The sequence below is a fragment of the Phalacrocorax aristotelis genome, chromosome 1 (genome assembly GCF_949628215.1).
Source record: "Phalacrocorax aristotelis chromosome 1, bGulAri2.1, whole genome shotgun sequence".
Taxonomy (NCBI): Eukaryota; Metazoa; Chordata; class Aves; order Suliformes; family Phalacrocoracidae; genus Phalacrocorax; species Phalacrocorax aristotelis.
Window position 1 is genome coordinate 217,399,073 of NC_134276.1, and position 109,117 is coordinate 217,508,189.

Below are 109,117 nucleotides of genomic sequence, written 5' to 3' on the forward strand. Positions count from 1 at the left end.
GAAAACAACAAACAACAACTAAAAATGAGTTATTTACGTACATATCTCAGCTGGCTTCACATGAGAGTTTTGGAAAACACACTTATATGCATTAAGATGGCTGCGTTATCACCTTCCCCACCGCTTAGTCTCTTTGGCCTCCACTGCTTCCTTCAGCAGCTACTCCATTCACTTTTAATATCCCACAGAAATACCCCGTTCATCCACACTTCCTCTTTCCTGATACAAACCCTCATTATAATACCTTGAACAATGGCCAGAAGCTTCTCTCTTGTGTTACAGTTGATGTTTCCAACCTGCCTCAGTATATCTAGTTTGGTTTCATTATCCATTCTCTTCCTGAGGATTGGTCCTAAGAGACAGACTTGCTTTGCCTTGCTGAAGACACAAGGGAAGGAGCTGACAAAGCCAAGGACAACTTTTCCTGGGGAAATGGCTGGGGAATATTTTTAATTCAAGTGCAGCTGAAACCCTTTCCTGTCCTACATAATCCCTGCCAAAGCACTAACATGAATCTTGAGCCGTGACTTTGATCTGAGACTAAGAAAGGGACCTGGAGCAGGTAGCAAAGCTATGATTTGCCTCTTCTAAATGCAAGGAGAAAAGGACGCTATTTCAGTGTTTTTCAATGGTGACTAAAATCCTCAAATAGTTTTGACTGATAAGAAAGAACAACCCTGAACAGATGTTTTAGCCCGTGGATTTCTAATGGCTTCTCATCCCCTTGTGTGGTCCATTTACTGGGCCACCATGCCTGCTGTTCTTGGTTTTAAAATGGTGGTCAGTTGGGGTGTGACAGGAGTCTCCCCCAGCACAGTGCAGGTACTTGAGGCCAAGAATAAACCTCCTTCTCTGGAAGCAGCAGGGTAATAGCTGGACTAGGGAACTTAATAGCTGGAGAAGGGCACTTAAGGGGCTCTGCTTCACCCTAAATTAACAGTCATGGAGACATTTCAGCAGTTGGAGTTGCCAGAGGCACTGGAAAGTCTGCTTTAGCCCCGACCCATCAAGGAACAGGACATGCTGGGCCCAAGGGTATGCAATATCCACTTGTTTTATTCTGCCTCACCCATGAAAAAGGCTGCTTCTTTTGTTACTAGCATGATTTACTGCCATTAAGTACTCAGAAGAATAATCAAGGTGAAGCTATACCTGGGACCTCAGGCTGCTTTCCTGAGTCTGGGTTTCATTTCACAGCCTACATTCTCCAAAGACAGCAATTTTGAGGCTGAAGGACAGTTCTCAAAAAACTTTGCTGAGAAAAAAAGAGAAAGGCAATATCCACAACTCCACTACCAAGCCCTCCCTAAACAGGATGGGAAGTTACTGTTCCTTGAGAAGGGGAGAGAAGGATGGGTTGAACAAATCCAGCATCCAGCCGTCACCTACTGCAAAGCTTTCATTAAGTTAGAAGCAAACTGAAACCAATGTTTAGTTCCTCAGGGAGCTGTAGGAGGAGGACCAGTGGATGTGGGGAAGGTGAGACATGGCATTGCTACCCTCCACTCCAGTCCATGGATAACAATGCATAATAAGATAAAAGATTCTCCTTTTCCAGCCTACTACAAGCCACCCTCTTTGCAAGATCTATAAAAGTCCACCAGTCATTCTCCATTCTCCATCTCCATCTGCAGCAAAGCTGCAATCATAGCATCACAGGATGGTTTGGGTTGGAAGACACCTTTAAAGGTCATCTAGGCCAACCCCCTGCAGTGAGCAGGGACATCTTCAACTATATCAGGTCGCTCAGAGCCCCGTCCTGACGTTGGATGTTTCCAGGGATGGGGCAATCGCTAAAGATTTAATTGTGGTAAGTGAAGACACCCCTCAGCCCCCTGAACAAAAGCTGCACTAGCAGCTGTAGTCAGCCTAAATCCATGCAGCGATTCACCTTGCACACATCCAGCAGCAGGGACCCGCACGTATCATCCCTTATGTCACTGGTCACCGTTTAAGACCTCCATGTAATAGCTACAGCTTTTTACACATGAAGAAGCTACATCAGCTTGACAAATCGTCATAGTTTAAGCCCCAGTCAGCAACCAAGCACCACACAGCCGCTCGCTCACTCCCCCTCAGTGGGACGGGGGAGAGAATCAGAAGAGCAAAAGTTAGAAAGCAGCCACTGATAAGCACTAGACTTTAGTATACAGGAAGGCAGGCAAGCCCCATGGCAAGCACAGAAGCCAGCTGATTAATAGTTAAACAGCAATAACAGCTATAAATTTGATCTAGTGCATTCCAGTCAAATCTGTTATTATCTCAAACCCTCTGAAACCCATGCTGTGTGCCAAAAAGGACTGGCATGGTCTAACCCCAGATGGCAACTCAGCAACCAAGCGGCTGCTCACTCACTCCCCCTCAGTGGGATGGGGGAGAGAATCAGAAGAGCAAAAGTTAGAAAACTCATGGGTTGAGATAAAGACAGTTTAATAGGGAAAGCAAAAGCCACGTGTGCAAGGAATGCAAAGCAAGGAGTTCATTCACCCCTTCCCATGGGCAGGAAGGTGTTCAGCTGTTTCCAGGAAAGCAGGGCTCCATCACGTGTAACACTGACTTGGGAAGACAAATGGCATCGCTCCAAACGTCCCCTGCTTCCTCCTTCTTCCCTCAGCTTTATAAGCTGAGCGTGATGTGATACGGGATGGAATATCCCTTGTGTCAGCCAGGGTCAGCTGTCCCAGCTGTGTCCCCTCCTGCCTTCCTGTGCACCCGGCAGAGCACGGGAAGCTGAAAAAGTCCTTGGCTAGCGTAAGCACTGCTCAGCCACAACTAAAACATCTCCAAGTTTTCGACACTGTTTTTAGCACAAATCCAAATCAAAGCCCCATACTAGCTACTGCAAGGAAATTAACTCTATCCCAGCCAAAACCAGGACACAAATTTATTTTTACATTGATTAAGGTTAGTTTTTATGGACACGTGGGCCAGCGCTTCCTAGATGATGAGACATGAGCACATGACAGGTGAGATAAAGTATGGCATACCATCTTGAATACTTTCATGGGACAATGAGTTAGTTCTACACTTGCTGCCTTTTCTTTCTTCTTTTCTTCCGTCTTCCGTTCACTTCAGTGTTGCTGCCTCCTCTCAGCCTCTTCCCATATCTTATATGAAACTAATTTAGTGTCCAGACCTTAATGTTGCAATTATCAGAGCCCCTCTATCCCACCTGCTGTTCACTACAGCTCTTCTCCTTACACGGGGCTCTCCACTTCTCCCCTTTGTAAATGCCAAGGTCCATGCTCAGTAGTGCTTCATCTTCAATCCCAAGATCTGATGCATTCCCTCAGTATTTCTGACAAGAGCCAGGCTTCTCATTTTATACTAAGAGGAGCAGCTGGCCCTCTAGCCAAAGAAATAATCTCTGAAAGCAAATGAAAGCAGAAGATCCTCTGTCGAAGATCAGAGTCTGTAGGAGTGCTGAGCAAAGGGATATGACGGCTTCTTCCATCTGAATGTAGAAAGTTAATGGGGCTCTCCTCAGGGTATCAGACAGAGCACAAAGAAACAAAAAGCCTTTTTGGTGAGATCCTCTTAAAGGAAAGCATATCTTTGCCTCCCAGGCTGAGGGAAAAGGAGCAGTGAGCAGGTGCTAGGGATGGTCCTTTCTTCTTGACAGGAGTAAAATCAGAAAAACCCAGCTGCTCAAAACACGCAAGCAGGTGCCAGATATTGCCATGTACTGCCAGCAGCGTGCTGCCAGGATCAGTCCTTCCAAGGCTTCAGCTGCAGCCACGGGGATTTTGGAGGGAGAGGAAAACATTTGACTCTGCCAATCTGAGATGCAGCAGAAATCCCCTGCTCCAGTTCCTGCTTGGCAGCAGGGACTTGGGCCCCGGGATTTGCTCATTCTCCTCCAGGAGATTTTAGAGTTTGAAATACTCCAAAAAGCACCTGTGATAATACTCACTGATAAGACCTGCCTCCATCTCTCACCCCATCAACCTTCTACCTGCAAAGCAGCACTGTAAACGTGAATGTGAGGAGGGACAGATTAAAGCCAGGGGAGCCCTCAGCCACTTCTTTGGCAGCTGCTTGAGGTAGGCAGGAGCCAGTTTTGCAGCTGGTCCCTAAATAACACACCTGAGACAAAACTCATTCATGTTGGGGCCACCTCACTGAGGAAACGCCTGTGCTTTCTTAGAGGCCAGGCACCAGCCCAGCCACGAGGTGAGATGGCAGCCTGCCCTCATCTCTCTCTGTCCTTCTCCAGACCCACTGCGTCATCCCATGCCCAGTAGCGACGGCTTCCAGCACAGACTGTGGCTGCTCAGCAGCACCAGCCACTCAACAAGCCCCTCTGATGCCTCACAGGTCAGCCATCACTGCGGGGAATGGTGCCATGATGGGGGATCTGCATCACCTCTGGGGGTTTTTGGGGACCCCATCACCCTGAAGGAGGCTGTTTGCACCCTACCTTTCAGAAAGACCTGGATTAAGCTGTTAATAACTTACAACAGCTCCTTTTTAGCTTTATTATTTCTAGAAGGGGCAGGGAGGAGGGGAGCAGTGGCCTCCTCAGGATGCAGCAGAGAGGCGCTGCCATTGCTGCCCAAAGAACTCAGACGCCTCGCCTCCCTCTTCTGAGGGAAGCTGGTGGCTGAAACGTGTGTTTACTTTTTTGCCAAGGGGCTCAGATGGTTGCTTTGTCTGCCTGTCAGTCAGTCAGTCAGTCAGTCAGTCAGTCAGCCAGTTAGAAGCAGCTAAACACCCCCTGGCGGCGCGGCTCCTTTAAGACACGCCCTCACCCCGCCCTGGCTCAGCCCCGCCCCCTCAGCAGCAGGAGAGGGGGGCGCGGCTCAGAGACAAGGCGCCCAGCCTCCCTACACGCTTAGGGGGATGAGTGACAGCGCCGCGGTCCAATCAGATGGCAGAGGGTGAGGTGGGAAGGCGGGCCTTCCGGGGGGCGCTCCCGCGGCGCTGCAGGTCGAAGGGAGGGGGGCGACCAGCGACGACATGATTAAGAAGTTTGACAAGAAGGACGAGGAGTCCGGTACGGGGCTGGTCGGCGGCGGGGAGGGGAGCTGGGGAGGGGCTATGGCGGCGAGGCACTGAGGGGAGTGATCCGTAGGCGCCCAGCGCGCGCCGCGGCCTGTAACGGCCGCTGAGGTGAGGGAGGAAGTAACGGCCGCTGAGGTGGGGGGGGCGGGTAACGCCTGCTGATGAGGGAGGTCGCCTCTGCTTTCCGGTATCCCGGCCTCCCTCGGAGCCTCGCCCGGCCCTTCAGGACGGTCCGAGGGCTGCAGGGCCCGCCCTGGGCCCCTGAGGCCACGCTCGGAGGTAACCGGTTCCCTGCAACCCTGCGGGCTGCAGCCGGCGGCCTCTTCCCGCCCTTGCTGGGGTGAGGAGGAGCCGTGCTTGCAGGGCGTGATCGGGGTCTGCACCCCAACCTGTGGACCTTGTGGTTTGGACTATGTAGGGAGCGTTTGTGTTCAGGTAGCCGGTGGGCAGGAAGAAACCTCAGCACATTAGGCATAGATGTGAATAAAGCCACAACCTGCACGTTTTCGCTCCACAAAGTCACCTGAAAATTAAGCTCAGGTTGCTTAAAATAACTGATGTCATCTTGAATTTTCTGTTGCTGCTGCTCAGAGGTCTTCTTAGCCACAAGGCATGACCAGCTGCATTGAGTTTTGTTTCATTCTCAGTTTCCTTCTGCTTGGGATTTGAGAACTGAAGAATGAATGAACTGAAAATGAAAAATCACTAATGGAGGAAAAGGGTCAGAAGCAGTAGTGAGGGTTTGGAGGGATTTATGTGTTTTTGTAAGGGTGGCTCAGAGGTGGTTTCACTGTGAATGTGGATTAGAAGGCTGGTCTCTTCTGTATACTGCTGACATGGGTGTCATCTCCAAAAAATGAATTATTCAGCACCCTTCAGAAATTTCAAAAGAGGAGACAGTCTCTCTTACCTTTCTTACCTTCTCTGAAACTAAAGCCTTCCCTATGCTTTCCAGCAGAGAGGCTCAAAGCGTGCATTAGATATTGCCTGTATAGTAGCTGACCTAGATGATTTTCTGAAACAAGGGACAGGAGTTCATCAAATCATAGAATGTCCTGAGTTGGAAGGGACCCACAAGGATTATTGAGTCCAACTCCTGTCCCTGCACAGGACACCCCAAATTCACACCAGGTCTCTGAGAGCCTTGTCCAAGAACTTTTTGAATATCGCCAGCCTTGGTGCCATGATGCCTCCCTGGGGAGCCTGTGCCAGGGCTCCACCACCCTCTGGGGGAAGAACCTTCTCCTAATACCCAACATAAAGCTCCCCTGAAGTTAAAATGTTCCCTTACAAGACAAGAGGTAGATTTGAGCTTCATGATATCTCGTCATAATGAATGATCATGTTTTCCTTCTGAAATATTTCTGAAGGCCTTTTGCAGATTTTGGTTTCAGCTAGCAGGTAACTTCTTAATGGCTGGATCTGGGCTGTTAAAAGACTGAGAAATTACAGTACGGAGATAGTCTAGAATTAATGGTTTTGTGATGTGCAGCAGCCAGGCTGTTTTTGGAGTTTACCGAGTAGCCTGTTTTAGTGGTGCACTGATCAATATACTTCTATTTCAGATCCCAATCAGCAGCTCTGTCCTGATGCCTTCAGTGCTTTCTGTGTCTGAAGGAATAAAAGTAGGGGGGCTAGGGGAAAAAGAAGAGTAAACAGTTTTATGTAAAGGGAGTATTAAGGCAGATTTATTAGCAAACACCTTTCGTCTTCCTCACCTTCCAGCTGTGTTGAAAGTGCCCCCCCTTTCTGTAACTCTGAATACACAACTCCAGAAAGTGGATTCAAAGCTGCCGATGGACAACATCAGTTATTCCAAGAGAAACGTTACTGTAGCATTGAGGTGTTTTTGTAAAGTTTAGGGGCTGTTCCTGCATGTTCAGCGCTGTTGGTTTTTGTGAAGAATGCATTTCCTTAACTGAGAGGTCTCTTTTGTTCCACAGGTAGCGGCTCTAATCCTTTCCAGCATTTGGAGAAGAGCGCTGTGCTTCAGGAGGTACGTATAATCATAGTGTAATACTGTTTAATTTTTTTTTTTCTCCAGGAAGTGTTAGCAGATTATAGAAGTTTTACAGTGCAACTCTCGGGGAAATGTGAAGGGCTAAATTCATATATTTAATTTAAAATCATAGGGGATGTAAACTAAGTGCATGTGAAGTTACTATCTGAGGGGTCTGTGCATGGTAATTAGACTACACGTGGCTTTTGCATTCCAAGTGGACATACAGGATCTCAGGGTGCTCTTTCTGAAGAGGTGATCTGCCTGTTTTCCTACACTTCTTCAACGTACCGTGTAATGGGTTTTCCTGTTTCTCTTGTGTGCTCCAAGAGTGGTTGTGAGTGGCGAGGTCAACGTGTGGTTAAATAATGAGGGAATTTTGGTGGGTGCAAAAAAGCTCTAAGTAGGATCTTAATTTCAATTGTGTGTTCCTACAGATTAGAGCTAAGTAGTGTTTGGACTAATTGGGCTTAATTCCTTCCTGGGGAAGGAATTAAGTTGTTATGCTTTTATTTTCAAGTATTATTGCTAGTTCCAGATGGTAAACCAAGGAGCTGTCCTTTGTTGAGTGCTGCCCATCCAGCAAACTGAGCATGCATTAGCCAAATGACAGGAATACACTCGCTGACACAGTTCTAGAATGAAAAAAGTGATAAGGTGCTTGGTTGAAAAGAAATCACTTTACTTTTTATGGTGAAAGAGAAATTATTGTTGGGTCATACTGTGATAGAGTATTTATGCTGTGTTTGTAGGCACGTATCTTTAATGAGACCCCTATAAATCCACGAAGATGCCTGCATATCCTCACCAAGATCCTCTACTTGCTGAACCAGGTAATGGTTATAATTTCTTCCCAGCCAGAATTAATAATCCCAAAACTAACTTCTGATAACTTTCAGTGTGAAGGTTTTATATCACTTCCTGTCAGATTTGAGAGGTAGCTCTTACGGTGATCAGAAACTGAGTGTTTATGCTGTAGTGTTACGTTCTCCCTTCCAATTTTGCCACTAAGGTGAGCGAGGTATGTGTCACTGAAGCTTCTGAGACTTTTTTTCTGCATGCCAAGGGAGAGCTGCTAGTTGGTCTGTGATCACCCGCAGCACTGTGCAATTGAAGAGCCACTTGTGTTTGCCCAGCTGAAGTGGGAATAACTGAGGTGAGGGAAGAACATAGGCCAGGAAGCGATGGAAGGTGTATTTTTGTTTGGGGGGAAATTGGAAGCATGGTAAGGAAGAGGGTTTTCTTTAAGTAGCCACATAGATCGGGTTTCCTGCATGTCAGGCAGTAGAGTTTAACGTAGAGTTTTAATGTAGAGCTACAGTCAGTTAGGAGGGACCGATGCTGTTCAGCCTCAATTGGCACAAGCCATCTTTAAGTAAACCCCTTTTAAGCAAGGGACCCCTTCGGGTTAACAAGCATGGCATAAAACCAACCGCTGACACACTGATGGCAAAAGAGGGAATACAGGGTACTTGCCAAACTGTTCTGCCACTGTACCACTGTCGATGGCGTTTGTATTGAAACTAGGTGGATAACAGTGCTAAACTTGGCAGGTGCTCCCTGGGAAGTACGAGGTGAGGGAAGGACTGCTTCTAACACGAGAAAAAGTCTCAAAGAAAAGATTGTTGGTGTGTGGGTTGGGATTATAAGCGGGGGCTGAAAGGTGAAGGCAGCTCAATAATGAGAATGGTTTTTCTCTCGCTTCTTATATGCGATTTTCAGGGTGAACACTTTGGAACCACTGAAGCCACAGAAGCTTTTTTTGCAATGACCAGATTATTTCAATCTAATGATGTAAGTACTACCTAGTGTTTACCACTTGCTGTCTCCCTGGTTTTGTCGGGTTTTGCAGTAGTTACAAAACACTTGGATATTGGGATGTGGGAGGAGGGTGAGGCAAGTACTTCAGAGAACAAGCTCTGCACACAAAGTACTTGCTGAAGGCAATTCGTGGTTTGGAAATAAATGACTGAATGATAACATATGGTTACTTCTGCAGGTTGGTTTTGGTGGTGGGGTTTTTTCTGAGTTGAATTCTGTTGTAAAGAATGTGAATAATGACAGAAAGCCTTAATATGCAAATCAGTATAATTTTATGATGGTTTCTTACACTTGCAAATAATCCCCATCTGCTTAACTCTGACTTTAAAAGTTGCCTGTAGATCAAATACTGTTTTTCCCTAACAGCTTGCTCTATTCATGAATAAGCGTGGAGCCAAGGGATGAGAACACCCAAAAAATGCTGGATTAAACTTTGGACTTTGCCAAATGTAAAGTCCTCCTCTGATCTCTTTTGCAGAGAGTGTAAGAACTCAGTGGAGTTTGTTTTGTGTGATGGGTCTCATTAAATTCTGTTAAAAATGAACTGGTGCTTCAGGTTTTTGGAGGTTTGGCTGAGGAAGGTTGCATGTGTAACTGTTTAAAGGTGGAATGAAAATTTTGGTAGTAGAGCGTGTTTGAGACCTTTCTGATATCCACATTTTAGAAAGTAGGGTGTTTTTAAAATGTAAATATGTCATTTGCTTTTGAAGAATTCAAGTGTCAGTGCTCTTTGCATATTTCTATTTTTCTTTTACAGTAACAAATAGATCAGAGGAAGTTGTTTTTAAAGCTTTTAACTGATCATTGTGAGGCTTTTGTATACAGACAGGATTTATCATTTCTTTCATAATTAGTATGTGGATTATTTTCTTTTTGAGTCTTATTTTACAAGATATATATCTCTCATTCTTCTCCTGGTTTGTTTGATAAGGGGGAGTAAGGGTGTTACCCAGCTACCAAACGTGTATTTACTTGTGTGCTTATGGCTTTGTGTAGATGTGGGGAAAAGAGTGTTCTGTTTAAAAGTTTATGTAACTTTTAAAATTTCTTTAACTTTTAAAACATCTAGGAAGTGTTTATTCATAATTGCCATTGAGTTTAATGGTTTTCTGCCATATACTTTCACAGCAAACCCTTAGGAGAATGTGTTATCTTACTATCAAAGAGATGGCCAATATTTCCGAGGACGTCATCATTGTCACAAGCAGGTAGTAGAACCTACCAAAAACGTGGTATCAGAGCTCTGAAACAAGTAGTTGCATCTTAATGTGTTTGTTTTAGCTGCTACGGTTTTCTGTAATTATGCTTTATAAAGGATACAGCAAGGGAAAACAAATTGTTCCATGATACAGAGCATGTGTGACCACATGGGATGTTAATTTCTTCCTACTGTGTTATTAGGCTTTTCAAAAAAAGCATAGGCTTGCCTGCACCGTTCACCAGTCGGTTGCTACTTTGATTTCTTGTGGTTTGTTTTTTTTTTTAATTCATTATGGGTGCCTGATTGTTTTGTCAAAACTGAGGCAGTGACTTCTGTTTCACTTCGCTGTCAGAGCAGTTAGGGAAAAGCAGAGCAAAGCTTGGTTCCGTCTGCCAGCTGAACTATCAATGTTTTTGACCACAGAGTGGACATTATGGTTGTTGTGAGAGCAAAAATTGAATCTTTGGCATGTGCTAAGTGATTGCTTTGGGTTATATTTTTTTAGAGCTGTTCAGAAAACTATGCGATTCTCAAACCAAAAATGTCGTCTGGTAGAAAGAACAGCAATGCTAAGACAGAGAATGGCTGAGCTAAATAAACCAGGCCTATAGCAAAGCATTTTGTAATAATCTGTGTTTCCACAGAATCTGATGTCAATAATTTTCAAATAGCTAATTATTAAGAAGTTGTTTCTAGCCAATACTGGAGCTTAGCAGTTATGTGGTAACAGCTGGAAGAACAGCTAAATGAGGTGAGGTGAATATCACAAAAGGACCGAGACATCAAGATGTTAAACGAGTGTTACAGGGTGTCTTTGATTATTTTAGTTTGACCAAAGACATGACAGGGAAGGAAGATGTATACCGAGGCCCGGCCATCAGAGCGCTCTGCAGGATCACTGATGTAAGTACAAATTGCATCACTCTTGCGGGAGAGATGGCGAGTGTATTTAAAATAGAGAAACTATTCTCTCTCAGGGTGTATTCTTGTAGTAGTGGAACTGCTGCTTTAGGGAGGACTGCTCTGAAGCCCTCTGCAGGTGTGAGGACCTCTGTGGAGCTGTAGCACTGTAAACATGGAGTTTGAAGGCAGGAGCTTTGGAGCTTTAGTTTCTGATCTGAGATTGCTTTGATCATGTTACTGAACCTTCAGTACCGGGCAGCTGATACTCACGTCTCCCTTGCAGAAGTAGACGCTTTCAGAATTAGCTCAAGATTCTTTCTGAGGGCCTTTTGAACATGCTGTGCATATATTTTTTGCCTAATACTGGTTTTATGCTCTGCCTCCAAAGTACCAACCATTTTCTTTTTCCCTTTGATAGGGTACGATGTTACAAGCCATTGAGAGATACATGAAGCAAGCCATTGTGGACAAAGTGCCCAGCGTGTCCAGCTCTGCACTGGTGTCTTCCTTAGTAAGTAAAGCAGGAGATTATTGTAAATCTGCGTCGTGTAGTGGCTGGGAAGGCCAGTCTGCTGCGTGTGTAGCTCTGTGTAGCTTTTGTTTCGTTCTTTCTTCATCTCCTTTTCCTTTGATATGACTCTTCTTCATCTCCCCACTGGAAAATAAACAAAAAATAGTAGCAATGGAGTTTGCTTTGTCTCAGCAGACTCTGTCTTCTCAAACTACTTCCTTAATGTCTGTAGTGTTAGAGTACATCAGTTGTAATATCTTTAAATGCAAAGTGTTCTTTGAAGTTTCCCTGGAGAGAAGCCTTATCTGTTTTGAAAAGTCACGCACCTGATGGCTGTGAAAGTGCTTATTGCTTTGAGAGTCTAGAAACAACCTGTTCTGTGTCGAGGAAGAACTAACACTGGTGGCCTTGAAAGAACGTATGAGTTCTTAACAGGAACTAAAAGCACTCTGCTTTGTGCTCTGCAGAAAAACAAATCCGTGAAATTGCTATCCTGATAAGACTGCAAGTCAAAATTATTTTTGCTGATAAGTAGGGCATCTATTAGGAGGGCTAGAAGTTCAGTCTGTTTTTCTCTCCCTTGCTTAGGAGAACAGGCAGGAAAAGGTCTTGTTAGGTTAATATTTTTATTAAAGAGGAGAATACAAGTGAAAGCATGGTAGTCTGAGACTAAGATGTAAGAAAAACAGTGGTTTATAGGTGCATATAATAAAGAGATTGGCTGCATTGGTAAATCAAGAAGGCAGAGCAGGAGGTAAGAGGTTCCAGCTGATGAGGTGGAGTAGAGCCTGTGTTAGGGCCTTGAGGGTGTAAACAAAGCTCTATTAATGCTGACAACTAAAGTCTTCCTGCTGGACTGTTCAGTTTTGGGCCCCCCAGTTCAAGAAGGGCAGGGAACTGCCGGAGCAAGGCCAGCGCAGAGCTGCCAAGGTGATCAGGGGCTGGAGCATCTCCCTGGTGAGGAAAGGCTGAGAGACCTGGGCTTGTTCAGCCTGGAGAAGAGAAGACTATGGGGAGATTTCATAAATACCTATAAATATCTGAAGGGCGGGTGTCAGGAGGATGGGCCAGACTCTTTTCAGTGGTGCCCAACGCCAGGCCAAGGGGCAACGGGCACAAGCTGGAACACGGGAAGTTCCACCTGAACATGAGGACAAACCCCTTTGCTGTGCGGGTGCCAGAGCAGTGGCACAGGCTGCCCAGAGAGGCTGTGGGGTCCCTTCCCTGGAGACATTCACCCCCCGCCTGGACGCGGCCCTGTGCCCCTGCTCTGGGGGTGCCTGCTCAAGCAGGGGGTGGGACGGGATGATCTCCAGAGGTCCCTTCCAAACCCCACCAGTCTGGGATTCTGTGACTAACTGTAGGCAAGTGAATTGTCCGAGTATTGTCCTTTGTCCTGTTTGAACATAAACAGAAACTGAGTTACTTTTCTCTTTATTGAAACAAGTACATCCATATAAACGATGTATTTGGAAGTTACTGTTACCTGTAGTAAGTGACAAAGCCCTAGATTGTCTCAAAGTCTTCAAAACTAAGAACTGAAAGCAAGGCTTATGGTACTTCACCGTGCTTCTAATGTTAGTTTGTCTGCAGTCTCAATTTGTGGCTTCTTCCAGCATATGATGAAGATCAGTTATGACGTAGTCAAACGGTGGATCAACGAAGCTCAAGAAGCGGCTTCTAGCGACAACATCATGGTGCAGGTATGTTTGGGGGTGGTTGCCCAAAAAAGCTCTAAACACACTACAGGGTTTTAATGGTATTTTGTGAGTTCTTAAGTTAACCATAGAAAAAGTAAGTGGTTTTCTTTTTCCCTTATTCTTTTAAAAACAAGAACTGTGACTTGAGGGAAACGATTTGACTGTTCCAGAAAAATCATGAGTTTCTCTGTGATCCCAGTGCAAGATTCTTAATTAAGAGTTGGCTTTTTGGTGCAGGGCCCTGCCCATTCCCTGGTAACCTGATATCTGGGATGCTGCTGTTTCACAGTAGTTGTTGCAGAAGGGCTTTGAATCCAAGTTTTCAAAAAGCTCGAGAAAGTCTCCCTACCTCCCAGAACACCAGCGTGCTTTGTCCTTCAGAAAATTTGCCTGTTACTACAGGAACACAGAGATTAGCCCGAATATCAGCAAGATATCCATGTTAGCAAAATCTTTGCACAAATACTCCAAACAGCTGTTCTTACAATTAATGCGAGAAAAGGGAGTAAACTAATTTCATGGCTCTTTTGATCTTCAGGAGTATGTTGAGGCTGTCTTATGGTGGGCAGGGAGGGGAAGGAAATACCACAGATCTTTGTAACTTGTCAGGAAACTCGGATCATTTGAGGTTAGAAGGTATTTCTGCTAGGAAACAGGGATTATTTGTCCTCTTATGTCTTAGCCTGGCTTTTCCAACTGCAGTGGGTATTCAATATCTGCTCATCTCTGTTTCTGATTTCCTAGTACCACGCTTTGGGGCTGCTCTATCACCTTAGAAAAAATGATCGCCTTGCGGTTTCCAAGATGTTGAATAAGTTCACTAAATCTGGACTGAAATCCCAGTTTGCGTACTGCATGCTGATCCGAATTGCGAGCAAACTCTTGAAGGAGTCTGAAGAGGGGTGAGTAAGAGGCAGCATGTGACTCATAAAACCAATTCTAGTTTGAGGCAAACATCTAGGAAATCTGCCCTTTTTTTTTTTTTTTTTTTGATTTCTGGAAATCTACACACAGGCAGAGAGAACTGTAGCATTAAAAATAAAATGCAGGTAGAAGCAGAGTGCTAGGCTAAACTGAGAGATGGTGTGTGTGGCAGTTGTGTGATGGGGTTTGGATTTTTGTTTTGGCACCCTACCATCAAGACTCAGCTGAGAGTAGGATGAAAACTGCAGAATAAGCTTTTGTACTTAGTCTAATTAGATGCATTTCAAATGCAGTAAAGATCTACTTATGTTGTGAGGATATAAATAAAAGGATCTTTCTTATTCTGATCTCGCAGTAGCAGAGGACAGTGTAGTTATGAGAGAAATTCACCTCCTTGTGAAATTCTTTTATCACTGGAAATTTTTTAGTGGTGTGTGATACATGATTAATAATAAAGTATGTATTTCTGGCACGCAGCATTTCTAGCTTGAAGAAGAAAATGTGAAAATTAATAGAATTACAGTAAATAGGAAGTTTAGAGCTCAAGTATGAGTTGAGCAACGTGGCGGTGTAGGAAACATGAAAGCCAGTGCATTGGCTGTGCTTTCTGACAAGCTCTCAGCCACATGGTATTAGTGGTTTGTACGTAACTCAGCGTCATGCTGTGAAACATCTTCTGTTTGTAGCCATGACAGTCCGCTGTTCGACTTCATTGAGAGCTGTCTGCGGAATAAGCATGAAATGGTTATTTATGAAGCTGCTTCTGCCATCATCCATCTCCCAAACTGCACAGCCAGGGAGCTGGCACCTGCTGTTTCAGGTTGGTCCTAGTCCTTCATACCACTGATGCAGCTGGGGGGGAGAGAGGGTAGAGGAGAACTGGAAAGCGCAGGTGTGGCACAGACGACTACACAAACCACCTATTATTGATAAAAGATGAAAAACGGGAGTTATTTTTAACTTGCTTGTAAAGCCAGTGATAAATTATGAATAGAGCTGCATGAACATTAAGCAGCATTTAGTCGAATGTGGATACGTTAGACTTTCCTCTCTCTTTCTTTGAAAGAGACAGTATTTGATTTTCTGCTGTGATGAATTCTGACTAAGTACTTGCACCTTTCAATATATGAGAAGTTCAGAGAGTTAAACTGTTTAAAGAGAAACAACAAAATACGCGCTTGCTGGCACAAGGCAGTTTCCCCTTCCTCATCTGGTACGGCCGTGAGGGCTCTTGCCTTCTGCTCCCCAGACATTACTGGTGCCTAGAGTTGCATACTGGGAGCTGCCTTATGTTAAACAGTCTCTACTCTGTAATATTTTGTTGTGAGTTACTTCTTTTGTTTGGTTTTTTTTAGTGCTGCAGCTCTTCTGTAGTTCTCCCAAACCTGTCCTGAGATACGCAGCTGTACGGACCCTTAATAAAGTGAGTGCTTCCAAAACCTTCTAAACAAGCATAAATCTCTGAGCATCAGAAGAAGCCAGACTTCAGTGCCTAATGGTGTGATACTTGAAGTAGAGCGGCTGCTCTTGTGATTACTGTGTTTGGAAACACTCCATGCTGGAGAATTGGCTTTTCCATGCCAAATGTCCTGGTGTGACAGGAATCTTTTCTGCACTCAAGCTAAGTTTTCACTTGTTTCTGGACCACAGGGCTAGACCAAGCTGTAGTTTGATAACTCATGAGCTCTCGGCTGTAAGGAAGCAGAGTCTTGGATATTTAATACCTCAAAAAGTGTGCATAGGATGTGTGTGAAGGAGATAACGTTCTGATTTCAAAGCTGCACACTGCAACAGAAGCAGTTTGTCACTGTCAAACCCATGAGCTGTAACTTAGAGGGGTTCATTTGAGATGCTGAAACAAAAGAACCTGAGCTCTGACTGCATCCTGCCAGCGGTCATATGGTGTAGGTTTAGTTGCAATCCGTGTGGCACAGAGCAGTGCTTGAAAAAAATACGGGCTTTAATCCTTTCCCCTTCGAAAGCTTTTGAGTTGTAGGATATTATTTCTCCCATATAATTTGGAATTGCGTTCTTTCCAGGTGGCCATGAAGCATCCATCTGCAGTCACTGCCTGCAACCTGGACCTGGAAAACCTCATCACTGACTCCAACCGCAGCATCGCTACCCTCGCCATCACCACCCTGCTGAAGACAGGGAGTGAGAGCAGTGTAGACAGGCTCATGAAACAGATCTCCTCCTTCGTGTCAGAAATATCAGATGAGTTTAAGGTGTGGCATTGGAGGCCTCTGCTCTTTCCAGCTGCAGGTTTTTCTCCCATTCTTGTTTTTATGAAGCTTTTCCCATTTGTTAATCCTTCAGTGACTTAGTCTGATAGAGCAAAGCCAGCCTGAAATTCAGAAGGTGTAGTCCTCTGTCTTTCAACTTAAATATACCATGTAATTTCCCCCCACCACTCCAAGAACAGATAAATGTCATTTGGTGGATTCTTGGCTCCAGTGCGGTATCCTGCAAAACCCTGTACTGCCTTCTGGTTGCCTCTTTGGGGAGGAAGAGGGATTTTAGCTGTTTTGATTGAGCCTATGTGACTTCAGTCTGATAACGTAGTTAGGAAATAGCGCAAACTGTAAATTTCTACCTAATTTGTCAAGTTAAGGCACTGTGAACTCGGGTAATAACTCAGTTAAGGATGGTAGTTCACTTCTACTTGCCCCTTTTACACCATGGAGTTGCCTTGAGAAGCATAGATAGCATGTCTCTACAAGTCATTGCTAGCATACAGTGGTCTTAAGTTCTTGTTTTTATGAGAAAAGGAAGTAAGTATTAGACCAGTTTAAAATTGCAAAGAGTTTTAATGACAAAATTGTAACTAGTTAAGTTGGAATTAGGTCCGGAACATCAGAGGGAGTTAGGGGAAGCCTTTGAATTAAGGTAGTCCATCCTAAATTACAGTCTCTCTAGCACAGCCAAGTCTTACAGCATGCTAGCACAAGGCTGTTAACACACACTGAGAGTCCACCACCTGAGTTTTATCCTTTTTGTACATGAATTCATTTTATCAAGGTGCAACTTGAGATAGTGAGAAGCCTGTACTTTTCATAGAAAAATAAAATCACGTTACTAATGTCCTCCTCTGTTGTTTTGCAGGTGGTGGTAGTACAGGCTATCAGTGCTTTGTGCCAGAAATACCCTCGGAAACACAGCGTCATGATGACCTTCCTCTCCAACATGCTCAGGGATGATGTACGTCTGAAACTTTCTTTGTGTAGTTATTGGCAGGTAGCTCCGACAGATAGCACAAAGGTTCTCTTCTGTCTTATGTCAGTGGGTACACAGCAGTGATGGGGCCTGGCTGATCACCAAGACCTTGTTTATCTCGTCTGTCAGACCCGTCTGAAATGTGCTTATGAATTAGAGCTCATCCATCAAAACCTGATCTGAAGAGATGTTCAGATGATGTCCCAGGCACATCATCTGAACATCTGGGGGGACTGGGAAGACCCTGTTAGGTTATCCAGCACACCTTCTCTTTTTCTCTCTTTATGTACAAATGATTGTTTTTCCCAATGGAAAGAAGTAATTGAAGCGTGAGGGGAACTGAGTAGCGCTGTGGTCTGAGCTCTGCCTGCCGGGTCAGCGTCCTTGATTTTCCTTTCCCAGGGTGGCTTTGAGTACAAGCGAGCCATTGTGGACTGTATAATCAGCATCATTGAGGAGAATCCTGAGAGTAAGGAATCAGGCTTGGCTCACCTCTGTGAGTTCATTGAAGACTGCGAACATACTGTCCTAGCCACAAAGATCCTGCACCTGCTGGGGAAAGAGGGGCCGAGGACTCCATCCCCGTCCAAATACATCCGCTTCATATTCAACAGGGTGGTGCTGGAGAACGAGGCTGTGAGGGCTGGTAAGTTCAGCTCAAATGCTCGATGGTTTCATGTCTGAGCTCTGCTAGAAATCTTGGGGCTGAGGTTGGGTTTGGGGTTACTCCACAGGCACTGTGGAGAGCTAGCTCTTACATGTATCAGCTGTGAAGGTGATTTTTATCCTGCAGTGGGTTTAAACTCTTCGTATCATCTCAGCATGAGCACTTGGTCCTCCTGCTTTGCAGAACGTAAGCAATATACTAGCTTATAGTCCTTTCTTCGAATATCTCCTAAAAAATGAGAGGTAATACGAGAGGAGGGGACATTGTTACTTCTCTAAGAAGCGTAATTGTCTGCTATAAACTATCCTCTTCTCATATGGAAATCTCCCCTCCACAAGATAAGGATTCCTTCTTGGAAGCACGTTTCAGGCTGCCACTTCCTTCCTGCGGAGCCTTTACAACAAACCCTTTGGAGTGTTCAGCCTTTTTTCACACTTGGGACTTGGCATTGGAGGGATATCAGCATCAGCTTGATCGCCTGCATGTTAAAAGAGGAAGTACTGCTGGGAGAGAGGAAGCAGAATAAGCTTATAAATACAGCATGGTCCAGATTGCATTTGATTTTTGGTGACAGCTCTTTTGGTCACAGTTCCCTAATTGTGACCTGGGGGCACACGAAGAGCATCCCCCCAGAGAGCATATGCTGTATAGAAACTTTGTCATTGTAAAAATATGGATTCTTTTATAACCACTGAGGCCATAAAGCTTGTACTTCCTTACAGAGCTTTCTCTTCTTGCTATATGTAGAATTTCTTCAAGCCGACGCTGAGCTGAAATGAGTTTGGACAGGCAGCTCTAAGTGGTTGCTGAGGGGTTTCAGCTCCTTGCAATGTCACTGGATGCAGCCTGGCCCTGGTCTCACCACTGGATTCACGTCACCCCTGTGTGTGAAAAACAGATTTATGTGGGGGTGTGAGCTGCAGCTAATGCCAGAGGTTCAACAACTGGAATGAGCCACGGAGCTTGAGCTAACCTTACCTGTTTGAGCATTCTGTCAGAACAGAGTTGCGGAACTGTTAAGCTGACCTTGTTCTGTTATTCCCCGACGCAAAACTATTTCCATTTGAAAATATGGAAAAATGGTTTAGTCTTTCCATAACACTAAAAGGTTTATGGTGTGGAAGTGAAAACCTGCGTAAACTGGAACGTCAGGACAAGGGTACGCACAGTGCTTTGAATCCATCTGTGAGAATGTGTTTGCGTGTAGCTTGAGCACCTCTGACATCTCCCCATTTTCTTCTCTAGCCGCTGTGAGTGCGCTAGCGAAGTTTGGTGCCCAGAATGAGAATCTTCTTCCGAGCATCTTGGTGCTTTTGCAGAGGTGAGTGGGTACGGCTGTGCTGCGTGTGTGCTGAGCTTGGCGACACTGGGCGCGCTGGCTCCACAGAAGCAGCAAGGTCAGACCCAGTGAGAACTTGCCTTGGGATTGTCACGACATACTGGTAGAGGAGTCGGGAGGTGGCTGTCTTCCACCTTCCCTTTCTGGCTGGAGGGACCATAGCATGGCTGGAGATGAGCGAATGAAAGATGTGATTAGTCCTGAAAATATCTTGATAGTAAGCTGGTCTGAGAACATTCCTCAGTGGGTAATAAATCTACAGCAGTTTAGTACATTTTTTTTGCATCCCTTGAAGCAAGAAAATATATTTCCATGTTACTCATAAATAACTTTTCGGTATGGTTGAGTAGTGATCTCAGGTGTTCCCATTTCAGAGGTTCATGTCTCTTGTTAAAGCCGTTCGGCCTCCTTAAATATTCCATACCATAAATGTCATGGTCTTCATTTGTATAGCACTATAGCATAAACCTGTGCCGTGTCTGTTTTCTGTGGTGAGAGGAATAATACGAATCATGAAGTGCTCCAGGCAGAAGGCAGCCTCAGTATAGGCACAAGCAAATTACAACTGCAAGAAGTGACGAGAGCAATGCAGTGAGGGAGGGCAGTTGCCAGGAGAGAGAGAGAATCTCTTTGTAAACCACCTGCTGTAATTGAAAATCTGGGTGAATGCTTGAGCACGCGGCCATTGGGTTTTTTTCAGTCTGAAATAGGAAGCAGCTTTCACATGTTCATTTTTGTTATCTACCTATTCTGCTTTTCTAGTGTGAAAGGATGCTGTTTAAAAAGAAAAAAGTGCATCCACGTGGTACCACCAGAATTATTAGCCATAAAATGCAGGCGTATATTTTATTATCTAGCAAGTGTACGTGGTGTTTACGATTCACGTACACATCTCCTTTAATCTTGGATTTTCTGATGTGACACCTGCGTATAAACTTCAAGTTAAATCTCAACTGCTGTGTTGTATGAACGCTTTTTTTGCATAATTCAATTCAAAAAAATCCTTCCTACTGAGGGAGCTCAGGCTATCATTGCAGTGTCAAGTCCGATCTTGTCAGTGCCGTTTTTAGCTCAGCTGTCATGATGTCCTGAGCTGGCTGACTGCTATCCTCTTATTCCCCCAAACAGGTGCATGATGGACAGTGATGATGAAGTTCGGGACAGAGCAACATTCTACTTGAACGTCCTGCAACAGAGACAGATAGCCCTGAATGCTGCCTATATTTTTAACGGTCGGTGATAGAAAGGAAAGAAGTCCAAGCTGTTATTTCACATTCTGTATTATGGGTGGGCTTTGTTGCTGTACAAATAACTTTCTGTAATGTAACTAGGGTCAGAATAACTAGAAAGAACAGAACTGTGTGAGTTTTCTGGCCCTAGCGCTTTCCTGTGAGGTACTTGTGCAAACGGGAATGGCAGATTGAGCAAAATATGGGAAGGACTGTCTAGGAAATGGAGCCAGGAGTACGGGTTGGGCTTTTTTCTTTGTTGCCTCTTCCTTCGCTTGGGATGACTTCTTAACCTTTGCTCCATTGCAAAATGAGGATAGTACATCTTGTTGCCAGGATCGGTTATAAAAATCTTCCATGGTCTGTGGTTGAGAGTTCATGCAAGCAGAATATTCAGTGTATTTAAGACTATATGCAGAGGAGTTTTCTGGATTGAACTGTTTAGACTGCAGTACCCTCTGGAATGGCAACTTCCTATGTCATCTTTGGAGCAGTTTGGGTTTTTTTTTATTCTGTGCAATATCTTGAAGGACTTAGCGTGTGTGTTTGTGTTTACTGAGAAATGAAAGTGCTTTACCAGCTTTTTATTAGCCGAAGTCCAAACCATCTCACAAGAGTTTTTCTCTGCAGCCTGAACCAATGGACAATCTACAGAGAAGAGCTCTTTAAATAATCTTCCTTATTTGTATCTCGAGAGGGAGGTAACTGAGACCCAGATAAGTTTTTCAGACTCTGGCGTCTTGTTGCTGTTGGTGCAGCGGGCAATTGAAAATCCACATTTTTCATTTGTGAACCCTGTATCGTAGTGCCTGTAGGCTTCTGACAGCTCCTGCTCTTTAAAACTGAACTTTTCTACCTGTGCTTCTACTTTGCAGGGTTGACCGTCTCTGTTCCTGGGATGGAGAAAGCCCTGCACCAATATACGCTGGAGCCTTCTGACAAACCTTTTGATATGAGAACAGTTCCGCTGGCTACTGCACCAATCTTTGAACAGAAAGCAGGTAACACTTGGGCTTCATCTAAATAGGTGGTGGGCAAGGCTGTAAGCATTCGGGTTGCCGTTACTTGATGTCTGTAAACTGGCTGCTGTCCCAGTAGGGTCAGGCCAAGAGCAGAGGTGGCTCAGCTGAATGCTGTACAGGTTACAGTGCCACTGGCTTTGCAGAAGCAAGCCTGCCTGATCTTCACAGATAAAGGAAGACAGCGCCTCTTTCTGAAGGAACACGGCGTGGCAAGAATGTTCCTTATTTGTTCTGCTAATCTTGTTATCACAGCTGAGTTTGTACATCATCAGAATTTATTAGTTCATTGATTGGAAAAAAGTACATTCCAGAAGCGCTTAGTCACTGGCTGTCTTCCATGTGCTTGCACAATTCTTGCATTTTGACTTTTTGCAACTTGTTAAGAAAAGGTTTGGGGTTTGGTTTTTTTCTTTTCGTTCTTCTTTTTCCAGCTTTTTTGCTGGCTGTTCTGGACTAATGTGTGGTTTCTACATCGTTACTCAAACGTCTCTCCTCTTCTCTCCTTCCGATCCAACACTGCCTAGCAGAAAAGATATTTCAGTGTGTGTGAGGAGCCAGGCTGGTAATGGTTTGGAGCAGAATGTGTGAAACGCTACAGGTTAAGGAATTTTTTAGTGGAGGTATAACAGCATTTAAAACTCCTGCATGGTGTAGCTGACAGAGCAATGTCTTTGCTGCTTTTTCTTCACAGAGATTGCCCTAGTGACCAGCAAGCCTGAGAAAGTTGCTCCTTCCCGTCAGGATATATTTCAAGGTATGAGAGATGATCTGTGGGTCTCCAGCACTGGAAGTGTTGGGAGGACTGCCACAGGTCAGGCGGGACCAGTGAACAAACCTGTCACTGTAAGTGTCCGTCATCTTCTTTTCCCTTCTGCACAGAACAACTGGCAGCCATTCCAGAGTTTAAGAGCTTAGGTCCATTATTCAAGTCTTCGGAACCAGCACAGCTCACAGAAGCAGAAACGGAGTATTTTGTTCGTTGTATTAAACACGTGTTCACAAATCACATTGTTTTCCAGGTAAGAGAAGTTTTGCGCTTTTGCCAGAGCGTAATAGGAGTTGGCCTTTAATGATGCCTGGGCGTAGCATAAACAGTGTTGTCATTGTGCCCTGGAGAGGACAGCTTCTCTCTTCAGGGACTTACAAGGAAGAGTTAAGAGGGTGTGTGCTGCTTGCGTCAATGATCAAAGAAGGGTGGGGTTTATGATCCCGTCTGTTAACGAATTCCAGTAAAATTGAAGAGAAAAGCTGTTTAGTGAGAATGGCCGGCTTGATCAAAGATGCAGGATGTCTGCTGTATGCTGTGGAGTATTGTAGCTGATTTGGGGGAGAATTCTCCATTAGAAATGTTTCTTCTATGTTCAAGTCCTTTTCATTTTATTCTTCTGCAGTTTGATTGCACAAACACGTTAAACGATCAGCTGTTAGAGAGAGTCACTGTGCAGATGGAGCCGTCGGATGCTTACGACGTGATCTGCTGCATCCCAGCACCCAGCCTGGCTTACAACCAGCCGGGCATGTGTTACACCCTTGTCCAAATTCCCCAGGATGACCCCACTGCAGGTACCCCTTGGGAGGGAATTATTCTGCACGACATAATCCCTCAAATGATGTTTTTGGAGAACAGATAATAAAACGTTCAGAGTATGGGATTTGGCAAGTGCATTCTGAGATTCTAGTACTGTTTCATTCTCATGTGTCGCACGTGCTGGTTTTTATGTAGAACCTGTGTTTGTGCAAAAATGCATGCACGCTTCTTAACTAATCAGTGGTACGGGATGATTAAAAATAGGACGATTAAGAGGACTGGAGAGCGTGCAGGTAATACAGGAAAATGAATTTATTATCTTGAGTCAATGAAAGGAGCACGTGGATGTTTTGTAGTAGTCAGAAACAGAATTGGTAAAAGGAAAGTACTAGTGGGGGAAAAAAAAGATTGGGCCTCTACATATCTAGGTAATGCAATTGTTCCTTTCTTTAGAGAATTAGAAACAACTATGAAATTTAGGAATGAGAGATTTTCTTGGGCATAAAACTCCCCTTTCTTGCTTTTATTATTCACGCTTAAAAGAAACTCCATCGGATTTGCAGCTGGTTTATGATGACTCAGCTCATCAGCAGGGCGGATTTCTTGCTTATCGCTTTAAAAACAGAAGATTGAGTGTGAATTCCTTGAACTGTGGTTTTGGATCATAATTTGCCTGTCAGAAACCCTTGCAAAGTTTCTCCTGGTAGCTAATGCTGGCTGGATCGTACTGCAGCACTCTGCAGTGGACCTGTGCTTGTTACACTGTGGCCCTGGCACATTCCTCCCGAGATCCTCCTCTGGCCTTTATCTTAGAGTCTGGGGAGAAATTTTATGTGAAGTTGAAACATGCTCTGACTATGACCCTGTCATATGTTCTGGGGCAAAGTTAATGCACATTCTTTCCACCCCTTTTTTGGGAAGCGAGAGTTCAAGCAGAAGAAACTGCGCTATTAACATATACGGGCTTTTCTTCTCCCCCCCAGTCGCTTGTACTTTCAGTTGCACAATGAAGTTCACTGTTCGAGACTGTGACCCAAACACAGGCGTGCCAGAAGATGATGGCTATGATGATGAATATGTGGTAAGTTCAGGACTGGGTTGGGGTTTGGGTTTTACCCCCCCCGCCCTTGTCATTAATTCTGAATTACTTGGCCAGTGGGTTGATGGTTTTCCTGCGGATCTGAAGCCAGTAGGAGAGATCAGCAGGCCTGCCTGAAACACCATTTCCAACATATGGCAGCTTGTAACTTTGGATCTTTCCTCAAAACCTTGCCTCTGCCAATAGTTTAGCTTTAGTGCCCTATGGGGTAGGATTTGTGGGGACAGAGAGGAAGAAGGGAATAACTTTCATTGTCTTTTTTCAAAAGCATGGCCCAATCTTTCTCTCCGCCTGCAGCGTTTGCACTTCTGTTTATTGTGTTCGCGTTACCAATCACTGAAATACACGTCAGATCTCAGGGAAGTGCGGCCTTCTGGGCATGGAGGAAGTAAAGGCTCCTGCTGGATTCTGAGAGTGTCTCTCTCCTCAGATGCCCAGTAAGGGCTGGAACGGGCTTTGACTCACAAAGCGATTGCCCCATTTTCTGCTCTCTTTTAGTCTCGCTGATATATTTGTGTCGATGTTTTTAAGCTTTGCAGATGACCACCATAAGTAACCACTGTTGTTATGCGCTTCTCCTGAAATTAAAGCCGGGCATGCCAGAGTTGTCTTGGCAAAATGCTGCTGTCCTGTCTCTGTCTGTCTTTCCCTTTCTAAGATTAGGGTCCTTTCTGTAACTGACAACTGAAAATCTCCCTTGCTTTTCTGTCAGTTGGAAGATTTGGAGGTGACCGTGTCCGACCATATTCAGAAGGTTTTAAAGCCTAATTTCGCAGCTGCCTGGGAAGAAGTGGGAGATGACTTTGAGAAAGAAGAAACCTTTGCTCTTAGTTCAATTAAAACTCTTGACGGTGAGATGATCTCTCCTGGTTTATTTGTGACCCATGTAGTACTCCTGGTAAATCTGCCACACTGGGGATATATTTACTGTGGTAGGAGGAGCATTTGGTGCCTTCCAAAGTGACATTATGTCCCAGCAACAAGGCTTTGTGTTGCAACTTCAGGAATATAGTGGGTGGAATTTTGGCAGTGCTCCCTTGCTTGAGGCTGGCTGAAGGGAGGGGGGTGCGTTCCCGGGCTGTGAAGACAGCTGAAAGGACATCCATCGCAGGGTAGGTGTGTTGGTGGGGCTGCAACCCAAGGTAATGAATGGAAATGGTTAAGCCATGTGGGTGCTTAGAGAATGTTCTTGAAGTGCAAATTAGTTCTCACAGAAATCTTGGCATCAACCTGAAGGTAATTTTCTTCTTCAATCTCTGAATGCAGAAGCTGTCAATAACATCATCAAGTTCTTGGGCATGCAGCCCTGTGAGAGATCAGATAAAGTGCCAGAGAACAAAAATTCTCACACGCTCTACTTAGCTGGTAAGTATTCTGGCTGTTGAACTCAATTTTTCCATGTCCCCACACAGATATATATATATTTTTTTTTTTTTAACTAAATGAAGGGGAATGGGTTAGGAGATTCTGCTCTTCTTTTGAGTTTTTTCTCTATAGAAAGCCGAAGTGAACCAGTGAGTTGAATGCATCTGGTGCTAACTTGGAGCCTGCTGTTGTGGGTGTACTTAAGCTAGGCTCTTGGGTGTCTTAGTAGGTATTTTACCTACAGGAAGGGTAGTGAATCCTTTGAATGAAGAACTTCCAGAGCAGACACCTAACTAAATTCCTTCCCTGTTGTCATCTCAGACGGGGGTTCCTAGGATCATCTTGTTTTCAAGTTCCTGTCACTAAAGACACATCCTGAACTGGCCTGCAGTACCCACAACTGTGCTCGAGGCTTACGGTTTTGGGCAAACCCTGGAAGTGCTCTACGGAACTTTGCTGCAGTTGTTAAAACAAAACTGCAATGGATGTGGCACACAGTGTTGCAAGGGAAGGGTTGGATCTCAGTTTATTTCAGGCACAGAACGGGTAACTCCAGGTCTGTCCGCGTAGGGATGCTGAAACGGGACTGGAGGTGGCTTGTCCTACAGTCTGAATTGCCTCCGTCAGCGCCACTTCCAAGCCCTCATGGAGAAGCGTAACAGGACTATTCCTCCTTTGAGGGCAAGGACGCTGAGCCAATGGACTGCACGTTCATGGAAGAATTACAATATGTGTTGCCTTCTCAAACTAGAAGTGAGCTTCAGCTCCGTGCTTTCTGTTTCTACCTATTTGGATCAGCCTAGCCCTCCAGCAGCACTTGCTGCCTCTGTTTAATTAGGGCAGTATCTGTTATCTCCAGTCTTTGGCCTCAAGCTTAGGGTATTTGGGGGTTTGGGGTTTTTTTTTTGTCATTTCCCCCCTCTCTGCAACTGGCCATAAACTGAATCTGTCTTGCACTCCCTGGATTGTTGGCTCCTGGGTTAGGATTAGATCACTGAGCCTCTCTTAGAGTTAATCTCTTAAATATTGCTCTGTCCCCAGGTGTATACAGAGGCAGCCACGATGTGCTGGTAAGGTCCAGGCTTGCACTAGGAGATGGCGTGACCATGCAGGTGACGGTTAGGAGCAAGGAAGAAATGCCCGTCGATGTCATCCTGGCTTCTGTAGGCTGAGTGTTACAGCGCATCGACTGTGATGGAAACCTCCTTTGCAAGCACTGGTTGGGTATTTACTGGATATCAAGCAGCCTGTCTGTCTTTCTGCATGTAGTTTTTATTCCTCAATTTGGTAAATATTTTGTATGATGTTACAGTAGTGGCAATAGTGGCTGGCTGGTACTGAGCCTTTCCCCTGTCCCTTCCCTCGTCGTCACTTACACATTCCTATCTAACTTATTGCCTCTCTGGCCACTTGCAGGAGAGCAGGGAAGATAAAAGATGCAAGTGGTAAGAAAACGGAATCAGACTTTTGTCAAAACTGATTTTTATTAACAGAAAATAAACACTGGTCCAAGTGGTGGAATTCGTATGAATTACTGTTAATAAAATAGAAATTTCTTGTTCTAATTCTTTTTGCTTCAATACAGAAAATGCAGCCCGTTAAAAACCACACAGAACTTGCAGAATCTTCCAACCTGCAAGTTTGCTATTTCTTGATGATTGTCTCTTCTGTTCCTCACAGAAAAATAAATGTACAGAGAGATTAATCTTCACCTATCAAGGCATATTCAGTTCTCTGAGCCTTATGTCAGATAATACCAAACAGTGCAGCCTTCTTGGGCTCAAGGATGTGAAACATCATCTATCGGAAGTTGGGAAGAGGTGAGGAAGGAGGGACCTTATGGTGACTTCCTTCTGAGGGAAGTTCTGCACCTCTCTGCTGATGAATTGATGTTTCTTCAGTTATCAAGTCAGGGTGAGGAAGGAAGGAATACTATTGTAATGCTCATTTAAACGCCTGTCCCAGATCCTTGTGGCTGGAATAGCTATTGCTCAGAACACCTTGGCTTCTGCTAGTGCCAGTATTGCATATTTATCTTGCTCTAGTAGAACAGGTATGAGGCTGCCCTAGGAGAAGTGTGTGCTACAGTCAGGCTTTGGGGAAGCTCCTGAGATAGGCCCAGGGGTGTAGTGTCAGTGAGCAGCTCTGCTTGTTAAATCAAAAGACAGAGGAGCAAGGAAAGTGGTAAAAACTTGAGGTTTAGAGCTTGCCTTTTGGTAACCGGCGATTAAAAAGAGATTACTGAAGACAATTCCAGTGCTTAAATGCCCCTTTATGGGCACAGAGCATCATTCCCTATACTTTGGGGGATTACAGACCCAGTTCTCCTGCTGTATTTTGTGTAGGCAAACTCAGTTTCAAATTCTTCAGTCCTGAGAAGCTGGCCAGGTACTAGAACACTTAGCCACTTAGCAGAAGGATGTAATTTAAACTGCCTGTGCAGCAACTCCAAAAAAAAAAAAAAAAAAAAAAGCCAAACCAACATCCATCTTAGGAATATGCACATCAACCCTTGGCTGCTAGTGGTCCTGTCTACCTGTGGCACGCAGCATAGCCTAGCAGTGAAGACAAGGACTCAGACTGATACATGTGCTCTGCATCCCCCCAGGTGCCCCTGTCCTCCCTTGAGCCCTCCTGGCTCTAAATATAGATACAGGCTGGACAAGAATCAAGGTCAGCATGGGGCTGGAAGAGCTGTCAGTAACTCTGCTTAGGCTGACAGTTCTGTCCATGCCTCCCCACAGGCTAATCTCTTCCGGTGCTCAAAGGATTTAACTACATAAATGCAGGAGTTTGGCAGCCAAAGATGAGGGTGTTAGTGCGAAGTGTTGGATCTGGAGATAAAAATCAAGGTTTCTTCCTGCCCCCAAAGCCTGACTCATAAACCAAGAGTGAGAACTGAGCTGCAGCAGCTCAGAAAGAGTTGATGAAGTTCAGATACGCATTCAGGAAGCCTGTCGGATCCTCCAGCTGTGGATAGTGGCTAATGTGGTCGTCCAGCACAGACACCGTGGACATGGGAAGCACCTTCCTGTTGGAAGAATGCAGCAAGGCATAAGCATGGGAACTGCAGCAGGCTCAGCCCGCAGCCAGCCAAGTGCTACCAGTGAGGAGGACAGTACCCTCTTGCACAGCTGAAATTCTGCCCATAATGTGGTTTTGGGACAAAAAAAGCCCGTAGCAGCTACAGCTGATTTCTCTTCCAAGTGCTGGATTTACTTCATGTTAGTTTGGATGAAAAGACTACCTCAGTCAATAAATCTTACCTGTGTCTGATGTGGTTTTAAAATGCTCGATTGATTTGACTGAGAATTGTGACTTTGATGCCTAAAATGAGAGCGATTTCCAAAACGCAGAAGGCTCCAACTGAATCACCTGGCTGTGCAGGTTATAGGTGGGAATTAAAAACAGCCTCCGTGAAAAGAGAATTGAAGGAAAAGTCTGAGACAAAATCTCCCTCGAAATGAAACCCCCGTTGCGTATTCCCACTTTGTGACGGGTATCGTCTTACTTGTAAAGCTGGAGAAACTCTGGGTGTGGGTTCACAGGGTCCAGGGGCCCATAGATTAGATGCACTGCAAGACAGAAGCACAGACAGAGCTTTTATACCCAAGGACATCCCTAAACTAAGCTGAGACCTGTTGCAGACGTGTTCCCCACACACACAGAGCTTGGGAAGCTTTCAGCAGAGCGCTGAGCAAACCAGCTGCCAAAAGGGCTCTTGCTTCTCTGCCCTGGGGTCAAGTTCAGCCTCCAACCTTCCTCCTGCAAACACCAAACCTTCCCTTGAGTGATTGTGACATCTCTTGAGCCTGAAAAGCACCTTGGCTTCCCTGGGGCAGCATCTGGAGAAACTGGAGGCTATGAACCAGCCTCTAAAGGAGAGTTACCTCTGCTCAGTGGAACAAACCCATTTTCCTCTTACCTCAACAAGCTCACAGCTCTCTGCTGTAACTGACCCTTAAACGGGAGCAGGGAAGTTTGCAACACCCTGCACAAACTGGCTTTGAGCCATGTCGTCCTCATCAGAATAACAAGAGGCTCCAGCAATTAGTGGAAGAAGCCGTTGTCACACTCCAGTGCCTGCAGGAGAGGGGGCGATTCCCAACAACCCAACCAGTAAATCCAAGAAAATGGATTCCTACTCACGTGGGACAGAGGTGGACATCAAAGCCCCAACCCAGCGGTCTCTGTGCTTCTTTCTCTGATTTATGTACTGCAAAATACTAAAGAGAAACCTGTTGTTACACAGCAGACGGTGACTCGAGGTGCTGCACAGCCTGGAAATTGCTCTCAGGGCAACGTATGGCAGTCCAATGAGACCGAGGTATAATCTGCATCCCCCAGACACCGCCTCCTTAGGGCAATGGCAACGGCACATCAGTCCGCTGACCATCCCCGAGCTTAGCGAAATGCCTAAGATGTTTTTCTTAATTTTTACTTAGTCAGCAAATAAAAGTGCAAATGAGGTTGGGACCCTGACTCCAGGTCTCACCGCTGCTGGCTCTGTGCCCTAAGGCTCCTACTGGAGGATAACCCCTGTTCATTTAGGAAGGGAAGGACAGCCCAGAGGCTGGGGAGATAGGAGGATGGAATTTGAGTCCTTCCTAGCTGAGATGGAAGCAAATTTGGGTCCCCTGCTCCCAGTCAAATGCCACTGGGTTGTTCAAGGGGGTGAACCATCGTAACCCTTGTGCCAGGCAGTGCGGTGAGTCACAGCGGGCTGCAGGCGGCCAGCAAACAAGCACTGAAAGGTTGGTTACCCCCAGGCCCCCGTAGCAAACTCCACACAGAGCAAAAAGCGGGTTTACAATCAGATCCTACAAAACGGAGCAGAAATCAATCTGCTAAAAGCCTGCGCAGACGCAGTGCCATCTCAGCACCCCCAGGCTCGGCTCACCGGTGGTGCAGCAGCTCTGAAACCATTTCAGTGCCCCGCAGTGAGAGGAGTCAACACTGAACTGCTGCATGTGGAGGAGCGCACAAGAAGATAAATTGCGCTAGTCAGGTCTTACAGTGAAAATCTGAACTGCTAAACAGCTCCTCAGCCTGTCTCATCACCCCAGCCACCAACTCGGGGCGACTCCTTGCTTCAGCAGAGCTCTTGGGGGGCTGAGGCTCACAATTTAAACGTCAGGTTCAAGTCAGGTGGGTTATAAAAAGCCTTCCAAGGACGGGAAGCTACAGTAAACAAACGTACCTATACTCTGACACACAACATTTAAGGGGCTGGAGGTATTTCGGCACTGAGCTTCCCATCGTGGCTGCGCTGCCAGCAAAGGTGATGTTGCAAGTATTTGCCATGACGGGACTTGGCAAGCGGGCAGTGCATCAGCTGTCTGTCTATTGCTGGACTTGGGCGAGTAGCCCTTGTTAGAAGAGGCAATTAGCAGGTGCCCTTTGGAGGGGCTGAGCTATTTGGGCCTTCCTGTGGTTTGTCTGGAGATTGTCCCTGGCGGGACCCGAGAGGAGTTTGCACGCTGGGGGAGGACACACGCAGGGCCCGCTGAACGGGGATACTCAACTCACAACCGCCAGCCCGAGGTCCTTCCAAAAGTCCCAAACTGGAGAGAACCCGATCTAGCTCCAGTTTTAACAAAAGCCCACAAATTCAAGGCCCTAATTTCCAAAGAAGAAAAAATTCCACGTTCTACATCTCTAGCGTTGTTGTTCTTGCAGATCCTCCTGAATCCAGACTTCATTTACCTGCCTTTCATCATCCCAGCAAGAATCCCTGCTCCTACACCACACCCTAGCTCTTTTCTGGGGAGCAACAATGTTCCTGGACCCCAACAGAAGCAGCTGGAGGCTCTGGGGATCCAATATCCAAGGACCTGGCCGAGCTCTGATAACCTCCAAGCCGCTTCATGGCTCTGCCTGCAAACAGAGGGACGCTGCAGGTGTAAAACCAAGCTCATGCAGCGATTAACAACGATGTACCTGTCAACGACGAGATTGCCGTCGTTGGTCCGCACCACCGTCCACATGTCCCAGTACTCTGCCTGCGAAGGCTGCGTGTAGGGCCCAAAGACTGCCCCAAGCCTGAAGAAAAAAAAAAAGAGAGTTCAGAGTGGCACAGCAGCAGCTGTGTTAACGTACGGCTGAAAAACTCGCTGAAGGCAAAAAACAGTCGAGCACTTCCAGCTTTCACTGCGAAACACGTGGGTGCAAGCACAGCACTGCAGATGGTCCCCCAAAGGCACCCGGTGTTGGACTTAGTGGCCAGTCTAAAGGGCTTTTGGGAAAAAAAGAGGCTTTACAACATCTGATAAAAATATATCTCTGATTGCACACCGTATGCAGAGCATGGTTATGGTTTTCATTCCCTCTGTCACACGTGCAAGTCCGGTATTCATGGGAGAGAAGGATTTCAGTGCACAGCGAAAAAGCCGTGTGGTTTATTATTAGGCTGAAGTGCTTTGCCAACTTGGAGAGGGGATGGCCCGCAGGACCAAGGTCATTCAAATCCAGGGGCAAATCTCTCCTGGGACAGTGCTGGGGAATCTGCTCACCTGCCAAATACCCACTATACTAATTCCTGCATTGCCTCCTCCCCACTTGGCCCACATGCCCCATACAGACTGTGCCCAGCAGCATGGAGACCCGACTCACCCTCTGGAGAAGAAAAAGAAGTTCATCAGCCGCGTGATGACGGGGGACAGCAAACCCCCATCCTTAAGGATCTTGGGCAGAAGGAAAAAAGGAGACAGCATCACTCAGTATCATACAGATAGGTAAATTCTGCCTCCCCAGAGGGCTTTTCCCCTGGCTCCCCATATCGCAGCAGTTTCCCAGCTCAGCCCCAATCCTCGGTAATGCCGAGATGTACGTGAGGTCTCGACAGCAAGACACCAGCGCTTCAAGGGGTGATTAGGGACGTTCGGATGAAACGAGCCACAACCTGGCAGACCCTGCTTTTCCCCACTGCCTCTAACGATGCCTGTGAGCACCTCGGGTGCCATTACCAAAGCGGGAAAAGCAGCAGGCATCTGAGCCAGGTAAAACCCCAAAGTCACGGAGTCAAACTTCTGCTGGAGGGGCGATTCACTGCAACTAGAGAGGGTGGCAGCTCACCTTCTGGATGAACCGGGGGTAGTGCGTTTCGGGGAAAATCCCTGGAAGGATGTCAGAGAAGAGAGTTGTAATGCTACAAGTGTTTCGCTCCACATCTCCCAGTCTCTCCCCTTTGTGGTGCCACGAAATGCAGCCTGAGGACTGATGCTCCCAGTTATTTACAGCACCTTAATTGCAGTTTGCTTGGGGTTGGGGTGGTGCTTTCCTGCAGGTGATGGAGACGGGAAGGCCACCCTGTCCCATGGATCCCAATCCCTTCCAGCCCACACATCCCACCATGCCGGGCAAACCTTACCTCCATTGGATAAACAGAGGCTGTTGATCAGGATGCTTCCAGTGTTATTGTGCTCGTACCTGGGGACAGAAAAGAAGGTGGTAAAACAAAATGAGGCAAATTAACAGTGTCAGATCAACTCTGCTCCCGTTGTCCCGTTTGAAAAGAAGCTCAGGAGGGAAGTTAAACACAGAATCACAGAATGTCCTGAGTTGGGAGGGACCCACAAGGATCATCAAGGCCAACTCCTGTCCCTGCACAGGACACCCCAAATTCACACCAGGGCTCTGAGGGCTTTGGCCAAGTGCTTCTGGAATATCGCCAGGCTGGTGCCATGATAACTCCCTGGGGAGCCTGTGCCAGGGCTCCACCACCCTCTGGGGGAAGGACCTTCTCCTAATGCCCAGCCTAACCCTCCCCTGGCACATCTCCCTGCCATTCCCTCGGGGCCTGGCGTTGGTCGCCAGAGAGCAGAGACCAGCCCTGCCCCTCCTCCTGCCCTTGGGAGGGAGCTGCAGAGTGCCATGAGGGCTGCCCTCGGCCTCCTCTGCTCCAGGCTGAACAAACCCAGGGACTTCAGCCACTCCTCGTACCGTTTCCCCTCTAAACCCTTCCCCAACTCCGTGGCCTCCTCTGGACACTCTCCAGTAGCTTTATACCCTTCATGTCCTGCGGCGCCCAGCGCTGCCCACAGCACTCGGGGTGAGGCTGCCCCAGCGTGGGGCAGAGCGGGACAATCCCCTCCCTCGCCCGGCTGCGATGCAGGGCTCGATGCCCCCCAGGGCACGGTTGGCCCTCTTGGCTGCCAGGGCATGCTGGTGGCTCGTGTTCAACTTGCCGTCTACCAGAACTCCCAGGTCCCTCTGCAGAGCTGCTCCCCAGCCCCTCGCTCCCCAGGCTGTCTGTGCAGCCAGGGCTGCCATGCCACAGGTGCAAGATCCAGCACTTGACCTTGTTAAACTTCATACAGGTACCAGTTCTAAGATGTATCCCTGTGGAACCCTGCTGGTGACCAGCTGCCAGCCCCATTAACCCCATTTACTATGACCCTTTGAGCCCGACCCATCAGCCAATTGCTCACCCAGTGCATGACGTGTTTCTCCAGCTGTATGCTGGACATTTTGTCCAGGAGGATACTGGCAAGAACATCCTACCAGCTGAGAACTGATGGATGGGAACCTTAGATCTGCCTATTAGGATGTGCCCTGAGGCCTCCCAGCCTTCGTTACAACTCTAGGTCCAGGGAAAAGGGGGTTCTGCACTACATCCTTCCTCCTATCTGCTGGAAATCATCTTGACGGGGACAACAAAGAGCAGCCAGAGCATCAGTGTTTGCAGTGACCTGTGGAGCAGCTCCTGTGCGACCGTATCCCCATAATCGTGGGACAGAAGATTAATCCTTTGGTGGTGGAGGCCGAGGTGACGCACCAGCCCCTCGACGATGCTGGCTTGCTCGAAGATGGAGTAGCGGTGGGGCCTCTGCGAAGCAAAGCGGGAGAGGAGCCGCAGTGAGAGCCTGACCCACCATGAGTCCAAGAACTCCAGAATAAACACCCAAGTGGAGGAATGTGGGGTGGAGACCAGCAGTTTGTGATCCTGGACAGAGCAGTTGGGGTGTCCTGGGCCAGCAGCTACATCCAGAAGCTGGCGGGAGTACTGCCCATGCCCCAAAGGGGTCAAGGTGTGCTTTGGAGTCACGTCAAACCCAAGTAAAGGCAAGACAGTGACAGAGCCGATCTCTTCCCCATCCCTTCTGCTATTGCAATGTCTTATTTCTTTTCCAGATGTAAATGGGAGAAGAAACTGGACTGTAAATGCCAATTTTCCAGGGTTGCTGGCATGGCAGAACAACTTCTAGGCCAAAAGCAAAACCCCTTTTCCCAGGCTACTTACAGGCTTGTCACTGAAACCAAATCCTACAAAATCCAGAGCAATCACCCGGTGAAACCGCTGGGTCAGCCCTTCCCAGATCTGGAAGAGAAATGCATTAAAAAAACGGCTGATGGGAGTGGAGAGAGGAAAAGCCTGCAGCGATGCGCAGCTGCCGACAGCCACGCTGCCCTCCACTCCCCCAGACAGCACCTTCCAGCACCAAGAAAATAGCAGGAGGTTGAAATTTCCTCCTTCCCTGGGAGGGAGAAACCATGGGGTTTGCTGACAGCATCCAACCCCCCCATGGACTCGCCCCCCTCACCTTGCACCAGTCGTAGCTGGAGGTTGGGAAGCCATGCAGGAGGACAATGACATCGGAGCTGCCGACAGCGCCGGTTGAATCTGGGGAGGGAACACAGCACCTCAGGGTCATCATTTTTCCCCCCACAAAGTTTCCACCCCTGTAAGACAGGTGTTGCCGTTCGCTCCGCAGCAGCATGGCGTTACCTCTTCCCCCTGTTCCCCTAAAACCAAGCATGGGTTTGACTCACACCACAGCTTCCCTGTGACAGCGTGGCTTCGGAAACCCGGCCAGATGAGCCCCCATTGCCCCCAGCACTGGCTACTTGATGCAAACCAGGGTTTTATTTAGGACAATTTAATTTCAGCTGCCCCTAAGTTGCTACAATGGGCAACAACCATGCCAGCAAAAAGGTTTTTTGGTATCTTTTCCCTGCTGTGAACCATCAGAGGCTCCTGGGATCCTTTCCCGCCAACACCAAGGTATTGCCGCTGCTGCACCAGAACCAACCTTCGTGGCTTCACCCAATTAAAATTATTTTATAACAGCCACACTGCGTCTGGATCCACACAGCGGCTCCCCTTAAAGCCGTTACATTATGGGAAGGGTCTGCCATCTCCCTGCCTGGCCTTGGGGACACCCCCAGGGCCACCAAGGGGAGCAGAGCCCCCAGCCCCGCTCCCCACCAGGATGGGCGAGGAGTCCCCAGGGCTCGGCGCGGCCCCATCACCTCTGTAGAAGATGTTCTGGTCCTTGTAGGTGAAGTAGCCTCCGGAGGATCTCCAGGAGAGAAGAGCCGGGGAGAGCTTGGGGGGCGGGATGTGCAGGTAGACGGCGAGGAGGGGCACGCTCAGCAGCCCCACCTGCACCCACCACTCCTTCATCCTGCGGGAGAGAGCCAGATGCCTGTACCGGGATTTGCCCCGTAACCCCCCGCCAGGTCCCCAAAACCCTCGCGTACCCATCGCCTGCACGTCCCCGGGGCGGTGGGTCTGTGACAGAAAGTGGCCTTTGCAGTAAAGAGTAGGGGGGGGTCTCTGGGGTGGGGGTCGGGACACACATGGGTCCCATTTGGGGTCTGAGAGGGGACGTGGGCCCTACTGAGGGTCTGAGGGGGGATGTGGGCTCCATAGTGCGGCTAGGGGAAGATATGGGCTCCATAAGGGGCTGAGGGGGAGTGTGGCCCCATTGGGGGCACATGGGTCATATTAGGGGTCTGGGGGGGGGGACATGGGCTCTATTGAGGGAATGAGGGGGGACACGCACCCCATAAGAGGTCTGAGTGGGGACATGGGCCCTGCTTGGGGTCTGAGGGAAGGTATGGGCCCCATAGGGGGGTGTGACTCCATAGGGCCTCTGAGGGGACATATGGGCCCCGTAGAGGAGCTGAGGGGGGCATGGCCCCAATCTAAGGGCTGGCAGGTCAAAGGAAAGCAGAAGGTCGGGGGTGGGGTGCTAAAGTCCCGCCCTCCAGGCCACACCCCCAATAAGCTCCGCCCCCCACCGCAGCAAGGCCACCCCCCGTCGTGAACAAGCCCCGCCCCTCCAAGGGCAAAGCCTCGCCCCTTACAAGCCACGCCACCCCTCCCCGCCGTGCGCCCCCTCCCCTGAAGGGAGCCAGGCCCCGCCCCCCTGCAGCGGTGGGCGGAGCCTCCGCGCCTGGCGGTGCGGGTGGGGGAGCGGCGTGGGGGCGCCGCACGCGTCTCACCTGGCTCAGGTGCTCTGGCCGCGCGTCAGCATTGCCCTCTGAGGCGTGGGGCCAGCGCCCCGCCTCGCGCATGCGCGCCCCGCTTTACCCCGTCCCGCTTCCCGCGCGTCACGGCGCGTGCAGCCGCGGCGTTTCCCCGCCGCGTTGCCCGGAGACGATTAAGCGGTGTCAGGCCCTCGCGCCCCTAAGACGGCGCCTGATTGGCCGCGGGCGTGACGGGCGGCCAATCGGGGCGGGGGTTGTTGCGGTGTGGGACGCCAGTGCCGCACGGCGGGTGGGCTGGGCGGGAGAGAGGGAAGGGATCGTCGGGAACATGTCGAGCAGGAGGAGCGTTGGCGACCCCGAGGTGGGATGAGGGGACCCGGGGGGGGGGACGGACACACTCTTCGCCTCGCCGCCGCTGCCACCCTCCCGCCGGCGGGCCGGGAGCGGGGGCCGCGGGGAGCCGGAGCGCGGGGCGGCGGCCTCCTCTTCCTGCTCCTCTTCCCCCTCCTCTTCCCCCTTCACTGAGGGGGCAGCCCCAGGGTGTGGGGACGGATCCGGTGCGGTGCCCGGAGGGCTGGGGGGCTCGGCGGGCCGGTGCAGACTCCAGAGGCGTAACTGGGGAGGGGGGTGGTTCCCCGCGGCCCCTGGAGCCTGGCGAGTGGCGGGTGGGGAGAGAAGGGGAGAAATTTACCGTTTGAGGCTTTAAAGCGGCGTTTTGGACGGGATTATTAAATCATTATTATTGGAGAGTCAGAGGGAGGACGCCTGAGGGGATGCCTGTGGCCTCGCTGCTTTTTCCCATCTCTTAAAACTCTCCAAATCGCCTGTTAACTTTTTTTGCCCTTAAAACAAATACAAGGCTGTATTTTGACTTCCTCTTTTCCTTTTCAAAACAGTATTTAACCAGGCGCATCCCTCAGAATCCCAGATACCAACACATAAAAACCCGCCTCGATACAGGTAAGCGAAACCTTCATAGGGTAAAACCACTGAACGTGGGTGTAGGAGTGCACAAAAGTATGCTGAATGTCTTAACCGCCTCTGTCCTGAGCTGCTTTACTCTGGACACTGCACAGCAATGTCAGAAAATTGTGTCATGATTATGATGCGCCTTATGATGTCAGGGTCTGCTGTGACAGTTCCCATGGCAATTACCGGTCTTGGAGTTTCTGTATGTGGGCTTTTCTTGTATAAACTAATATCTCGACAAGGGTGTTAGCCAATATAATTATTTGGGGGGTGTTGCGGGGATTTTTTGGTTGTTAAAGCGGTTGAATTTTATCCAGTAACACCTGCCTATAGTATCCATGCAAAAAGGTTGGGGAAGGGACAGTGTGGCCGCAGTTGCGCTCGAAGCAGCGTGTCGGAGGCAGGATTTGAATACAAAGGTCCTGATTTCAGCTCCCTTAGAGAGAGGGTTGTAACCTACTGAGTTTTAGGCAGTGGCTTTCTGAAGGTGATGACTTTGTTCTCCGAAGCATCATCAAAACAACCAGCTGTTCTGAATAGAGCGGGCTTGGTGTGGAACTTGTAAATGCTATGAGGCTGGGTTTTTTTCTTTTAATACCGCTGTTCTGACTAGCAGGGTGTGGATACTTCTGTGCCCCTTACTGAAAATCTTGTAAAATAAAACGCGGTTGCTTTCTGTAGAAAAACTGAAACAGCGCTGTGAGTATGTGTAGGATATTTGAGCTCCTGCTGGTCACAAACACCTGCAGCAACTTCCTCTATCTGGTGCAGAGGCTTTAAGCTATGGAGCACTGCCTGTTCCCAGAGGTGGTTGGCGGCCGGCGTCCAGCAAGTCCTTTGACTGACTTGGCCCTTTAGCTTGGCCTTCCTTGCAAGAGAATAGAGGAAAATCATGGTACTTCTTCATTTATGACTGCCTTGCACCGTCATGGGGAAAGGGGATCTGCAATGAATATTTGTTATCGTAGTCTGATCTTTTTCCTTTGAAAAGTGTTTAAGGTTTAAGAGCGCTGAAGAAAACCACTAATAAAAAATTGTAACAAACTGATTTTTGTTGTTGTTACAGGAAACAGCTTAACAAAATACACTGAGAAGTTGGAAGAGATCAGAAAAAGTGAGTATCTGGAGAGGAGTAGAGTGTAACTTGCAGTGGGTTAGTTCAACACTGAAAGAGCGCCGAGGAGCTGGTTTGAATCCCAGGCCCTCCATTTGCTTAGAAATCTCCACTCCGATGATTCCCACAGTATTTACAGGACTGAACTGTAGAAACACGCAGCAGTAGGATACAGGGATGCTTCTACCTTGATTCTTTGCTGGGCACCTTCCACTTTGTCCTGTACCTTATGTCTCTGTCTCTCGCAGTGCTTTACAGATTTAACTTAAGAAGCCAGGCAGGCAGGTCTAGGAGTCCTTCCAGATCCTTCTTTGTGCGATTTTTGTTATTGAATGGAAGGAAGAAGTTCTCTGGATGAAGAAACTTGACTAAACTCATCTGGGCAGACTCAGACTGTACTTCTGAGGCTTTATTTCACCTTTAGGTAACAAAATGATAGTGTGTGACGTCTTTTTCTTTTGTATAATTGTAGCATACATAGAATTCTATTAGAATACTCCAAGACAGGAAAAAGACAAACTTCTCCCTGTGTAACTCAGTGATTTTACCAGAATATCATTGTTTACCAGAACAACATTGATATTTTGAAGTCTTTGGGTCATTCGGGCTAATGAAAGCCTAGCTGACTTTTATTTCAGTCTGTTTTCCCACTGAAAATAGGCTTTTAAAAAATGTATTACTAATGAAGCTAATGTTTTATTACTTTATTGTCAGCTACTGTCCAGATTATTTTCACACAAAGAGCCAAGAAATCCGTCAAACCCAAAAGCTGCATTTATTGATGCAAAAGAAAAATCATCCCCATTAATGAGGATTAATTAGGATTTTGAATGTTCGCTTTTAGTTCTTAGACCCACTTATTGTGTTCCCCTAAGATGGTAACACTCAGATTATAAGGGAGATCACTGATCTGTTACATAAATGTATTTGTGCTCAGCCCCGTGCAGAATGGTCCTTTGTTGCTGCTTTGATGGTTGGTTGTTTTTTTTTAAAAAACGCACGGGTCTTTGGGGAAAATGAAGAGAGAAACGACCTCTCTTTCCAAAATCCTGTGTAAGATTTCAGTGCTTAACCCTGGATTGCCATCGCTTTTTATCTGTGCTGAAAATCTTGTTGTATGGGTCTAGTCGGTTTTCGATCTCTTCTGTGAATCTGATTTTGTTTCGTGTACGAGTTCTTTTGTTTGATCGTTGTTCTGGAGTCCAGCAGAAACTTTGTCATTATATTTGGGCTGAATAGGCACCCTGTGTTCCCAGGCAATTCAGACACTTCTCCCCCTTGATTTCTCATGGATAGATGACACCGTTTGGACACAACTTTAAATACCCAGTACAGGCAACTCTCTGTCTCTTGTGTAATGTGAGCGAGTGGGACTTAATACCACGAGCCTGCTGTGGAATCAAAAATGATAAGAGAGCTGGAATCATGATGATTTGTCCTTTGGAGGACGGACTTGAGGAGAGACACCACGTCTCTTCCCTTTCTGTGGTGTCGCTTCGCTCATTGCTGAAGCCCCGAGGAGCGCATCCTTGAATACGCAACAATTCCAGCTTCCGACAGGTTCACTGAAGCGAAAAATGTCAGAAAATCCAAATGGACCTTCCAGGACAGAACCGGGTACGTCACATTGCTTTTGTAGTCGGAAGCAGCACCTGAACTTTCTGACAGCTGCTGGGAGGCTCGCACAAGCGTTCAGATCGGTTTGCTCCAGGTCAGGCTTTGTAATAACAGCTTTGTTTTGGGTTTTCTTGTTGATAGAAATAATTTTGGGTGGTAAAGGTAAGATTTAGGTCATAAAGGCTTGCTCTGGAGTAAATAAACCTTGCTTGAGGTGGGAGGAAACCATCCAGCAGCTGTATTGTATGAGCACTGTGACAATGGTTCTGCTTTGTCGGTGTTTATGTATGTCCAGCGCTTCATAAGCTTTGCTGTTTTTATTTGTCCTTCTAGATTAAGTTTATTTTCTTGCTCTTCACATGACTGAAGGGCTCTTTTGGTCCATGACTTGGGAGTTTTAACCATCTGGACATGGGCTACACATGGGTTTTGTGTCACGTGGGTGAAAAGATAACTGTTATTTCCGAGTTATCAAGGGAGGCTTTAGCAACCTGAGCTTGAGGCTTGAAACCGGGTGGTTTTACAAGAACTGCGAGTGTCATTTTCATGTTAATTGATACGCTGAAGTCTAGTTTATGGTGGGTCTTGTACTTCAGACCCATGGTTTAGAAGCTGTAGTGGCCACTGCAGGGCACCGGGGTATTTTGGATGGGCCCCTTTTTTCTAAGGCAGGTTGTTTAGTAGCAAGCAGATGCTTGCTTTGCAGCTTAATAAATGTTATATAGGGTAGGATGTTGAATTTGGGAACCCTGCTTGCTCTGAATGCTGAAAATTAATTGCCCTACCTCTGTGGGGGGTGTATTTAAGAGGAAAGGATAGGAATAAAACAAAAAACTAGAGGTGAAAGCTCACAATATCTATTCTTGTGTTTGTTCTTCTACCGTAATATGCCTGTTGGCCATGTATGGGGAGAATCTTATCCAAGCAGAACGCCTGTCAGGAGGTGTGTGATCACAGCTTGTGCTGGGAAGAGACCTCAGCCTCCAGTGTTCACACGGCTCCTTCTCTTAACACACATCAGCTTGAGAGTTTCCGTAAGCTGATTTTGCAGTAAATTTTTGTGTGGTCGTTACAGGAATATGGATTGGAGCCCTTCCCCCTTCTCCCCCACCTTCCCTTGCTTAAGTGATGGAGCATTGAGCAGATGGTTTTAGAGGATTTAGAGTTGCTTAACTGGCTGGATTTGATAAAGGTCCTGTTCTCCATTGTTAGCCCTCTTAGCTGGACAGCTGGAGAGAGACCGGTTTGGAATATTCTCCAACAGTTACTAAAGTTGTTGAAAAATATGAAGGACTTTTCTCTTTTTTTTTTAATAAAAATCTGTGACTTCAGAGCTGGAGCCTAGTAAGGGAGGAGGAGAGGGGAAAAAAGGGAAGAAGAAGAAAAGAAAAGGGAGGAAGAGCAATTTTATTTTTTGAGGGAGCTTAGATCTGTTAGAGCATGGCTTCAAGAGCTGCGTGCAGAACTCTGTTACAGCTGTAGTGCCTGAAACAGGAGGAATTTTGTTCATCTGCCTTCCCCTGCCAGTGCAGGACTGATCTTTTTTTTTTCCTCCTCTGCTGTCTCCTTTCTAGCTATAAATTTCCCAAAGAACGAGGCTTTCGTTACTTCCCGTGGGAGGTTATTTCATGTCAAGATGTTCCTACTGATACTCGTCTTAGCTTCTTTCTCCTACTACATACGCCCTTTTGTTTCACACTAGAAGGCTTCTCTCTACCTGCTGGTTACGCATCTCAAGTATCTGCATATGATCAGACTTCCATCCTTGTCATCGCTTACTTAGCACCGCTAATCTCTGCTCTGGTTGTTTGCCAGTCATTCCAACAGACCGCTCGGTTTTCTTGCTGCCTAAGCTTTGTTTTCAGGCTTAAGACTCAATTAGTCCAGTTTCTCCATAGCAATTATGTGCGCTTCAAGCCGGTATCCGTGCCAATCTGCTGTTCAGTGTTCTGCGTTAAACACCTGTCGGTTCTCCATTCCTTTTAGATATCCGTATTAGCAAAATGTAGGAATCGGAATGTAATTGTCAGATAAACTAAGAAAACCTGGTGCATTTTAATGGGTAAGATTAAAGATACCTGTTTAGCTTAGCATTTGAAAAGACATAGTCTGAAATACAGTGCTCCTATGCTCTGATTCTGCTGTAACTTATACAAATTAAAAATTCAGGTAAATCAAATCTTTTGGTTTAAGAGGCTTTGCAACCATAGTGGGCTTCAAAGAACAGCAGGCAATGCCTCAAGCTGCATCAGGGGAGGTTTAGATTGGGTATTAGGAAATATGTCTTTACAGCCAGAGTGGTCAGGCATTGGAACAGGCTGCCCAGAGAGGTGGGGGAGTCACCAGCCCTGGGGAGGGGGGGGTTCAAACACTGTGCAGACGTGGCACTTGGGGACACGGTTTAGGAGGCCTGGGGGTGTTGGGTTGGCGTTGGACATGATGATCCCAAAGGTCTTTTCGAATTGTAATGATTCTGTGATTCGATGACTCTTTAAATTCATGAGGCTGCTTCCTTCCCCCACCAAGAACAGAAAACACAAAGTAATACAGATTTGAGCCTAAAAGCAAGTAAATCTGCCTTTTCCACTTTAATCATATCTGGACAAGATCTGTCTTTATAACTGGTATTACTTTTCACAAAGTCTTCAGGTTTGCTGCTCCGATCCTTCAGTGCAAGCTCAGCGCCCAGAAATCCTGCCTTGTTGGAGAAGAGGGTCTACAAGAGCAGCTGGGACTAAGCCTATTGCCTGGTATTTGCAAAAGCAGGGAATTAGCACTTAACACTGTCCTCTTCTGCTTTGTTTTTGAAGATTACAGGTATAAAAAGGACGAGCTGTTTAAAAGACTGAAAGTGACTACTTTTGCCCAGTTGGTAGGTACAGTTCCCTCTCTGGCCTCTGGAAGCTGTTCCCTTTTGTGAACAGCATTTTTGCTTTGTCTAAAGCCTTTTATGTATTTCTGTAGCCTTGGTGTGTAATTATTCTGTGTTGGCTTCTTCCTACCCTCATAGACCTCCCTTAATAAAAGCAAATCATTTGGGCCAATGTTTTCAGAGTAGTCAAATGCTTTTCATTGAAAATTGAAGTTTGTAGCGACTCTGTCTTTGAAATATGTTCCCTATTTTTTGTTCTTTTAACTTCAAGCCTCTTAAAAAGAGAAGGGCTATGTAAAGTAGTATTCAGGTCTGATCTCATCGAGCTTTGTGTCAAGCAGTGACACCTGAACCCCTCCCTAATAGCGGGTTTAACTGCAGATAGGATGATTGTGACTTCAAAGCTATCTGTATATATTTTTTGATTTAAAAATAACGAATCAAAAGACTAAAAAATGGAAAACCTGATCAGTAACTAGAGAGTTGTGTGTTGCTTGTATGTTGGTTCAAGAAAATTAGTAAAAACTAGAAAAAGACAAGCTTTCCTCTAAGGAGAGAAGGAAAGGGAAGGTTAAACTTGCAGATACTGAAGGAGTGGGTTTCTGCCGACCCATGTCTTTAGTTCCACTGGATTGTTAAGACCAATCCTGTGACTCTCACTGGTGCGATGAACTGGTTTAGTGTGTGAAGATCTCGGGTCTGCTCTCGCAGACCAATTAACCGGGTACAATTTTAGCAGTGTAGCATATGCTCTTAAATGTTTCAGTTGCAGCCAGTGACTGAACTTCATGAAAATAAGGAAACATTCTGGTGTTTAATATTGCCAGCACAACGTATCTGACTCTTCTTTATTCTGAGGTCGAGCATTCTTTTTGCTACAAGTTTCGTTTAATAAAAGGACACACTTGCAGTACAGGCATCATATATACACCTCTATGTGACCTTGAAGTCCGGTAGAAGTTGCATTGAGTTAAACATGTTTTGGCTTGAGGATTGTTTTTCCTTAAGCCGATCCCCGCTGTCTTTCATTGACACCGGTGCATGCGCCTCAACGTATCCTCGCCTGCTTTTGTTTCCTGCAGGTCGTCCAGGTTGCCGCTCTATCTGATGAAACCTTAGAAGTGACAAATGAGGAGATCGACAAGCTGGAAGGTAACAATATTTATTGTGAGCACAAAGAGAAGGAGCTGTAGATCACTGTCATATGCCGAACTGTGTCCTGACAGACATACCTGACGGCTCAGCAAGTCTTTTAATCGGGGAGAAAAAGATAACTTAGCCTGTGGCCTGCAGCCGTTCTACTTTGGGATGCATTGCTGCTAAAATAGAAAGGCTTGAGAATAAGAAAGACCTCATGCTGCCAGGTTTATTTTAGTAACTCAGTAGATATCGTGCATCAAGAATTACATTTTTATTGAATTCTTACAATGAGATTTTGAGCCCTTAAAAAACATACAGCTCTTTAAAAAGAGCCTCTTTAAATATGAGGCTTTTGGCAAGTCATCCTTATTAGAGGGTGAAAATAAGGCTGTCTTTAAGAGATGTGCTTTCTTCCAAGACTAAAAGCTGGGCTTAAAACCTGTTTGTTTTTTTTATTTCTTGCGGGATTTTAACTCTTCGTACCCTGTCCTCTCCCCAGATGGTGATTCTGCTACTCCAGATGCAGATGCTGAACTTGGTGTAGGGACAAATGGGAACAGAAGCCCCGATGGGACACCTAGTCTGGTCATGTTCATAAACAACACAGAAGCTGGGGAATCCTATCGGTCCACACTGCAGAGGTGCCTGGTGATAATACCCAATTTTCCTCCTGTTTTAGCAGATAATTGGTTTTTACCCAGCTAGTTATTTTAAATTGCTACTAAGTGGCTTTATCCTGTATTTCTTATTAAAGCCTAGTTGTGAAGGTCCGGGGGTGTGAGCAAGGGAGAGAGTTGGCAGGTTTTCTTGTCTGAATGAGTTTGGTTGTGGCCATAACCCAACACTGTTGCCACCTGATGATTGTCTAAATGGCTGACAGGGAAATATGTCTGTGGAATTTGATCCAGGTCCCTGGGTTCAAGAACCCCTGTTATAATCTGCTGTGGTAAACTCAGTAATGTGCCTTCCTCATGATCTTATGGGATTTTCCTGTGATTGAGAATTAAGAGTACAGTTTCCAAACCCAATACGTCACTAGTCAAGGTCAGGGAGACCAGGAAGACACTGTAAGAGGAAGCTTTGTCTCAGCATGTCCCTTGCTGTACCTGTGGAAATGCTAACAGGAGAGTTGGGATGCTATCCTGACAGGCTTGGCCATCCCCTCTCAGAGCCACCAATTTAGTGACCACTAAGAGTATCTGGAGGTTTCTGTTCACGTCCTCTATCCAATCCAGTAATGAAATGGAAATCCTCTGCATAGCGCTGTAGGTGACTGACCGTTATTTGCTGTGTCTGCCTTGCCGAGATCTCAACATTGGCAGCTTCTTAAAAGTGTTCTCCCTCACCTCAGGGTCACTTAGGACATTGAATAGAACTCCTGGACTTGACTGATCCAGAAGAGTAGTGTGTTCACCTAGCAAAGCTGTACTCTGTTTATTTTTTTTATATATTGATAAAAATGAAATCAGTCTCTTATGATGTACTGGAAAGTCTGAAATAGACTCTCTCAGGTTTTATGTGGCGTCTGGCTGTAGTGGAAGGTAAATGGGCTATTGGAACAGTGAACGGAAAACCACTCTGACCTGCTGAAGGGCTATGGAAGTGTTGAGGGTGAGAGCTTGAACCATAACCTCCTCTTCCCTCTTGTAGTGTGATAAGTGGCATTGGTGAACTGGATATAGAAAAGGATGCTCCAAACAAAGTGGACGCTCAGGCTAAAGACATGCCTTATCCCGACTGCCCCTTCCTGCTTTTGGATGTACGAGACCGAGATGCGTATGACCAATGTCACATCATTGGAGGTGAGGAGGCCAGAATCTTACAGCAGCCTAGTGTCAGCTGGGGTCGGACACTCAGCTTTTTGTGTCATATTCTGCCTGGCTTAATTTTTTCCCCCAAAATGGGAAATCACTTGGGTGCCGGATGCTCTCAGCACTGATCCCATCTTTCCTGGAAAGGGATGAGGGGACTGAGCTGTTGTTAATCCCTTGGTCAGTGGGTTTTCAAGTCTGTTGAACACTAAAAGTCTGTCGGTTGTATTCCAGGTTGTGTGATGGTTGGTGTTCAGCCGCTGTATGATTTTTTTTTCCTCTTTTTTTCCTTTTCCCTCTCTGCAGCTTATTCCTACCCTATTGCAACGCTGTCTAGAACCATGAACCCATATACAAAGAGTATTCTGGAATATGTATCCTTAGCATATAAAGTGCTGGAATAAAAACAAAAAAAAAAAAAAAAAAAGGAAACTGAGGGGATGTTGGTGGGGGCTTCCAAAACCAGCTGGAGCTGTAGCAGTTACTGTGGCCAGGACAAATCTTAACCAACAAAATCTGTGGATTTCAAGGACGGTGGGAGGGGAGGTCCTTTACGCTGGCCGTGATTACCTGGTGGGGCTCCGCTGCCACCATCAGATTCCAGACTCTAGTTCCTCAGGGCTGTAAAAACCTCTTGACTCTGGTCAGAGCTGCCTGAATTAGGCTTTTCGTGGGATTTTGGCTACCGGAAGGCAAAGCCGTACTACCTCGGCACCTCTCCCTCGCTGTTGCTGGAGCGCTGGGCTTCTTGAGGGATGCGTTCATCAAATCCTTTGGCTTCCTCTCAGCACTTTGATGAGGATTGACTTTTCTCTGGAGGACAGAAAGAGGATTATTAGGTAGGATTAGGCTGACAATTTCCTGGGTTGTTAGTTTGTGAGGGCTGCAGGGGAGAGGGGAGGTTGTAAACAAAGGTGCTTCTCCCTGTTGCCTGTTACTAACCAATCTTCAAAACAGTGGGGGACGCTTGCTGCAGGGGCTGCAATCCCATGGGGATTAGGCTGTGTCCTTCACCGTCTGGCAAAGCCCCAGCTAGTGAGAAACCCATTTTAAAGCACCAGTGAAGGGAAGATATTCCTTCCTGATACTCACAAATCGAGTAGGGAGCCTCTCAGTCTCCAGTCCCATTTTTTTGTGTCCTTTCTTCTTTCTAAAAGGTATTTATGATCGCCTTAAGTTTACAATTGAATCCTTAGCTCTCTTACCTGTCAGAAAAATGCACACGGAAAAATTATCATTTTGTATGACAACGACGAGAGGTTAGCCAGCCAGGCTGCGACAACCATGTGTGAGAGGGGCTTTGAGAACTTGTTCATGTTATCTGGAGGTAAGTGGGGGAGGGCAGTGCTCCCTAAGACCTCAGGTGGGTAGATGGAGAGCAGAGAGTGAGGGTTGCGTGAGCTGGAGATTGGAAAGAGCTGGATATTCAGTTCTGTCGAGTGTTTTACTTGTGACTGGTAAAACCACTGATCCCATCTTAGCTGGCGGTCACTGATAACATGTGATCTGTGTCTCTGCAGGCCTGAAGGTCCTTGCACAGAAGATCCCAGAAGGACTCATCACCGGCTCGCTCCCCGTGTCTTGCCAGGTGGCAGCTCCCGCTGGATCTGCCCGAAAGAGGACCTCTCCCAAAGTGCCACCCGCACGTGCTGAGAATAAATGGAGGTTTTCCGCAGATGATCTACAAAAGATAAAGTACTACCTAGAAGAGGAGCACATCCCTTCAGACGCTGCCAGTAAGACTCCAGGACAAATGCTACAGCTGCTTTCTGTGGCTCTCGAGCCTGCCCTGCAGCAGTTCTCTGCTTTGCTATATTCTCTCCATGAGGTTGCTGGGCGAGGGAGAATTTCCTTCCAAACTGACTGAGAAAATCCACCAAAATCTGTGCCATGTGGATCCCAGAGGACTTAAATCTTGTATACCTACATGATGGCAAAATCCTGGGCCTACTGAGGGGGGGCATATACCATTCTGCCTGCTATATTTAAATGTCTTCAGGTTTTACTCGTGATTAGCAGGTTCTTCAAACTCTTAGGCCTGCGCAGCTAGATAGAGACTGCCCGGAACCCCGCACTGAATTACTTGTGGGTCTGTATATTTACAGTGAGGGCTGGGAAGCCAGCGAGGGACAACGGATCATGCGTGTGTCCTTGTGCTCCATCACCCACACAGCTTCTGATCTTTGGTTGGTTTTTTTTTTCCCACAGGCCGTCTTAGCCGTGGTTCTTCAGGCCGCGATTCCAAGGCGACAGCCCTGAGGAGCAGCCCCAGTCTCCCCAGTACCGCTGGCAACATGGAATCCCTCGCTACCCGCTCGCTCAGCAGGAGCAGCCTCCAGAACAGGCCGTGGAAATAAGCAGCGGTGTCTTCTTCCACTGAATAAATGAATGTCCAGGTTCTGGGAACCCTGAGCAGTGCAGCCGGTTTGTCGTTTTAGGAATCTGCAGAGAAAAGCAGTGGTGGTATATGAATGGCAGCTCGGGTAAGGCCGGGGAAGCTGGAACGGCTGACGTTTCATAGAAGCAGGAACGGTATCGCTTTGGCAAGGCTGACTTTTAGGTGCGGTGTCAGGACACAGTTAATATAACTGAATCTGTAGGGGAGGGAGGAAACTGGTAGTAAAGCCTATGACCAGTAGAAATGGTTCTGCGAAGCTTGTAGTTCAGACGAATGGATTTGTGTCTGTACCAAGTCACTCCCTCCGTGCTGTGCCCGGAACCACAGACTGTACAAACAGGAGTACACACGTGAAGGGAAATGAGCCAGAAATCATCTGCGAGCAAAAAAACCTTGGTGTTTTGCAGCAGAGATACAGACATTCAGCAACTTGCCAAAATGTTGGAGGGAGGATTCCGTAAGGGTTTTCTTAAAATTTATGTTAATGAACAGCAGTATTTGTAATAAAGTTAGTTTTGGAAATAATTCCCACTGTGGCACTGCGACCTCACAGTCGTGTTTGCTCGTGGACAGTTCGTGACACAGTTCTGTATTTCTAAAGGTCAGCTGGAGGAGAAAATAACTGTTCTCCCTCTCTTCTCCTTTATCGTCTAGAAGGTTTGGCTTCTAACTGTGCTTTTTCTGCTTCGTTCCTTGCCATGGTTACAGAGGGCTGCTGTGTGGTATTTTTGGTTCTAAATGAGATTAAATGAGAGAATAAGGCTGCCAGATGTGCTGAGCAGGGTTTTAGCTGACATGTCTTAGGGCAAAATCATGTGCTGTGCCCCTCTTCTCAGTGTGCAGGCAGAGTGTCTCCTCAGCTCTGCTGGGCACCGGTGGTTTGCTGCTTTTCTGACTTGCCAGAGCAGGTTGCTGGTCTCTGGAGCTGCAGAAAACCACGATGTACGTGGAGGAGCCAGTCGCTCTTCTGCTGACAAGGCCAACTTCCCTAACCATTGTACAGGCAGCTGCCTGTCGAGGTTAGGAGAGGGAACGTCATTTTGCTTTGTAAAATGCTTTTGTGATACTTCGAGGCAAATTGTTCTTCAGAGCTCTCTGCCCTTCCAGTGCCTGACAGAGGCTGGAAATTTATTCCCAGTTATGCTTTTGCCAGTGTTTGGAGTAGCTTCTCTAAGGTTAAGGTGGCTGAAGGGAAGTTCTCTTCTGCCCTCTCACCAGGGTCCCTGAAACCTAGCAGGGACCATGAATCTGGTAACTGAACAGGCGTGAAGATATCTCATAGAAAATAAGCTTTGCAGCTTTCATCAAATTGGTGCTTTCACAGTACTGGTATTGTCTGGGTGACCTAGGAAGCCTCTGAAACCACCCAGTGACAAAGCAGAGCTGCCTACCAGAGACATCGTAGGTGGTTACGGAGAGGTCCTGCGCTCTAGCCTTTACCTACGGTGTTGCTCAGCTTGGTCCGGCTTTGGCTTCTTGGTCTTGTGGTTTTTGTGCGTGGCTTTTTGAGTATCAGTGGGGCAGGCCACCCCCCCACCCCCCCTTTTTGAAGCAGACAAGTAATCTTTAACAGACCCCAAAATTCACCGGTGGTGCAGTTCATCAGAGGATAATTCCAGTGAAAGGGCAAAGTGAGAGAAAGCGCACATTCTTTCTAGTTTGGCATTTTAAGACTCATCATCCCTGAGCACATTTGTCATGTTTATTGTGTCTTTGGGTCTTAAATCGGAGGAGTGCTGACACGGGGACTGGCAGACTCATTCTGATGAGAGCCATAACCTCAGTCCTCCAGAGAAGAGCGTGATGATCGGCACAAATGTCCGACACAATATAGGGATCCTCTGAAGGGAGAATAAGGGGAGAAATCAAGGGCCGTAGGGCAGAGCCCACATTTAAACTGTGCTTAACAAAGTACTCCAAAGAGCTGAATGTGTGTTCAAATAGACATCTATATTTTTGTGTGTAACAAAACCTGAGTATGTGGGGGTAACTTAAAGCTCCCGCCTTCCCAAAGAAGCCCTCGGACACTTTAAGTTGTACAAACCAGCTCTAATTTGTACAAACCGTCTTTCCAACCTATCCGCTAAGGTGTCCAACGGGAATGTGTGTATGTGTGTACACATGTACTGTAACAGTCGGGTATTAAGATCAAAAAATTAAAGATCTTATTTCAGCCCATCCTTAGGAAGCTGGAAGCATCTCACCATCTCACCAGCTGCTCTGCTTTCTTGCCCTCCTACTTGATCACACTTCTGGAAGGCTTTTTTTTGGTGTATTTGTAGGCCTGTTTATTTTGAACGAAAGTAGCTTGTCTTCCTAGGTCAGAGCGGTTGGCTTTCCGTGGAATGGCAGATTTGCTTCTTGAGGTAAAAAAAGATTTATTTACATGGCCTGAGCCCAAAGCGGGAGTCGCAGGGACCTGGTTCTTGGCTGCGCTGGTCTTCACTCGCAGCCTTGGGAAGCTGACTCACTCCTTGGGGCTTTAGTTATTGAGGAGCGACGCTATTAGGTGGCCTAATAAAATAAATAAAAGCTAAATAAAGATTTCAAAGCAGTTTGGTACCAAAGCATGGCAGAAATGCCACCTTTAGCTTTGAACGTATGACGTGGCTCATACAACTGCATAGCCTGATCTTGGTGTCCTGGGTCCGCTGCTCCTTCCTGCTCTGTACCGCACCTCCATCCTTATGTCGTCATGAAATAAAAACCTCGAACGAAGCAGCATCTCCTGCATAGTTCAGTTGGTAGCTTGCCTGGGCTGGTTGGCTGAAAAATGATACTACCTGATTGATTTAGCTGAACGTGCACAGGAGAGGTGAGAGCCAAGAGAGACGTTTATTATGTGCTTGAAGGACAGGCATGCTGGTGGGACCCTGCGTGTGAACTGGTCCGAGTAGGAGACCTTTCAGCTCTGTGAGCGCTTGGAAGCTTATAAAACCTGTACATCTGAAAACGGAGATGAGTGTAGTGGTGGTTGTGTTGGCTTAAAGTCCTGATTTTGCTGTCCAGCTGTGGGAGAGAGATCCCAAATCCCCAGCCGCTCTGGGCTGCGTGAAAACCTCCTTCTGAAACGGACGGATAAAACTAGTCCAAGCTCTTGGAGATCCTCCAAATCCAGGGCGTCAAGGAAGAACTGAATGTACTTTCCCATTGCCTTGATGGATTTGTGTGGTTTTGGGCTCTTAACTTGGTGGTGTTTGGAGGGTAGAGTCAAACTCTGTAGAGTCTGGGAGTTTTAATTGTTTAATTTAATAAAAATTAAATGACACCATACATCTGAGTCCTGCTTTTCAGTTTGAGCTTTGACAGCTAACGGAGAGCGTCAAGCGGCGCCTGCACGAGCTGGGAGTCGGTATGGGATTGCAGCGGGTGAGGATGGACCTTCCAGTGCTGCAAGCTGGTGTTTGACCACAAAAATACGCAGAACAAATCACACTAACCCGATTGTCTTGTGTCCCAGAGCCACTCCGACCCCTGGGAGGGCTGGGGAAGGTGGGCACCCCTTGGACACCGCAGCTGTGCTGGCAGGTCTCTGCTTACCCAGTAAGGGTCAGACTGAACCTCTTCCCCTTCTACCCTCTGCCAGAGCAGGGAGGGGGGGAAAAAAGCACCTTCCTTTCTTTTGTGTGCTACTATTTTCATGCCCTTTAAATCCCCTTTTTGGGCTGCTGGGCCAGCACGTGCTGTTTATGTTGGCTGCCACCGCGGGCACCCACAGGAGTGCTGAGTCAGCCTCCAAAAAGGCTTTTCACCATGATTTGGAAAAAGGGGAGACAACCAAAAGCATTTCTCATCCTTTACATTTATTTATTGCATTCTTTTTTTTTCCCCCCACGCAGCTAATTCAACCACCGCTCGGCCTCTGATCCCGGTTAGTAGAGGTGGTCCCGCGCGTGCAGCATGATGACCTTCAGCGCCAGCCACGTCTCCTGGGCGGTCGGGACGATCTGTTTGGCGGGGAGCAGGAACCCGTAGCGCCCCGTGTCCCGCAGCTCGAAGGTGAAGGAGTACTTAATGCCCTGGTCGTACGTCCAGTCGATGGTTCCTCCGCTCGCTTGGTCTGAGGGTGGGAAACGTGAGGGATGCGAAACGTTAGTTGTTCTGCATCGTCCAGGTGTTTCACAGGACCTTTTGTGGAAGCCGAGGTGTGAGTGGTGATTTTGGTTTATTTTGGGGCGACTGCTGCCCCCTGTTACTTACAGATGGTGGTGATGATGCTGCCGTACTTGTAGTTAGTGCCGTACAGCGAAGACAATGCTGCGACCGCCTTCCCAGAAATCTGGTGCTGGGAATACATAGAAGAGAGAAAGATGTGCCAGAGAAAGGGTGCAGGATACAGCCTGCCGGAGAGGTTTTTTACTCGTGCTGCAGGCAAAAAGGATGCCAAAGCTCAGTAGCTGTGGCCTGGGGGAGTCCCCCAGGGCTGGCAGAGGAGCCACGACTTCCTCCTGCTTTGCAATGTTCCCTCTGTGGTGCACGATGGAGGTTGCTACTCCTTGGAGGAGGAGAGCAGCCTCGCATCATCCCAGCCTCCCTCAAACCTCCACGTCAGCCCTACCAGTTCCTTCTGGTCAGGCGCTGGGGTGCTGGTGTAGCCATAGGGGTAGAGCAGGAGCTGGGAGTAGCTGTGGATGGAGACGAAAGCCTTGATGTTCCCGTGGTTCTTCACAAAGTCCACGATGGCCTTCACCTCAGGCTCAGAGTTGGCGTAAGGTCCGTGGTACGTCTCTGAGCAGGGGTTTCCGCTGGCCCCAGGCCCTGTGGAGAAGCAAGGACACAGTGTGGGTGTTTGGTGGCTTTGGTGGCCATTGGGTGGCTCAGAGAGTCACAAGGGCAAAGGGCCTTTTCCGTTTCCAAGCCCAAGAGCTTTTCCCACCCCTCAACTGCTTGGTGGCTCTTGGAACTCCTCCTAGACATTTGTATGATGGCTTTCATTTGCAGTCCCCACAGTGCTGATCACTAGGGGACATCAAAGCCCTGGTGGAGCCCAAACCCATGTCTCTGCCATGGAAAGCAAATTCCATCTCTTCCCCAGGGGACATCAGTGGATCTTTCTGAGCCAGAAATGGCTTCAGAGCCTCCTCCTGGAGGGTGGAAACCCCCGCACAGGGTGAATGGAAGAGCTCTGACCTCCAAAACCTGCGTCCCAGTTGCGGTTGGGGTCCACGCCGATGCAAGAGGAGCCTGAGTGCCTGGACCTGGTCTTGCGCCACATGCGGTTCTGGAAGGGCAAAGCTGTCTCAGCTGGTGTCCACGGCCAGAGCTCCACCAGCCTCCAACAGACAGTCATCTGGGGTGTCTAACGGGTCATGGTGGTCCCCTTCCCACTCCATGGAAATGTAGACAAGGAGGATTTGAGCTTTCAGAGGTCTCCATGTGCAGCACCCCTGTCCTGCTCTCCAGCCCGGTCCAGCATGGCTGTAGGAGGCAGGGAGAAGAAAGCCAGGGCTGTACCTGGGTTTGGGTGAAGGCGAAGCCATCCGGGTTGGTGACAATCTCCAGGAAGATGTCCATCTTGTCCAGGATGGAGGCCAGACCATTGTCATTCTCATGATCCAGGACAATCTAGAGACGACAGCAGTTTGGGGTTCCCTAGCACTGCTGGATCACCATCCCTGCCCTGGGGTCAGCCACCTGACATCCACAGTGACTGCAGGACCTTGTGGCCCTTTGGGGACGTAAGACGTGTCCAGGAGGTGCCCATACCTTCTTGGCGAACCAGACACCGCTGGCCTGCGTCACCCATTCCCGGGAGTGGATGCCGGTGTCGATCCAGATGGCCGGGCGGTTTGTCCCCCCTTTACTGAACTGAAAGAGCAAAGAGAGGGGGCTGGCTTTACCCTTGACCTCGCTCCCACCCCTCCGGACACCCCATGAACCCCAAACCCTCACCTTGAGCACGTACAGAGGGCGGTTCTCTGTCGACCGGCCGATCTCGAGCTTGCTGACCAGGTTGGGGTTTTCAGCCACCAGCAGGTCCATGAAGGTGTAGATCTGGGGGAGAGGGGAAGGGAGGGGGTGTCACATCTGTCTCACCCCTTGCCCTTGCTGCACGTGGAGCAAAGGGCTTTGCAGAAGCAATTCCAGGGTGCAATTTTTTTCCCCCCCAAATGCCCTGTATCTTGCGCTTCCTTACCTCATCCAGGCTGTGGTAGGTGGCGTAGTCAAAGGTGCTGGTGGAGACTGGCAGCTGACGGCGGCCACGAATCATCTCCATCTGCTCATCATCCACCAGCGCCTGGGGGACACGCAGCAGGATGAGACCTCGTCCCTGGCCGTGCCAAGACCCCACATCCCACCTGCCTTCCCTCTGCCACCGCTGACCTGCACGTCCTCGATCATGATGGAGTAGGAGATGCCGTTGGCCTCCAGGTGGGCTTTGAGGGGCTGCAGGCTGGGGAAGGGCACGCGAACATCGACGGGGTGCCCGAGGGCACGGGGTGCCAGCCAGAAATCCAGCTGGAAGGGGAGAAAGCAGCTGAGGGGGTCAGATCCAGCCTGGGGCTGCCCCCACCCCCTGCCCCACACCAGCCTGTCTTGCTTTTCACGAGCATCACCCCCATCATCCAACATCCAGCCCCACCCCTGCTCTACAGCGTGGCTTTGGGGGTGCAAAGCAAGGGACACGGGCTGGAGGGGCTGTCCCCAAAAGCCCCCCCCACCACTGCACCCAGTACCTGCAGCTCCTCGAGGTCCTGCAGCTCCTGCACCTTCTGCAGCTCCTCATCGGTGGTGGGGACGATACGCAGCACCTGGTGCCTGCAGGGTCAGGGGGTGCTGGAGGGGGGGTGCAAGGCCAAGCTCTGGCCCCCACAGGTCCAGCCTAACCCCTATGCCATCCATCCCCTGACCCTGGGGATTTGCACCGAGCCTCCTCCCAGGGGTGTCTATGCCCCCTCGGGGCTGAACCAGCTCCTTCTGCCCCAACCGGTGCCACCGTCCCCATCCCAGGCAATCCCCCCCGCCAGCCAGACCCCCTACCCAACAAAAGTCTCGGTGCTGGCGGCCGTTGCCACCAGGGCAGCCAGCAGCACAAGGGCCCTCATCGTCAGCCGCAAGAGCCCGTCCCGTGCCCCAACAGCACCCCAGGGCCTCTTAAATCCCATGGGGATGGTGGCTCCCGGCCCCCTGCCCGCTGTCCCTTTTCCCAGGGCCGTGGGAAGGCTCCGGCTGGCACCGGCCAAGGTTGGGCACCGCAGCCCCGCCGTCCCCCCTCTGTGGCGCTCCCCGTTCCAGCCAAACCCGTCCCAGGAACCGGCCAGGGCTGTCGGTGAGTCACTTGCCAGCGGGGTGAGAGGTGGGGAGGTGCCCAAATCCCACCGCCCACGGTGCCGGCTGCAGCTTGGAGCTGCGGCTTGGAAAAGGGCAAGAATTGGGTCAAGAAGGTGCAAGATGAAGATTTTCGCATCGGGGGGAGCTTGGCGAGACAGGGGCCTAAACTGTGGCCATGTTGGTGGTGACGGCGGGGGGGGGAATTGGTTTAAAGTTTGGTGCGGGACAGAGGTGAGAGCGGGTGACGGTCACCCCAGGTGGCACAAATAAAATTAACAAATGCCTGGAAGCACTTTGCACCCAACGAAGGCCCTGAGGGTGCCCGGTGTCCCTCCTCCCAGCTCCCACGGAAGGGACAATGGAGCAATGCTGCCCAAAATCCCATAAAATTGGGTTTGCTTGCCCAAAATAGACCCATCCCCTCCCAGGTCCTTCAGGGCTGTTGGGCACGAAGGATGGGGACTTGTAGGGCCCAACAGGGGAATAAACACCTGCAGGGCTGGGAATCCTTTTTTCACCTTTCTTTTGAAGTTTAGCATGAAAAATAAAGGTCTTAAACCATAAAGAGTCTCCAGGATTATTTATTTAGACAAGGGAGCATCACGGGAGGTGCTGGATTCAGTACGGATGCTCCAGGACATGGAGCATGATGTCCAGCAGCGCCGGCCAGGTCTCAGTAGCAGTGGGGATGATCTGGGTGCTGGGCAGGAGGAAGCCGTAGCGCCCCGTGTCCCTCAGCTCGAAGGTGAAGGAATATTTCACCCCATTGTCGTAGGCCCAATCGATGGTGGTGCCATCTGCCCTGTCTGCAGGGAGAGGAGGGTGAGATATGATCCTGACGCTGAGCATTCGTGGCAGACACGACGCCGCAGGATGGGGAAGGGACACTTACAGATGGTGTCCATGACGCTGCCGTAGGTGTATTTTGTCCCATACACAGCGGCCAAGTCACTGACTGCCTTTTTAGCCAGTTCGTTCTGCAAGGGAGAGCCCAAAAGTGGTGAGACCTGGTGGACCGAGCCCTTGGGGCAGCAGGGTCTAGAGCCCAGCATCATTTCCCACCCCCTCTGCTCTTGCTTTTCCCCAAAACACCCTTAATTTTTGGTGGATGGCGGGTACATCTCACACTCATCCTCCCTCCAAGAACCAAGTGATGGGCTTCAAGGTGCAGGTTGCATCTAATGAGAAGGGCAGGGATGGTCCTGGGATGATCCAACCTGACTCTTCCAGCAAGGCTGGTGCTTGCAGCCCCATGTCTACGTTTCTGGGGCCATCTCACCAGCTCCTGGTGGTCAGGTGCAGGCACGCTCTTGTAGCCATAGGGGAAAAGCAGCATCTGGGAGTAGCTGTGGATGGAGACGACCGATTTCATGTTCCCGTGGCCACGGATGAAGTCCACGATCGCTTTCACTTCGCGCTCGGAGTGGGCGTAGGGGCCGTGGTAGGTCTCAGAGCAGGGGTTGCTGCTGGAGCCAGAGCTGGAGCCTGGGGCATGGTGGAAGAGGCACCATGCAGAGAGGCAGCCCCAGGGAAGGGTTTCTAGCCTCCCCAGGTTTCTCTCCTCTAGCAGGAGGCTTTGATGCTTTGAGGCATGAGCTATGCCCAGCGTGCAGACCCAGTGGCTTGGCTCTCACCTCCAAAGCCTGCGTCCCAGTTTCGGTTGGGATCCACACCAATGCAGAGGGAGCCAGCATTGATGGACCTCGTCTTGCGCCACATGCGGTTCTAGGAGCAGAAGGGGGAGAGACCATCACAGGGACATGAATCCCCCTGCCTTGGGACATAAGATGTCCTCCTGCCCAAACATCTCTGGGGATGGGAGGAAGCCGCCTCCAACCACTCACCATCCCACATGGGAAGAAACATCCCTCCCCACCCAAAAACCACAGCCAGCCACGGCTGCTGGAGCCAAATGCCAGGACAAGTTCCCTCCGCAATGTCCCCACACTCACGGAGCTGTGGGTGAAGGCAAAGCCATCGGGGTTGGTGACAATCTCAAAGAAGATGTCCATGCTGTCCAGGATGGTGGTGATGGAGGGGTCCTGGCCATATTCCTCGGCAATCTGCACGGGGAGGGGAGCGGGAGCTGCCTTGGTGTCCCTCAGGGACAAGGGATGCAACCGAGTGGTGCTGCAGGGAGGTGTTAAGAAAGGGCTGGGGAAAGAACTGGGGTCCCGTGTCCCAGGGCACGTGGTTACCTTGTTGGCCATCCAGATGCCGGTGGCTTGGGTGATCCATTCCCGCGAGTGGATGCCGGTGTCCAGCCAGATGGCTGACCGATTTGATCCCCCGGTGCTGAACTGTGCCGAGAGGGGGAGATTTCAGCCCCACGCCTTCCCAGGCAGGGCAAGGCGAGGGTGCCCCTGGTACCCACCTTCAGCACGTACAGGGGTCTGTTCTCGTAGCTCTGCCCAATCTGGATCTTGCTAACGAGGCTGGGATGATCATCCACCAGCATGTCCATCCAGGCATAGATCTGGAAGGAGGAGTTGCTGGGTCATGAGGTTCACCTTGGCTTTCCTTGTGGTTTTTTTAGGGTATCCAGCACCCAATGCCACACGCAGAACTTCCCTGGAGAAGCCCAGCTGCTTGGACCTCTGTGCCAGCAGGGAGGAGCATGTCGCAAAGGCTTTTGCAAAAGCAGAGTGAATGGTTGGGGAGGGAAAGGCTCTGAGATCCCCCAACACCATCACAGCCTCCATCAGCCACCCACTGGACTCCAAGCACAGGGTCTGACCCCCCCAAAATGAAGTTGAAGATGTCTTCCAGTGAGGGGAGGAGGTGCCAGGAGAGGCGACGCTGCACATGGAAGGATGCCCGGCCTCCTGACTCAGCTAAAACCTCCACCCAAGGAAGAGAGACATGTCCCAGGCAGGCTCTCGCTGCCACCACAAACATCACCTCATGGATGCAACCACGGCATGGGCTGAGCGTGACCCCAGCAAGACGAAGCAAATGGGCTGCAGAGCAAAGTACCTCGTCTAGTGTGTGGTAGGAAGCAAAATCGAACGTGCTGGTGCTTCTCGCTACCCTCCTGGACTTCAGCATGGTTTTCTTTTCCTCATCCAATAATTCCTTTTTAGGAGGGGGAAAAAAAACAACCTCATCAAAGTATCTGGAAGGAGAAGGCGAATGGGGCTTTCGTCCATCTCCTCTTGGTTTCCAACTTTTTGGACTTCTATTGGGACTGAGCCACGGGAGCTCATCCTGCTCCCCACCGCAGTCCTTACCTGCACGTCCTCAATCATGATGCTGTAGGAAATGTTATTGGACTCCAGGAAGATTTTGGCTGCTTGGAGGCTGGCGAAGGGCACCCTCACATCGACCTGGCGGCCGGGGCTGGTGGGATGACGCCAAAAGTCAACCTGGTGTGGAGAGGAGAGAGCTCGGGCCCATCCTGTGCTGATGCTCATCCACTAAGCTCCCTGGCACCAAAAGGGGTCTCATAAGAATTTCAACTGAATGATTTAAAAAGGTCTTTGGACAAGTTTTGGCGCACACATGGGTACCAGCATGGGTCAGGGTACCTTTCCTGCACTCAGTGGCTCTTCTACAGACACACGTTTCAGCCCAAGTCACCTGTTGTCTGCAAACGTCCCTTTGAATGATGAGGTTTTGTGATTTGAGCAGATACGATGAGACCCCAGGGCTGCTGTATGCTGGTTTCGCTCTTTAAGTCAATAGACGTATCCCCTTACATTAGCTTTGCGGTGCAGATGCTGTTCCCCACCACCCAATTCCTTCCTCCTGCTCACATTTCTCACCGAGATTCAATCCTCAAAGCAACCAGGGCAAGTGCAACCGGAGCAGAGTTATGTCATGATTCAAGCCAAAAAAAAAATGCCATGACATTTTAGACCTGAATATTCAGCCTGGGAGCAACAAGGCTGCAGTGCCCGGGGTGTTCCCCTTCGTCTGAAACAGGAGGGCTCAAGGTGTCTTAAGCTAAATATTATATTTATATAGCTATAAATTATACAGATCCGAAATAGGAAGGAAAATTGGATGTGAGGTCAAAAGGAGGGAGCCCTGCATGCCGCCAGGGTCTCTGTTTTACACTGGCGGATGCTCGGGGCCCCTTCGCAGCTCACCTGCAGCTCTGCCTGCTCGCCCAGCACCCTGAGCAGGGTAATCTGCTCCTCGTCGCTGGCCGTGATGCGGAGGACCTGGTCCCTGCAGGGAGGCAGAGCCATCAGCGCATGCCGGGGGATCACAGGAAGCAGTGGGGGGAGGAAGTAGCTGAGCCTCCAGCGCTGACGTGACCCCCTCATGGGCTGGGTGGAGGCCGTGAAAAGTCTACGCTGGCTCGGTGGGTTGGAAAGTGCATCGGTTGTTGGAGGTTTGGTGTCAAGAGCAAAAAATGCAGGTTCGGAATAGCCAAAATGGGAAAAAGAACAAGTGCCGGGGAGCCCACAGTGGTCTCCATCCTTCTTTTGATCACGAAAGCTCCCAAAATATTAGGAAATATCAAACATATAGACTTTTCCTAACACAGCTTCTGCTCCAGCCCAGCTGGGCTCCCCTGGGGATGGGTGCAGCCCCCAGCAGAGTAGGAAATGCTCTCCTTCCCCAGCAGCGAGGTTTCCCCATCTCAGTTCAGTCCTTCTGCTGGAAAAGCTCGGGGCAATGCTCTCAGGATTTAGCATCCCCTCATTTCTACCCTCCGCAGCAGCCAGGAGGGTGCCCAAAACCTCCCTCCAAAGCTGGGGTGAAGCCACATCTTTCCTGGTGTCCATGCACCGAAAGCTGCCGGATTTCCCTCCTTCGGGATGTCGCCCTTCTTGTTGACCCCAAAAGGAGGACAAAAGGGGTCTGGCATCTCCCATCCCAGCCCCCATCCCCCAATCAGGGTGTCCCACCACCCCCTGCTTTCGGCAGGACTCACCCTGTGAAAAGCAGCTCGCTGGAGGCGGCTGTCATGAGGGCGGTGAAGATGAGGAGGATCTTCATGGTGAGTGGATGCAGATGAGCCTCAGCCCCCAAAGGCATATATGGCCCCCCTATACGGTGCTCTGGGGGCACTTTCTCACCAAGGCCACAGCTGCTGTCCCTGCAGAGCTGACAGTGACAAACAGCTAAGCCAGAAACAGCTCGCGGGAGCCCAAATGTTTGCTTTACTTGGCGAAGTCACTAAAAGAGCAGCCAAATTAGGGAGGATCTGATAACGTCTTCCTCGGAGCTCAGGTCCTGGTAGGACGCGTGGCCGTGCACCCAGTTTGGTGCGAGTAGGTGCCATGGTCACAGTCGCCACCTGCGGGGGTGACCCAGCCCATGGGTGTGGGGTGGGGGGGGACGGTGGGGGTCGTAGGGCCCCAGAGTACACAAGGACACGGTGCTTTGTTTCCGTTAATTTCTTTATTCCAGATTACCCTTAGTAAATTAAGCAGAATTATGATTAGTAAAGCAAGTGTGTATTACAAGTTGCTGCAAAATTCCTAGCAGAAAAAATATACATATATATATTTATGATTAATTACTTACATGCACAGCTATCTATCTATAAAATTCAAAATATATCAAATTATTACCGGTGCTGTTCATCAAACTGCTCCCAGGAGTGGGGCCAGATGACGATGGATGAAGTCTCACTTCAAAGACGATGGGCATCACGGAGCGCCGGAGCCAGGCGTACCCGATGAGGGTCCGAGGGGTCGCACAGGGACGTTCACCCAGGGGTAATGCTTGGAGAGAGACTGGGGCTCAGTTTTGGGTTGAAAGCAAGTTATTTTTATGTCTTTAGTGTAGATACATGAGTGGGCACAGGACAGCAGCGCCTGGAGCAGCTGCTGCTGATTTCTGCTGCCTTAGGAGGTCAGTTTGTTATAGTGGTTTCTTTGTTCCCCAGGTTATAGCAGCGTCTTTGTTCCCCAGGTTATAGCAGTGTCTTTGTTGTGTGCGTATCTACAACGGCCCCGAGCTCCCGCCTGCACTTGTCAAGGGTCCTCTGGGTTCCCGGGCCGGGTTCCCAGGCTGGCAGACATCATCTCGGCCAGTTTTTTAGCAGACATCTTCTAACCATCAGGTTTTTTCCCTATTAAAACCAGGTCACCTTTCTGGATGCACCGACAGCAGGGTGCACCACGGGAAGGGGCCATGGTCGGGGCTCTGTTATGGCTTCATAATGCGGAACCGGTGATGTTGGTGAGCTGGTCCTGGCCGGCGGAGCCAGGGTAGAGGTCCTCGTAGAGGCAGGATGATCATAGAATTATAGAATCACAGAATGGTTTTGGTGGGACGGGACCTTTAGAGGCCATCTAGTCCAACCCCCTGCCATGAGCAGGGACATCTCCAACCAGACCAGGTTGCTCAGAGCCCCGTCCAGCCTGGCCTGGGATGTCCCCAGGGATGGGGCATCGACCACCTCTCTGGGCAACCTGGGCCAGTGTCTCACCACCCTCAGTGTAAATAATCTTTTCCTTATATCCAGTCTAAATCTCCCCCCCTGTAGTTTAAAGCCATCACCCCTTGTCCTGTCACAACAGGCCTTGCTAAAGAGGTCACCCCCACCCTTCCCACAGCCCCCCTTTAAGCACTAGGGGGCCGCAATAAGGTCTCCCCGCAGCCTTCTCTTCCCCAGGCTGCACAACCCCAGCTCTCCCAGCCCGGCCTCGCAGCAGAGGGGCTCCAGCCCTCGGAGCATTTCTGTGCCCCCTCTGGCCCCGCTCCAGCAGCCCCGTGTCTGTCCCGTGCTGAGGAGCCCCGAGCTGGAGGCGGCGCTGCAGGGGGGTCTCACAGAGCGGGGCAGGGGGGCAGCACCCCCTCCCTCGCCCTGCTGCCCACGCTGCTGGGGATGAGGGGGTAGCTGTGGTGGGAAGGGACCACAGGAGATCAGTATCCGACCCCCTGGATGAAGCAAGGTCAGCTCTGGGAGCAGACCAGTTCCTTCCATGTCGGGGCTTTGAGTCCTCCAAGGATGGAGGCTCTGTGTGGCCCCTCCGCGTGATGTGTCCCACCGCTGGTCTGGTCTCCTGGTGGAAAAGCTTTTTCCTGTGCCCAGCCTGGCTCGCTCTTGCTTCAGCTGATGCCCTTGTCTCTCCCATCACACTTTGTAGTGAAGAGCTTGGCTTCTTTTTCTCAATAACCTCTTCTCAGGGACTTGTTAGGTCCCCCTGCCTCAATGCTGCCTCATCTCCAGGCCAAACCAGCCCATCTCCCTCATGGGGGACATCCTCCTCTTCCTCTTGCTGGGCTCAATCTGTCTTGCTCCAGGTCTCTTTAGTGCCAGGGGTCCAAAAACCAGATTGCAGTTGTTACCAAGCCACGCACTTACAAGAAGAGGGCCCAGGTGGCCTCAAGACCTGGATGTTTGGATGGAGCTTCAAAGCCAGGGCGAGGCCACAGGTCTACAAGCCTGGCTGAGGCTCCTCGGGCTCTGCAGCTCCTGCCCACCACTTGCCACAAGGTCCCCGCTCCAATGGCAGCAGGTCGGCCAGATCCAGGAGTGTGGATCTGGAGCCGTGGGCCCTCCCCGTCAGCGGGGCTTTACCAGCAGGGTTTTTATCACCAGCTGGAGGATGGGATTTTGGGAGGGTGGGTCAGTTTGGGAAGCAGGTGCCACTGGATGGGGCCGTGAGTGGAGGGGACGGGGACACGTGTGGGGAACACCGGCTGCCCCGTGCTCAGGTTTGCTTTCCAAAACATCTCTGCTTAACCCAGAACCAAACCCACGTGGTGGTTTCTGATGCCTCAGCTGCACTTTCACCTTCCTCTCCCTGCCAAAGCCTCACGTCCTTTAGGTCTGAACTAACATTTTACCCGCTGCGTCAGGTGTATTTGCTCTCCTGCCAAGCTCACGAGGAGTGAGTAACTCACCAGCTGCTGGCGGATCACAGGACATTGAGATAAACCTGTTAGACTTGATAATCGCTGCAACAGCAGCAGGGATTGCTAATCTCTGATCCTTCCGTGGCTGCCGTGCACGGCCCTGAGCTGTTTGCTCTTAATCCCCAAGAGATTAGCAGGCTGAATAACAGAGCGAGGGAGGCAGGCTCCTGAGGGACCGCCGACCGGCTGCGCTGGATGACAGCAGGCGTCCTCCCACCTCCATCCCACCTTGCCCACTGGGCAAATCTGGGAGGGAGAAAAGGGGCAGGACAAATATACAGGGGCATAAAGCCAGGAGAACACCCCCCTTCCACCAGCGGTCGGTGGGCTGGCAGCATCCGGCGGCTCATTAAAGGAAATTAAATTCCTTTAATCAGCCTCACAGCCTGGATCATGCTGCACCAGCCCGGTCTGCCCCCAGAAGGGAGCTCCGTCAGAGCCCCCAAGGTTTACAGGAGTAACAATATGGATTATGCACAAAAAATTCTTCCCTGTCCTCTCTAAACAGCCCCAAGACACTACCAGAGGGAGCGGAGCATAAGGACGGCCCGTGTAATCCCCCCAGCTGTAGCTACGCTGCAGTACTGGAACAATGAACTGTCCAGGTGATGCAGTTTATCATTCAAGTGCTTCAGCAGCTCTGAAGGGGTCACACTCCTTTCAATCCACAAATTTCAGAAATATTTTGGAGAACCTGCAGCCTCACAACCCTGGGAGCCGGTTTCTGCGCTGGTGCCAGGGCTGGTTGTGAGGAGGGGGGTTGCTGTGAGGGCAAGGAGGGTTGCAGGAGTACAACACACCACTGAGGGCTAGCGTTGCTCGGAGCAAAGACATTTTGCATTTACTAATAGAGGTGGAGCTGCAGAGGGCAGCGGCAGGATGGTTTGCAGCAGTCAGGAGCTAGGGGACAAGCACCTCCTCCTCTCCCAGCACACCTTTCTGCTCTAAGATTTAATCTCCCCTCAGCCTCTGCACTGACAAGAGTCCCCAGCTGACTTCTTGTTTATCTGGGTGGGAAAAAGCCTGCTCACTCCATCCCACCAGCAGTCACTCTGCCATCTCTGTAGCCACACAAGTGATCATACCTTCACAGAATCATAGAATCCTTAAGGGTGGAAAAGACCTCTAAGATCATCAAGTCCAACCATCAATGCAACACCCCCAGGCCTCCTAAGCCATGTCCCCAAGTGCCACGTCTACATGGTTTTTGAACATCCCCAGGGGCAGTGACTCCCCCACCTCTCTGGGCAGCCTGTGCCAGGGCCTGACCCCTCTGGCAGGGAAGGCATTTTCCCTCATCTCCAACCTAAACCTCCCCTGACGCAGCTTGAGGCCGTTCCCTCTCGTCCCATCGCTGGTGACTTGGGAGCAGAGACCGACCCCCCCCTCACTCCAGCCCCTCTCAGGCAGCTGCAGAGAGCGAGAAGGGCTCCCCTCAGCCCCCTCTTCTCCAGGCTAAACCCCCCCAGCTCCCTCAGCCGCCCCCCAGCACACTTGTGCTCCAGACCCTGCCCCAGCCCCACTGCCCTTCTCTGGACACGCTCCAGCCCCTCCAGGGCCTTCTTGTCCCGAGGGGCCCAAACCTGAGCCCAGCATTCGAGGTGGGGCCTCCCCAGGGCCGAGCACAGGGGCCCCATCCCTGCCCGGCTCCTGCTGGCCACCCCAGTGCTGACACAAGCCCGGGGGCTGGTGGCCTCCTTGGCCACCTGGCCACTGCTGGCTCATGCCCAGCCAGCTGTCAGCCAGCACCCCCAGGGCCTTCTCCGCCAGGCACATCTTTCCAGCCACAACATCTTTCCTTCCTCCTTTTGTCACCGTTCCTACTGTGTCTCACTGAAATGGCCCCAACCAAGCCCTAAAATCTGTGGCACCTTGGAAGGGGCCTACCATGCACACAGAGATGTGGCAAACAAGAGAAGCACCAAACATTTACATGCAGCCGAGTATTGCTGCAGGAGGAATGTGCACAGGAGTTTTATTCAGCCAGGTTCCACATCATTACAGCTGTCTCAAGCACGCCAAGGCAATTCCTGATGATTTATGAGCTTCCTGCTACAGAAAGCCGGTTCCCACTCCAGCTTTTAGTATGGATTGTCTCGCACATGCTCTAGGATTTTTTTCAGACCCAGCCAGGTCTCCTCTGCAGTCGGGATGATTTGGTTGGCTGGCAGGAGGAAACCATAGTTCCCTGTGTCTCGCAGCTCAAAAGCGAAGGAGTATTTGATGCCATAATCATAGCTCCAGTCAATGCTGCCTCCACTGGCTTGGTCTGAAAGAGAAAGGGAGAAGAGCCAGGGCGGTGAGAAGGGGATTGGTTTGAGTTCTGGTCTCCTGCTGTTTACGAGGGACAAGAAGCAGGTTTTTATGTGAACGCTCAGCTACAATATTTGACTGGTGGCGTCACCCTACGGAAGCATCACTGCTGCCGAGAGGGAGAGACCCTGTGGGGGGACAGAGGCTGTTGCCCCGGGACAGCCCGTAAAAAACTCAGACTAGCAAAATACTCACAGATAGTGTTGCAAATGCTCCCCACTGTAAAGGTGGTGCCGTACAGGGACTGGATGGACTGGGCAGCAGCTCTTCCCAAGGCGTCCTGGAGAGGAGAAGATGAAGAACAAGTCAGAAAGTAGCCACGCTTAACGAGGCTAAACCTTAAGATTTCACCAACCTGAACCATACTTAAGGAAATCTCCACAATCTTTCAAAAAAATCTCCAATCTTTCACGCCCCTCAGTAAACTAGTGCCAAATCAATCCACTTCGTCATCACTCATACTAGTGACAGCACTCACAGATTCCACAGTATTTTGGGGAGGTGACATTGCAGGTGAATTCACAGAATGACAGAATCCCAGACTGGTGGGGGTTGGCAGGGACCTCTGGAGATCATCTCGTCCCACCCCCTGCTTGAGCAGGCACACCCAGAGCAGGGGGCTCTGGGTCCAGCCCCATCTTCCTGACACCCACCCGTCAGATATTTATAGGCATTGATGAGATCCCCCCTCAGCCTTCTCTTCTCCAGGCTGAACAAGCCCAGGTCTCTCAGCCTTTCCTCACAAGGGAGATGCTCCAGCCCCTGATCCCCTTGGCAGCTCTGCGCTGGCCTTGCTCCAGCAGTTCCCTGCCCTTCTTGAACTGGGGGGCCCAGAACTGGACGCAGCCCTGCAGATGGGGCCTCACTGGGGCAGAGCAGAGGGGGAGGAGAACCTCCCTCGCCCTGCTGCCCACACGCCTTTCCATGCTCCCCAGGACACCATTGGCTTCCTTGGCCCCAAGGGCCCGGTGCTGGCTCAGGGTCACCTCGCTGCCCCCCAGCACCCCCAGGGCCTTCTCAGCAAAGCCGCTCTCCAGCAGGTCACCCCCAGCCTGTGCTGGTGCAGTACTGGTGCTATGAATTAAGTCATAGCAGGTTCTGTATCTGATCATCCAGTGTTTGATCTCACTGACTGTCTTTTCAAGAAAAGGTTCAAGAGGTTCAAAATCCCGAGGCAGTCAGAGATCTTCCAATAGTCAGTGGGTGCTTGTAGGGAAAAGAGAGCCAGGCTCTCCTTGGAGGTGCCGGGGAAAAGGACGAGTGGCAACCAACAAATTGCCACATGGGGAATTGCATTTAGGTATTAGCGAAAAAGAAAATCCCCGTGACAGCGGGGAAACTTTGGGAAGGGCTTGAAGAAGCTGTGGAATTTGTCTTTGGAAATATCAAAACAATTAATGAAAACTGAGCTGGGCAAGGCCCTAAGCAACCCAGTTCAACCTTGATATTGGCTCTGACTCCAAAGACTGCCTGCTTTCAGTGGAGGGTTAGACTAGAGACTTCCAGAGATCTTTTCCATTTGAATTATGATTGTGAGATCTGTATCGCCTCAAAGATATCGTTACAGCTGTGATGCTGTCATTAAAGCAGAAAGAAGGAAACATGGGCCGGCGAAGAAGGCTGAGAATGAGTGGGGATGGCACGTGTTTGCATACGACCAAGATTTCTCTTTCAAAGGCATTTCATTGCACCAGGCTTTTGTTCGCTCTCACAGACAGTTGCTGTTATAGATGGCAGAGTTTAGCCTATCATTTTAATCCTGATACCTCACTGTAAAACTTGAGTATAGGAAACCAGCTGGACAGAACAGAGGAAGCTAAAGCTCAGTCACGACTTCTCACCAGCTCAGCGTGGTCTGCCGGTTCAGTGCATTTATAGCCATAGGGATACATCAGGAGCTGAGAGTAACTGTGGAGGGTGAGGAAGGCCCGGATGTTTCCATGATTCTTAATAAAGTTGACAACAGATCTAACTTCCACCTCTGAGTGGGCACTGGGCCCGCGGTAAGAGTCAGAACAGGGATTACTACTGGCTCCAGGACCTGTCAGTGCAAAGGAGGAACAAAGGCAAATCTGTAAGAACTGGCATTTATAAAAGGTCAGAGCGGACCAACACAAAGCCAGGCTTTCCTAAGAACAGGTCTTCACCCAAAGGCAAGGCCTTAAATCCTGATAAACATCAAACAGCAGCAACAGAGCATGAATACTCAATGACCGTACTTCTGGATGATACAGATTACCGCCTTCATCTTGTACTCACTGGCAATTAATCGATGCAAAATTATCTTTACAAAAGACAGCTGCCATCCTATATGACCATTTTCTTTTGGAATCCCTTATGTTAAGGAGATTGCAAGTCCTGTGTAACAGGATCCGGGAACATGAAAGGGAACTTTCTTCTTAGTAACAGCCCGAATGCAGAAACTTTATTCCTACCTCCAAAACCTGCATCCCAGTTCCTGTTTGGATCGACTCCAACACATCGACTGCCTTGATTCTTGGAGCGGGTCTTCCGCCACATGCGATTCTAAAACAAACACACACTATGGCTTTGAAAAGGAGCAAATCTCAGTCCTTGCAGAAAACCTGCTACCCAGAAATAGTTGCCTTTCACCAGGAAGAGATCCCAGGCAGAAGCCTAAGATTATTTCTGATGGGCTGACGGCCGAGATGAGCCGATGGTCAAAAATCAAAGGGCTGGTGAATTTGCAGCGGGTTGAGATGAGTTAGACAAGTAATTAGTATCTTTGGCTGCCCAACTCTTTTGTAACTCCTTGCAGCGTTAACAAATAGACTTTCAGAGCCTACTTCCCTCACATTTATTGTTCGCTTGGAAGAGCATGTCAGCTTTCTAAATCAGCTCGGATACACAGCATGCTTACTCACCGTGGTGTGGGTGAATACGTATCCATCAGGGTTTGTGACTGTCAGCAGGAAAATGTCCATTTTGTTCAGCAGAGAGGTGATGGATGGATCCTTCCCATAGTCAGAGGCAATCTAAGCAGAGACAATACGGTACACCATGATTACCAGCATATTTCTTTCCCGCGTGCTTATGCTCTAACAGCTAGGTACAGAGGTAAGCCTGGCTTTCGGGGCCGGAAAACAAGAAACATTAATTATCTGCTGGCCATAACTGTTCCTCGTTAGACTTGGAGCTTGCAGAGAGCAACAAATCTGTTTTATTAGTTTATTCTGAAGACAGGAAGTTAATGGAAGATGGCAGCAAATTTTCTCCTGCCTGTCCCAGGGAATGGGCCAAGACTGGCACTAAGGTTGAGATGGATTAACCACGTTGGGAATATACAACTGTGCTGCACTTCTCTGGTGGCTTAGTCATTTTCAGCAGAATTTAAATGCTCATTTATACAGAGCTGGAAGTTTTGGCACTTTTGTGGAAGGTAACCAACCACACAGTGTTCCTCTGTGTTGGCAGACCAAAGCAGCAAACTGATCTCAAAGTCCTCGGTTATTTGCATAACTATCAGCCCTGCAGTCCTCAGCAATTTCACCTGAACTGCTATATTTTGTCTACCTAAACCCAGCTGTTCTAACAATACACAGCGTTTTTCAATTCTTTGCCTACCAGCTGCCATATTCTCTCTGGAGTTGGCTGCGTCTTAAGAGGGGTGAAGGAGAGTTAGCAGGGCTGGCTAATGTGTGATATACTTTTAAACAGTCAGAGGCATTCCCAAGGTAAAAGAAAAATCAATCACTGCTGAAGTGACCTTTTTAGCCATCCATATTGCACTCGCTTGGGTAACCCACTCTCGCGAATGGATACCGGCATCAATCCAGATTGCAGGACGGTTGCTTCCTCCGGTGCTGAACTGTTAAACAAACCAGAAAGTTTTAAGACTCTCACTGACACCTTTTAGTCAAAAACATCTCATATAGATTGGGATGCTTTGGACTGAATTGTGCCGTATCTATAATGCAGATGTCTCTTATGTATGCACATATGTACGCATGCGTTCTGTGGTATCCTATATGTCATACCTTGAGCACATACAAAGGCCGCTTTTCATAGGATTCCCCGATCTGGAGCTTACTGACAATGCGGCTATACTCAGATGCAAGATGGTCCAGTTCTGCATAAATCTGAAAGGAAAAGGCATGGTGATATTTACATTACGTTTATGTATAGTACTCTGCAGAACAATTGCAGGACCTGATGAAACCTGATGACGTCTCCAAAGTCCCATCTCACCTTATGTCAGTGTAGTCAGCTCTTCCTAACATCACAAAGTAGGAGGAAGCACTGCTATATCCTCAAGATCTACTTACTTCAGGAAAAAGTTCAAAACCCTCTTTACGAACTTCTACTAGGAAAAATACCTTACCCTCCGCTCTGCTTGATGGCTACTGGCTTCCTATAGGTCCCTATTTCAAGATTCATTTATTTCTCAGTCTCTTTGGAGGGTCAGAAGGAAGGGTTTTGACAAAATTCTGCAGAGCAGTTTATAAAAAGGTACGATCAACACTTGTCTGCTCCAACACTCTGTCAGGGAGAGCACTGGCTCATTGTGCTGACCACAAAATGAATCCATTTAAAAACAAAGCCATGTGCCAAAGGAAGCCGGAAAGATATTTTAGATCTTAATGAAAAAAGGCATGAAAAGATGTCAGAAAAAAAAATCCTCCTCCCCCAAAGCTGAGGTACTCACGGAATCTAAAGAGTGGTAAGTTCCATAATTGAAGCTGTTGCTGCTGCGCTCCCTTTGTTGACTGTAGGCCATATCTTGCTTTTCTTGATCTAGAACAACCTAAAAGACACATTCAAATGTTGAGAAAAGCCTGGTTAATTTGCAAACTTCTGACTTCTGATGTTTATCTCAAATGACGACACGATGGCCCTGCACACTGGCCCCAGCCCCAGCCCCAAACATCCCACAGCCGTGGAGCAAAGAAATGTTTCTGCTGAATGTATCTGTAGTGAAGTGGGCAAGAATAGGAGTATTTAAATGGTCAGCATGATGTTTTAAACACTTCTTAAGATGAACACGGATAGCACTGGAAAGCTTTTTGGGGAAAAAAAAAAAAGGCAGTTTTTTTGCTGAGTTAATGGTATTTCAGATGCCATTTCGGGATTACTGCTCATGAAGAGATGCTGGATTAGTCCCAAGTGGGTACTTTTCTCTCACACAGTGGTGTACAGTTCTTTCAGATTATGATCCTGAACTACTTTTAACACAGTTTATTCAGTTATGAGTAACTTTAAACAGACTTATTGGACAGGCTGGCTTAATGGGCCAAGGCCAATGTATGAGGTTTAACAAGGCCAAGAACCAGGTCCTGCCCTTGGGTCACACCAACCCCAGGCAGCGCCCCAGGCCTGGGGCAGAGGGGCTGGGAAGTGCCCGGCGGAGAAGGCCCTGGGGGGGCTGGCTGACAGCCGGCTGGGCATGAGCCAGCAGTGCCCAGGTGGCCAAGGAGGCCACCAGCCCCCAGGCTTGTGTCAGCACTGGTGTGGCCAGCAGGAGCCGGGCAGGGATGGGGCCCCTGTGCTCGGCCCTGGGGAGGCCCCACCTCGAATGCTGGGCTCAGGTTTGGGCCCCTCGGGACAAGAAGGCCCTGGAGGGGCTGGAGCGTGTCCAGAGAAGGGCAGCGGGGCTGGGGCAGGGTCTGGAGCACAAGTGTGCTGGGGGGTGGCTGAGGGGGCTGGGGGGGTTTAGCCTGGAGAAGAGGGGGCTGAGGGGAGCCCTTCTCGCTCTCTGCAGCTGCCTGAGAGGGGCTGGAGTGAGGGGGGGGTCGGTCTCTGCTCCCAAGGCACCAGTGATGGGACGAGAGGAAACGGCCTCAAGCTGCGTCAGGGGAGGTTTAGGTTGGAGATTAGGGAAAATGCCTTCCCTGCCAGAGCGGTCAGGCCCTGGCACAGGCTGCCCAGAGAGGTGGGGGAGTCACTGCCCCTGGGGATGTTCAAAAACCATGTAGACGTGGCACTTGGGGACATGGCTTAGGAGGCCTGGGGGTGTTGCATTGATGGTTGGACTTGATGATCTTAGAGGTCTTTTCCACCCTTAATGATCTGTGATTCTATTCTACAATTCTATGATTAGTGTTGTGACTCCCAAATGTCTGAGGTTAAAAGACCACATGAAATGCCTCAGGGATTCTCAGAAGAGCCCCATGGAGCCTAGGAGTTTATTGATGTCGCTACTCAACATGGTTTCAGATAGCATCTGCAGAGTGATCCCCACAGCTTCCCCATGCAGCAGTGATCCACAGATAGTTGTTGAGAAATTAATCCACAGACTACAAAAATAAGGGAAGGACCTCATGGAAAGCAGAATAAAGAACAGTCTGTGTTAATGAATGAGCCCGGATTGTGAATCACTATTTGTTTCCAAAGGATATAAAAGCTAAATATGTGCCAATGGCATTGCCTACCTGTAGGTCTTCAATCAGGATGGAGTACCCAATCCCATGGGACTCCAAGAAGGCTTTGACTGATTGGACACTGTTAGCAGGGATTCTCACATCCACAGGGAGGGCAGGGGTGGAGGGACTTATCCAGAAATCAAGCTGAAAAGAGAAAGGAAAATGGATTTGGTCTGGGGAAAGTGTTCTGCAAACAGCTCTTCTAAAGCTTTAGAAACGCTGATTTCCCCCAAACTGAACGAATCCTGCAGTATCATGCCCTGTCTTGTTAACAGCACATTCCGTTCTTTAGCTTGGCCTCACCACAACCTTGTATCAGTTATTGTGACAAACTCACAAAAAAATAACAAAGGTCCGCAGGAGGCTAAAGTCAGCATTTTCACTGGTTTCAGAGCTTCAGTCATATAAGCAAGAGGAAATTTTAGTCTTCTACAATGATTATTTTACTGTTATCCCTTTTACCAGAAATAGTTTCAAGAAAAGCTCTGTATTACAGTATTAGGTAATGTGAAACCCGTTGTTTTTATTTCTCCTTTGGTAGGGCTTTTCTAAATTTTCATTTCTATACTATTCAAATAAATATTTTTAAAGAAAGTGATAATAAAAATTCTCACTGATGGCAATAAGAACAGTGAACTAGAATTTTATAATGTGTTTTCCTACAGTGTAGATTAACTAATAAATTCCTCCCACAGTGCTGGGAGACAAGTACAAAACCATTAGCATCCTCACTTTAAAGACAAGCTTTTCAATACTAAGATTAAGAGCAAAGCAGTGCAAATATGATTGTAAACCCAGTAAGAAGAAAATATGAACGCGGGCACTCCTGAATACCAAGCTGGTACTAGAACTTGCAGATCAAACACCAAGATTTGAGAGAGTAAATTTATTTATGGCAGCTGTCACAGTGTGGTACGAACCTTTCAAATGTGATGCAAAGTCCTACCCCAGTCAGAAACGTTAAAAAATGCTTCTGTGGTAAGAACATACCTCAAGGTGCTCCAGGGACTCCAAAAGCTGTAACTTCTTAATCTCCTCCTCATTTCTTGTCTTGATTCGGAGAACCTGGTGCCTGCAATAAATCAATAAGTCTTCAGAAACAGTCTCAAAAAGGGGTCTGGTTGAACTAGCTTGTTATTAATATCACGAATTTGGTGGGTATCTACTCGTACGCTACCAGCTGATATGGACTTCTTTAACACAGTTGACTTAGTGTCACCCAAGAGCTCAACCAACAACCTGAAGGGCCAGCCTGCTATATGTGCACTAGAACTAGTTAAATGGCAATTTTTATGATTTCATCAGAAACCAGCCATCAAGTGGATGAGGTTTTAATTGCTTACAAGGATCATTCTTGCATCTATTAGTTATTTTTTGTCAACAACTTGCAGGAAAAAAAAGTATTGTGGTTGAGTTTGCAAATGATCAGATGTTTGGGGAGCAGTATACATCAAATCAAACCAAACACTAAATACAGGATTCATTTCACCTTTCTTCAGTTTAGTCAAAGACTGTTCACACACTTCCCTGTGTTGTCAGAAGCTGATACCATCAGAGGGTGGCTTGCACCACTCCAGGTGGAATGAATCACCTCGTGGAAGCACCTCACTCCACCGGTTAGAGAGGTAACCTCAGCTATTAACTGAGACTATGCGTTGTACAACATACATGGATCACATCGTGCGGCCTCTAAGTGGTTTTTAGATCACTAAACCCCCTATAACGCATTCAAAAACACATTGTTCCAGGCTGCTCCGGTAAAATAGGTACAAGCAAACATTACCCTGAGGACAGGCTGATGAGCTCAAGTTTGTTCAGGCTGATCTAACTGCAGCCTACAACTACTTGAAGGGGAGTTACAAAAAACCAACAAACTCTTCTCAGTAGGGGTAGATGATGATAACAAGGGTGAACAGCTCCATGTCCTGCTCTGAGCAGGGGGAGGACAAAAAACTTCTGGAAGTCCCTTCCACCCAATGATTTTAGGAAATGACAGAAGGGTCTATGAACAACAAAGGACTGCAAAGGCTGGGGGACAGTAGATCCTATTCTGGAGAACCAGAGGGGATTCCTAAGGAAACCTGGAAGCCACAATGAATTAACAACTGGAAATACAGCCTGGGATGGATGCCATAGCCAAAAGCACCGATGTGCTCCTTAGCTGTGTAGCCCAGGGTTTAATGTGAGTGAGCCGAGCATTAATGCTGCGTTTGCAAATAGCATTTGGTGGTTAAAGCATTTGGTGTGTTTGTTCATTCTCTTCTCTAGGCCACTCTGTGGCATTTGGCCACTGTTGGAGACAGAACAGAAGTCCATGGAGTCCCATATCCTGACCTGGCCCAGCTGCTTTGCAGTACTGAAAAATGGAGACGAATCAGAGCAAATCGGTATGAATAACTGCAGAATCAGAAAACTCGTCTTAAGACAGGGTAAACAAGGGCCTTGGCGTATGAGCTCAGTTATGTGTGTGCTTATTTACTAGTGTGGCCTCAGCTGCTGAGAAGAGACACTTGTTAGCACCAGGTTGCTCAGTCTGGCAGGCTGAGGTGGAAGATTCTTTTGAGGGACCAAATTAAATCAACACTGAAGGCACTTTACCACATTAATAAGTCATTATTGGATTGTCCACCACCATAAGCTTTATTTCTGGATTGGATTCTTCTGTGAAGAGATGAGCTCATTAACCACAGCTACTGGACATGACTGAGGAATGAATTCATGAGAATCCAGTCTACGTTATGCCAGAGCCCAGATTAAATTATCAGAATAGCTCTTCTTGGCTTTACAAATCCTAGGGGTTTAGTAAACTATGTATATTACTTCTTGTTAATCTTTATACCTTCATATACAGATTTACTTTCTAGAATCTAGTGTTCACTTCCTACTTCTCAGGAAGTATCTATTACGTTTCTTATCATCTTCTATTATGTTTCTTACACAGTCCATAAGACTGTGAGGAAATACACCAGAAGGAGATAATTTTGCAATGCAACACACTGATAAACCTTTAGAATATAATGGTTGGAAATAAGGATTTGAATTGCTTCGAAAGGCTTTGAAAAGAATGAACCATTTAAAGAGACATGAGAAACTTCAAAACCAGAAGGAAGCTAGCGACCTTTCTGATCTGAAGCCAGGTTCTGGTCTTTCAGCTCTGCTCTGTGCAGGACCAGATCTGTCAAGCTGAATACTCGAGCTTTGTAGCAAGGTTCAGCTCCAAATCAAGGCTCAAGACTGCTCCTTAGATACAGTCTAAGCCAAAACAAAGCCCTGAGTGAACACAAACTTAGGAACTCAACAATGCAGCCAGACACTTCCCCTTAGAAAACCCAAATGAAAGTAGAGAAGGGTTCCTTCAAACACTGGAGTACCACAGCATCAAGACAAGTCTTTCATAAAAAGCAAAGAACATGCCCCAAGTAGATTTTGTACGATTAAGATAATGAAAAACAACAACTGGATAATACGGCCTTAAATGAAAGGTCTTCCATGAAAGCATAACTCACCCAACGAAAGTCTCCAGGCACAAGGAAGCCCCGAAGAGGGCACTGAAGATCAAAATCAGCTTCATGTTTGATGTGAGGTTCAACTCAGCCTAGCAAAGATGAATTTATACAGGACTTGTTAAGAAACCCTTTTTCAGATAAAACATATCTATAGTCCATGTGACTAAGTTCTCACATTTATCAGAGCTTTCAAGGCAACCAACAGATAGGAGGCCAATTTCACCTCCAAAAAAATATTTTCCACTGACATGTTCAAACTTGTAAGGGAAGAGTTGTTTTCAAAGCTTTGCCCACAAAGCTCCTCAGTGTCCTTTTACACATTTTTCTAGACAGAGGAAAACAGAGTCAAACTGAGAGTCATCCCAGCTCTCAGTGGGGGTAAGGAGCTCCCCCAGTCAACTCTTGGTCATGGGCTTTTCTCCTGCTGTAGATTTCTAGTAGCCACTCCTCGTTACTAAGAGGCAGCCAGTGGAAAGGTCTCTCCACCAAAAGTACTCAATTTGAGTGATTATTTTGAAGAAATAATCGCTCTGGTGATAGCATGCAGGCTTTGGGTCCTGCCTGCTACGCAACAAGTTCTCTCTGATAGAGTAGGCCAAGGCCATGCTATAAATTCGCTCTCATACACAAGTTACACACTTTTAGATATAAGCCAGATAGTTTAAATATATTCTTTATTGACATTACTAGCACTCCCCCAATTTTCAGTCGAGATGGTTTCATACAGATCCAGCCATCCAGTGCTTCAAGCAAATTAAAGTTGCAGCAAGATTCACATGAAAGCAAGCTGTATAGAATCATAGAATAGAATCACAGAATGTCTTGAACTGGAAGGGACCCACAAGGACCATCAAGGCCAACCCCTGTCCCTGCACAGGACACCCCAAATCCACACCAGGACTCTGAGGGCCTTGGCCAAGTGCTTCTGGAATATCGCCAGCCTTGGTGCCGTGATGCCTCCCTGGGGAGCCTGTGCCAGGGCTCCACCACCCTCTGGGGGAAGAACCTTCTCCTAATGCCCAGCCTAACCCTCCCCTGGCACATCTCCCTGCCATTCCCTCGGGGCCTGGCGTTGGTCACCAGAGAGAAGAGACCAGCACCTGCCCCTCCTCCTCCCCTCGGGAGGGAGCTGCAGAGCGCCATGAGGGCTGCCCTCGGCCTCCTCTGCTCCAGCTGAACAAACCCAGGGACTCCAGCCGCTCCTCGTACGGTTTCCCCTCTAAACCCTTCCCCAACTCCGTGGCCTCCTCTGGACACTCTCCAGTAGCTTTACACCCTCCATGTCCTGCGGCGCCCAACGCTGCCCACAGCACTCGGGGTGAGGCCGCCCCAGCGCGGAGCAGAGCGGGACAATCCCCTCCATCGCCCGGCTGCGATGCAGGGCTCGATGCCCCCCAGGGCACGGTTGGCCCTCTTGGCTGCCAGGGCATGCTGTTGGCTCGTGTTCAACTTGCTGTCTACTTGTTATAGTAGGAGCAGAAAAAAGCCTTGGGTGAACAGGAACTTAGAGGACCTCAACTCTGCAGCTAGACCCCTCTCGGACAGGCTTGCTAGAAATCCTCTTCTAAGGAAGCATCCTTCTCAGGAAGAGGTGACACAGGTTTGAAGAATTGCTGGAACAGCCACTGCCGGGTCCTCTCAGCTTTATGATGCCCACAGGGCTGTTCCAGTATCTCTCTGGCTCTTTTTGCTCTTGTGCTGGACTCTACGTCTCGCTTCACAGGGAATAGCCTCCACCTTGTTCGCCTTCCGCAAAGGTGCCCAGATATTTGAGTTGTCGTTACCTATGTTGAAGAAGTAACAGTGACAGGCAGTCACCTGGCTGAGCTTTGGGAACCATCTCTCTTGCCTTTGGTCGTGAGAACACCCAGCTGTGGTTGTCTCAGAATGACAGGTACGGCTGGAGGGCTGTAATACCTGTGGATGGGGTTCCTGGGAACCGACACGGGACAGAAGGGAGACAGTTCAGCAGTCTCTGGCGTCCGAGGAAAGGCAGTCTCTCACAATTCCCAGAGGATCTCACCTGTACTGCTCTCAACATTAGTCAGCGCCTCCCTGTGAGGCCTCCTCCAATCTCCACTCCCACCCTACCCCTCCGCAGCTGTGGCAGAGGCTTCTTGTCATGTGCTCACAGCAGACTCCAAGCAAGTCTTTTGTAAGGCCAGGCTTCATGTTTTTGGGAACAAAGGGAGCCTCAGGGATTCAGGACATGTAGGAATTAGTCATCCTGCAGCTGTTGTAACTTGGGGGCACACCACGGAGAACATACGCTCTGCAAGAAGGTAAGGTATGTTCCTGCGAGTCCCCACGTCTTTGAGGTTTAACCTAACCCAGTCCTCGGGAAACAAACCAATCTCCACTCCCCTCAACGTAAATCAGATAACATGGGTTTATCCTAAGAGATAGAAGAATTTCCTGCTTCTTGTGCTACAGTAATTCTGGTGGAAGTCAAATTCCACCTTTAGCTTACGGCCTTCAACATGTCATAAAGAACCAACAGACAGTCCATACCACCTCCTGTGGATTCAGTTTGAAAACAGGAAGGAGGAACTTAATTTAGGGCAAAATTATAGCTTGCTTCATTACTCATGCTACATCCCGCATGGATTTAAAGGCCAACAAGAGATCCCGCCAAACACGATGTCAGGGTCCGAAGTACACCAACAAGCTCCAAGTGCCCTGACCAGCCTCATCTGGGGCCCCCACCCCATTGCATTTAAGGAGCTTCATTTAAGCCCAAACCTTTGTACTGGCTCCTAACCCCCACTGAAGGGGCTACAGAAGCCTGCAGCACTGTGACCTCCCGCTGTAGCCGTAAGGTCCTGCAGGGTTTGGAGGGCAGCCTTGAACCACAGGGTAAGTCCTACAGGCAAAGTACTGCAGAGGCTGAAAGTCAGCCTCTGTAGTGATTGGTTCAGGTCCCAAAACATCTGAGCAAATTAGGGAGCAGCAGCAGCAGAGGTGCACCTCCACAGCAAGCCAGAAGCCAAAGGTGACAGCAAGGCAGATGGATGTAGAGAGCTCACCACAAGAAACACGGCCCCCTGGGACCCAAACGAGAGGAGCAGAGCAGGTCTGGTGGCACCGACCAGGGACAGCCACAGTCCAGCTCCTCAGGTAAGTCCGCAGTCACACAGCAGGTCCGCAGCTGGGACATCAAGAGCCACAAACCCAAGTCCACCGTGCACCCACCGCAGCTCAAACAAGGACAAAAACAAATAGCCTCAGCTTAAACGCAGCTCCCATGCCAAGGGGCGGAGGGTGCATGGGTGGGGGCCTCACACAAGCCCGGTCAGGGCAATTAATGCGCTCAGGGCCCTGGCACACTAACCTGGGCAGGGTGGGACATACTCTCTGCACAGTCCTAAGAGGATGTGGTATTGCGGAGTGAATCACGAACACTCTGGTGACACATTAAGAAGTGAAAGATTAAATTAATCTCATCAAACCAAACTTTGTCGTGTTGCTTAAAGTTGTCGTATCGATATAGCTAGACAGTTTGCCCATGCCGTTGTCGGCAGAGGGGCACAATGAATACCACCCCCCCACACCAACTAGAAAGCCCTCGAAAGTCATCAAATTTAGGTGGTGACACCCCTTTTCTGTAACGTCTGGACCCTCTGTTTTTGCCCCTATCTAAAAAACGTCCTTGCAACCAAGATACAGCGTAGTAGTCTCTCCTATCACACTTAGAGAAGAAGAGGCAGCCTCTGTCCTTGCCATACCCACAGAGCACGTCTGACCCGAGCCCACAGTCTCCCTCATCTCCCATCCCCTCAAATTAAGCATTCGGCAATCCAGTAGGAACAGGGAGAAGAGGAAAGTGGAGACAACCTGTGCTGGACTGAGCTTTCTTGTGCTCCTGCTGCCTCACTTGTCCCCTCTGCCCTCTCCACATACATTCTGCATTGCCTTTTGCTCTCTCAGGGGGTCCCGGGCATTTTCTGTAATGCTTTTTTGAACGCTATGCATAACTTACAAAACTCATATTTACCTTTTGAATTGCTCTCCTTTTTGTCAGAACATCATCTCTTGGACTTTCTGGAGGATCTGTTTCAGGGAAATAACATCATACACACGATGTTACTTAGAACATATAAACATTAATTCCTTACATAATGCTAGCTCCTAAAGCGTGCGTGAGCTTGTGAGAGAGGCTCTGGGACGCGAGGCTCACACAGCTGCAGCACAGGGAGCAGCGCCAGCCCCTGACCCAGGAAAACACAGCCAGGAGGGAAACCCTCACACCTTCACCATTTCTGCTGAGACTCTCAACAAGCCCATATTCCTCAGAAATTCCACACGTTTCACCTTGGGCTAGAAATGTTTATTTTCCCATCATCTCAAGCTAGACCTTTAACACCAACACAGCGAAGGGCTCCATCTGCAACTCATCTCCTGGATGATCAAAATGTTAATTGGCTGTAATGCAATTAATTTTGGATTACTGGTGAGAGAGCTATTATTTCTATAAGTAATGGATTATTTCCACATTTCTAATCCACAAGGCACCTTGGGAACGCCCTGGATAAGGAATGAGCAGGGATTTCAGTATGTGGATCACCATTTGTGGATGTGTCTGGCATTCTAGGAGCAGAATCCTCATTTTGATCTCTCTGGAAAACCTGCCACTATATGCCAGCGTAGTAACACCGACGGTAAGAGAGCTACTTATTTCCAACTCAAATTCCCTTAAATTAGGAAATCAAGAACTTCAGCTTTCCAGGGTTGTCCCCAAATTTCACATGTCTGAGTCACAGGTGTTTATAACACACCATGCACTCCATCGGATCCTGTTGTAGCTTTGCATTTCAGGACACCGAGCACACAGATGACTTATACCTGGTAATAACAAGAAGATGATGGGAAGGGTACTGGGCGAGATACAATTAGTAACTTATACCTGGAGATTAAAGACCGGTTCTAACAGTGACATCATGCCATGAGATAGTTATAAATAACCACTTCCGAGGTTGTGAAAGCCTTTTAGGCAAGGAAGTTTTATATAAGGCCCACAATAACCTCTGCTAAAAGCCAGCAGGTGTCAGCAGAAAACACAGAATTAAATAATATCTTACTCAAGCACAGCGGACAAGACAGATAATCAAAATGCCAGCGCAGGAGCAGAGCAGGATTTTTCCTCTGATCCCCCCAAAGCCTTCCTCATCACGTTCCCTCTCATCTGGTTTCTGACTAATGCCAGGGAGCGAGGGGTTGTTCTGCCAGTAATACCACCAAAGAGAGGGAAAGGGTATCCCATGGAGCCTCTGTGCTGGACGTGGGACACGGGGCCAAGCCCTCTCTGAAGGGTGAGCGTTTCCACGTTCAGAGCAGCCCTTCGGCAACCCGTTGTCCAGCCGATCATCTCAGGAAGCCCCAACACGTCAGCCACCGGTGGAGCCCTGGGGACGACGGCATCGCCTTTTCTGCCTGTTAAGTCTTTTGGCTGTGATTTGGGGAAGGCTGGGGTGTCCTCAGGTCCTGTTGGTCTGTAGCACGTGGGGGATATTGGGTGGGATTCACCTCCTCCCACTTGAGCTGTGTGAAGACTGGGAATCACACCATAACAAGACTCTCATTCCTCTGTAACTGATGAAGGGCGATTCACCCCATCCTCAAATAGCTGTGTGAGACTGGAAGGCCAAATTAGGCTTTTAATGGTCCTTAAATATTATCTCCATTTCATGCTTTTCTTGCTTTCATCCTCTCGCTTAGGAAATGAGTCAAAGTCAAGAGACTTTCAAACCAACTGAAATAATCCGTTGGCGTGAATCTACCAAACCAACTTTCATCCTGTTTAAATTTATGTGCTCCCTTTCTCCACCTGTATTTTTATTACCATGTGTTTCCAATAACCAGATTTTTATGAAGCAGTAACACATTCCACCAGCCTTTACAGTGGGGCAACTTGGAAGTTACTGTATTTACCCAAATTGGAAGCAGAGTGGGAAAAATTAAGAAATAGGATGGATATCCCAGGTAATCAGAATAACCCAGATAATTTTTCTTTTGCAAAGCTGCTGCCCCTGTCTTGTACAAGCTGTTGCAGCCGCCTCAGCTCTATATGCCTTCCCCACCAGGTCCAACTCCTCTATCCAGCTTTTCTCACTTTTCTGCCTCCCAATTCTTCACGTCTGCCGACATACGCTGCTCTTCTTGCGTCGAAAGGACATATCACATGAAAATCTCACCGAGCTAAGTCAGTATGTGACCAAACTGACAATGTTGTGCGATTTACCACCCAGACCTATGAGACAAGCGTGTCACCCAAAGTCTCCCTGTCCAATGGGACCATCTTTACCTGAGGTAGTGCATTCTGGATACACTGATTTAGCACGAAATTCACACAACCCTATTCATTTACCACACTACAGAACAGACATGTGAAGTTACATCTGTGCAGCATGCAAGCAGACCCAAAATCTCTTGAAGTTTTAACTATTGACTGTAATGCATACATTACTTTGTGTAATCAATTAACTTAGATATCAGAACAACTTGGAAAACAATGGTACACGGGGCAGAGAGCTTGCGAGTCATCCCTCTCCCCACCATATTCACGCCTCCCATGGCGCGACCAACACGGCCGCCCTTGGCGCTCGCCTCACGCGCCGCTTCCCGCCAAAACACGACGCCCGCCACCGGCCGCGGCGCGAGCGCCCCCGCTGTCTCCATAGCAACAGGCCCCGCCTCCTCCTCCCCCCTCCCCTCCCCGCGCGGCGCAGTTGGTGACGCGGCGGTGGCGGCGCTCGCGCAGGCGCAGTTGGTGCGACCGTTGGGGCGCGAAGGGTTCCTCTGGCGTGTGTGAGGGGAGCGCTGCGCCGGCCGTGCCCCCGCACCCCCGGCTGCGAAAAGGGGGTGCTCCCGCCTTCCCTGAGGGAATTGCCTGTCCCCTCACGTCTCCTGGCCCTCAGCCTACGGTAGGTACTGTGACTGCTTCTCGGCACCGCCTGGCTCCTCGGGCCTGCGCTGAGGGGAGGCTGCCTAGAGCCGGGCAGTGCCGTGGAGGCGTAGGGCCACCCGTGTATGACAGGGCTGTGGGCCAGTGGAGCTGTGGGGCCGCCTCTGTGTGGTGGGTCAGGGCGGCAGGAGATGTGGGCCCGTCTCCGTGTGACGGGGGTCGGGATGGGGGGACAGATGTCGGGTCTCTTTTTTTGTGACGGGTGCGGGCAGTGCGAGCTGTGGGGCTGCCTGTGTGTAACGGTGAGGTCTGAGTGGGGGGAGCTGTAGCGACTCCACCGGGGTGGCATGGGGAGATGTGGCGGCTGCCTCCGTGTGACACAGTGGGGTCTGGGCAGAGGGAGCTCTGAGGGTCCCTGCGTGGACCTGTGGGGTTGTGACCAAAGTGAGACCTCGGTGGAGGGTGCAGTGGGGCCTTGGGCAAGGAGAGCAGGAGCAGGGCCTGTGTGTGACAGAGGGGCATGCGTGTGGGAAGCTGGGGGGTTTGGGGCAAGAGGAGGCATGGGGGACCCCTGTGTGTGGCACTGGGATTAGTGCCTTTTGAGTTATCGAGGTGAGGCCTTCCTTCAGTACTGTGCTGTAGCAGATGAGGGCAGGGGCTGTGGGAGGACATATTTCAGTCTAGAGGTGAAAACCACACACCCAACCCTCCTAAACGAGTAGAATGGGACCTAATCTCACTTTTACTTCAGTGCCCTAACAGTGTAGCTTCTGGAGGAGGATGTGGTTCAGGGAGAGAGCTGGGAGTGTGAGGGTAGTATATCTCTTTAGGGCTGCTATGTTTGTCAGTGTAGGAAGGGAAGCGTTGGGGCTCAAACTGGATGAAAAACCTGTCAAAAAATAAAAAACAACACACACACAAAAAAAGCCAAGGCAATGTGTTCTTGTATAATTCTTCCAGTAATCCTCGTGTTAACTATTTCACAATTGAATCTAGCGAAGAGTTATGTGACAAGTTTTTAAGCAAGTGGCAGGAAGGAACAGTAGCATGTTTTGGTGATGGGACTAGCAGGAAAGTCAGCGGGCTTGTTTCTTTCACATAAGGTGTTACTGGGCATAAAGGAAGGAAGGTGCACAGAGAGCATTCAGATGTATTGAACCCACAGGATGTGCCTTTACAGTCTGAAAATACTGTGTTACCTACTGAAATGAGTGGCAATTTTCAATAAAAAATGGCAGATCTGTGCAAGGCCTTTCCTTTCCTCTGGCTTCCTTTGCCTGGAGGAGACTGGAGCTTTGCCTCTCGCTTCTGAAGGATGTTAGTTTTCAAAAACGAGGTTGGAATCTGCCTCTGTCCTCTCATTTGCACCTCACTGGAGAAAATGGACACTGTTCCTCAGTAATGAGGTGGCAGTGCTGATGGTAGAGTTAATCAGAGAAATATTGCCTGTTTTTACTGGTAAAAAGAATTGGTGGGGTTTTTTTGATATACTAAACGTGGCTTTGGCTGAACATAAACTCCATTTATAGTTTGTTTTGGATTACTGCTTTTTTTTCTTTAATCTTATGCTGACTGAGAATCTTACTGTATAAAAGTTGACAGATTTTGTCATTTCTCTATGTTTGGTGTTACAGATAATGACACCAGAACAGAGCCCAGCGGCTTCCCTCATCGACAGGACCATCAAAATGAGGAAAGAGACCGAAGCCCGGAAAGTGGTCTTGGCCTGGGGACTCCTCAACGTGTCTGTTGCAGGCATGATATATACCGAAATGTACGTTAATTGCTACACCTGATTCAAACAAGCAAAACATCTAACTTTGTCTGTCCCTAAATATTTCCCTGGACCGAACAGTTGCCAAATGTTAACTTCTTGTTTTTCTTTTCAGGACTGGAAAACTCATAAGCTCATATTACAACATCACATACTGGCCGCTCTGGTATATTGGTGAGTCACTGCAGCATTTCAGTGAATTTTCAGGATTCTTTTCTTTTTTTCACTTGTCAGTTTTAAAGCTGGAGAGGTAGTTTTTAAACAAGCTTTTTTTTTTTTTTTTTTTTTTTTTTGCCTTGGGGTTTTTTGTTTGTTTTAAATTTAAACCAAAACTTTGTTTTGCTTTCTGTTGTCTCCCCTGAAAATTCAAATGTCATCTGGTTTAGCAACAGTTAAGGAGTGTTAGCAGCTTCCTTAGGTATATCATTAAATCCCAGAATCCCAGACTGGTGGGGATTGGCAGGGACCTCTGGAGCTCACCCCGTCCCACCCCCTGCTGGAGCAGGCACACCCAGAGCAGGGGCACAGGCCGCGTCCAGGCGGGGGTGAATGTCTCCAGGGAAGGGACCCCACAGCCTCTCTGGGCAGCCTGTGCCCCTGCTCTGGCACCCGCACAGGGAAGGGGTTTGTCCTCATGTTCAGGTGGAACTTCCCGTGTTCCAGCTTGTGCCCGTTGCCCCTTGGCCTGGCGTTGGGCACCACTGAAAAGAGTCCAGCCCCATCCTCCTGACACCCACCCTTCAGATATTTATAAGCATTGCTGAGATCCCCCCTCAGGCTTCTCTTCTCCAGGCTGAACAAGCCCAGGTCTCTCAGCCTTTCCTCACAAGGGAGATGCTCCAGCCCCTGATCACCTTGGCAGCTCTGCGCTGGCCTTGCCCCAGCAGTTTCCTGCCCTTCTTGAACTGGGGGGCCCAGAATTGGACGCAGCCCTGCAGATGCGGTCCCAGAATGAGTATCCAGAAAACCACACCAGAACCTGCTCTTTGTGTTTTAACCCTTCCTGGAGAGTTCTAAACATTCAATGTGGGCAACATCACCAAATTATCTGTAATCTGATACTTTCTGTGTTCACTGTATCTATATCATGATCTGTTTCGGAGGGAAAACAAGCTTCTCTGGGCTAAATGCCAGAAGTCTCACAGATTTTGGGAGATGCAGCTTGGAAATCACAGCTGTGGGTCACCTGCAGCGTGACTAATGGAATTGCAAAATTGTGTTTATTTTTATGGTAGTTTTCTTGACTGAGTTCACGTCCAAACTTCATGGCAAGTGTTTATTTTAACCTGTTATATCGGAACTTCTTTCCCATAATTCTTTAATATACCACCTCCCCCAGCTGGTTTTGATAAAAGACTGAATTCCAGGGCGTGCTGCTCTGTCTCATGATCTTTAAGCACTTCTGAGCTGTCCTCCCTGCCATCTATATAACTGTTGCTCCGTGGCCAGTCATTACCAAATATTTAACCGTCTTCACAAACAGAAAATGAAATCCCCCTTCACGACTGATTTTGTACAACTTCCGCTTTCGGCAGTTGAATCTCATTCTGTCTTTGTCAGCAAGGCTGCGAAGCTCTGACATTCAGATCTCCTGGGTTTTATTCTCCCAAGTAACTGAAAATCATAGAATCAGAGAATGGTTTGGGTGGGAAGGGACCTTTAGAGGCCATCTAGTCCAACCCCCTGCCCTGAGCAGGGACATCTTCAACTAGATCGGGTTGCTCAGAGCCCCGTCCAGCCTGGCCTTGGGTGTTCCCAGGGATGGGGCATCTCCCACGTCTCTGGGCAACCTGGGCCAGTGACTCTCCACCTTTTCCTCTCTCAGTGACTCTCTCAGCCTTTCCTCACAAGGGAGATGCTCCAGGCCCCTGATCACCTTGGTAGCTCTGCACCGGACTCTCTCTAGCAGTTCCCTGTCCTTCTTGACCGGGGGGGCCCAGAACTGGACGCAGCCCTGCAGGTGTGGCCTCACTGGGGCAGAGCAGAGGGGGAGGAGAACCTCCTCGCCCTGCTGGCCACACTCCTTTTCATGTGCCCCCGGACACCATTGGCCTTCTTGGCCCCAAGGGCCCGGTGCTGGCTCAGGGTCACCTCGCTGCCCTCCAGCACCCCCAGGACCCTCTCAACAGAGCCGCTCTCCAGCAGGTCCCCCCCAGCCTGTGCTGGTGTGGGGGGTTGTTCCTCCCCATGGGCAGGACCTTACACTTGCTTTTGTTGAATTCCCTGAGGTTCCCCTGGGCCCAGCTCTCCAGCCTGTCCAGGTCTCTCTGGGTGGCAGCACAGCCTTCTGGTGCATCAGCCACTCCTCTCAGCTTGGTATCATCATCAAATTTGCCAAGGGTATGCTTTGTGCCATCATCCAGGTCATTGATGAATATGTTGACCAGGACTGGACCCATTGCAGATCCCTTGGGAACACCGCTAGTTACGGGCCTCCAACCAGACTCTGTCCTGTTGATCACAGCCCTCTGAGCTTTCTTGTTGAGCCAGAGGGCATGAAGAACTTGTATGGTGCCTTAAATCTGCTTAACGTGTGGAGTAAGGCTTTGGAGAACACCGCAGGTTTTAGTACTGTATTGTACGGTGGGTGTGGATGGTGTTTCACTGTAATTAAAGTTTGTTTCAGATGAGTCTAAGCTAGCTGTATCAAATAGAGGATGAAAAGTAGCAAGAGGGAGAGACAAATCACGAATTACATGATTTGATGGAAGGTGATGTTTAAAGAAGACTGAAACTTCAGTGCAGTAGTTGATGTCCTTTTTGGAAGATAACCATCCATTTTTAAGAATTACATTTAACATATAAATTAACATAGTAAGGAAAATTGTCTCCCAATGGTTCTTGCATGAAAAAATCTTAGATATGTACCCAAGTTGGTACTTACTGACAGCACTGATAATTACCTGGTTTTGCAGATAATATACACTTATTATTCCTTGTGCTCAAGCTATTGTAAAAACTTCTGTGTTTCTTCTAGAACTTGCACTAGCGTCTCTCTTCAGCCTGAATGCCTTATTTGATTTCTGGAGGTACTTCAAATACACAGTGGCACCGATGAGCTTGGTTGTGAGTCCTGGCCAGCAGACCCTGCTGGGTTTGCAGAACGCAGGTGGGTGTAACAAATAACCCTGGCAATCTTTTTTATTCTTTTTCTTTTCATTTCAAGACGCTCTTTCTCAATGACAGAATTCTTTAGTGAAGCAAGTTCTGAATTACTTCATCTGACGTGAGCGGTAAACTAAATTACCTGCAGCGTATTAAAATTCATGACCTTGGGCGGCAGTTTGAATGTTTGTGGGAAGAACTGGAGGGGAAACAAACACATGGGGTGAAAAAGAACAGGATGATAGCGGCTGCTGAGGACAGTGAGAGACTTGAACATTGTAAGGTTGAACGAGGAATTTGTAACCTATACGTGGGACTAGGAGTGAGGCAGAGAGTGCAGGTTTATATTTACTTTTGCTTTCCTACTAACGACACGTCAGGTAACAAGAACCAAATTAGAGGGTCAGACAGACCTTCGTGTGAAGTCTGACAATGAGAGCCCAGGGAGCGGTCACTCAGAAAGCTCTTGAACATCAAAGGAAAGTTTTAAAACACAACAGAACCTGATGAGGTAAATAAACCAAAAGCAAAATGGTAGCACAGTAGTAGTATGTGCTGCTAGTCTGCCCCTAGGAAACGGGAAGCAGGCAGGAGTAATGCTGTATCGCCTAAATTCAAGGATCTCGTATGTGTGTTTGCTCAGATAAATTAAGACATCCAGTATGGTAAAGAAGCATAAAGTGGAGAGGTAGACTAGCTGATGAAATGCATTAAAGAAGCCCTCAGGGTTATGCAAGGTGCCTGGTAACATTTAACTGAAATCTGAAGCTGTAGGATTTGTACTGAGTTGTGCTCAGGTGTCTCAGTCTTCGTTCCACCCCCCCACCCCCCCGTCAGTGTATTGACTGCCGAGTTCTGTAGGGGCTGGGTTTTCCTAGTGTCCCTTCTAGCATCTTAAAATTGCCTTAACATAGCATTGTGTATGCATTTTGTTGTGCGTTTAAAGGGGGGAGGAGAGTTTGGGGCTGATGCATCCACAATGCTAATTCTGTTTTTCCTTATTGCAGCGGTACAAACAACTCCACCACGTGAGCTGGCAGCAAAGAAAGCGCCGTCTTTGACACCTTCTCCTCCAATCCAGGGTCAAAGCGTGCTGAGTTACAGCCCATCACGCTCCCCCAGTGCCAGTCCAAAGTTTACTACCAGTTGTATCACAGGGTACAGCCCTCAGCTACAGGCTCTGTCAAGCAACAGCGCTTCTTATGGCAGTGCTGTAACCTATTCGCCGAGCAGCGGCTACAATAAGGTAATGACCAAGGCGGCTCCCAAGGGTACAGTCTGGTCCTTGTCTTGTTCTGTGCGCCATCGAAGGCGAGCAGCAGCCAACGGAGGGTTGTGTACATGTGAGTTTGCTCCTTTTGCAAAGCAAATGCAAATTTGTCGTGTCGGGATTTGTCCTTTTTCCCTTGTGTCACTTTGTTTTAGTTTGTTTCAGACAAAAGCAAAAATAAGAAACCAAAATGCAACTATGAAGAATTAAAAAAACCAACCTGAACCCTGAACAAGAGTCTTTTATATTCATGTCATTTACAAATCAAGGTGGAATTCTGTCTTCCTCATATGACACAACCATTTGTTTTTATCCGCCCAAGGTTTCCAGCTTCAGCCCCTCTCCCAGTGGATCAACATACCCCACCAGTATTGGGCCAGTGGAAAGCGGCGGGCTGAGGTCTCGTTACCGCTCTTCGCCCATTCCATATAATTCTCCTACTGGGAAGGAAGACTATATGACAGACCTCAAGTCACTGGACACCTTCCTTCGAACCGAAGAAGAGAAACAGCACAGAGTTCAGCTGGGTAAGTAAACAGATTTGATCCGAAAAGCTTGCTAAGAAGGTCATGTTGGTTTTACTCAAGAGTTCTTTTGCCAACGAGAAAAGCTGCAAAGGATTCCAGCCTACTCGTACTGGTAAACAGACCAAACTCATTTACGGTCATCGCCATGCTAAAGGCGGCTGCTGAACACTTTAGTCCTCTGCTGAGTCATTAGGACGTGTGAAGACCATCGTTTGTACACATCCCCGTGGCTTAGGAGCTGCAGGAAATTTTCCTCCAAAGTATTCCTTTGGGTGGGATATTTGCTGCTGTTGCGGCGTAGGGAAATGTGTGCTGACAGATTGTCTCCGTAGCATTTGTGGGCCGTAGTGGACTGTGATAAGATATGGGGCTTTATCACCTTGGTGAGAGGGGTGTCTTGTGGAGAAGGCGTTTTGGATAAAGGGGGTCAATTACCTGCAGGCGGCTTTTGTCCTGGGTAAGGACGATCAAGATAAGGGTGAAATCGGTGTTTACGCAGCCCGACTTCGGTGGATGTATTCATGGCAGTTCGTATCTCTTCTCAAAGCCTGAATACGCTGACATATCGCCTGTACTGTTGCTTCCAGAATTACTTGGCAATAATTGTATACGACATGAATCGTTTCAGGAAGTTCAGATTCCAGCTCTCCTTCCAGCAGCCCAACTTTCTGGAACTACAGCCGTTCCATGGCAGACTACGCACAGATGCTGAGGAAGTTCCAGTATCAGCTGGCTTGCAGGTCCCAGGCTCCATCAGCACACAAGGATGAAGCTGATCTGAGCTCGAAACAGGCTGCAGAAGAGGTAAATTCGGCAGCAAGGTAGTCAAGAGGGAGAAACGGACCTCTGAAATACACAGCTTCATGCAGAGGTTTGGATTTGAGCCGTACCAAAATGTTGGAGAGAGAAATCCTCTAGCATTTAACTATCTTACTACGGCTTCACTGTAAATGGACTTTTCAAATTCTGATTTTAGTTGGGAAATGATTTTGCCCTTGGAGAACGAGACGTACACTAGATAAAATACATTTGTGACATAAAAATTGAGTTGAAACTGATCTGTATTTAGCCCAGTAGAACAGCTGAAGGATATAAAGCACTGCCTTTACACTTGTGTCTGAAAGAAGTCTGATGCGAAGGAATACCATTCATGTGGCTTCAATTAAATATGATTGATTTTCTTTATTTCCTACATTAACCTGGTGAAGCTGCCCGTTCAAATACCTCTTAAATCAAGCCTACAGTTCAGTTGCATCTGAGTAGAGCAGAGAGCTTGAAACTGAATTTGGGGCTCATACAGGATGATTGTACCGTGACTAGAGAGTGGGAGGATTGTGTATGAAGCTGCTGTGGAAGTCACGTGATACAGCCAGCGGATGTATGAGAATTTGGGGAAAAATGTGATTTGTGTTACGTGCTGTAATTGGGATCAGAAGTTGTAACCCTAAAAATTCTTGGTATTCTGGTAAGTTCTTATATGCACTTAATAAACCTTTCCATAGGTTTGGGCACGGGTGACAATGAACCGACAGCTCCTTGATCACATGGATTCCTGGACCGCAAAGTTCAGAAACGTAAGTCCCGTCTCTGAGACCCACCTGGTTTTTAAGAACACGTGCAGCAGAGCAGAAAAGCACCTCCATGTCCCCTGCGTGACAGAGGAGGAGGAGGGAAGAGCTGCGGTGTCTGTTAGAGGACCGGGGTGGCCTTGCACAAGGAGATAAAAACACGGCGTGCCTTAGGAGAGGACCGCTAAGATGCAATTCCAACCTGACCTCGGTGTTTTTGTATTCTGAAAACTTCACAGTTGTAAAGTTCATCCGCCCTCGAGTGGGCAACAAAAGCACCTTGGATATGACGAGGTTTGGTTCTCCTTGCAGTAACTCAGATTGCTAACTTGATGTTCCTGCAGTATTTCTAACTCATTCTCCTGGGCTCAAAGCCTGGAAAATTCCAACCCAAAGGTTGACTTTTTCAGGCAGTCCTGAGCAGCGTAATAAAAAGCAAAAAGGAAAAAACTTGATCTTACCAATAGGAATTGCTACAGCAGAGGAGGCTTAATTGCACACAGTGGCAAAATAATTACTAAATCTAACTTTGAATTAACCCTTCAGTCAAAGCATCTGTCAAGTGTGTAGGTGTTTTGTGGGGGTTTTTAAAAGTATTAAGATTGTGGAAAAGCAAAGATCAGTATGAGATCTGTACCAGATCCCTGAGCATCTGTTCCTAAACCCAGGGCTGGCTTGCTTCGCTTCCCACACCCTGTCATGTACAAATCCCTCATGTAGAGTTTATCAGCTCCCTGATTTCCTGGAGCAAATGCAAGAGGGAGCAGACACATCGAAGTATAAATTATCTGTATGGGTGGAGGGCTGTGCCTCATAATACCCCTTTCCTCATTGATCAGAAAAGCTTTATCTGATATTTTCTAGAGATTTGTTTGCCTGACTCCTTTACATTGTGTTTTCTAGCCTTTTAGAAGGTATTGAAGAGCCATTTAAGCTCTGCCTAACTTGCTATTCTAATTGAATTACTTTCCTCCTTGATTGGCTTCAGTGTTTCTGTTGTTAAGCTTTGTGATTGTAACAGTGATGATTACCAGGATATAAGCTAAGGGTTAGTTGGTTTCTTTAAACATTTTTATTGCTTCTGACCTTGAATTTTCACATTTTTCATTCCTAGTGGATTAACGAGACTATTCTAGTGCCGCTTGTCCAAGAGATCGAGTCTGTGAGCACTCAGCTGAGAAGAATGGGGTGTCCAGAACTGCAGATCGGAGGTAGGATGAGGCGGTGGCTGATGGAGGGGCCACTCCATCGCTGGGGCACTGGATGGGTGTTAGGTACAGCCGGTCTGTCAGGTGTTACTGTTCCAGTTCCACTCTGTCTTGGTGTGGCCTTTGTTCCGGCTCATGCATTTCACTGAGCTGGAAAGGTTCCTCACAAGACTCCTGGAAATATTGATGATGTCACACTGATGCCTGTCTCATGTAAAATTCATAATCCTTCCCCCCCGCCCTTTTTTTTTTTCTTCTTCCCTAAACTTACTGCTGGGGAATTACAGGCTCAAATTATCATTGATTATTGCATATTAAGCTGTCACAAAACATTTCAAGGGTAGGTGTGCAGTAAACTGTCTCACTGTAAACTCCCAATGTCTCCAGTCCTATGTGCTTTTCCAAATTCTTCCTTAAAATCAGCTGCTTTCTGAAAGAATTATTTTTTAAAAAACTCTGATGAACTGGAGTTCTTTTTTTGGTGTCATCATACAATCCTGAAGGAACTGTTTCACGTTGCTTCAAATTTATGTCCCCTAAAGAAGCAGATCTGATGTGCTGCATTTAAACTTAAACCCACCTTTTGTGGGCTCTTTGTTGTAGCGTCTCCTCAAGAGCTGCATCCATTGTGATGCCTTGGAAAAACTGATTGATGCTGGCCTTGTCCCCACCTCGTTACTCTCCTCCTCTTCAGGGTGGATGTTGGTCCCTTGTAGCTTTTATATTCCGTGATGTAAAGCAGACAGCTGCTACTTGGCTGGAATCAAAAAGTGTTTGCGGTAGTGTCGCACGTTAAACGTTTCAAGGACTTTAAATGGTGCAGCAAAAAGGAGAGCCTGATGAGGGAGGCCGTTGGGAGTCCTGCTGTGGTCATGGCTGACCTGGGCTGGCTCTCCTTGTCTTGCAGAAGCCAGCATCAGCAGTCTGAAGCAGGCAGCGCTCGTTAAAGCTCCGCTTATTCCGACCCTGAACGCTATAGTGCAGTATTTGGATCTTACACCGAACCAGGAGTATTTGGTCGAAAGGATCAAAGGTACGCGGCATCATCTTCTGGGCTTCAGAATGCTTCTGCATTTCATGAGTTGAATTTTTCCTCTTTGGTACACCAGAAAATGTACAAAGCCCCTGAAATTAGCATAAAACACCGCTTCCATATATTTTCAACCCCCAGTAACTGAATAAATGTTGTTGCTTTCAGAGCTGTCTCAGGGAGGATGCATGAGTTCCTTCCGATGGAACAGAGGAGGGGATTTCAAAGGCCGCAAGTGGGACACCGACTTGCCCACCGACTCCTCTGTAAGTTTTCGAAGACGTCTTGCTGTGACGGCTTAAAGCGGGTTGCCTTTCAGCACGGGCCTCAGAAGGGACACCCAGTGCGGCTTTTGAGGAACGTGGTAAAATCCTCTTTGCTGTATTTTTAAAAAAGCCAAATGTCTGCCTTAACCTAACGATTTCAGACGCAAGGAAACCCTTTCTCCTTGTTCTCATTTTCCTTTGCTATAATGGACAGAGGGGAGCAAATGCAGAGGGAGCAGCAGGGCTGCCGTTTGGTTCAGTAATATTTTGTGCGAAATCTGACGGTGTTGCATGTCCTACGAGAGAGGAGACTTGTAGCAATGCTTAGCCCGTTAATCTGAAGGGTCAGGAGGAACAGCACCTCAGTGTCAACAGTGGCTTTGAAAATTCAACGAAGATAATTAATACAATTAAAAGAGACCACAGAACAACTCAGGGAGTAGAAAACAGGCTTTACAGTGTGAGTCTTCCACTGAACTCTGTATTTGGAAGTAGAATTAGGGTGATTTACTTTTTTTACCGCCACTGGAAATAGATTTTAGTACCGGTCTGTACTGGGACCAGTGCTGCTTAATGTTTTCATCAGTGACTTAAGACAGTGGGATTGAGTGCCCCCTCAGCAAGATTGCAGATGACACCGAGCTGAGCGGTGCAGTTGACGTACCAGAAGGATGGGACCTGGACAAGCAGGAGAGGGGGGCCTTGGGAGAGCCTCATGAGGTTCAGCAAGGCCAAGTGCAAGGTCCTGCCACTAGGTTGGGGCAGCCCCAGGTATCCACACAGCCTGGGGGATGGAGGGATGGAAAGCAGCCCTGCGGAGAAGCAACTGGGGGTGCTAAGGGGTGAGAAGCTGGACATGAGCCTGCAATATGTGCTCACAGCCCAAAAGGCCAACTGTGCCCTGGGCTGCATCCCCAGCAGCGTGGGCAGCAGGGCGAGGGAGGGGGTTCTGTCCCCCTGCCCCGCTCTGTGAGACCCCCCTGCAGCGCCGCCTCCAGCTCGGGGCTCCTCAGCACGGGACAGACACGGGGCTGCTGGAGCAGGGCCAGAGGGGGCACAGAAATGCTCCGGGGGCTGGAGCCCCTCTGCTGCGAGGCCGGGCTGGGAGAGTTGGGGTTGTTCAGCCTGGGGAAGAGAAGGCTGAGGGGGGATCTCAGCAATGCCTATAAATATCTAAAGGGTGGGTGTCAGGAGGATGGGGCTGGACTCTTTTCAGTGGTGCCCAACGCCAGGCCAAGGGGCAACGGGCACAAGCTGGAACAGGGGAAGTTCCACCTGAACATGAGGACAAACCCCTTTGCTGTGCAGGTGCCAGAGCAGGGGCACAGGCTGCCCCGAGAGGCTGTGGGGTCCCTTCCCTGGAGACATTCACACCCCGCCTGGACGCGGCCCTGTGCCCCTGCTCTGGGTGTGCCTGCTCCAACAGGGGGTGGGATGGGGTGAGCTCCAGAGGTCCCTTCCAACCCCCACCAGTCTGGGATTCTGTGACTTTATTTCCAGATTCCAGAATTCTTAGTAAGACCCGTGGCCAGCTCAGGTTTTTCCAGTGCTTCCTATTTTGCCTTTTTTGAGGAGAAAAGCAAAAACTGCTAGATAGGTGTGGTGTCGGCAAAGCTGTCCCTTTGTCATTCGATTTCATCCTTCTCAGCCAAATCCTCGCAGCTAGCACAGAACCCTTCGCTAAAACAGGCAGCTCAGACCCCGTGGCCTAAATACGCTAGATAAAACCCGTGACTTTGCCGTGTTCCGCAGGATGCCGGGATAAAGCTGCTCATGCGTCAGTTGTGTTGCGTTGTGCCTGGCGCTGTTCCACTTAACCACGAAAAATAAACGTGCCTGCTTTAAGCATTAAGCTGCCTTGGGCGCCTAAACGCAGAGGGGTTAAGTCAGCGTTGCAACCGCAGACTATCAAATACTGGAATTAACGCTTGAGTTTATGCTGCTGTGTTTTTGAGGACGCTAAAGTTGAGATTTGCTTTTTCTGTGCCCAGATCATCATGCACGTGTTCTGTACTTACCTCGACTCCAGGCTGCCGCCTCACCCCAAGTATCCGGACGGCAAAACCTTCACTTCCCAACACTTCATTCAGACGCCTGACAAACCAGGTACCGGCGCTCGCGTTTAGCTGCCCTTTGCCTCACGAATCCCCTCAGCCCCCTCGAAATAATCCCCCATCGTCTTTGAAACGTTGCCTTCGCAGACACTTCAAACGAAAACGTCTTTTGCATCTACCAGAGCAGCATCAATCCGCCCCACTACGAGCTGATCTACCAGCGCCACGTCTACAACCTGCCCAAGGTACGGCGCTGTTAGCGGTCGTCTCCTGCTGCTGGGCAACCGCTGCCAGGTCTGAGTTGGGGTTATTTTTTTTAGGAACTAGCCACGTTTCTCACCTCTTTACACATAGGCTGGCTCAAAGCAGGAACTAAACATGAGCTTGGTGTTTGACTGCGATGTGCTATTTAGTCTGCTGCTAAATAAGAGCTTTAGTATCTGTTTAAGATACATAGACGCGTAGGTAGAGGCTTCCTCTTCTTTATTTTCTGAGCAATTTATTTTAAAATAACGAATCACGTAATGGCCGACGTGCGTTGTCGCCCTGTAAGGCCGGCGGGCCGGCGCTCGCCCGTAGGGATCCCGAGGGGAAGCTGCCCATCTCAAAGCAGTGAAATTCTGACAATTTTAATTGGATATCGAGCCCTGGCTGTTGCTGGATCTCTTGCTTTCCAAAAAGCTCCGGGATTTATAGTATTTTGGCGATGATAATCCAGCCAAACCCATGTTTTGGTCTTTTTCTGGGTTTTACCTAATTAAAAAAACGTGAAGTATTAAGGCGACAAACCCGACAGCCCTCCCCATGATGGTATTTCATGACATCTTTCTCTGTGGTCACCTATTTTCCCTGAAATACTGCAACAATTTATTGTTAGTGACTTGATTTCTATGGGTTTTTTTTCTCTTTTCCTGTGGATTCAGGGCAGAAACAACATGTTCCATACCTTGCTCATGTTTTTGTATATCATAAAGACAAAAGAATCCGGGATGCTTGGGTAAGTACCCGTCGTGACGCGTCATCGCGCGCGAGGTGTGAACGGCGCGCGCTGGTTCGAAACGCCTCGTCTGAAGGCACTTCAAACCGAAATCGATATTAATGGCATTAAAAACCAACTTTTGTTTGGGGGGGGGGGAACAAAAAAGCGCAGCTTTTTCATGAAATCGGGTCAATTTTAACATGGGTGAGCGATAAAAGCAACATCGAGGCTTCCCCTTCGTTCTGGAAGAGCCGCGCTCTATTCACAGCAACGTGCAACACCCACGTACGGGTTAAAACTGCCGAAGCGTGGAATCGAAGGGGTTTTGTTTAACGTTTTAAACAGGTGCTTTAATTGACTCGCGATTATTTTTTTACGATGCCTTTTGTTCTCGCAGGCGGGTGAATCTGGGTCTATCGGGAGTCAATGTCCTGTGGATTTTTGGAGAGTGACGTCTCCCGCGGGACGCCAGCTCGGAGGAACGATCCTCTGGTGGGACCACCTCAGCAGAGGCGTTACGTTGTCAGCTTAAACACGGACTTACTATGAAACGGGATAATTTTTAGGCTCTGCTTTGTGGGCAGAGGGGAAGCGTTTGTAATCCCTGCGTGGGTTTTGTGACATTTCACTGCCAAAATGCTTCTACGTATGAACACCAGGCAGGTTTTCTCTTTCCGGCTCCACACCTGAACGAATTCTGGTTAAAAAGCCATTTGCTGTTTCTGTTCCACATATCCGTTGGTGCTGTCACCACTTAAACTGAGCTTAATTGATCTTGGGACTAAACTCCAATCGTGTTTGAGGGCTTGAAGAGCCCTCCTGAGGTCGTGCACAGCCATGAGTGAGTTCTCGTGTGGAAGGATACAGTGATTTGGCCAACTTCAGGGTGTGAAAAATTCCAGAGACGCGTGAGAAGAGCCAAGTCAGAATGTTTAGACTCGGTTTTAGTTAATTTTCTTTCATGTATGAAAAAAATACCATTATTTCTTTTTAATCCCTGCTTCGTGCTGTAATTGGGCGTTCAGACCCTGCGAGGTGGGGCAGGGGGGCTGCGCTGCAGGCGTCAAGGAAAGAGAAAACCCTGTTGGACTTTCTGGTTTGGGTAAATAAGCTTTTTATTTTCTTTTAATTTTTTTTTTTTTTAACAAAACAAGAATTACGCTGCCTCGTTTTCACGGGGGCAAAACCCCCACGTGTTTTCGTATGATAATATATTTTTATACTGCAGTTTTTTTTCCTGCTGCCCTCCAGCATGTGGAATTTGTGCTGCGCTCGGGCCAGGCACACTCACTTCTTATCTCTGCAGGGGCCAAAGCTGCCATTTTTTGGTGCGAAACGACTTATTGGTGACTCTGCCTCCCCAGGGCTTTTTCCAAACGCCCGATATCAAAACAGGCTTGTTTTGCTCCCGTATTACAAGAGTTTTGTTTTATCAACCGCTCATTTTGGGGTATTTTTCCCCGCTGTGGTTCAGCATCGCTAAATCCATCGATGCGCCAAGGAGCGACATGCAAGGCTGGGCTTTGCCCCGCTTGGCTGTCGCCCCCGCGGGCTCCTTCCCGCGTGCTAAAGGCTCTTCAAGTGCGGACATTTTCATCTTTGACCAAAAACAGGTGTTTCTCGAGGAAGAGCCTGTCCCGGGGGCTCGGGGCTCATGTGCGTTCCTAGGATCTCCTGCACCCCCAGGGTTGGCCGGGATCCTTGTGTGCCCTGATAAACTGTGCACCCCACTGCGCCATGCGCCATAGTCCCCGAGCACCCCAGCTTGTTCTGCACCCCAGCTGGGCGTGGCCTGGTCTCTCTGCACCCTGACACACTGCAGCCCTGCGTGCACCCCGATACACCCTGCATCCTGGTCCTTCTGCACCCCAAAACACTGCACACCTCGGTCCCTGTGCACCCTGTTACACTGTGCACCCCAGTGCACCCTGCATCCTGGTCCTTCTGCACCCCAAAACACTGCACATCTCAGTCCCTGTGCACCCCGATACACTGTGCACCCCAGTGCACCCTGCATCCTGGTCCTCGTGCACCCCAAAACACTGCACACCTCGGTCCCTGTGCACCCCAATGCACCCTGCATCCTGGTCCTGCACCCCAAAACACTGCACACCTCTGTCCCTGTGCACCCTGATACACCGTGACGCCAGTGCACCCTGCATCCTGGTCCTTCTGCACCCCAAAACACTGTGCACCCCGATACACTGTGCCCCCCAATGCACCCTACATTCCGGTCCTTCTGCACCCCAAAACACTGTGCACCTCGGTCCCTGTGCACCCCGATACACCGTGATGCCAATGCACCCTGCATCCTGGTCCTTCTGCACCCCAAAACACTGCACACCTCGGTCCCTGTGCACCCCAATACACTGCACCCCAATGCACCGTGCACCCGGGTCCTTGTGCACCCCGAGGCACTGTGCACCCCGATGCACCGCGCACCCTTGTTCCTGTGCACCCTGATCCCTGTTCACACTGATACAACATGGGCCCTGGTCCCAGTGCACCCCAACACACTGCGCACCCCAGCCCTGCACACCCTGATCCCCACACACCCCACATCCCCGTGCATCTCTGTCCCTGTGCACCCCGACACACCATGCCCCCACATTCCCACGCACCCCAGCTCCGCACACCCCAATAAACCGCACACCCTGATCTCCATCTGTCCCAGTCCCTGTGTACCCCCAATACATGGTGTACCCCAGTACCATGTACCCCAATCCCTGAGCACCCCACTTTCTTCTGCATCCCAGCTGGACGCGCCCTGGGCCCTCTGCACCCTGACACACCATGAACCCCGCAGCCCTGCGCACCCCGGGTTCCTGCGCAGCCCGGTCCTCGGGCACCCTGGTCCTGCACCCCGATACACTGCGCACCCTGGTTCCTGCCTGCCCCAGTCCCGTGCACCCCAATCCCGCACGCACCCCAGCCCTGTGCACCCCGATCCCCACGCACTCCACATCCCCGTGCATCTCCGTCTCTGGGCAGCCCCGTACCCTGCGTGTCCTTCTGCACCCCGATACACAGCGCACCCCGGTTCCTGTGCACCCCGAGCCCTGTCCGCGCGCCCTGATACGCTGTGTGCCCTGGTCCCAGTGCACCCCAATACACCACGCACCCCAGCCCCGCACACCCCGATCCCCACGCACCCCACATCCCCGTGCATCTCCGTACACCGCGCATCCTGGCTCCCGCGCACCCCAATATACCGCGGCCCCCCGTTCCCACGCCCCGCGTTCCCACGTCTCCCGCTCCCCCGCACATCCCAGCCCCCGGCGGAGGCGGGTCGGCCCCGGCCCCTCCCGGTGTGGAGGGGGCGGGGAGGGGAGGGGGTGGGCTCCCGGGGGCGCGCCCCGCGCATGCCCGGCCCCTCCCGTTAAATGCGGGCGGGCTGGGGTGGACCCGCATCGCTGCCCCCGCACCCGCTACTGCCCCAGCCATGGCCAGCGAGGGGGAGCCCGGCTGCTGCTGCTGCCGCCGCTGCCGCACCCAGGATGCGCCGGGTGAGGGGGGTGGGGTGTGTGTCTCTGGTGGGCCAGCGGGCGCTGGGGGGGTGGATTCACCCCCATCCCCGGCACCGGGGGGTCCCCCCTCCTGAGCATCACATGGGGTACTGGGGCGTCCCCCCCCATCCCGCTTACCGGGGTGCCCCCACCCTGCTGAGCATCACGCGGGGTACTGGGGGGGCGGGGTTCTCTCCCTCCGAAGCGTTGCACTGCGGGGGGTCCCCCCCAGCCCAGGCACCGGGGGGGTCCCCACATCCCAGCTATCACACCGGGCCTCCCTCCTGGGTACCATCCCAGGGGCTCTGTGTGTCCCCAGTGGGGTTTGGGGACCAGGGTAATACCCCAGCGCAGCAGCCCCTTTAGTGCAGGCAGGACACGGCCTCTGTGTGACTCCAAACTCCCCCTTTTCCCCCCCACCCCCCAGATGTCCCCAAGGCCCCTGAGCCCCAGGGTGACAGTGATGGCCCCCGCCGGGGCTCCTTCTGCGACCAACACTGCGCCGCCATCAACAACATGCACGGTGACCTGGGTGACGTGGGCTGCCACCTGCACTGTCCCCGCAGTCCCCCAGGTAGGTCGGCCATGGGATGGATGGGGCATGGGTCTCTGGGGGGGGGAGGGTGTCCCACACCTCTTGTCACCCCCCGCCTCCATCTTGCCTGCAGCCATGTCCCCCCACTCCTGCTGCCAGCAGTACTCGGAGGAGGTCTGCGAGAGCTGCATGCTGAAAACCACCCTGACAGCCGAAAACGCTGTGGAGGCCAACAAGCTCTCCAATAACTACAAGGTGGGTGCCTGCAGTGTGGGTGGGGGCACCCATGGGTGCTCCTGGGTGGCTGTAACAGGTTTTCTTTTTTTCTTTCTCAAAAAAAATATTTCTGCAGTTTGGCTTCAAGAAGTGGAAGAGCCACGTGACAGCACGGCCCTGGGAGGACCGATCGGAGATCGTCAAGGAGCTCTACTCTGACCTCAATGTCATCCGGGGCTCTGGAGGTGGGTGGCCTTGGGGACAACCCCATGTGGTGGCAGCGTGGGTCTGGGCTGCTGCAGGTGACAATGCTCCCATCTGGCGCCTCCCCTCCCCCAGGGTCCACGGTGACGTGCGGGAATGTCCTCTACCTGCTGCTCTTCGGCTGGTGGCTCTCGCCTCTCTATGTCCTCGTGGCTGCCATGATGTTCATCACCATTGTGGGGGCTCCATATGGTGAGTCCCAAATTTGGGACCCCTGTGTGAAGGGCTGGGTGAGCCGTGGGTCTCTTGGTTGAGCCTGAAATGGCACCGATGGGTGCTGGGGTCTCCTGGGTCCCTTCTCTGTGGGGTGGCCCAGTAGCTGGAGGGGATGTGTGTGTCCCCAACACAGCTGACGCTTGTGTCCCTGCAGGGTGGCTCTGCTGGGACCTGGCCAGGTATTTCCTCTGGCCCTTCGGCAAAGTGATCCAGAAAGTGGAGGTAATGGTGTGCCCCAAATCGGGACCCTGCTGGGGGATAAACTGGGGTGTCTTATGCTGCACCCTGATACCCCCATGTCTCCCAGGTCCCCAGATCCCGCCAGACACTGGGTGCATGTGAGGCTGGCGCGGGGGAGAGCTCAGCCCTGCTCGGTGGCCCCATGCCACGCCGCTGGCGCCCACAGTGCTGGGCAGACGCTGGATACTGGGTAAGTCCCATGCTAGGCATGGTGACACCCCCTTTCTGAACATGGGCACCCCTGGAGCCCCCCCTGTGGTGGGGATAGCACCCACGGGTGCCTCCGTCACACTGGGGTGGGTGTTTTAGAGGGGCAAACCCTAAAGGCAGCCACCTGTTCACAGCAGCGTGCTGGCGCCGTGGTGTGGCTGTGCCTGGGCTACCCGCTGCTGGCGCTGGCCCACGGGCTGGTGTGCATCACCGCGTGGCTCCTCATCGTCCTCATCCCCGTGGCTAAGCTGAGCGCCCGCACCGCCACCCGTGTCCTGCTGCTGCCCCCAGAACGGGTGCTCGTCCGGCGCCTGAGGATGGTGGGTGCCTCTGTGCGGGGGTGAGGGTCCCGTACCCTGTACTGGGGTGGATTTTGGGGAGGGATGGGGTGCTCAGAGCAGTGTCACCCACTTGTCCTTCTGCAGACGGAGGTGCCACTGGAAGGGGAGGTGATCTTGTGCTGCTACCGTGCCATCAACCCCTACTACTACAAATACGCCGTGGACGGCATCAATGTCTTTGCTGTCAGTATCTTTTAATGGGCTGGAGGGGAATGGGGTCGGGGGGCTGGCCCCAAATCCCACCCCACCTCAGTCATCTCCTTGACCGGCCACCCCAGACCTGCTGCCGCTGGTGCTGGTGACGCTGGTGCTGGGCTATGTGGATAGCCACAACCGCCTGACCAGCTCCCCCGTCAAGTTCACATTGGCCTTGCTCTCTATCATGCCTCTCTCCTACTACATCGGGATGGCCATTGCCAGGTGAGCGGTGACCCAGGGGACACTTGGTGGCAAGGTGGGAACACATGCCAGCCCTGCTGACACCCTCCTCGTCCTCCAGCATCTCCGCCCAGAGCAACTTTGCAGTGGGAGCAGTGGTGAATGCCACGTTTGGCTCCATCACGGAGCTCACCTTCTACATCACGGCCCTCATCAAGGGCTCGCGTGAGGGCAACCGCTGCTACGCCGAAATCGTCAAGTCGGCGTTGACGGGGACGCTGGTGGGCTGTGTCCTCTTTGTCCCGGTGAGATGGGGTGGCACAAGAGCACCTGGCCTCTGCAGAATGCTGGGAGGATGCTGTGAGCGAAGCACTGATGGGGACTTCTTGGGGGGGGCTTTCTTCATCCCCAAGGGTCTGTGTATGGTGATTGGGGGCATCCGACACCAGGAGCAACGGTTCAACAGCCGCTCAGCAGGCGTCAGCTCAGCCCTGCTCTTCCTCTCTGTGGGAGGTGAGTTGGGGATGGGGTGTCCCTAGGTTTGGGGGGAGGGGTGGTCCCACCAGCGTGGGCATCCATGCCACGTCCCTCCATCCCCACAGGTGTCTTTGCCCCGACGCTCTTCTCCAAGGTGTACGGGAAGCTGGTGTGCGGCGAGTGCCACAACGTCACCCAGAATCCGCTGGGCCACTACCTCTGCCACAACTGTCACTTTGACCTGGTGAGTGGGGACGTGAACCCCTGACTGCTGGCGTTGGGGACGCTTGGAGCCCACCTGGCTCCTGCTCCTGGTGGTGGCAGCGGGGCTGTCCCTTGTTGTCCCCCCGTTGACAGGCTCTCTCTCTGCAGATGGAGAACAACGGCAGCCTCTACTACAGTCATGTCCAGTGAGTGCTGGGGTGGGGACAGGGTTTGTCCCCACAGTGGGGTGGCCCCTCCTGGGCTGGGTTGTGGCCCCACATCCCTCCCAGTTCCCCTCTCCTCACCCCTGAGGGGCTCTGATTCTGCACCCTTGTCTCTTCCATGCCCAGCTGGTGTAGGGGACCCCCCTGGGGTCTCCATGCCAGGCCCCGGTGGCACTGAACATGTCACCCATGTCCCACAGACCCCTGGTGTACACAGTGTCCCTCCTGCTCCCCGCTGCCTACCTCATCGGCCTCTTCTTCACCCTGAAAACTCACTCGCACATCTACGACATCCACATCAGCGACTGTCACAGTGAGTGTCCCAAAACCACAGGATGCCCCAACTGCAGGGCAGCTCTTCTCACTGCCCCGGGGTGTCCCACTATGTCTCTGCTCTTTCCCCAGTGCCTGGCCACCACCACAGCGCTGTGGTCCACTGGTCTCGCTGGCGGGCCCTCATCATCCTCCTGCTCTCCACCCTCTGCATGTCGGCCTGTGCCGACTTGGCCACGGAGCACATCAGCCCCATCCTCACCAACTCCACTATCTCACAGGTGAGTGTGGGGATGGGGACAGTGGTAAGCCAGGTTTGGGTGGCCTTGGGGACCAAGATGTGCCGTCCAGGGATGGGAACCTGCCCTGGCTGCAGGGTTGAGCCCCAAAAGCTGGGGGAAAGATGCTGAGGAGCTTGGTTACCCACAGCCTGGATGTAGTCAGGATCAAGCCATACACATGCACTGATGTCACCTCTTCCCTACAGTATTTCATCGGTGTCACTGTGCTGGCGATGGTACCTGAGCTGCCAGAGATCGTCAATGGCATCCAGTTTGCCCTGCAGAACAACCTGAGCTTGAGGTGTGAGATGGCTCAAAGGGTGGGTTTTGGGGTGTCCTCCTCCAGCGTGGTCCTCGTGCCCTGTCCCAGTCCCATAGCTGTGCCTTGGCGCTGGTGATGGACTGCCCAGCTTCATGCCACTGGCAGGTCAGATCCATGCTAACGTGCCCTTAAGAGGACTTAAAGTCACCCAAAAAATGGGGCCAGAACCAGGTTGGGCTGCATGGTTTGATTCCCCAAGGTGGGTTTTTTTTCCCCCTCACTCCGAGCTGAATGACCCAAGGGCTGCCAGAGACTTGGCGCTTGGCAGCTCTTAAGTCCTCTGTCCTCCCCAGCATCGAGATTGGGAACTGCATTGCTGTCCAGGTGTGCATGCTCCAGATCCCCATCCTGGTGCTCTTCACCATCTTCTACGTGAGTAGCCCCAGGACAGCCCCTGGGTGACGTCCTGCAGCAGGGCTGGGACACACAGAACTCCATGAGAGATGGCAAGGGCACAGCCGCTGTCCCCGCTGTCTCATCTCCTCTGCTCAGTGCAGGGGAGAGCGGGGTCAGACGCCTCCTACCCTGGCTGATGCTGTCCCCAGCCCCAGGGACATGTAGCAGAGGGGGTTTAAGGGGTGACATGCAAGTCCCCAACCAGAGTCGGTGCGCGGCTGCTCTGGTTGGCCGTAAACTTAAAATCCTCTTTGCCTCGCAGCCGACCAACTTCACGCTTGTCTTCAGCGACCTCCATGTCTACGCCAGCATGTTCAGCGTGGTGCTCATGAACTACATCTTCATGGATGGCAAATGTGACTACTTCCAAGGTGACAGCTTGCCTGTGAGGCTGCTGTGGGACTTGGTGTACCCCCCTTCTCTGTGCGGGTGGGGTGGGGTTGGGTGGGGGGGCTCCTGGGGACAGCCCTGGGGTCATCTGCTTGCTGCAGCTCTTGGCGTGTGGTGGCTTGAGCAATTCTGGGGTCTTGGATGACCATCCTGGAAGTGCTGGAGCTGCCACCCTGCAGCAGCTCTGAGGGGGATCACTCCTCTTTCATCCTTAAGAGGGAGTTTTTAAATACCTTTTGACTGAGATTTTGGAGAGGACCATGAAAGCCCTCTACTGTGGGCTAGTCCAGACCACACCAGAAGGTCTTAATAACAGCCTCCTTCCTTGCTCCAGAGAGTAACCTCCTCCAACCTGCTATCTCTGCCCTAGGCACGGTGCTGGTGATGGTCTACTTCATCCTCCTGGCTGTGTATTTCTTTGCCCCGTCGCCCAGTGGTTGCTGAGGTTTGGACTCTGCTTTCTCCAACCCTCTTGTTGGGTTCAGTGCCCGTCAAGGCATTATCTGGCATCTCAGGGACTCAGCCGGGCCAGTTCTGGTCTGGAAGCATCACTTGCTGAAGCTCCTGCTGCTGCCTGGCTCCACCGGTGCTTCAGCAATAGGAAGGGTGGTGGCCACAGAAGCACTCCTGAACCAAGAAGGAACCTCAACACCAGAGCACTTCACAGAGGTATTTCCAGCCCACGTGTGTGTGGCTGGGAGGAAAATTGTCCTTAGTGGAGGGTCTTGAAGGGAGTTTGTGTGGTCTCGAGGACAGACCTGTCCCCTGGGACATGTTGCACTGGGAGAAGGTACCTGAGAAAGAGCCTCTTGCCCTTCCAGGCAGTGGGTGATGCTGGGCCTGAAAGGGACTCGGGTCTGGCCATCACACAGGGCTTCCTGATGGCACTAGAAATGGACCAAAAAGTATTTTTCAGCTGTTTTGTCATTAAAGCAGTTTTGTACAAATCAGAAACAAGCTCATTTCTCCTTAAACGAGCCTTCAGGTGCCTCTCTGGGCCCTTCTGTGCCCACTGCTCAGGTTAGTGATGGTCTTAGGGTGATGGCCCCTTGGTGCCCACCAAGACCGGCTCTCAACGTGGTGGGCGTTGGGTGCCAGCAATGGTTCAGCTGGAGCCAGCGTCCCTGGCCACAGAGCAGGACAGTGCTCGCTGTCCTCTGTCGCAGCACCAGAGCAGGTGGCAGGGGAGATCCACCAGCATGCCATGGTGACAGAGCCAGCAGCGGTGTGGCTGTGGGCTCCAGCTTTCTCAGTGATCCTCCCTCAGATCCAGCTCTTGTTTCCAGCCCAGTTTTGTCTGACTGTTCTGGGTCAGCCTTCCTCAGAGGTCTGTAACAGGCCCCTAAGAAGGGTCAGGGATGCTCCTGGCCCAGAGCACGAGGAGTGACGTGCCAGGGACCAGCTCATCTCCCCTTGTGAAGGGAGGCGCCGGGGGTGAGCTGAGAGGACAAAGCCGATGGCTTGGACTGATTTATTATCAGAGCTTTAAAAAGAACCCAACCCAAACCCCCAAACAACCCAAAAGCAGAACACTGACAGATATATAAATACAGGCACTGTGGTGCCTGCGCCCCTTCTCCCTGCCCAGCCACACAGGGATGTACTTTGGCATAAAAACTGGGGAGGGGGATGCTGGTCCCTGTCTGCAACGTGAATGTTGGACTCTGAAAGGTCCCATAGTCAACAGAGAAACAGTACTAGACTTTAACCAGCCCACAGCAAGGCAGGCAGTGGGCAGCAGCCTGAGATCCCCCTCCTTCCCAAAGAAGGACAGCTGCTCATTAGCAATTAATGATGCTGCTTTATTAAGTGTTTTTTTGTTGTTTTCCTAGTATAGCAACAGTATGGACAATCCTGCTGTCACTAATACAGACGTTTGAGAAGGTTCCTGGCCGAGTACCCAGAGTTGGCTGATGGCAGCAGATGGGCTCGACAGCGCGGGGCAGTAAGAGATGGAAAAGGCGTGGGGTGGGAGGGTAGAAGTAGGAGAACCTTGGTGCCATCCTCTCACCTGAGGCTAAAGAGAAAAATTCTACCCTGGCGTGAGGGATGCTTAGAGTGTCTCCTGGAGCCAGGCCCAGCCTTTGTGTTTGGGGAGGCATGGTAGCACTGCGGGTCCCTTCCCCGGTGCCCTGCTCTGCAGCAGGACAAGCCCAGCAATAGCCACTGGTGGCTGTAAGGATAAGCCAGAGAGATCCCATGTTGCCCCGAGCTGCTCCGCTTGGTGCTGGGAGCGGGGCTAAGTTGTGGAGTTGAAGGCAGCAGAACCACAAAACCCTGTTCTGAGATGGCTTTTCTCTGTCTCAGTGTGTCCTGTCCCCATCCTGAGCAGTGTTGTGGATGCTCTTAACTCCTCTTCTCTCCATCAGTTGCTGCAGGTGCTGAATCCTTTCCCTTAGGGAAATTGTGGCCCTGCCCTGGCAGCAGTGTTACTGCCAGTTTCTCGTAAGGAATTGCACAGAAGGAGTTAATTTGCCCTTAAAAGGGAGGAACTGGTACTTGGGCATCACCTGGGCTGGAGGTGAAGACATGCAGGAGAAGGAGCAAGGAAAGCCTGGAGCCATATATCCATCAAGCTGCACCCCAGAGCAAAGCCTTTACCACTGTGAGTCAGGGAGAAGCTTTTACCATTCAAAAACTCAACCTGCAGTAGACTAGCAGCAACTCAAGCAAACCCTTAAAAGGGAGCTGTGAGCCTTGCGGTGCTTAAAACAAGTAATTTGTTCAGGAAGAGCAGCCTCCAAGAGCTTGTGCCCATTATGCAGCAGCTACCCCAGCTTCCTGGGAGCGGAGAAGCCCCTGGACTCCCATCAGCGCACAATCCTTGAATCTGCTTTTATCAGTAAAAGCAAGTCCCTGGTCCTTTATTCTGGCCTAGCTCCCATATGTCCCGTGATTTGGGGTGAAACCAGCTCCAGGCCAGGGGTGGAGGGCACAGGCAGGCTCTGGGCTTGTACCCTCAGTGGTCCAGCCAGTGGAAAAGGCTTGGGCACTTGTGTTTGGATGAGCCAGCAGTGCACTGGTGTGTCACAGGGATGGCAAGGACTGTAGTGTCCTGCCTGGGTGGCTGAACATGTTCCACATCAAGATTTGAAGCTAAGATTTAGTGATAGTTGTTACAGGTGTCAGTATGGAGCCGGGCTGAGGCCAGCTGTTGCCCCAGATCAACACCCACCACCTTTTTCCCTGGGTTCACATCAGGGGGAAGCTCCTGGGTGCCCCCCATAAGGCTGCCAGAGCAAGGAAGACATAAGAGCTTAAGGAATCTGCACAGAGATCCAGGCTCAGATCATAGAATCATTTACATTGGAAAAGACCTTTAAGATGGTTTTAATATTGCCTTGGTGATCATGGGAGATGTTCTTACCAGTAAGTAAGGGAGGAACCAGCACACATATGACCAGGCTCTTCCAGTACAAAGGTTCTGGCAGAACTGGAGGCCAGAAGGCAAAGATTAAGTGTAGACATTCAACCTCTACATGAAGAGGTGAGGCCCACTGAGTTCAGGCCAGAAGAGGGAGCTGGAGAAAAGGCCCACTGGCCCAACGTGGCCCTACAGAAGAGGACAAGGCAGGGGCAAGCGACCAGGTAGCTCTTCCTCAGCCCACAGCTGCCAGCAAGGTCTGGGGTCAAGGCCCAAGCCAGGAGCAGTGGGATGCTGCAGCAAGCAGGCAGGGAGGCATAGAAGGGGTTGAAATAGGATGAGACTACTCTCCAGGAGCAAAGGCTTTCTGTGCCATAGGCTCTTAGCGAGAAGCCAGCCCAAGCACAGTTGGGGACTGCAAAAGCCATGCAGTGCAGCTGAGGTTCCCCAGCTTTGCCCTGTGGGCTGCAACTCATAGAATCATGGAATTATTAAGGTTGGAAAAGACCTCTAAGCTCATCAAGTCTAACCACCAACCCAATACCACCCTGCCTCCTAAACCATGTCCTGCAAAGGTACAATGAAGGGGACAGATACAATGGAGCTACAAGCGGCTGCTGCCACTCTGTGGTCCAAAGCA

The 109,117-nt window shown here is 49.6% G+C and overlaps 8 protein-coding genes across 8 annotated transcripts; 4 read left to right on the forward strand and 4 right to left on the reverse strand.

Annotated features, from left to right (window-relative positions):
• The first annotated feature begins 4,874 nt into the window (after window positions 1–4,874).
• On the forward strand, window positions 4,875–27,045 carry COPG2 (coat protein complex I subunit gamma 2). Its single transcript, XM_075081718.1, has 24 exons — window positions 4,875–4,996; window positions 6,948–7,000; window positions 7,756–7,836; window positions 8,726–8,797; window positions 9,953–10,032; window positions 10,853–10,928; window positions 11,347–11,439; window positions 13,056–13,142; window positions 13,884–14,041; window positions 14,750–14,883; window positions 15,419–15,486; window positions 16,103–16,291; window positions 17,169–17,264; window positions 17,682–17,925; window positions 19,192–19,267; window positions 20,414–20,517; window positions 21,390–21,515; window positions 22,228–22,290; window positions 22,416–22,555; window positions 22,928–23,099; window positions 24,048–24,145; window positions 24,876–25,014; window positions 25,430–25,528; window positions 26,570–27,045. Exons 1-24 carry the CDS (start codon window positions 4,960–4,962, stop codon window positions 26,698–26,700), a joined length of 2,616 nt encoding a protein of 871 aa, XP_074937819.1. The 5' UTR covers window positions 4,875–4,959; the 3' UTR covers window positions 26,701–27,045.
• Window positions 26,988–36,848, reverse strand: MEST (mesoderm specific transcript). The gene is made up of 12 exons (XM_075081721.1): window positions 36,758–36,848; window positions 35,780–35,934; window positions 35,071–35,150; window positions 34,770–34,847; window positions 34,219–34,355; window positions 32,898–32,956; window positions 32,603–32,643; window positions 32,141–32,211; window positions 31,469–31,570; window positions 29,678–29,754; window positions 29,040–29,103; window positions 26,988–28,559 (listed from the first exon to the last, which is right to left on the reverse strand). Exons 2-12 carry the CDS (start codon window positions 35,931–35,933, stop codon window positions 28,442–28,444), a joined length of 981 nt encoding a protein of 326 aa, XP_074937822.1. The 5' UTR covers window position 35,934; window positions 36,758–36,848; the 3' UTR covers window positions 26,988–28,441.
• A 19-nt stretch (window positions 36,849–36,867) lies between these two features.
• CEP41 (centrosomal protein 41) lies at window positions 36,868–49,188 on the forward strand. The gene is made up of 11 exons (XM_075081719.1): window positions 36,868–37,103; window positions 37,639–37,702; window positions 38,778–38,825; window positions 43,253–43,314; window positions 44,397–44,466; window positions 44,954–45,095; window positions 46,105–46,256; window positions 46,572–46,639; window positions 47,478–47,592; window positions 47,786–48,001; window positions 48,474–49,188. The coding sequence occupies exons 1-11, from the start codon at window positions 37,071–37,073 to the stop codon at window positions 48,620–48,622; spliced, it is 1,119 nt and encodes a 372-aa protein (XP_074937820.1). The 5' UTR covers window positions 36,868–37,070; the 3' UTR covers window positions 48,623–49,188.
• A 2,391-nt stretch (window positions 49,189–51,579) lies between these two features.
• LOC142051935 (carboxypeptidase A1-like) lies at window positions 51,580–55,769 on the reverse strand. Its single transcript, XM_075081720.1, has 11 exons — window positions 55,645–55,769; window positions 55,341–55,422; window positions 54,988–55,122; window positions 54,800–54,901; window positions 54,556–54,657; window positions 54,370–54,471; window positions 54,118–54,228; window positions 53,794–53,884; window positions 53,222–53,421; window positions 52,864–52,948; window positions 51,580–52,723 (listed from the first exon to the last, which is right to left on the reverse strand). Exons 1-11 carry the CDS (start codon window positions 55,767–55,769, stop codon window positions 52,536–52,538), a joined length of 1,323 nt encoding a protein of 440 aa, XP_074937821.1. The 3' UTR covers window positions 51,580–52,535.
• Window positions 55,770–56,553: 784 nt separating this feature from the next.
• LOC142057622 (carboxypeptidase A1-like) lies at window positions 56,554–60,924 on the reverse strand. The gene is made up of 11 exons (XM_075094007.1): window positions 60,821–60,924; window positions 60,027–60,108; window positions 59,166–59,300; window positions 58,912–59,010; window positions 58,310–58,411; window positions 58,134–58,235; window positions 57,888–57,998; window positions 57,570–57,660; window positions 57,215–57,420; window positions 56,828–56,912; window positions 56,554–56,741 (listed from the first exon to the last, which is right to left on the reverse strand). Exons 1-11 carry the CDS (start codon window positions 60,922–60,924, stop codon window positions 56,554–56,556), a joined length of 1,305 nt encoding a protein of 434 aa, XP_074950108.1.
• Window positions 60,925–65,707: 4,783 nt separating this feature from the next.
• On the reverse strand, window positions 65,708–76,026 carry LOC142057666 (carboxypeptidase A2-like). Its single transcript, XM_075094146.1, has 11 exons — window positions 75,959–76,026; window positions 73,443–73,524; window positions 72,462–72,596; window positions 70,739–70,837; window positions 70,071–70,172; window positions 69,800–69,901; window positions 68,958–69,068; window positions 68,508–68,598; window positions 67,914–68,113; window positions 66,268–66,352; window positions 65,708–66,028 (listed from the first exon to the last, which is right to left on the reverse strand). Exons 1-11 carry the CDS (start codon window positions 76,021–76,023, stop codon window positions 65,841–65,843), a joined length of 1,260 nt encoding a protein of 419 aa, XP_074950247.1. The 5' UTR covers window positions 76,024–76,026; the 3' UTR covers window positions 65,708–65,840.
• Window positions 76,027–82,711: 6,685 nt separating this feature from the next.
• Window positions 82,712–97,634, forward strand: TMEM209 (transmembrane protein 209). The gene is made up of 15 exons (XM_075081722.1): window positions 82,712–82,878; window positions 84,494–84,633; window positions 84,749–84,807; window positions 87,611–87,742; window positions 88,746–88,984; window positions 89,331–89,535; window positions 90,164–90,339; window positions 91,038–91,109; window positions 92,218–92,314; window positions 93,219–93,344; window positions 93,510–93,607; window positions 95,599–95,713; window positions 95,809–95,906; window positions 96,585–96,658; window positions 97,038–97,634. The coding sequence occupies exons 2-15, from the start codon at window positions 84,497–84,499 to the stop codon at window positions 97,090–97,092; spliced, it is 1,683 nt and encodes a 560-aa protein (XP_074937823.1). The 5' UTR covers window positions 82,712–82,878; window positions 84,494–84,496; the 3' UTR covers window positions 97,093–97,634.
• Window positions 97,635–100,012: 2,378 nt separating this feature from the next.
• On the forward strand, window positions 100,013–106,068 carry LOC142051939 (uncharacterized). Its single transcript, XM_075081723.1, has 20 exons — window positions 100,013–100,146; window positions 100,574–100,720; window positions 100,815–100,936; window positions 101,034–101,142; window positions 101,237–101,353; window positions 101,532–101,599; window positions 101,685–101,807; window positions 101,962–102,147; window positions 102,253–102,355; window positions 102,447–102,588; window positions 102,668–102,851; window positions 102,960–103,059; window positions 103,149–103,267; window positions 103,396–103,433; window positions 103,652–103,764; window positions 103,857–104,005; window positions 104,212–104,306; window positions 104,621–104,699; window positions 104,986–105,094; window positions 105,484–106,068. The coding sequence occupies exons 1-20, from the start codon at window positions 100,083–100,085 to the stop codon at window positions 105,555–105,557; spliced, it is 2,241 nt and encodes a 746-aa protein (XP_074937824.1). The 5' UTR covers window positions 100,013–100,082; the 3' UTR covers window positions 105,558–106,068.
• The last annotated feature ends 3,049 nt before the right edge of the window (window positions 106,069–109,117 follow it).

Excerpts from the sequence above, each read along its gene's own strand:
- COPG2 (XM_075081718.1), top strand. The coding sequence starts at position 4,960 with ATGATTAAGAAGTTTGACAAGAAGGACGAGGAGTCCG. Across the intron at positions 17,926-19,191 it reads GAACGAGGCTGTGAGGGCTG|CCGCTGTGAGTGCGCTAGCG; the intron begins GTAAGTTCAGCT and ends TTTCTTCTCTAG. Across the intron at positions 21,516-22,227 it reads AATCTTTGAACAGAAAGCAG|AGATTGCCCTAGTGACCAGC; the intron begins GTAACACTTGGG and ends TTTTCTTCACAG.
- LOC142051939 (XM_075081723.1), top strand. The coding sequence starts at position 100,083 with ATGGCCAGCGAGGGGGAGCCCGGCTGCTGCTGCTGCCGCCGCTGCCGC. Across the intron at positions 102,356-102,446 it reads CATCAATGTCTTTGCTGTCA|ACCTGCTGCCGCTGGTGCTG; the intron begins GTATCTTTTAAT and ends CGGCCACCCCAG. Across the intron at positions 104,307-104,620 it reads CAGAACAACCTGAGCTTGAG|CATCGAGATTGGGAACTGCA; the intron begins GTGTGAGATGGC and ends TGTCCTCCCCAG.
- TMEM209 (XM_075081722.1), top strand. The coding sequence starts at position 84,497 with ATGACACCAGAACAGAGCCCAGCGGCTTCCCTCATCGACAGGACCATC. Across the intron at positions 87,743-88,745 it reads GCTGGGTTTGCAGAACGCAG|CGGTACAAACAACTCCACCA; the intron begins GTGGGTGTAACA and ends TCCTTATTGCAG. Across the intron at positions 89,536-90,163 it reads ACAGCACAGAGTTCAGCTGG|GAAGTTCAGATTCCAGCTCT; the intron begins GTAAGTAAACAG and ends GAATCGTTTCAG.
- LOC142057666 (XM_075094146.1), bottom strand. The coding sequence starts at position 76,023 with ATGAAGCTGATTTTGATCTTCAGTGCCCTCTTCGGGGCTTCCTTGTGC. Across the intron at positions 69,902-70,070 it reads GGCCTTTGTATGTGCTCAAG|TTCAGCACCGGAGGAAGCAA; the intron begins GTATGACATATA and ends TTTGTTTAACAG. Across the intron at positions 66,353-67,913 it reads CGGCAGACCACGCTGAGCTG|GACGCCTTGGGAAGAGCTGC; the intron begins GTGAGAAGTCGT and ends TCTCCTCTCCAG.
- MEST (XM_075081721.1), bottom strand. The coding sequence starts at position 35,933 with ATGAAGGAGTGGTGGGTGCAGGTGGGGCTGCTGAGCGTGCCCCTCCTC. Across the intron at positions 32,957-34,218 it reads GCACAGGAGCTGCTCCACAG|GTACGAGCACAATAACACTG; the intron begins GTCACTGCAAAC and ends TTCTGTCCCCAG. Across the intron at positions 31,571-32,140 it reads TTCTTTTTCTTCTCCAGAGG|GCTTGGGGCAGTCTTTGGGC; the intron begins GTGAGTCGGGTC and ends TTTTTTCTTCAG.
- LOC142051935 (XM_075081720.1), bottom strand. The coding sequence starts at position 55,769 with ATGGGATTTAAGAGGCCCTGGGGTGCTGTTGGGGCACGGGACGGGCTC. Across the intron at positions 54,658-54,799 it reads CCTACCACAGCCTGGATGAG|ATCTACACCTTCATGGACCT; the intron begins GTAAGGAAGCGC and ends CCTCTCCCCCAG. Across the intron at positions 54,472-54,555 it reads GCCCTCTGTACGTGCTCAAG|TTCAGTAAAGGGGGGACAAA; the intron begins GTGAGGGTTTGG and ends TTGCTCTTTCAG.
- CEP41 (XM_075081719.1), top strand. The coding sequence starts at position 37,071 with ATGTCGAGCAGGAGGAGCGTTGGCGACCCCGAG. Across the intron at positions 38,826-43,252 it reads GTTGGAAGAGATCAGAAAAA|ATTACAGGTATAAAAAGGAC; the intron begins GTGAGTATCTGG and ends TTGTTTTTGAAG. Across the intron at positions 47,593-47,785 it reads CTTGTTCATGTTATCTGGAG|GCCTGAAGGTCCTTGCACAG; the intron begins GTAAGTGGGGGA and ends GTGTCTCTGCAG.
- LOC142057622 (XM_075094007.1), bottom strand. The coding sequence starts at position 60,924 with ATGCCTTTGGGGGCTGAGGCTCATCTGCATCCACTCACCATGAAGATC. Across the intron at positions 59,011-59,165 it reads TCATGATTGAGGACGTGCAG|GAATTATTGGATGAGGAAAA; the intron begins GTAAGGACTGCG and ends CCTCCTAAAAAG. Across the intron at positions 58,236-58,309 it reads GACCCCTGTACGTGCTGAAG|TTCAGCACCGGGGGATCAAA; the intron begins GTGGGTACCAGG and ends CTCTCGGCACAG.